This window comes from Pseudophryne corroboree, chromosome 2 (genome assembly GCF_028390025.1).
Source record: "Pseudophryne corroboree isolate aPseCor3 chromosome 2, aPseCor3.hap2, whole genome shotgun sequence".
NCBI classification, from domain to species: domain Eukaryota; kingdom Metazoa; phylum Chordata; class Amphibia; order Anura; family Myobatrachidae; genus Pseudophryne; species Pseudophryne corroboree.
Window position 1 is genome coordinate 1044049477 of NC_086445.1, and position 144179 is coordinate 1044193655.

Below are 144179 nucleotides of genomic sequence, written 5' to 3' on the forward strand. Positions count from 1 at the left end.
CAGGCTTACACTCTATTGGGAAATATGGATTTAATACATGCCCTCTATTGGAGACTGAGGTGGTCAGGAGGTGCTGTCAGAATGGTGGATAACTGAATTGCCCCCATAGATGGTAAGGGAACAGCGCCCCCAGTGGCCACCTTTCACCCCTATCACAGATTCCCTGGTGCAGTATCTCTGTAGCTGTAATGTAGGTTTTTTCTCTTTGGGGTCCGTAGGAGTCTCTGGTTATCCGGAGGTCACCGCAGCCAGTACCGGGGTCAGGTGGCCCGGTGGCCCTCTTACCTCAGTCTGGGCTACACGAGGACGCCCCAGTAACCCCGATGCCATCTGCTGATAGATAAGACGGGTGTGTTGTGTGTTACATTGTCCATGCAAACCAGACAAGTGTGACTGTGATCATCCGGCCGTGGGGGAGACGTATCAAATCTTCTAAAGAGTACAGCTGGAGGTGTGGCCATAACAACCAATCAGAGTCTAGCTATCATGTATCTCAGGCATGTCCAAACTGCGGTCCTCCAGCTGTTGTGAAACTACACATCCCAGCATGCTCTGACACAGTTTTGCTGTCAGAGAATGCAATAGCTGTGTCTGGGCATGCTGGGATGTATAGTTTCTCAACAGCTGGAGGGCCGCAGTTTGGACATGCCTGATGTATCTAGTACGTGCTATGAAATGACAGCTAGAATCTGATTGGTAGCTGTGGGCCCCGCTACCTCTTGCCCTCTCTGGAAGGTTTGGTACCTCTCCCCCTGCAGGTGACCGTGTTATTGCTGCGATGGGGAATGGAGCTAAGTCTTGGCTGCTTGGAGCTGTTCTGCATGTGGTCGGGATGAGTGACCCAAGTACACAGCCGCCTCCTCCTCATCATTGTGCAACAGGCCCGGCCCTCTGTGTATGATTAAATGCACATTGAGTAACTGGTTACATCTCAGCAAAGTGCTGGCGGCTCATACAGGAGAAACTGCAGCTCGTCCTGGACACTCGGCAGAGATGGCAGAACTGAAGGTGAGTGCTGGACTGAGCAGCACGGTAGAGGTGTATGGAGTATAACCCACACAGGCAGCCGCCCCGCTATAGTATTGGACATAGATCAGAAACTGTCATGTTAGTTATTTTGCACATCCTATATAATAAAACGCTAACGCTGCTCCTCACATTCATGGGGGGAATTAAAATGTTTTGCGCGCTGGCAGCCACTAGATGGCGCCCAATGGAGCAATTCAATTGCATAATAGTTACGATCGGATTCACTGTCAATGGGCCTGATTCAGACCTGATCGCAGCAGCAAATTTGTTAGCAGTTGGGCAAAACCATATGCAGTGCAGGTGGGGCAGATGTAACATGTGCAGAGAGAGTTAGATTTGGGTGGGGTGTGTTCAAACTGAAATCTAAATTGCAGGGTAGAAATAAAGCAGCCAGTATTTACCCTGCACAGAAACAACACAATCCACCCAAATCTAACTCTCTCTGCACATGTTACATCTGCCCCCCCTGCAGTGCACATGGTTTTGCCCATTAGCTAACAAATATGCTGCTACGCTCAGGTCTGAATTAGGCCCAATGCCTGTACTCCTTTCTCTTAGCTGACCCCGGTAGTCTTGGAATCCGCTTGTAAAGTGTTATATGAAATGGATCATGGTTACTGAATATAACAGCAATGTATAAAATAACGTATGGAAGCCAGTTCCATGGAAACTCCCATGTGCACATTTCTGTGCAGAATGTTCATTTAAAATGATGGTATTCTCACTAGTTATCTGAATACAGATGCAACTTGTGTTTGTACTGCTACCTGTATCATGTGAGTGTTACCCTTTAGCAGCATTATGGTTGGGAGCCATGTGTTACCCACAGTGGCTGACCTGATTACACTTCTGTGCAGTTCCGGCAACATACCCTCTCTGACCCATTCCACATTCCGGCCCATGTACGCTGCAGTGTAGATGTGACTAAGTTGCGTACGTTCGTCTCCAGAGTGGCGCAGTGATACGTGCAAGATACAGCCACAAATCTTCCGTTCATTTCTGCATCTGCCCCTGTGAGAACAAATGTTGATCACGGGGTAGCAATGCCAACGCAGCAGCGATCCTTTATAGGGATGGAACTGCGAGGCACCACAAGTGTAGCAGCCGCCCACAAATGAATGCGCACCGAAGCCCTAGCAACACGCTCCGCTGAATCTGGCCCATTGTCCTTACTAAACATTAACATGTTTTACTGTATTCCTAAATAATCATCATTGTTCATCAAACTTTAATGTTAGTTGACGCTGCATGAGAAAAAAAATAATATATATATATATATATATATATATATATATATAGACGTTAGAGAAATATGGCATTGTGCACTGAGCACCCACTGCACTACAAATATGATGCAATCCATGTTATTGGGCACAATCCTTGTCCTCCTCTTGTATTTGCTGCACAGTGTATAATACATCGGGTGTCCGTTATGAACGGTTATATACGGCAGTGATGCTAACCACATCTGTTGTGTGGAGTTTGTATGTTCTCCCCGAGTTTACATGGTTTCCTCCCGCATCAAAAACACGTACGGGTCGGATAATTGGCTTCCAACAAAAAACAAACCAAAAAAACCCAATAAAAATAAAAATGAACTGTGTACGCGTGCGCATGTGATAGTGAATATAGAGTGTAAGCTCACTGGGGCAGCGACTGATGCGAGTGACTGAAGTATTATCTGTACAGCGCTGTGGAATATATGTGCGCTATGTATATAATAGGGGTCTCCAGTGCTGCCAGTGATCGGGGCTGCACGTGTTGGGACCACCACTCCCATACATAACCTTTGCTGTTCCTGCCTCTGGATGCACTTTGGATGAGCCACTCGCAGAGGGCGGCGGGGAGGGGGCGTTCTGGGCTCAGCCAATCGCAGGGCAGCCACATGGACACTGTCAGCTGCAAACTTCAAACAGATTCCTGCTGCCTGTCGCTGATTAACCCCGTGAAGAACAAAACTCTACTACAGGAGGCGCACAAGAGGGAAAGCTGCTGCTGGTGTATGTTATTGGGATTACAGAGCATTAACCCCAAATTGTTGGACCTTTGCCCCCATCCTGCTGTGTCTAAGCTTATTGTCTATGTATTACAGGTGTAGCCATGCTCATCTTTGTTGCGATGTGACATGCTGCAACACGGCTTACCGCAACTATTCGCAGCCGGTGATCGCTCCATTAATTCCTGGTGGACACAGACCGGCGCAGCATGCCGCAACAACGCACGCCGCACCACAGCAAGATGAGCATGGCTATGTATTGGTTTTGCCACGTGTTGTGTTAGTTTGTGCCTGGCGCAGATCGGGTACTGTGCAGTTTGCATAGTGTACCGTACATGAAAGCGCTCCCACACACATGCGCACATGTTCTTTGCACACACAAGGCAGGTAGGTATCCCCCCATCACTGTGGACAGGTAGGTATCCCCCCATCACTGTGCAGAGGACAGGTAGGGAGCCCCCATCACTGTGCAGAGGACAGGTAGGGAGCCCCCCATCACTGTGCAGAGGACAGGTAGGGAGCCCCCCATCACTGTGCAGAGGACAGGTAGGGAGCCCCATCACTGTGCAGAGGACAGGTAGGGAGCCCCATCACTGTGCAGAGGACAGGTAGGGAGCCCCCCATCACTGTGCAGAGGACAGGTAGGGAGCCCCCATCACTGTGCAGAGGACAGGTAGGGAGCCCCCATCACTGTGCAGAGGACAGGTAGGGAGCCCCCATCACTGTGCAGAGGACAGGTAGGGAGCCCCCCATCACTGTGCAGAGGACAGGTAGGGAGCCCCCATCACTGTGCAGAGGACAGGTAGGGAGCCCCATCACTGTGCAGAGGACAGGTAGGGAGCCCCCCATCACCGTGCAGAGGACAGGTAGGGAGCCTCCATCACTGTGCAGAGGACAGGTAGGGAGCCCCCATCACTGTGCAGAGGACAGGTAGGGAGCCCCCATCACTGTGCAGAGGACAGGTAGGGAGCCCCCATCACTGTGCAGAGGACAGGTAGGGAGCCCCCATCACTGTGCAGAGGACAGGTAGGGAGCCCCCATCACTGTGCAGAGGACAGGTAGGGAGCCCCCCATCACCGTGCAGAGGACAGGTAGGGAGCTCCCATCACTGTGCAGAGGACAGGTAGGGAGCCCCCCATCACTGTGCAGAGGACAGGTAGGGAGCCCCCATCACTGTGCAGAGGACAGGTAGGTATCACCCCATCACTGTGCAGAGGACAGGTAGGGAGCCCCCCATCACCGTGCAGAGGACAGGTAGGGAGCCCCCCATCACTGTGCAGAGGACAGGTAGGGAGCCCCCATCACTGTGCAGAGGACAGGTAGGGAGCCCCCATCACTGTGCAGAGGACAGGTAGGGAGCCCCCATCACTGTGCAGAGGACAGGTAGGGAGCCCCCATCACTGTGCAGAGGACAGGTAGGGAGCCCCATCACTGTGCAGAGGACAGGTAGGTATCACCCCATCACTGTGCAGAGGACAGGTAGGGAGCCCCCCATCACCGTGCAGAGGACAGGTAGGGAGCCCCCCATCACCGTGCAGAGGACAGGTAGGGAGCCCCCCATCACTGTGCAGAAGACAGGTAGGGAGCCCCAATCACTGTGCAGAGGACAGGTAGGGAGCCCCAATCACTGTGCAGAGGACAGGTAGGTATCACCCCATCACTGTGCAGAGGACAGGTAGGGAGCCCCCCATCACTGTGCAGAGGACAGGTAGGGAGCCCCCATCACTGTGCAGAGGACAGGTAGGGAGCCCCATCACTGTGCAGAGGACAGGTAGGTATCACCCCATCACTGTGCAGAGGACAGGTAGGGAGCCCCCATCATTGTGCAGAGGACAGGTAGGGAGCCCCCATCACTGTGCAGAGGACAGGTAGGGAGCCCCCCATCACTGTGCAGAGGACAGGTAGGGAGCCCCCCATCACTGTGCAGAGGACAGGTAGGGAGCCCCCATCACTGTGCAGAGGACAGGTAGGGAGCCCCCCATCACTGTGCAGAGGACAGGTAGGGAGCCCCCCATCACTGTGCAGAGAACAGGTAGGGAGCCCCCCATCACTGTGCAGAGGACAGGTAGGGAGCCCCCATCATTGTGCAGAGGACAGGTAGGGAGCCCCCCATCACTGTGCAGAGGACAGGTAGGGAGCCCCATCACTGAGCAGAGGACAGGTAGGGAGCCCCCCATCATTGTGCAGAGGACAGGTAGGGAGCCCCCATCACTGTGCAGAGGACAGGTAGGGAGCCCCATCACTGTGCAGAGGACAGGTAGGGAGCCCCCCATCATTGTGCAGAGGACAGGTAGGGAGCCCCCCATCACTGTGCAGAGGACAGGTAGGGAGACCCCATCACTGTGCAGAGGACAGGTAGGGAGACCCCATCACTGTGCAGAGGACAGGTAGGGAGCCCCATCACTGTGCAGAGGACAGGTAGGGAGCCCCATCATTGTGCAGAGGACAGGTAGGTATCCCCCCATCACTGTGCAGAGGACAGGTAAGGAGCCCCCCATCACTGTGCAGAGGACAGGTAGGGGGCCCCCCATCACTGTGCAGAGGACAGTGAGGGAGCCCCCATCACTGTGCAGAGGACAGGTAGGTATCCCCCCATCACTGTGCAGAGGACAGGTAGGGAGCCCCCATCACTGTGCAGAGTACAGGTAGGGAGCCCCCATCACTGTGCAGAGGACAGGTAGGGAGCCCCCATCACTGTGCAGAGTACAGGTAGGGAGCCCCCATCACTGTGCAGAGAACAGGTAGGGAGCCCCCATCACTGTGCAGAGGACAGGTAGGGAGCCCCCCATCACTGTGCAGAGGACAGGTAGGGAGCCCCCATCATTGTGCAGAGGACAGGTAGGGAGCCCCTTATCACTGTGCAGAGGACAGGTAGGGAGCCTCCCATCACTGTGCAGAGTACAGGTAGGGAGCCCCTTATCACTGTGCAGAGGACAGGTAGGGAGCCCCATCACTGTGCAGAGGAGAGGTAGGGAGCCCCCCATCACTGTGCAGAGGACAGGCAGGGAGCCCCCATCACTGTGAAGAGGACAGGTAGGGAGCCCCCCATCACTGTGCAGAGGACAGGTAGGGAGCCCCCATCACTGTGCAGAGGACAGGTAGGGAGCCCCCATCACTGTGCAGAAGACAGGTAGGGAGCCCCCATCACTGTGCAGAGGACAGGTAGGGAGCCCCCATCACTGTGCAGAGGACAGGTAGGGAGCCCCATCACTGTGCAGAGGAGAGGCAGGGAGCCCCCATCACTGTGAAGAGGACAGGTAGGGAGCCCCCCATCACTGTGCAGAGGACAGGTAGGGAGCCCCCCATCACTGTACAGAGGACAGGTAGGGAGCCCCCATCACTGTGCAGAGGACAGGTAGGGAGCCCTCCATCACTGTGCAGAGGACAGGTAGGGAGCCCTCCATCACTGTGCAGAGGACAGGTAGGGAGCCCCCCATCACTGTGCAGAGGACAGGTAGGGAGCCCCCATCACTGTGCAGAGGACAGGTAGGGAGCCCCCCATCACTGTGCAGAGGACAGGTAGGGAGCCCCCCATCACTGTGCAGAGGACAGGCAGGGAGCCCCCCCCATCACTGTGCAGAGGACAGGCAGGGAGCCCCCATCACTGTGAAGAGGACAGGTAGGGAGCCCCCCATCACTGTGCAGAGGACAGGTAGGGAGCCCCCCATCACTGTGCAGATGACAGGTAGGGAGCACCCATCACTGTGCAGAGGACAGGTAGGGAGCCCTCCATCACTGTGCAGAGGACAGGTAGGGAGCCCCCATCACTGTGCAGAGGACAGGTAGGGAGCCCCCATCACTGTGCAGAGGACAGGTAGGGAGCCCCCCTCACTGTGCAGAGGACAGGTAGGGAGCCCCCCATCACTGTGCAGAGGACAGGTAGGGAGCTCCCATCACTGTGCAGAGGACAGGTAGGGAGCCCCCATCACTGTGCAGAGGACAGGTAGGGAGCCCCCATCACTGTGCAGAGGACAGGTAGAGAGCCCCCATCACTGTGCAGAGGACAGGTAGGGAGCTCCCATCACTGTGCAGAGGACAGGTAGGGAGCCCCATCACTGTGCAGAGGACAGGTAGGGAGCCCCCATCATTGTGCAGAGGACAGGTAGGGAGCCCCCCATCACTGTGCAGAGGACAGGTAGGGAGCCCCCATCACTGTGCAGAGAACAGGTAGGGAGCCCCCTATCACTGTGCAGAGGACAGGTAGGGAGCCCCCCATCACTGTGCAGAGGACAGGTAGGGAGCCCCAATCACTGTGCAGAGGACAGGTAGGTATCACCCCATTACCATGCAGAGGACAGGTAGGGAGCCCCCAATCACTGTGCAGAGGACAGGTAGGGAGCCCCCCATCACTGTGCAGAGGACAGGTAGGGAGCCCCCCATCACTGTGCAGAGGACAGGTAGGGAGCCCCCGATCACTGTGCAGAGGACAGGTAGGGAGCCCCCCATCACTGTGCAGAGGACAGGTAGGGAGCCCCCCATCACTGTGCAGAGGACAGGTAGGTATCACCCCATCACTGTGCAGAGGACAGGTAGGGAGCTCCCCATCACTGTGCAGAGGACAGATAGGGAGCTCCTCATCACTGTGCAGAGGACAGGTAGGGAGCCCCCATCACTGTGCAGAGGACAGGTAGGGAGCCCCCCATCACTGTGCAGAGGACAGGTAGGGAGCCCCCATCACTGTGCAGAGGACAGGTAGGGAGCCCCCCATCACTGTGCAGAGGACAGGTAGGGAGCCCCCATCACTGTGCAGAGGACAGATAGGGAGCTCCTCATCACTGTGCAGAGGACAGGTTGGGAGCTCCCCATCACTGTGCAGAGGACAGGTAGGGAGCCCCCCATCACTGTGCAGAGGACAGGTAGGGAGCCCCCCATCACTGTGCAGAGGACAGGTAGAGAGCCCCCCATCACTGTGCAGAGGACAGGTAGAGAGCCCCCCATCACTGTGCAGAGGACAGGTAGGGAGCCCCCCATCACTGTGCAGAGGACAGGTAGGGAGCCCCCCATCACTGTGCAGAGGACAGGTAGGGAGCCCCCCATCACTGTGCAGAGGACAGGTAGGGAGCCCCCCATCACTGTGCAGAGGACAGGTAGGGAGCCCCCATCACTGTGCAGAGGACAGGTAGGGAGCTCCCCATCACTGTGCAGAGGACAGGTAGGTATCCCCCCATCACTGTGCAGAGGACAGGTAGGGAGCCCCCCATCACTGTACAGAGGACAGGTAGGGAGCCCCCATCACTGTGCAGAGGACAGGTAGGGAGCCCCCCATCACTGTGCAGAGGACAGGTAGGGAGCCCCCATCACTGTGCAGAGGACAGGTAGGTATCCCCATATCACTGTACAGAGGACAGGTAAGGAGCCCCCCCATCACTGTGCAGAGGACAGGTAGGGAGCCCCCATCACTGTGCAGAGGACAGGTAGGGAGCCCCCCATCACTGTGCAGAGGACAGGTAGGTATCCGCCCATCACTGTGCAGAGGACAGGTAGGGAGCCCCCCATCACTGTGCAGAGGACAGGTAGGGAGCCCCCCATCACTGTGCAGAGGACAGGTAGGGAGCCCCCCATCACTGTGCAGAGGACAGGTAGGGAGCCCCCCCATCACTGTGCAGAGGACAGGTAGGGGGCCCTCCATCACTGTGCAGAGGACAGGTAGGGAGCCCCCCATCACTGTGCAGAGGACAGGTAGGGAGCCCCCCATCACTGTGCAGAGGACTGGTAGGGTGCACCTCTTCCCTTTTGGCTGGCTCCTCTTTGATCCTCCAGGCATGAGTCCCTTACAGGTGCACTGCTGGGGATATCCGGATGGATTTTCTATCCTTTCCCCTCTTTGGAGTGAGTTGGGCAGCCCCTTATTGATAATTATCTATAGTAGTGCCTCACTCAGGGTCATTATAGGGTGACAGAGCCCAGCGCAAGATGAGGAGAGACGCCTCCCCCCCCCCCAAAAAAAAAAAAATGGGGTGTGCCAACTAGAGATGTGCACCGGAAATTTTTCGGGTTTTGTGTTTTGGTTTTGGGTTCGGTTCCGTGGCCGTGTTTTGGGTTCGAACGCGTTTTGGCAAAACCTCACCGAAATTTTTTTGTCGGATTCGGGTGTGTTTTGGATTCGGGTGTTTTTTTTCAAAAATCCCTAAAAAACAGCTTAAATCATAGAATTTGGGGGTAATTTTGATCCCAAAGTATTATTAACCTCAATAACCATAATTTTCACTCATTTTCAGTCTATTCTGAACACCTCACACCTCACAATATTATTTTTAGTCCTAAAATTTGCACCGAGGTCGCTGGATGACTAAGCTCAGTGACCCAAGTGGCCGACACAAACACCTGGCCCATCTAGGAGTGTCACTGCAGTGTCACGCAGGATTGCCCTTCCAAAAAACACTCCCCAAACAGCACATGACGCAAAGAAAAATGAAAGAAAAAAGAGGTGCAAGATGGAATTGTCCTTGGGCCCTCCCACCCACCCTTATGTTGTATAAACAGGACATGCACACTTTAACCAACCCATCATTTCAGTGACAGGGTCTGCCACACGACTGTGACTGAAATGACGGGTTGGTTTGGACCCCCACCAAAAAAGAAGCAATTAATCTCTCCTTGCACAAACTGGCTCTACAGAGGCAAGATGTCCACCTCATCATCATCCTCCGATTCATCACCGTGTACATCCCCCTCCTCACAGATTATCAATTCGTCCCCACTGGAATCCACCATCACAGCTCCCTGTGTACTTTGTGGAGGCAATTGCTGCTGGTGAATGTCTCCACGGAGGAATTGATTATAATTCATTTTAATGAACATCATCTTCTCCACATTTTCTGGAAGTAACCTCGTACGCCGATTGCTGACAAGGTGAGCGGCGGCACTAAACACTCTTTCGGAGTACACACTTGTGGGAGGGCAACTTAGGTAGAATAAAGCCAGTTTGTGCAAGGGCCTCCAAATTGCCTCTTTTTCCTGCCAGTATACGTACGGACTGTCTGACGTGCCTACTTGGATGCGGGCACTCATATAATCCTCCACCATTCTTTCAATGGTGAGAGAATCATATGCAGTGACAGTAGACGACATGTCCGTAATCGTTGGCAGGTCCTTCAGTCCGGACCAGATGTCAGCATCAGCAGTCGCTCCAGACTGCCCTGCATCACCGCCAGCGGGTGGGCTCGGAATTCTGAGCCTTTTCCTCGCACCCCCAGTTGCGGGAGAATGTGAAGGAGGAGATGTTGACAGGTCGCGTTCCGCTTGACTTGACAATTTTCTCACCAGCAGTTCTTTGTACCCCTGCAGACTTGTGTCTGCCGGAAAGAGAGATCCAAGGTAGGTTTTAAATCTAGGATCGAGCACGGTGGCCAAAATGTAGTGCTCTGATTTCAACAGATTGACCACCCGTGAATCCTTGTTAAGCGAATTAAGGGCTCCATCCACAAGTCCCACATGCCTAGCGGAATCGCTCAGTGTTAGCTCCTCCTTCAATGTCTCCAGCTTCTTCTGCAAAAGCCTGATGAGGGGAATGACCTGACTCAGGCTGGCAGTGTCTGAACTGACTTCACGTGTGGCAAGTTCAAAAGGTTGCAGAACCTTGCACAACGTTGAAATCATTCTCCACTGCGCTTGAGACAGGTGCATTCCACCTCCTATATCGTGCTCAGTTGTATAGGCTTGAATGGCCTTTTGCTGCTCCTCCAACCTCTGAAGCATATAGAGGGTTGAATTCCACCTCGTTACCACTTCTTGCTTCAGATGATGGCAGGGCAGGTTCAGGCGTTTTTGGTGTTGCTCCAGTCTTCTGTACGTGGTGCCTGTACGCCGAAAGTGTCCCGCAATTCTTCTGGCCACCGACAGCATCTCTTGCATGCCCCTGTCGTTTTTTAAATAATTCTGCACCACCAAATTCAAGGTATGTGCAAAACATGGGACGTGCTGGAATTTGCCCAGATTTAATGCACACACAATATTGCTGGCGTTGTCCGATGCCACAAATCCACAGGAGAGTCCAATTGGGGTAAGCCATTCTGCGATAATCTTCCTCAGTTGCCGTAAGAGGTTTTCAGCTGTGTGCGTATTCTGGAAAGCGGTGATACAAAGCGTAGCCTGCCTAGGAAAGAGTTGGCGTTTGCGAGATGCTGCTACTGGTGCCGCCGCTGCTGTTCTTGCGGCGGGAGTCAATACATCTACCCAGTGGGCTGTCACAGTCATATAGTCCTGAGTCTGCCCTGCTCCACTTGTCCACATGTCCGTGGTTAAGTGGACATTGTGTACAACTGCATTTTTTAGGACACTGGTGAGACTTTTTCTGAGGTCTGTGTACATTTTCGGTATCGCCTGCCTAGAGAAATGGAACCTAGATGGTATTTGGTACCGGGGACACAGTACCTCAAACAAGTCTATAGTTGGCTCTGCAGTAATGATGGATACCGGAACCACGTTTCTCACCGCCCAGGATGCCAAGGCCTCAGTTATCCGCTTTGCAGCAGGATGTGTCGAAGTCAGAAAAATGTCTCTATGCACGTTGCCATATTTGCACCGCACACTGGTCCGCGCTGCGCGTGCGTGCGCTCTCCCGTGGAGGCGCATACCCGCAATAGCGTGCACTCACAGGCGCGGTATGCGTATTTACGGTAGAGTTTACGTAGTCGTAGCGTGCGACTCATTCGTTACATATTTTCACAATTAATGTAGTTTATAGATTATGGTCCCTTTGATAGATTCTGAAAGTTTGGTTAATATAGAATGTCCCTGAACGGAGGAATCCCTCTTTGTATTGTGCGAAGGGTCTAACAGGAGTCAGACAGTGGTGTTTGGTACCTATCGGAAGAGTATTTAAATAGCAATATTCCGGTGTTGGTTTGGAGCAGATTAATTGCTCGTGTGAATAGTTATGGACATAAGAAGTTATGTCCATTTATTCATTATTATTTGTCCTTACTTAGTCATGCATCTGAACAGTTGGAGACAGGCATCAGTAGGTCTCAAATGTCTCTTTGACCTCAGAGATCCCCCAAACAATAGTTTGCATGTTAAGAGGGCCTCATCTCTACACATGCATAAGGTAAACACAGGAATAGTAATTGAAGATCAATTGTACTCCAAATCAGTATCTTTCCCGCAGACGGAGTACAATAGTCTTTAATTACACTGAGCTTTTGAGACTCAATGAGGAGGGTCAACACCTGTGTTTACAAATGGGGCTGGATTTGTATACAGGAGAATGAGGGCTGAGATGTCATTGTCTCAACTGAAAGTGGACATCATGAATATAGAACAGAACCCAGACAGGATTCTGTTTTGTATTCGCCAAACAATACCCCCTCCAGAAGACAGGAATGTGTTAGTTATCACCCATTGTTTTGCATAACCAGGGCCACTGATATGAATCAACTTGTGACCTTTGTTATAATGCGAAGCCGAGTTCCTGCGTCCAATGGACAGTGAGACTGTAGGGACCAATAGATTGCATTGTGTGAGTAGCATAAATAGGCAGGCCGACCACATCCAGCTCACTCTCTCATCAACGGTTATCTGCTGATAGCCGGGAGCTGGATATCGAGGCGCAGGCGATCATACCCTTTGTGCGTAAGTTTCTCTCCGTTATCATTGTCTTTCTGTGAGCCAATATCTCTCTCTCTCTCTCTCTCTCTCTCTCTCTCTCTCTCTCTCTCTCTCTCTCTCTCTCTCTCTCTCTCTCTCTCTCTCTGTTCTGTTCTCTCATATCTCCCCTAGACTAGGCTAGTATTGTATTGTATTAGATAGTATTGTATTGTATTGCATTTAGGTCAGTGTAGTATTGTCTTTTTGTATTTATTGTTTAGTTCTGTGGTTAGGAAGTCTCTGTTATATTGTAGTGTATCAATTGTACTGTTATCCCCTTTTACAAGTATATTAGATATAATACAGTTAATAGGCCTTGGAACCTAAACCAGCATCTGTGTATTTCCTATAGTGTTAAGTGTTCACTTGAGCGTCGGTGACGCTCAAGCAGCTTTGTAGTTAGTCAGGTTACACAAGGTTGCACTTACACCCTGTACTCACATTAAGGTATTCAGTGTATTTCATTGGTATAAGGTTTTATCATAAAGGTATAGTGTTGTGAGCGTCTGCATCGCTGGTGACCTCCTCGTGGTCTCGAGCGTAAGCTACGCCATAGCGAATCATTACCCTAGACATAACCAATAACGTGTCCTGTGATCACTGGGCCGTGAGCGAACGTGACGCTTGAGCGTCTCGCCTACGGCTGAGCGATCGCTACGCAGATAGCGTACCATTACGGTACTTCTTAAGTAAACAGCGTACAGTGTTCTTAGCTTCATAAAGGGTTGTTATAAGGCAAAGGAATTTAGCATTGTCAATTGCGGGCTCGTCCTATACTTCTCACATCTGCACTAGGTAGATCAGCAGACATTATCCCTCCAGCAAAGGGTGGGAGGTTGTCTCACAGTGCTGACGGGATAAGCGTCTGCTTCGCTTAGATAAAGAGTGCTGAAGGAACCCGGTAACCGGAAGTAAGAACAAAACGCTTGTGTCTTTTAAAACTTTTATTTTTCTTTTGTCTTGCGTACGCATACATACCTGCATTTCTTTTCACTTGTGTATTTCATTTTTCGTATATCACTATTCCTGTTTGCCAATTTTATAGTTGATAGAAAGTGCTAAAAAGAGATTTGCTGTTATTTCATAGTAGAGGTAATAGTTAAAGTATAGAACAAACACACGGTTTGTCTGAGATACAAGGCAGTCAGTGTGGATTGCGGTAGATGATCAGGGATCATTTACATTGATAAAAATATATTGTGTTACGGTGGATCCTTTGCATTGTGTACACGTGTCGCTAACAAAGACTAACGTACGCAATCCAAAAGGCAGACGCACGCAGCGTTCATTACGCAACGTAGCGTCCGGTTACGCCCACGTAGCTCAAGTTGTGATAAAGTGAAGTAACGCCAAGGCGATAATTAACGCACAGCGGTAGATAACGCGAAGCGGTAAATAACACAAATCTATTTTTGGAAAATCTGAAATTTAGTTTAACAGATCCTGCTCCTAATTGGTAACACTGTTGGGCTAAAGACAAATTTCTGCGCAGAAATAGATATAGAAACAAAAGTGTACATGTGTTGAGTGAGTGTGTTTTGTATACAAAAGTTTATATAACTTTAAGGTGGAACCAAAAGGAAAGCCGGGTACTCGTCAAGGGACATACGTGTAAGTGACATATACGGTGGCCAGGGAGGCATCCCTGGTTAAATAATATTTGAGCATTAGAGTATAGCGGACCATAAGGTAACAAGACCAGGAGGTCATAAGGTAACAAGACCAGGAGGTCATAAGGTAACAAGACCAGGAGGTCGTAAGGTAAAAGGTCCGCTATAAAAGTCCAGTGGCACAACGCCTGGGGTGTTGGTGCAGAACCCATATAGGCCATACAAGCTCTGGCTGAAGGAATCGCAGCCGGAAACATAGATTCCATTGATCTTTCAGTACATGACAAGTAGTGCTCGTATACTGAACGATTGGACCGCACGTTATTGTGTGCAGTAGTTAGTAATCTGACCTAATACCATTAGAGTAAAGTGGTCACAAACGCTATCTGTACATTCTGACGTGATTTGTGTAATTTTTTATTTTTGGAAGGGAAGTTCGCTGGTCACTCAGGAACTATCTAACAACCCCAACTTTACTGGAAAGAGTAAGTGTCCTGCGGGTAACCCTCATATGTTCCAGTAAACTAAAGGTTCACAGGGGCCCTAGGTTGGGTCCAGCAGCTCTGGCTACAGTGATTGCAGCACAGGCCAACGTGGGCGAGAAGTAAGTGGGGTACTTGATAAACCACCACCGCCGGCCTGCCCAAGGACATCTTGGTTTGTTTGTAAGGGTTCGCTGAAAGCCTTGATATTCAAGGAGGAATAGGCAACGCCTGCAGATTATGGGGGCCATTTGTTCAGGTAGGGGGCGATCAACCTCGGTTCGGGTTGATTCAGAGAACCGATCCATCGGGTCGGCACGATATGTGATGTGTAAGAAATATGGAAATCACGCTGAAGTTTTATGTGATGAATGGGAGAGAATGACTGTACAAGACAGGGACAAATTCCCAAGAATAGGTAGCTTTAGTCCAGTAGTGTTACAAAATTTAAGGAGGAGGATAAGTCTCATTGAACCAACGAAGAGACAAAATAAACATTATGAATATTTACAGTTATGGCAACAGGAAAGTGAATTACAAAAAGAGTCTATTGACTTTTCTGACTCTTATCTTGAGAGGAGAGATATGGCAGCAGGAGAGGAGTTGATTGCGGAGAGAAAAGCACAAAGGTGGAACAATAAAAACGCTCTTAGCAACTGTAATATAGATTATAAGGATAAGTGTAATAAATGTAACCATGATTATTGTAATACTGTTGAATGTACAACTATTAACCTGTGCAAGCTGCACCCCATGTCAAACCTCCCTCAGGAATACAAACAAGAAAGTGAGCCCAGAACGATGTCAGCACCTCTTCCAGAAGCCATCCTACAAGACATCCAGGTGGACACGACCAAATTGGTAAAGGCAATAATCAAACCCCCTAACGGAGGGTCAGGTGAGGTCGTGTCCACAGGTACGTACAATGTTTTATATCACGCACAAACAAATGTACCCCATATTATAAGACCAAAACAAGGTGATGTAATTGAGTTTAGTCCTGTCAGGGTGATCACAGTCCCCAATGGGAAGACTGACGATCAGGGAACCATTCCCGTCAAGGACAGTGCAATGCGCCATCCCTGGTCCCGGACAGAATTGAGATCAATCATGTCTGATTACCCAGATCCTAGGAAAGATCTAACTGTATGATCAAAGATTCACAGAAGGTATATCAACTCCCTAGACAACGACATAATCATGGTATCCAAGGAATCAGGTAGGTACAGGGAAAGCGGTTGATGATGATGAACATCCGAGCGTTTGAGGAGGCATCAAATCAACCAAAACCCCAGGCCATTGGCACATGGAGGAACTTAAGGATTTGTGATCTGTGCAAAAGAGAAGGGCATTATGCCAGTAACTGCAACAGCCCACATAAAATCAGACCCCCTAGACATGAAAATGAGCAAAAGTTATGACACACCAAATTACAAGCAGGGATCATATAGGAAGAATTTTGGGCCACACCCATAATATATAGTTAGGAAAGGTGATTATTAGGAATGGAGGCAAGCCTGAGGTAACGGTTAATAAATTGGGAGGTCATTCACTGAAGACACAGGAATGACCAGGTTAAACGTTGTAAATGTATTTGTGAAAAATGTTTTTTCTTTCTCTCTCTATCCCCATCTCTGACGATTATTGGTAAGAATTCAAACATTGCATATTCGCTTGGTCCTTGCAGAAGTCTACCAAACCCCAGCATGACCTATCCACCACAATGTATTCTGGCCAGATACAGACAGTGGAATAATGCAAGTGCTGGTGGGGAGGGACTGCTCAAGGAAACCATTAGACACGTAGATACGACAGCCTAATAGTCTGACAATGTTTTCTTAATGTTGACAACGTTTAAAAATGCTTTGTTTCTCTTCTCTTATTGGTGGTTATTGTCGGGTTATGTAATGTATATATGCACATGAATTGTTCTCTATCTCTTTTGTTTTTTATTTTCTCTCTCTCCTCACTCATGTTTCCATGATTTAAAGATGGTATGTCACCCCTAAGTGTTAACCAATGGTAATGCCAGATTTTTGCTCCACACAGAAAGATCGCTAGTTAGGAAGAAAGATTACATCACCAGAAGGTTCATTCGGAAGACTGAAGAGACAGCACCTTTTGAGAGGACAGCAGAACAAAAAGAACAACAAAACGAGAGAACTTATTATCGTAACGAGTTCTCTCCCCCTCAAACTGATTTTCTTATACCCCCTTTACAAATTTCTTCTTTTCTCCTCCTGTAAGATGGACTTGCCCCAAGAGACTGTGACATGGATTTTCCCGTTAACCATGATGTTGACCAGAGCAGTCTGTTTCGGTGAGAGTACCAGTGAGGTCGAGAAAGGATCCAGAAAGGTCCTGATGACTGAGACGGAGGTGTAAAATTCCAATAGCAACCCAATCACCAAGCAAAGGCGAGTACCGGGCACGATCTAACAACCATGTTATCTGTAAACATTTTCTTTGAAGGATTGTTAGTTCAAAAAAAAGAAAAACTGTATCTGTAGGCTCTGTGACAATGGTTGAAGATGGATGCATAAAGAAATGCCAATCCAGTCTTAATATCCATATGGACCAGCATCCATTGAGTGACCATCACTCCTTAGTGGGTAACGTGTTAAATAAAACAGATTGTTGGGTATGCTCTCAAGTACCTCAGGGTCATAGTAAATCAGGGCTAGTACCATATCCTTTAACGGTAGGGGAGGTACTTGAGCTAAAGGGTGGGAGACCGGTGGACCGGAGGTTTAACATCTCCAGCCCTCCTAGTTTGAAGCTCCACCAATACCATGTGGATAGGTCCCTCTTATGTTTCAACATCTCCAATCCCAGAAAACCGGGAAATTGGGAAGTGTCATGGAGCAACCTTACCATGACCTTTTCACACAGAGCAGATAGAATGCCTACAGATACAGAGCTCGTACGCCACATAGCCAGTAGAGGAAAATCTTTCCGGTATCGATATACCTTAGGGAATAGGATTACTAGAGTTGGAGAGGTATCACCAGGATACTGTGCACATATCGTACAAACCGATACGTGCATTAAGCAGTTGGAAGAATTAGGGTCAGGAGATTTCACCTGGAAGGTTTGTAACATGGTCATGTCCTTCTCCGTCCCTTATGTTCTCCCCGATGATGCATATTTCATATGCGGGAGAAAGGCGTACAAGTGGCTAGCCCCAAACTCTGAAGGATTGTGTTATATTGGAAAAGTATTGCCTGAAGTGATGACTGTTACACATGACAAAATGAAGGACATACACCGTGGTGCCCAAGCTCCTTATACTCACACTCACTACGAGCACCGGGTTAAAAGACAACTGTCAGAAAGGTTAGAGCATCCGGCCTCTGATCTTATCCGTGAATCCACCGGGATTCAGGTTCTGGTAGCGTTAGATTTCACTCGTACCGCTCGAGGTGTGATGAATTATAGATACATTTCCGCACTCGCCAATTTGTTAGATAATATCACTGAAATGTATGATGACACGTTTAGATACACTGGAAGAGAACCTCAAGCTTACAAAACAGAACTAGTTCAGCATAGGATGGTTCTTAATTATCTTACAGCAGTAACAGGCGGATATTGTGTTACATTGGCAACACAGTACGGCATAAAGTGTTGCACGTATATCACAAATAGCACCGAGGATCCGGTAGAGGTCATAGACCAAAAGATGGACGATATTCTCCAATTGAAGTGGGAATTTCGTCGAAAACACAATCTCACCCTTGCTGCTGTAGGTAATGAGCTGACTGGTTGGGTGTCATGGTTGAACCCGCGAAATTGGTTCTCCGGTTTAGGAGAGTGGGCTCAAGGAGTCATAATGGATGTTGGAAAGTTTCTACTATGTATCTTAGGTGTCGTTATATCGATTGGATTGATATTTAGATGCGGGCAGGCTTTAATGAGGTGCAAACAAAGTACAAAAGTGATGAGCTTGAGGAGTGAGGAAACTGTAATTAACCTGGATTTGATTTATGACCCAATGATAGAAACCAGAATGTGATGAAAATGCGATTATACGGTCCGTTTCTTTCACCTGTTTTTCTGCTTTTTCTCCAAGACACAAAGACCCCCTTGGACGAGGAAGCTGACGAGACGAGATGTATACAGACAACAGACAAGCACCAAAGAAGAAGATTTGACAACTTTAAATATGGACACTTGATGAACTTTGCCATGGATCCCCAGTTTCCCTAGTATCTTTACACTCACGCTAGCCCAACATTTTTGTAAATCTGATGGCTCAGACAAAGCTATTTGCTCATGCCTAAGGAGCAATACAGCGCAAAGAAGACGACTCTCAACAGATACCGAAAACAACTTCGACGACAGATGTACATTTCCCTGACATAGAATATCATTGCATTTTTCGTAAGTGTTCTTTATCTTCATCTCTACAACCCTCAGGTAATGACACACATAGTCGATAGGGAATACAGGCTCAGATATCAGCAACCACATACTTCCCCCATTCATGTATCATCAACTAAAATGTGCTCCCCATTTTGTTCAAAATCCGAAAAGAGCTCGGTAAAGTTTGACAGCCCATCCACAGACCTGTACCACAGGATAAGAAGGAATTCAAATGTATACTTCGCAATACCTCGAAGCTTGATGTACAACACGTACGGCACGATGATACATGACCCCCCCCAAACATGGATTCATACACACATGCTTCTGCTTTCTCACTAGGTCATACCCTCTTCACACCTTCTCCTCTCTCCTCCCTTACCCAACCATGGAAATGTATTAACCCCTGACTTACATTTTTCTCCTTAAATGTTTTGTGGCAGTTATTATTGACTGCCAAAGGGTGGACTGTCGAAGTCAGAAAAATGTCTCTATGCACGTTGCCATATTTGCACCGCACACTGGTCCGCGCTGCGCGTGCGTGCGCTCTCCCGTGGAGGCGCATACCCGCAATAGCGTGCACTCACAGGCGCAGTATGCGTATTTACGGTAGAGTTTACGTAGTCGTAGCGTGCGACTCATTCGTTACATATTTTCACAATTAATGTAGTTTATAGATTATGGTCCCTTTGATAGATTCTGAAAGTTTGGTTAATATAGAATGTCCCTGAACGGAGGAATCCCTCTTTGTATTGTGCGAAGGGTCTAACAGGAGTCAGACAGTGGTGTTTGGTACCTATCGGAAGAGTATTTAAATAGCAATATTCCGGTGTTGGTTTGGAGCAGATTAATTGCTCGTGTGAATAGTTATGGACATAAGAAGTTATGTCCATTTATTCATTATTATTTGTCCTTACTTAGTCATGCATCTGAACAGTTGGAGACAGGCATCAGTAGGTCTCAAATGTCTCTTTGACCTCAGAGATCCCCCAAACAATAGTTTGCATGTTAAGAGGGCCTCATCTCTACACATGCATAAGGTAAACACAGGAATAGTAATTGAAGATCAATTGTACTCCAAATCAGTATCTTTCCCGCAGACGGAGTACAATAGTCTTTAATTACACTGAGCTTTTGAGACTCAATGAGGAGGGTCAACACCTGTGTTTACAAATGGGGCTGGATTTGTATACAGGAGAATGAGGGCTGAGATGTCATTGTCTCAACTGAAAGTGGACATCATGAATATAGAACAGAACCCAGACAGGATTCTGTTTTGTATTCGCCAAACAATACCCCCTCCAGAAGACAGGAATGTGTTAGTTATCACCCATTGTTTTGCATAACCAGGGCCACTGATATGAATCAACTTGTGACCTTTGTTATAATGCGAAGCCGAGTTCCTGCGTCCAATGGACAGTGAGACTGTAGGGACCAATAGATTGCATTGTGTGAGTAGCATAAATAGGCAGGCCGACCACATCCAGCTCACTCTCTCATCAACGCTTATCTGCTGATAGCCGGGAGCTGGATATCGAGGCGCAGGCGATCATACCCTTTGTGCGTAAGTTTCTCTCCGTTATCATTGTCTTTCTGTGAGCCAATATCTCTCTCTCTCTCTCTCTCTCTCTCTCTCTCTCTCTCTCTCTCTCTCTCTCTCTCTCTCTCTCTGTTCTGTTCTCTCATATCTCCCCTAGACTAGGCTAGTATTGTATTGTATTAGATAGTATTGTATTGTATTGCATTTAGGTCAGTGTAGTATTGTCTTTTTGTATTTATTGTTTAGTTCTGTGGTTAGGAAGTCTCTGTTATATTGTAGTGTATCAATTGTACTGTTATCCCCTTTTACAAGTATATTAGATATAATACAGTTAATAGGCCTTGGAACCTAAACCAGCATCTGTGTATTTCCTATAGTGTTAAGTGTTCACTTGAGCGTCGGTGACGCTCAAGCAGCTTTGTAGTTAGTCAGGTTACACAAGGTTGCACTTACACCCTGTACTCACATTAAGGTATTCAGTGTATTTCATTGGTATAAGGTTTTATCATAAAGGTATAGTGTTGTGAGCGTCTGCATCGCTGGTGACCTCCTCGTGGTCTCGAGCGTAAGCTACGCCATAGCGAATCATTACCCTAGACATAACCAATAACGTGTCCTGTGATCACTGGGCCGTGAGCGAACGTGACGCTTGAGCGTCTCGCCTACGGCTGAGCGATCGCTACGCAGATAGCGTACCATTACGGTACTTCTTAAGTAAACAGCGTACAGTGTTCTTAGCTTCATAAAGGGTTGTTATAAGGCAAAGGAATTTAGCATTGTCAGATGACTGCTGTGATATTTCATCTTCCTCGCAAAGGACTGTTGGACAGTCAATTGCTTGGTGGAAGTAGTAAAAGTCGTCTTACGACTTCCCCTCTGGGATGACCATCGACTCCCAGCAGCAACAACAGTAGCGCCAGCAGCAGTAGGCGTTACACGCAAGGATGCATCGGAGGAATCCCAGGCAGGAGAGGACTCGTCAGAATTGCCAGTGACATGGCCTGCAGGACTATTGGCATTCCTGGGGAAGGAGGAAATTGACACTGAGGGAGTTGGTGGGGTGGTTTGCGTGAGCTTGGTTACAAGAGGAAGGGATTTACTGGTCAGTGGACTGCTTCCGCTGTCGCCCAAAGTTTTTGAACTTGTCACTGACTTATGATGAATGCGCTGCAGGTGACGTATAAGGGAGGATGTTCCGAGGTGGTTAACGTCCTTACCCCTACTTATTACAGCTTGACAAAGGCAACACACGGCTTGACACCTGTTGTCCGCATTTCTGTTGAAATACTTCCACACCGAAGAGCTGATTTTTTTTGTATTTTCACCAGGCATGTCAATGGCCATATTCCTCCCACGGACAACAGGTGTCTCCCCGGGTGCCTGACTTAAACAAACCACCTCACCATCAGAATCCTCCTTGTCAATTTCCTCCCCAGCGCCAGCAACACCCATATCCTCCTCATCCTGGTGTACTTCAACACTGACATCTTCAATCTGACTATCAGGAACTGGACTGCGGGTGCTCCTTCCAGCACTTGCAGGGGGCGTGCAAATGGTGGAAGGCGCATGCTCTTCACGTCCAGTGTTGGGAAGGTCAGGCATCGCAACCGACACAATTGGACTCTCCTTGTGGATTTGTGATTTCGAAGAACGCACAGTTCTTTGCGGTGCTTTTGCCAGCTTAAGTCTTTTCATTTTTCTAGCGAGAGGCTGAGTGCTTCCATCCTCATGTGAAGCTGAACCACTAGCCATGAACATAGGCCAGGGCCTCAGCCGTTCCTTGCCACTCCGTGTGGTAAATGGCATATTGGCAAGTTTACGCTTCTCCTCCGACGATTTTATTTTAGATTTTTGAGTCCTTTTTTTACTGATATTTTGTGTTTTGGATTTTACATGCTCTGTACTATGACATTGGGCATCGGCCTTGGCAGACGACGTTGATGGAATTTCATCGTCTCGGCCATGACTAGTGGCAGCAGCTTCAGCACGAGGTGGAAGTGGATCTTGATCTTTCCCTATTTTTGGAACCTCAACATTTTTGTTCTCCATATTTTAATAGGCACAACTAAAAGGCACCTCAGGTAAACAATGGAGATGGATGGATACTAGTATACTTATGGATGACGAGTGACTGACGACACAGAGGTAGCTACAGCCGTGGACTACCGTACTGCGTCTGCTAGTATAGAGATGATAATGATATAAAAAATATATATATATATCACTACTGCAGGTATATATAATATAATGACGGACCTGCTGGACACTGTCAGCAGACTCCTAAACTACTAGTATGAAGAAGATAGAAAAAAAAAAAACCCACCACAGGTAGGTATACAATTATGGACGAGCACTGACGACACAGAGGTAGCTACAGCCGTGGACTACCGTACTGCGTCTGCTAGTATAGAGATGATAATGATATAAAAAATATATATATATCACTACTGCAGGTATATATAATATAATGACGGACCTGCTGGACACTGTCAGCAGACTCCTAAACTACTAGTATGAAGAAGATAGAAAAAAAAAAACCACCACAGGTAGGTATACAATTATGGACGAGCACTGACGACACAGAGGTAGCTACAGCCGTGGACTACCGTACTGCGTCTGCTAGTATAGAGATGATAATGATATAAAAAAAATATATATATCACTACTGCAGGTATATATAATATAATGACGGACCTGCTGGACACTGTCAGCAGACTCCTAAACTACTAGTATGAAGAAGATAGAAAAATAAACCCCACCACAGGTAGGTATACAATTATGGACGAGCACTGACGACACAGAGGTAGCCACAGCCGTGGACTACCGTACTGCGTCTGCTAATATAGAGATGATAAAGATGATAGAGATGAACAAAAAAAAATATAACACTACTGCAGGTAAATATTTATATAATATAATGAATGACGGACCTGCTGGACACTGTCAGCAGAATGCGTTTATAGAATAAAAAAAAAAAACACCACAGGAGTGTTTAACTTTTTCAGGCAGACAATATACTGGTGGTCACTGGTCAGTCACACTGGCAGCAAAAGTGTGCACTGTACTCCTGCTATAACTGCACCCCAGTCTCCCCCACAATTCAGCTGTGTGAGCAGTGAGCACTCAGCACAGTCAGATATACATAGATGATATTATCATGCAGCACACTGAGGCTGAGCACAGATATGGTATGTGACTGTGTATCGTTTTTTTTCAGGCAGAGAACGGATTATATTAAATAATAAATAAAACTGGTGGTCACTAGTATAACTATCAGCAAAACTCTGCACTCTGAGTACTCCTAATGCTCCCCAAAATTACTAAGTTAGTAGTAAATCAACTCAAGTGTCTCTATCTATTCTAACGGAGAGGACGCCAGCCACGTCCTCTCCCTATCAATCTCAATGCACGTGTGAAAATGGCGGCGACGCGCGGCTCCTTATATAGAATCCGAGTGTCGCGATAGAATACGAGCCTCGCGAGAATCCGACAGCGGGATGATGACGTTCGGGCGCGCTCGGGTTAACCGAGCAAGGCGGGAAGATCCGAGTCTGCCTCGGACCCGTGTAAAAAGGCTGAAGTTCGGGGGGGTTCGGATTCCGAGGAACCGAACCCGCTCATCTCTAGTGCCAACATGACTACCACCTCCCCCTTGTGTCGTCTCTCAGCACACCATCACCTCCCCCTTGTGTCGTCTCTCAGCACACCATCACCTCCCCCTTGTGTCGTCTCTCAGCACACCATCACCTACCCCTTGTGTCGTCTCTCAGCACACCATCACCTCCCCCTTGTGTCGTCTCTCAGCACACCATCACCTCCCCCTTGTGTCGTCTCTCAGCACACCATCACCTCCCCCTTGTGTCGTCTCTCAGCACACCATCTCCTCCCCCTTGTGTCGTCTCTCAGCACACCATCACCTCCGCATGTGTCATCTCTCAGCACACCATCACCTACCCCTGCATCGTCTCTCAGCACACCACCTCCCCCTGCATCATCTCTCAGCACACCATCACCTCCCCCTGCGTCATCTCTCAGCACACCATCACCTACCCCTGCATCGTCTCTCAGCACACCATCACTTCCCCTCTGTGTCATCTCTCTGCACACCATCACCTCCCCCTTGTGTCATCTCTCAGCACACCATCACCTACCCCTGCATCGTCTCTCAGCACACCATCACTTCCCCTCTGCATCATCTCTTGGCACACCATCACCTCCCCCTTGTGTCGTCTCTCAGCACACCATCACCTCCCCCTTGTGTCATCTCTCAGCACACCATCACCTACCCCTTGTGTCGTCTCTCAGCACACCATCACCTCCCCCTTGTGTCATCTCTCAGCACACTATCACCTCCCCCTGAATCATCTCTCAGCACACCTTCATTCAATTTTTGCACATTACGGTAGTAGAGTCCCCTTTTTACACAGTACACACAGTGCCAGATATACATTTCCCCACAGTGCCAGATACACATTGTCCCACAGTGCCAGATACACATTGTCCCACAGTGCCAGATATACATTTCCCCACAGTGCCAGATACACATTGCCCCACAGTGCCAGATACACATTGTCCCACAGTGCCAGATATACATTTCCCCACAGTGCCAGATATACATTTCCCCACAGTGCCAGATACGCATTTCCTCACAGTGCCAGATACACAGTGCCCCACAGTGCGATATATACAGTGCCCACAGTGCCAGATACACAGTGCCCCACAGTGCCAGATACACATTGCACCACAGTGCCAGATACACATTGCACCACAGTGCCAGATACACATTGCCCCACAGTGCCAGATACACAGTGCCCCACAGTGCCAGATATACATTGTCCCACAGTGCCAGATACACATTGCCCCACAGTGCCAGATACACAGTGCCCCACATTGCCAGATATACATTGTCCCACAGTGCCAGATACACATTGCCCCACAGTGCCAGATATACATTGCCCCACAGTGCCAGATACACATTATTATTATTATTATTATTATTATTATTATTATCATCCTTTATTTATATGGTGCCACAAGGGTTCCGCAGCGCCCAATTACAGAGTACATATGCACATAATCAAACAGGAAAACAGTGACTTACAGTTGAAGACAATATAGGACAAGTACAGGGTAACTAAGCATAACTACACCAGTAAAAGACATAGAGATAAGTTCCAGGTGGCCAAAAAACTGCGTGACTTGGGCAGTTGAGGATTATTAAAGTAAGAAAAGGATAAGCACATGAGGGAAGAGGGCCCTGCTCGTGAGAGCTTACATTCTAAGGGGTGCCAGATAAACATTGCCTCACTGTGCCAGATACACATTGCCTCACTGTGCCAGATACACATTGCCCCACAGTGCCAGATACACAGTTCCCCACAGTGCCAGATACACAGTGCCACACAGTGCCAGATACACAGTGCCCCACAGTGCCAGATACAGTGCCCCCCAGTGCCAGATACACAGTGCCCCACAGTGTCAGATACACAGTGCCCCACAGTGCCAGATACACATTGCCACACAGTGCCAGATACACAGTGCCAGATAAACATTGCCTCACTGTGCCAGATACACATTGCCTCACTGTGCCAGATACACATTGCCCCCCATCACTGTGCAGAGGACAGGTAGGGAGCCCCCCATCACTGTGCAGAGGACAGGTAGGGGGCCCTCCATCACTGTGCAGAGGACAGGTAGGGAGCCCCCCATCACTGTGCAGAGGACAGGTAGGGAGCCCCCATCACTGTGCAGAGGACAGGTAGGGGGCACCTCTTCCCTTTTGGCTGGCTCCTCTTTGATCCTCCAGGCATGAGTCCCTTACAGGTGCACTGCTGGGGATATCCGGATGGATTTTCTATCCTTTCCCCTCTTTGGAGTATGAGTTGGGCAGCCTCTTATTGATAATTATCTATAGTAGTGCCTCACTCAGGGTCATTATAGGGTGACAGAGCCCAGCGCAAGATGAGGAGAGACGCCTCCCCCCCCCCCCAAAAAAAAAATGGGGTGTGCCAACATGACTATCACCTCCCCCTTGTGTCGTCTCTCAGCATACCATCACCTCCCCCTTGTGTCGTCTCTCAGCACACCATCACCTCCCCCTTGTGTCGTCTCTCAGCACACCATCACCTCCCCCTTGTGTCGTCTCTCAGCACACCATCACCTACCCCTTTAGTCGTCTCTCAGCACACCATCACCTCCCCCTTGTGTCGTCTCTCAGCACACCATCACCTCCCCCTTGTGTCGTCTCTCAGCACACCATCACCTCCCCCTTGTGTCGTCTCTCAGCACACCATCTCCTCCCCCTTGTGTCGTCTCTCAGCACACCATCACCTCCGCATGTGTCATCTCTCAGCACACCATCACCTACCCCTGCGTCATCTCTCAGCACACCATCACCTACCCCTGCATCGTCTCTCAGCACACCATCACTTCCCCTCTGTGTCGTCTCTCTGCACACTATCACCTCCCCCTGAATCATCTCTCAGCACACCTTCATTCAATTTTTGCACATTACGGTAGTAGAGTCCCCTTTTTACACAGTACACACAGTGCCAGATATACATTTCCCCACAGTGCCAGATACACATTGTCCCACAGTGCCAGATATACATTTCCCCGCAGTGCCAGATACACATTGCCCCACAGTGCCAGATACACATTGCCCCACAGTGCCAGATACACATTGTCCCACAGTGCCAGATATACATTTCCCCACAGTGCCAGATATACATTTCCCCACAGTGCCAGATATGCATTTCCTCACAGTGCCAGATACACAGAGCCCCACAGTGCCATATATACAGTGCCCACAATGCCAGATACACAGTGCCCCACAGTGCCAGATACACATTGCCCCACAGTGCCAGATACACATTGCCCCACAGTGCCATATACACATTGCCCCACAGTGCCAGATACACAGTGCCCCACAGTGCCAGATATACATTGTCCCACAGTGCCAGATACACATTGCCCCACAGTGCCAGATACACAGTGCCCCACATTGCCAGATATACATTGTCCCACAGTGCCAGATACACATTGCCCCACAGTGCCAGATATACATTGCCCCACAGTGCCAGATACACATTATTATTATTATTATTATTATTATTATTATTATTATTATCCTTTATTTATATGGCGCCACAAGGGTTCCGCAGCGCCCAATTACAGAGTACATATGTACATAATCAAAACAGGAAAACAGTGACTTACAGTTGAAGACAATATAGGACAAGTACAGGGTAACTAAGCATAACTACACCAGTAAATGACATAGAGATAAGTTCCAGGTGGCCAAAAAACTGCGTGACTTGGGCAGTTGAGGATTATTAAAGTAAGAAAAGGATAAGCACATGAGGGAAGAGGGCCCTGCTCGTGAGAGCTTACATTCTAAGGGGTGCCAGATAAACATTGCCTCACTGTGCCAGATACACATTGCCTCACTGTGCCAGATACACATTGCCCCACAGTGCCAGATACACAGTGCCCCACAGTGCCAGATACACATTGCCTCACTGTGCCAGATACACATTGTCCCACAGTGCCAGATATACATTTCCCCACAGTGCCAGATATACATTTCCCCACAGTGCCAGATATGCATTTCCTCACAGTGCCAGATACACAGAGCCCCACAGTGCCATATATACAGTGCCCACAATGCCAGATACACAGTGCCCCACAGTGCCAGATACACATTGCCCCACAGTGCCATATACACATTGCCCCACAGTGCCATATACACATTGCCCCACAGTGCCAGATACACAGTGCCCCACAGTGCCAGATATACATTGTCCCACAGTGCCAGATACACATTGCCCCACAGTGCCAGATACACAGTGCCCCACATTGCCAGATATACATTGTCCCACAGTGCCAGATACACATTGCCCCACAGTGCCAGATATACATTGCCCCACAGTGCCAGATACACATTATTATTATTATTATTATTATTATTATTATTATTATTATTATTATCCTTTATTTATATGGCGCCACAAGGGTTCCGCAGCGCCCAATTACAGAGTACATATGTACATAATCAAAACAGGAAAACAGTGACTTACAGTTGAAGACAATATAGGACAAGTACAGGGTAACTAAGCATAACTACACCAGTAAATGACATAGAGATAAGTTCCAGGTGGCCAAAAAACTGCGTGACTTGGGCAGTTGAGGATTATTAAAGTAAGAAAAGGATAAGCACATGAGGGAAGAGGGCCCTGCTCGTGAGAGCTTACATTCTAAGGGGTGCCAGATAAACATTGCCTCACTGTGCCAGATACACATTGCCTCACTGTGCCAGATACACATTGCCCCACAGTGCCAGATACACAGTGCCCCACAGTGCCAGATACACATTGCCTCACTGTGCCAGATACACATTGCCTCACTGTGCCAGATACACATTGCCCCACAGTGCCAGTTACACATTGCCTCACTGTGCCAGATACACATTACCCCACAGTGCCAGATACACATTGCCCCACAGTGCCAGATACACATTGCCCCCACAGTGCCAGATACACATTGCCCCACAGTGCCAGATACACATTGTCCCACAGTGCCAGATACACAGTGCCCCACAGTGCCAGATACACATTGCCCCCACAGTGCCAGATACACATTGCCCCACAGTGCCAGATACACATTGCCTCACGGTGCCAGATACACATTGCCTCACGGTGCCAGATACACATTGCCCCACAGTGCCAGATACACATTGCCCCACAGTGCCAGATACACATTGCCCCTACATTGCCAGATACACAGTGCCCCACAGTGTCAGATACACATTGCCCCCAGAGTGCCAGATACACATTGCCCCCACAGTGCCAGATACACATTGCCCCCACAGTGCCAGATACACATTGTCCCACAGTGCCAGATACACATTGTCCCACAGTGCCAGATACACAGTGCCCCACAGTGCCAGATACACAGTGCCCCACAGTGCCAGATACACATTGCCCCCACAGTACCAGATACACATTGCCCCACAGTGCCAGATACACATTACCCCACAGTGCCAGATACACATTGCCCCACAGTGCCAGATACACATTTCCCCACAGTGCCAGATACACATTGTCCCACAGTGCCAGATACACATTGTCCCACAGTGCCAGATACACATTGTCCCACAGTGCCAGATACACAGTGCCCCACAGTGCCAGATACACATTGCCCCCACAGTGCCAGATACACAGTGCCCCACAGTGCCAGATATACATTGTCCCACAGTGCCAGATACACATTGCCCCACAGTGCCAGATACACATTACCCCACAGTGCCAGATACACAAATGCCCCCAGAGTGCCAGATACACATTGTCCCACAGTGCCAGATACACATTGCCCCACAGTGCCAGATACACATTACCCCACAGTGCCAGATACACAAATGCCCCCAGAGTGCCAGATACACATTGTCCCACAGTGCCAGATACACATTTCCCCACAATGCCAGATACACATTGTCCCACAGTGCCAGATACACAGTGCCCCACAGTGCCATATACACATTGTCCCCACAGTGCCAGATACACATTGCCCCCACAGTGCCAGATACACATTGCCCCACAGTGCCAGATACACATTGCCCCACAGTGCCAGATACACATTATTATTATTATTATTATTATCCTTTATTTATATGGCGCCACAAGGGTTCCGCGGCGCCCGATTACAGAGTACATATGCACATAATCAAAACAGGAAAACAGTGACTTACAGTTGAAGACAATATAGGACAAGTACAGGGTAACTAAGCATAACTACAGCAGTAAATGACAGAGATAAGTTCCAGGTGGCCAAAAAACTGTGTGATTTGGGCAGTTGAGGATTATTAAAGTAAGAAAAGGATAAGCACATGAGGGTAGAGGGCCCTGCTCGTGAGAGCTTACATTCTAAGGGGTGCCAGATAAACATTGCCTCACTGTGCCAGATACACATTGCCTCACTGTGCCAGATACACATTGCCCCACAGTGCCAGATACACAGTGCCCCACAGTGCCAGATACACAGTGCCCCACAGTGCCAGATAAACATTGCCTCACTGTGCCAGATACACATTGCCCCACAGTGCCAGATACACAGTGCCCCACAGTGAAAGATACACATTGCCACACAGTGCCAGATACACAGTGCCCCACAGTGAAAGATACACATTGCCACACAGTGCCAGATACACAGTGCCCCACAGTGCCAGATACACATTGCCCCACAGTGCCAGATACACAGTGCCCCACAGTGAAAGATACACATTGCCACACAGTACCAGATGGGTGTGGTTCATCAAATCGACAGTATCTAGGTCGACAATGTTTAGGTCGACCACTATAGGTCGACAGTCACTATGTCGACATGGATGGAAGGTCGACCGGGTTTCTAGGTCGACATGTGCTAGGTCGACAGGTCTAAAGGTCGACATGAGGATTTATTTTATTTTTTTTAGTGTCGTTTTCTTCGTAGAGTGACCGGATCCCAAATTAGTGCACCGCGTCCCCTCGCATGGTGCCTTCGCTCCACTACCGCTTCGCTCAGCACAGATTACCGTTCCAATCGTAGTCCACGTGGATCGTTAAGTATGAAAAAATCCAAAAACGAATAAAAAAAAAAAAAACACTCATGTCGACCTTTAGGCCTGTCGACCTAGCACATGTCGACCTAGAAACCCTGTCGACCTTCCATCCATGTAGACCTAGTGACTGTCGACCTATAGTGGTCGACCTAAACATTGTCAACATAGATACTGTCGATCTTCAGACCGGATCCCGTACCAGATACACAGTGCCCCACAGTGCCAGATACACAGTGCCCCACAGTACCAGATACACAGTGCCAGATACACAGTGCCCCACAGTGCCAGATACACAGTGCCAGATAAACATTGCCTCACTGTGCCAGATACACATTGCCCCACAGTGCCAGATACACAGTGCCCACAGTGCCAGATACACATTGCCCCCACAGTGCCAGATACACATTGCCCCACAGTGCCAGATACACATTACCCCACAGTGCCAGATACACAAATGCCCCCAGAGTGCCAGATACACATTGTCCCACAGTGCCAGATACACATTGCCCCACAGTGCCAGATACACATTACCCCACAGTGCCAGATACACAAATGCCCCCAGAGTGCCAGATACACATTGTCCCACAGTGCCAGATACACATTTCCCCACAATGCCAGATACACATTGTCCCACAGTGCCAGATACACAGTTCCCCACAGTGCCAGATACACATTGTCCCCACAGTGCCAGATACACATTGCCCCCACAGTGCCAGATACACATTGTCCCACAGTGCCAGATACACAGTGCCCCCACAGTGCCAGATACACATTGTCCCACAGTGCCAGATACACAGTGCCCCCACAGTGCCAGATACACATTGCCCCCACAGTGCCAGATACACAGTGCCCCCACAGTGCCAGATGCACATTGCTCTACCCCCCTTCCTCCCACTTCCCCTCTCCGCTCACCGTTGGTGCTGCCCGCAGCTGTCTTCTATGTGAGGGGAGGAGAGCGCAGCGCCTCTCCTGCCCCTCAATGCACCATGAAGTCCAGTCTCTCCGGCGGCTGACCGCGGGTATCTTGGCGCCGGTTTGTTAGCCAATCAGAGCTCGCGGACAGGCAGCCAATCAGGAGCCGGTCCGCAAGCTCTGATTGGCTAAAAAAAACAAACCTAGGAGACCTCCCCGCCGCCGCCGGAGACCAGAGTAGACAGTAAGCACGTTGAAGGGCAGGAGAGGCGCTGCGCTCTCCTACCCTCAGGTTGTGGGACGGCCCGGGGAGCAGCGCAGCAGTAGTGGGGGCGAGTGGGCATGATGCCCTGGCCGCAAGCAGCTCCCCCCTCTGTTGGGCCTGCCAAGGCGCCAGGGGCCCTGCTTGACCCCCCTTAGTTACGCCTCTGGTGACAGGCTTTTCATTGCCCTATACAGGAAAGGGTAAAGCAGTAACCAGAGGTGAGTGTAAAGCAAGGATAGAATATCATTGTGGCCACTGCAGTTAGATAAATGGACCACGATGCATTAACTGAGCACAAAGTCTGGACAGGGACGGGTGATTGTGGTGTAGTGACGCAGATACACCCGTCACCTGCGCTGCCACTGGACTATGGGTTTTATTCACAGTTGTTAGCAAACCAAAAAAGCACACTAATGGGCAAAACCATGTGCAGTGCAGGTGGGGCAGATGTAACATGTGCAGAGAGAGTTAGAATTTGGGTGGGTTATATTGTTTCTCTAACGTCCTAGAGGATGCTGGGGACTCCGTAAGAACCATGGGGATAGACGGGCTCCGCAGGAGACATGGGCACTTTAAGAAAGACTTTAGGTCTGGGTGTGCACTGGCTCCTCCCTCTATGCCCCTCCTCCAGACCTCAGTTTACTACGGGTCTGGGACTCAGGGTCGACAGCAAAAAGGTCGACACACCTTAGGTCGACGTCAATTGGTCGACACACCTTAGGTCGACATGGACAAAATGTAGACAGGAACAAGGTCGACATGGAAAAGGTCGACATGAGTTTTTTATGTTTTTTTGGTGTCGTTTTCTTCGTAGAGTGACCGGGAACCCCAATTAGTGCACCGCGTCCCCTCGCATGGTGCCTTCGCTCCGCTACCGCTTCGCTCGGCACAGATTACCGTTCCAATCGTAGTCCACGTGGATCGTTAAGTATGAAAAGGTTCCAAAAAAGAAAAAAAATCCTGAAAAACTCATGTCGACCTTTTTCCATGTCGACCTTGTTCCTGTCGACCTTTTTGTCCATGTCGACCTTTTGGCCATGTCGATCTAAGGTGTGTCGACCAATTGGCGTCGACCTAAGGTGTGTCGACCTTTTTGCTGTCGACCTGGAGTCCGGATACCGTTTACTACTGTGCCCAGAGGAGACTGGGGGGGTCATTCCGAGTTGTTCGCTCGGTAAATTTCTTCGCATCGCAGCGATTTTCCGCTTAGTGCGCATGCGCAATGTCCGCACTGCGACTGCGCCAAGTAAATTTGCTATGCAGTTAGGAATTTTACTCACGGTTTTTTCCTCGTTCTGGTGATCGTAATGTGATTGACAGGAAGTGGGTGTTTCTGGGTGGAAACTGGCCGTTTTATGGGAGTGTGTGAAAAAACGCTACCGTTTCTGGGAAAAACGCGGGAGTGGCTGGAGAAACGGAGGAGTGTCTGGGCGAACGCTGGGTGTGTTTGTGACGTCAAACCAGGAACGACAAGCACTGAACTGATCGCAGATGCCGAGTAAGTCTCGAGTTACTCAGAAACTGCACAGAGATGTCTTATCGCAATATTGCGGATCTTTCGTTCGCAATTTTGATAAGCTAAGATTCACTCCCAGTAGGCGGCGGCTTAGCGTGTGCAAAGCTGCTAAAAGCAGCTTGCGAGCGAACAACTCGGAATGACCCCCTGGGTGCATTACAGGGAGCTCTCCTGAGTTTCCTGTCAGAAAGTATTTTGTTAGGTATTTTATTTTCAGGGAGCTCTGCTGGCAACAGACTCCCTGCATCGAGGGACTGAGGGAAGAGAAACAGACCTACTTCTGTGAGTTTCAAGGCTCTGCTTCTTAGGCTACTGGACACTATTAGCTCCAGAGGGATCGGTACGCAAGTCTCACCCTCGCCGTCCGTCCCAGAGCGGCGCCGCCGTCCTCCTCACAGAGCCGGAAGATAGAAGCCGGGTGAGTATGAGAAGAAAAGAAGACTTCAAAGGCGGCAGAAGACTTCATGATCTTCACTGACGTAACGCACAGCGGTGAAGCTGTGCGCCATTGCTCCCATACACCTCACACACGGCAGTCACTGTAAGGGCGCAGGGCGCAGGGGGGCGCCCTGGGCAGCATATAAACCTCTTTCTGGCAAAAATAGACATATATACAGTTGGGCACTGTATATATAATGAGCCCTCGCCAGTTTCAGTATATTTGAGCGGGACAGAAGCCCGCCGCCAAGGGGGCGAGGCTTCTCCCTCAGCACTAACCAGCGCCATTTTCTCCATAGCACAGCGCTGAGAGGAAGCTCCCCGGACTCTCCCCTGCTTAACCAACGGTGAAAGAGGGTTTTGAAGGGGGGGGGGGAGGGGGGGCACATAATTTGGCGCATTTATACATGTACAAACAGCGCTACTGGGTAAACATATATTTATATAGTGTTTTTTCCTGGGGTATTAGCGCTGGGTGTGTGCTGGCATACTCTCTCTCTCTGTCTCTCCAAAGGGCCTTGTGGGGGAACTGTCTTCAGATAAGAGGATTCCCTGAGTGTGTGGTGTGTCGGTACGCGTGTGTCGACATGTCTGAGGTAGAAGGCTTTCAGGGGGAGGAGGAGGAGAGAATAAGTGTGGTGTCTCCGTCGACAACGCCGACACCTGACTGGATGGATATGTGGAAGGTTTTAAGTGCTAATGTAAATTTATTGCACAAAAGATTAGACAAAGCTGAAGCTAGGGAACAGCCAGGGAGTCAACCCATGCCTGTCCCTATGTCGCAGAGACCTTCGGGGTCTCAAAAGCGCCCACTATCCCAAATTGTAGACACAAATACCGACACGGATTCTGACTCCAGTGTCGACTACGATGATGCAAAATTACAGCCAAAAGTGGCTAAATGTATTCGATATATGATCATTGCAATCAAAGATGTTTTGCACATCACTGAGGAAACCTCTGTCCCTGACACGAGGGTACACATGTATAAGGGAAAGAAGCCTGAGGTCACCTTTCCACCCTCCCATGAGTTGAACGAATTATGTGAAAAAGCGTGGGAAACTCCAGACAAAAAACTGCAGATTCCCAAAAGGATTCTTATGGCGTATCCTTTCCCGCCAACGGACAGGATACGGTGGGAATCCTCCCCTAAGGTGGATAAGGCATTAACACGCTTATCCAAAAAGGTAGCCCTGCCATCCCAAGATACGGCTACCCTCAGGGACCCTGCTGACCGCAAGCAGGAGGTTACCTTGAAGTCCATTTACACACATTCTGGTACCTTACTCAGACCGGCGATTGCGTCGGCCTGGGTTTGTAGCGCGGTAGCAGCATGGACAGATACCTTATCAGCGGATATTGAGACCCTAGATAAGGATACCATTTTATTGACCCTGGGGCATATAAAAGATGCGGTCTTATATATGGGAGATGCTCAAAGAGACATTAGTCTACTGGGTTCTAATCAACGCGATGTCCATTTCTGCTAGACGAGTCCTATGGACCCGGCAATGGACAGGCGATGCCGACTCAAAGAGGCATATGGAGGTTTTACCTTACAAGGGTGAGGAATTGTTTGGGGAAGGTCTCTCGGACCTGGTCTCCACAGCTACAGCTGGTAAATCTAATTTTCTACCTTATATTCCCTCACAGCCTAAGAAAGCGCCACATTATCAAATGCAGTCCTTTCGATCACAAAGAAACAAGAAAGTACGAGGTGCGTCCTTTCTTGCCAGAGGTAAGGGCAGAGGGAAAAAGCTGCACAACACAGCTAGTTCCCAGGAACAGAAGTCCTCCCCGGCCTCTACAAAATCCACCGCATGACGCTGGGGCTCCGCTACAGGAGTCCGCCCCAGTGGGGGCACGTCTTCGAGTTTTCAGCCACATCTGGGTTCACTCACAGATGGATCCCTGGGCAATAGAAATTGTTTCCCAGGGTTACAAGCTGGAATTCGAAGAGGTGCCTCCTCGCCGGTTTTTCAAATCGGCCCTACTTGCTTCTCCCCCGGAAAGGGAGATAGTGTTAAATGCAATACACAAATTGTATCTTCATCAGGTGGTGGTCAAGGTTCCCCTGCTTCAACAAGGAGGGGGTTATTATTTGACCATGTTGTAGTCCCGAAACCGGACGGTTCGGTCAGACCCATATTGAATTTAAAATCCCTGAACCTATACCTAAAGAGGTTCAAGTTCAAGATGGAATCGCTCAGAGCGGTCATCGCCAGCCTGGAAGTGGGGGATTTTATGGTATCTCTGGACATAAAGGATGCATACCTTCATGTCCCCATTTATCCACCTCATCAGGCGTACCTGAGATTTGCGGTACAGGATTGTCATTACCAATTTCAGACGTTGCCGTTTGGGCTTTCCACGGCTCCGAGGATTTTCACCAAGGTAATGGCGGAAATGATGGTGCTCCTGCGCAAGCAAGGTGTCACAATTATCCCGTACTTGGACGATCTCCTCATAAAAGCGAGATCAAGAGAGCAGTTACTGAACAGTGTGTCACTTTCACTGAAGGTGTTACAGCAACACGGCTGGATTCTCAATATCCCGAAGTCGCAGTTGGTTCCTACAACTCGTCTGAACTTCTTAGGCATGATTCTGGATACGGACCAGAAAAGGGTTTATCTTCCGATAGAAAAAGCTCAGGAACTCATGACTCTCGTCAGGAACTTATTGAAGCCAAAACAGGTGTCAGTGCACCACTGCACTCGAGTCCTGGGAAAGATGGTGGCGTCATACGAAGCCATTCCCTTCGGCAGGTTCCATGCGAGGACTTTCCAATGGGACCTATTGGACAAGTGGTCCGGGTCACATCTACAAATGCATCGGTTGATCACCCTGTCCCCCAGAGCCAGGGTATCTCTCCTGTGGTGGCTGCAGAGTGCTCACCTTCTAGAGGGTCGCAGGTTCGGCATTCAGGACTGGATCCTGGTGACCACGGATGCGAGCCTCCGAGGTTGGGGAGCAGTCACGCAGGGAAGAAACTTCCAAGGTCTTTGGTCAAGTCAAGAGACTTGTCTTCACATCAACATCCTGGAACTGAGGGCCATATACAACGCCCTACGTCAAGCGGAGACCTTACTGTGCGACCGACCAGTTCTGATCCAGTCAGACAACATTACTGCAGTGGCTCATGTAAACCGCCAGGGCGGCACAAGGAGCAGAGTGGCAATGGCAGAAGCCGCCAGGATTCTTCGCTGGGCGGAAAATCATGTAAGCGCACTGTCAGCAGTGTTCATTCCAGGAGTGGACAACTGGGAAAGCAAATTTCCTCAGCAGACACGACCTGCATCCCGGAGAGGGGGGACTTCATCAGGAAGTCTTCGCACAGATTGCAAGTCAGTGGGGACTGCCCCAGATAGACATGATGGCATCCCACCTCAACAAAAAGCTGCAGAGGTATTGCGCCAGATCAAAAGACCCTCATGCGGTAGCTGTAGATGCCCTAGTGACACCGTGGGTGTTCCAGTCGGTCTATGTGTTTCCTCCTCATCCTCTCATCCCAAAGGTGTTGAGAATAATAAGGAAAAGAGGAGTACAGACAATTCCCATTGTTCCAGATTGGCCACGAAGGACCTGGTATCCGGATCTACTGGAAATGCTCACAGAAGATCCATGGCCTCTTCCTCTACGGCAGGACCTGTTGCAACAGGGGCCCTGTCTGTTCCAAGACTTACCGCGGCTGCGTTTGACGGCATGGCGGTTGAACGCCGGATCCTAGCGGAAAAGGGCATTCCAGATGAGGTCATTCCTACTCTGATAAAGGCTAGGAAGGACGTGACAGCTAAACATTATCACCGTATATGGCGAAAATATGTATCTTGGGGGCAGATGTATTAAGCCTGGTGAAGTGATAAAGTGGAAGGTGATAACGCACTAGCCAATCAGCTCCTAACTTCCATGTTACAGGCTGGGTTTGAAAAATGACAGTTAGGAGCTCACTGGCTGGTGCGTTATCACCTTCCACTTTATCACTTCACCTGGCTTAATACATCTGCCCCTTGGTGTGAGGCCAGGAATGCTCCTACGGAAGAATTCCATCTGGGCCGTTTCCTTCACTTCCTACACACTGGAGTGAATTTGGGCCTAAAATTAGGCTCCATTAAGGTTCAGATTTCGACCTTATCCATTTTCTTTCAAAAGGATTTGGCTTCTCTCCCAGAAGTACAGACTTTTGTAAAGGGAGTGCTGCATATTCAGCCTCCTTTTGTACCTCCGGTGGCACCTTGGGACCTTAACGTGGTGTTGAGTTTCCTTAAATCACACTGGTTTGTTTGAACCACTTAAAACGGTGGAGTTGAAATATCTCACTTGGAAAGTGGTCATGTTATTAGCCTTGGCTTCGGCTAGGCGAATATCGGAATTGGCGGCTTTGTCTCATAAAAGCCCCTATCTAGTTTTCCATATGGATAGAGCGGAATTGCGGACCCGCCATCAATTCTTGCCTAAGGTGGTGTCATCTTTTCATATGAACCAACCTATTGTGGTGCCTGTGGCTACGCGCGACTTGGAGGATTCCGAGTCCCTTGATGTAGTCAGGGCTTTGAAAATTTATGTGGCCAGAACGGCTAGAGTCAGGAAAACAGAAGCACTGTTTGTCCTATATGCGGCCAACAAGATTGGCGCCCCTGCTCAAAGCAGACTATTGCTCGCTGGATCTGTAACACGATTCAGCAGGCTCATTCCATGGCTGGATTGCCGTTACCAAAATCGGTCAAGGCCCATTCCACAAGGAAGGTGGGCTCTTTTTGGGCGACTGCCCGAGGGGTCTCGGCACTACAGCTGTGCCGAGCTGCTACTTGGTCGGGTTCAAACACCTTTGCAAAGTTCCTACAAGTTTGATACCCTGGCTGAGGAGGACCTCCTGTTTGCTCAATCGGTGCTGCAGAGTCATCCGCACTCTCCCGCCCGTTTGGGAGCTTTGGTATAATCCCCATGGTTCTTACGGAGTCCCCAGCATCCTCTAGGACGTTAGAGAAAATAAGATTTTAAACCTACCGGTAAATCTTTTTTTTGTAGTCCGTAGAGGATGCTGGGCGCCCGTCCCAAGTGCGGACTACTTCTGCAAGACTTGTATATAGTTTTGCTTACATAAGGGTTATGTTATAGTTTTCATCGGTCTTGGACTGATGCTATGTTGTTTTCATACTGTTAACTGGTTAGTATATCACAAGTTATACGGTGTGGATGGTGTGGGCTGGTATGAATCTTACCCTTGGATTAACAAAATCCTTTCCTCGTACTGTCCGTCTCCTCTGGGCACAGTTTCTCTAACTGAGGTCTGGAGGAGGGACATAGAGGGAGGAGCTAGTGCACACCCATACCTAAAGTCTTTCTTAAAGTGCCCATGTCTCCTGCGGAGCCCGTCTATCCCCATGGTCCTTACGGAGTCCCCAGCATCCTCTACGGACTACGAGAAAAAGATTTACCGGTAGGTTTAAAATCTTATTTTCTGTGCAGGGTAAATACTGGCTGCTTTATTTTTACACTGCAATTTAGATTTCAGTTTGAACACCCCCCACCCAGATCTAACTCTCTCTGCACATGTTACAGCTGCCCCATCTGCAGTGCAGCATGGTTTTGCCCATCAGTGTACTTTTTTGGTTTGCTAACAAACCTGAATAAGGCCCAATGGCTAAAGCCAGATTCATCCAGACCCAGATCCGGCGGCCGCACTGTACCAGCCGCCTAGGGTTAATTCTCCAGTCTCTCCCTTGTGTAAACACAGACTGGATTAGCTGCCATATTAATTACCGAGCAGTCAGCGACCTGCAGGAGAGCGGTCACCGGGGGACCTGCTGCCATTTATAAATAAATGATTGTTTCCCGCTGTCTCCCAGCCGCCGTTCTGTAGGGATCCAGGATTACCAGGCTACAGATCAATGGTGTACGGCCTGGAAATGTCACTTGTAGCAGATACCGGGGTGTAAGAGGGGGCGAGAGGGGTCTGATAAATATTTCACAGCTCTCAGCGTGAGCGGGATAAGGCACCAACATCAAATGTCACCAGAGACCGATACAAAGGATTCGCAGCCCGGATTAAAGGCGGATTATAGCGCAGGGCGCTGGGAATGGCGATATGCACCATCTGCAGAGCCTCCAGTTATCCCGTGCAATGCTTTATAATAATATATATTCATGCACTGAGCCTACAGGACGGGAGCATGAGGCGAGAACTTCCAATGCACCGAAGGACAGACGCATGGCTGCATAGGATGAGGGCGTATGTCCGGCCTGTGAGATGTTAGGCGCTGATTGGCTGGTACTCTGAAAGGGGCACAACAGGAGGCGTGGTTCCAACATAGGTGGGGCGGTTTGGTAGCTTGCAGATGCAATCACATCATTGCAGGCCAAACTATACACTACCCACATTACCGAGAAGGGGGGGGGGGGGTCTATGACGTGATCAGCGCAAATCTCATCATCACTCCACCCACTATTCCTCCATATGTGGCGGCTGCAGGAGTGGGTGGGCGGCCAAGGGGGATGGTGCAGGTGGTTGCGGGGGAAGGCGCTGGGTGTAAGCCACCTACTTTTCTGGGCGGCCGGCAGTGTCACCCGATTTTTGGGAGCCTCCCGCAGTGGCGCACTCAATTTTATTGTTAATCGCTGCTCGAGTATTTAGCTCCGCTCAGTCGTGGCATTAGGCTCCGCCCACTCACTGCATTTTCCCGCGATTTGCGGGTCCTTGTGTAGAGCTACGGTACACCTCTCTCAGCCAGCGGCAGGTGAACCAGGGATCATGGTCACAAGTCTTGTGAGGCTTCCTAATCTGAACGTGAGCACACAGACTGACCCCTTCCGCAGCTGACCTCAGTCAGGAACTGTGCAATCAATCAATCAATCAATCAATCAATCAATCATTGCTTCATGTTCATGAGGACATTAAACACAGTATTAGCAACATCATTGTATGTGTGCACTAATTTATAGGGGATATATATATATATATATATATATATATATATATATATATATATATATAATAGCCAAATAATTTAAAATAGCACCAGGAAAAACGAATGGGAACATAACTAATTGAATAGATTATTTTGATATAAAGGGTAAATAATAATATAAACGTTATGTATATATAAAATTACTGTGGGCTACTTGATTGAGATACAAATATATTAATAGCACCTAAAGTCTAAGCTCATAACATACAGTGAGTGAGGTTTAGAAAGGGTTTGGGTATGTATTACCGGCGGACAGGATGCCGGCTGTGACTGGATTACCGGCGACGAGATGCCGGCATCGGGGCGAGTGCTAAGAGTCCCCTTGCGGGATTACTGCACTCGCCACGCTGTGGACATCCACGAGTGGAATAGCCCCGTTGCGTTGGCTGGTGGCAAATTAAACGTATCCCATAGAAAGTCCTAAAATCTCATCATGTGATTTGACTTGTGAGGAAATCGTGGGGAAGTTTGTCTGATGGAAACCCCCATTTACAAATCCTGCGTTTCCCCTGTCCCGGGCAATCCGGGAGAGTAGGCTGCTCCCAGTGAGACAGGACAAGTGGTGTTCTCACTCTGTGGGGGTCATTCCGAGTTGTTCGCTCGCTAGCAGCTTTTAGCAGCCGTGCAAACGCTATGCCGCCGCCCTCTGGGAGTGTATCTTAGCTTAGCAGAAGTGCGAACGAAAGGATCGCAGAGCGGCTACAAAATATTTTTGTGCAGTTTCAGAGTAGCTCCAGATCTACTCAGCGCTTGTGATCACTTCAGACCATTCAGTTCTGGATTTGATGTCACAAACCCGCCCTGCGTTCACCCAGCCACGCCTGCGTTTTTCCTGGCACACCTGCGTTTTTCCTGGCACGCCTGCGTTTTTCTGAACACTCCCTGAAAACGGTCAGTTGACACCCAGAAACGCCCTCTTCCTGTCAATCACTCTGCGGACACCAGTGTGACTGAAAAGCATCGCTAGACCCTGTGTAAAACTACATCGTTTGTTGTGCCCGTACGTCGCGCGTGCGCATTACGCCGCATACACAGAACTGCCATTTTTTTTGCCTGATTGCTGCGCTGCGAACAAATGCAGCTAGGAATGATCCCCCAATGTTTGGGCCTTTGTGTTACTATGGGGCAGCTGCACATTGCTGGTGACCATTTGAGGTAAACTGGGAGTATATTGCGGTCTATGACGACACCTCTCACGATACGTACAGCACTGCGTATGTGCGGGAATACAGTATTTTCTGTGCACTTTTCGTGGAACCTCTCACCCCAGTATTCTCTCTAGTAACCACTTCCACATCTCGCCCCCATTTATTTACATACCCCCTGACTCTGCAAGAGGTGACCCACACGACGTAAGTGCAATATATATGTTTAGCAGTACAGGGATGGTGTCACTCCTGAGGTCAGAGGCTGACCTGGGGAAGCCTCAGGCCTAGGGGCAGATGTGTAATTGAACCGGGATGGCTGGAGAGGGTTCCTAGACATGTAAGATACCCTTGGAGCATGCGCCCGAAGCCGTGACCAGAATAACAAAGGACTGTGTAAAAGGTAAGTCTTTTATTGAGCACGCAGGTAAAGCAATCACAGCGGAAGATGGAAGTAGACTCATATCAGCAATCGGATAACCCCAATGGAAGCACAGAGACAGGTATCACAAAGTCAGCAATAGTCCTCAATGCACAGAAGTCAGATAAATGCTGGTGGTAATATTACGCATCAATATGGCGGCAGTCATGGAAGATGCGTTGCTGGTAATAGGAGTCCATAGATGCAGACAACTAACAACTGATACGTAGGTAATGAGCCGATACTGACCAGAGAGAGAGATGATACTGGTGGAGCAGGGTTTATAGTGAATTACCGATGATGCTGAACCGATGGTGAGACACAGATGATGAGGAATCGATGAGGGAACATCGATAGTGAAAAAAAATCGATGACGGAACACTTATGCGAACAGGAATCGATGATGACACATCAATGGTAGCAGGAATCGATGATGGCACACCGATGATAACAGGAATCGATGATGGTACACCAATGGTGACAGGAGTCGATGATGGAACACCGAAAGTAACCAGAATCGACGATGGGTCATCGATGGTATCCGGAACGATGCTGGAAAATCGATGCAGTCAGGCAGCACTAGGGTTGCCACCTCATCCCTTGAATTCTGGACACATATTAATCACACAGGTTCTGTGGCTGGCTGACTTCAAGACTCCATTTCACCTGTTTTTTATCAGCCACAGAACCTGTGTGATTAATATGTGTCCAGAATTAAAGGAATAAAGTGGCAACCCTAGTCGGCACCGCTGGATGGAAATTGGTGCAGGTCTCTTTGAGTGGATGGAATCCCAGGAGCTGGTAACCTGGAACTGCAGGGCAGAGAGAACACCCACAGACAGCAGAGACAACCAACACTGGGTTAGACAACCGTAGCACTGACAACCAGGAAGTGCTTTCACAGGAACTTATACCCACTGGGAATTGGTGATTGGCTGAGCAAGCAGCTAGGAAGCAGACTGCAGAGGATTGGCTGTAGAGACTCATGTGATCTGACCAAACATGGCTGCTCCCGTGTTTGGATACTGGAGGGAAAGTCTGTTTGGAAGCGCTGAGCGACTGTGGGGACGCTGTACTGCGCACCGCACGTAAACAGCGCAGGTGATAGCCGTACCTGGAACGCAGGGACAGTCTGGAGAGACATCTGAGAGGCAATACGTGTGTCCTGTCACCTGGATCGTGACAGGGGACACCAGCTGTTAAGGATCCTAGCAGAGGGCACCTGTGTATATATTATCATGCAGCGGCCTCTTGGTGTATAATATATATCGTAATATATAAGATGCATACCCTCCAGCTGCACCTCTTTGCAGGTACAGTACCTTGTTTTTATGGTTGGTAACGATTTTTGACTCTCTAAATTTTCATTGAAAGTATAGGATAGGCCACGCCCCTTTCCTAATTTGTACCGATTTTTAAGTGTAAAATGTTGGAGGGTATGAAGATGTATATCAGTGTATACTTCTGTTACATACTGATTGCCATGGAAACTCATAGAAACATAGAAAGTGAAGGATAATATTTTTGGGAGCCAATTGACCTATCAGTATATATTTGGATTGTGGCAGGAAATCGGAGTACCCGGAGGAAACCCAAGTACGGGGAGAATATACAAACTCCACACAGCGCCATGGTGGGAATCGAACCCAAAACCTCAGTGCTGTGAGGCAGTAATGCTAACCACTACACCATCCGTGCTGCCATTAAATAGTAGCTATAGAAACAGAGAATGTGACAGCAGATACGAATCTCCCTGACTCCCTGAAGAGCCTGGAAATCTCCCTGATTGCACCTGACCCACATTATATAATGGCTACATGCATTTTTAAATAAAGTTTCTGGTGGCCACTTACACATAGTTGCCGACTTCTGGGCTGCTCTCTCCGGGAGAGAGCAGCCCGTCGGCTCAGCAGGGGGGGCGGGCAGTGAGGTGACGTGACAGGGGGGCGTGACAGAGGCGGAACGGAGGCGGGCCAGAGGCGGAACGGGTGTGGCTTCTTGACAGCGTCATTTAAGCCACGCCCCCGCTGTGTAATGCCGCGATTACCGGCATTATACAGCAGGGGGCGTGGTTACGATTACGCGATTCAACAAGAATCGCGTCATCGCCTGCCCGGACCGCCCACTTTACTCGTTAAGTGGGCGGCGGGCAGGGGGTGACCCGCGTATATCGGGAGACTTGCCTGCTCTTCCGGGGGGCCGGGAGGGTCACCCGTTTTTCGGGAGCCTCCCGGCCATTCCGGGAGGGTAGGCAAGTATGCACTTACTGTATATAGAACCGCATGTAAAACACAATACACGGGCAAGCCCTGAGTAGTTTGTGTCTTGTAATCACCAAGTAGATCTTACTGACTGCTTTGGGGCTCATTCCGGATGTAAGCCATGTTTCTGACACGCCTGTCACATGTAGCAGTGCACGTCCGCACTTATAGGTGTCACATCTCCCTGACATGTAGGAAAGCAGGCCAGCATGCACTACACCCCCCGCCCGCCCGCCCGGGAGAACGTCATACTGCAGCTGCCTACTTTCCCAGAAGTTGCGGGAGACTCCTGATTTTCTGGATAGTCTCCCGCACCCCCTGAAGAGTAGACGGATCTCCTTTCTAGTGAAGTGCGCAGGATGGGGAGGTAATACCGGGATTTGCGAGTGTGTATGGAGGGGACGGGACTAAATGGCTTCTCCTGGAGAGAAGAACTGTGTATGTTCCGTTCCCCCCTCATCGGAGTGTTGTTCTCTCCCCTCCCGGATGCTGCAGTCTCTGCAATGAGTCCCAGATGCAGCGAGAACCTGACACACTGTGACTCAGCAGCTTTTCCTGGCAGCATCAGGCCCCGAATCCTGCCGGGACCTCAGTGCATACACCCCCTATGATCCCCAACCAGACTGAGGGTACCAGACGTCTTATCTGGAATGTACCTTGTGGGGGCTCATTATCCAGCTCTCGGCTATCGGCCTATGGTGGTCATTCCAAGTTGATCGCTAGCAGAAAATGTCCGCTGCGCAGCGATGATGCAAAAAAAGGCACTTCTGCGCATGCGTATGCGGCACAATGCGCACACGTGACGTACTTTCACAACAACCGATGTAGTTTCACACAAGGTCTAGCGAAGCTTTTCAGTCGCACTGCTGGCCGCAGAGTGATTGATAGGAAGAGGGCGTTTCTGGGTGTCCACTGACCATTTTCAGGGAGTGTTCGCAAAAACGCAGGTGTGCCAGGTAAAAAACGCAGGCGTGGCTGGGCGAACGCAGGGCGTGTTCGTGACGTCAAAACAGGAACTGAATAGTCTGAAGTGATCGCAAGCGCTGAGTAGGTCTGAAGCTACTCTGAAACTGCACAAAATTATTTTGTAGCCGCTCTGCAATCCTTTCGTTCGCACTTCTGCTAAGCTAAAATACACTCCCAGTGGGAGGCGGCTTAGCGTTTGCATGGCTGATAAAAACAGCTAGCAAGCAAACAACTCGGAATGACCCCCTATGGTCCAGCCCCCTCCATTTATTTTATATTAGTCACAGGACATGTAATGCGGCACCTGCAGATTATACTCATGTATGGTCATGGCCAAAGGTCTGACGTTACTGGAATCAGGTTCTTTATTTTATATATCAGTTGTTTCCCCTTCGTTTTCCTATCCCGTTATTGTTTTTACAATTTTATTATAAGGAAAATGATTTCCGATATGAAGTATCTCATTCCTATTCTCACTACTATTGTGACGTGGCTGAAACGTTCTTCTTTGTAAATGGGATGACAAAAGCACCCCTTTAATCCATGAGATACAGCTGGGGCAGATGTATTAAGCCTGGAGAAGTGATAAAGCAGTGATAAGTGGAAAGTGATAACGCACCAGCCAATCAGCTCCAATATGTAAATTTACAGTTCACAGTGATTGGCTGGTGCGTTATCACCTTGGACTTATCACTGTTTTATCACTTCTCCAGGCTTAATACATTACCCCACGGTGACCTTATTTACTTTTACTGTAGAGATACTTATTCTGATTTAGAAAAAGGTGTAAAACGTTACTATATGAAATGAGGGCTGTATAATAACGCGCTCTCTGCCGCTGAACAGTTACGGCTGCTTAGGACCTTTGGATCCACGACGCGTTTTCCATCCCTTCATTTTGTGACCACCTTAAATTCAATTTTGCTAAAAGACTCCTTCTTGTTTAGTAGCTGCTACTTGATTACATGTCCGCCCTTGTCTTATGTCATGATGCGTATCAGGATATGTAATATATTATAAGAATTTCCATATTTGTTCCCACCCCCCCACTTCTCTCTATGATATTTCATATTATGATTCTTTGTATGTACTACAGTATTATTGCTATGGAATTGCAATTATCGGAAATGTCTTCATAAAAATGTTATCACAGGAAAGCGATAAGTTGTTACTATTATGACATATCTATATATTATTATCGCTATATAACGACAATCTGACCTCACACAGAGCTAAGGATGGGGGTCATTCCGAGTTGTTCGCTCGCAAGCGGATTTTAGCAGATTTGTCATGCTAAGCCGCCGCCTACTGGGAGTGAATCTTAGCATCTTAAAATTGTGAACGATGTATTCGCAATATTGCGATTACACACCTCGTAGCAGTTTCTGAGTAGCTCCAGACTTACTCGGCATCTGTGATCATTTCACTGCTTGTCGTTCCTGGTTTGACGTCACAAACACACCCAGCGTTCGCCCAGACACTCCCCCGTTTCTCCGGCCACTCCTGCGTTTTTTCCGGAAACGGTAGCGTTTTTTCCCACACGCCCATAAAACGGCCTGTTTCCGCCCAGTAACACCCATTTCCTGTCAATCACATTACGATCGCCAGAACGATGAAAATGCCGTGAGTAAAATTCCTAAGTGCATAGCAAATTTACTTGGCGCAGTCGCAGTGCGGACATTGCGCATGCACATTACGCGGGAAATCGCTGCGATGCGAAGATTTTTACCGAGCAAACAACTCGGAATGACCCCCGATATTCGCCAAAGAACAATGGGGGTCATTCCGACCCGATTGCTCGCTGCAGTTTGTCGCAGCGCAGCGACCGGGTCGGAACTGCGCATGCGTCGGCGCCGCAGTGCGCCGGCGCATGGCAGTTGCCGTTGCCTAGCGATCGCCTCTGAGGCAGAGGCGGTCGCTGGGCGGGAGGGGGATTTAGGGGGCGCGGTCCGGCCAACGCGGGCATGGCTGGACCGTTGGGGGGGGCGGGCCGCGGCGGCAGCAACAAACACCTCCCGGCCAGCTGCAGGAGCTACGCTGGCCGGAAGTTACACCAGAAATACAAAGCATCGCCGCTGTGCGATGCTTTTGTATTTGTGCGGGGGGGGGGGGGGGGGTTGGAGTGACTTGCGGGGCGGACCAGCCCTGTGCAGGGCGTCCCCCCGCATGTCAGGGAAGATGATCGTAGCTGTGCTAAATTTAGCACAGCTACGGTCAACTCGGAATGACCCCCAATGATAAGGAAATAATAGAGAATTGTCTTCTGATTTTCCAGCGAGTTGCTATATATTATAAAATGTGAATTGTGGCAGAATCGCCAGAGACCCACAATGTCAAAAAAATTTTTGTTGCATATCCCCATTTTTACAATATATAATGTCCAAGTCGAAACAGGCCGCAATTTTCCACGACGCTGGTAATGCGATGGAGAAATAGTGTCTATTAATGGAAGGTATATATACAGATAACATTGAAATAACTATAGTAATTGTTAATCAGGCGCACAGGACAAATAATAGCAGCTTGGTCACCTGTGAGTTAATTAGATATATAGATAGTATTGAGCAGCTCCCATAAGAGTAATCTGCATTACTCAATACACATAAAGCAATCACAAAAGATAGAAACAAATATTACGATAGAGCGCTCTCTTGTGATATTTGTTTATATCTTTTTTGATTGGATTAATGGAAGGTGCCCGTGGCCACAAGGTATCTCTGTTGGAGAACCACAAGTGCCAGCATTGCTTGGGGATCCAGTGCCTGCTAAAATAAAAAACTCCCATCTCATAGAAAAAATATACTATTTAATTAAAAAACACCCCGACACCTCCCTCGTTTTCTTATTTATTACTCTCCTATATTCCTAAGATCCAATCAGAAGCCACGATCCCGGGGCGTGGCAAAGCCGACGCAAAACTAGCTCCCATCGGGTTATGCCCGGTCATTGTTTAGGGAGACACTGCTTTGATTGGTTACAATACCCTGCTTCTAACCAATCAGAGTGAAGACTCTATCACTGTAGGGAACATGACATAGGCCACGTGCTGCATCCCTGACTCTCTGTCTCCCCATTGCAGTACATGTCCGGGTTCGGCAATGAGTTTTCCTCGGAGGATCCTCGCTGTCCGGGTGCCTTACCTGAAGGCCAGGTATGTCCCATCACACCGTCACAGTGTTCTGTATTATGTTTCCCTGCACCATCCCCCGGCCGGTGACGCAGTGTGTTCCCCATTATACAGAATAGCCCCCAGGTGTGTCCGTATGGTCTGTACGCCGAGCAGCTCTCCGGTTCCGCCTTCACCTGTCCCAGGAGCTCCAATAAGAGAAGGTATCACAGCTATAAGCCTCTTATCCTATTCCTATGCTACTAATCAGCAGCCGGTACTCCCACTGATCAGTGTAACCACCATCTATTCTCTTACTAATGAGTCCGCCATTCTCTGATTGGGCCAATAACACCCGGTACTGATCCGGCACCACAAGCCCAGTCCCCACAGAGAAGCCACCTCTCGTTTTCTGATCCTCTCACGTTTATGTCCCCAGCTGGCTGTATCGTATCTTACCGTCTGTCCGCCATAAACCGTTTGAGGCGTACGGGCATAGCCGTCTATCGCACAACTGGGACGAAGTGGAACCAGAACCCAATCAGGTGAGATCTTATAGGGGAGGAGTAGATGCAGCGTTGTCAGCGGGCGGCAGAATAATTGCTGCTGGGCCATGTTCTGGATCTTAGGGGTTTATGTACTAAGGCCTGGATGGAAATACAGTGGACGGAGAAAAAGTACCAGCCAATCAGCTCCTGTTATTATTCAAACCCAGCCTGTAACATGACAGCTGGGAGCTGATTGGCTGGTACGTCTGTCTGTCTATGGGGATGTAGTCATGTGACCGGCGGTCGTCTATGGGGATATCTAACGGGCCGAACTTGGTGTGAGGCCAATATCTATAAGTAGGACCCCATAACTGAGCGATTGTCCATTCTGATGCCAGGGGTAAATGTTATTTGTAACCAGTGTCTGTTCCTTCCCCAGCTGAGGTGGAAGCCATTTGTGATAGAGGAGAAGAAGCGAGACTTTGTGGATGTAAGTGGTTTGTGCTGTCGCTGTCCCATAACATATTATATATGTGTAATCACTTGTATATGGTTCTGTACAATGTATGGAACAAAAGTATTGCAGCGCATATAGATTGGGCAAAGATATTTTTATTACTTCATTCCAATAAAAATAACAATAAAATTTAATAAGTAACATTCAAACATCCATAACCACCGGGCGGTAATTTTAACACCTCAATGTTTTATCTTAAAAAACATAAAATATGCTCTCTTTTCTGTCTGGACACTGTTATACACTATTCAGGAAAAACACTCCCATCTAAAATAAACAGACAAAAAATAAGTAAAAGCTCATTCAACAATTACCCTCTACAGTGTATGCCTTAGCTGCCACACTATATTAAACAGTCCATTTAGCAATGTAGCAGTCCATTCAATAGTTGGAAACACTGTATCACTGTAAATATTTGTGTAGCAACGTAACACGCTGCACGCTGATTTATCCAGCAAACGAGAGTCACTGATAGCTGCAGTTTTATATTTCAGTGGCAACAGAGTGATAGATAGTCCGTTCAGCAATTAGGATCCGTTAAAGCTGAAGGAATGAATTCTTTAAAACGTCTGGCCAGACAGAATATATATGCTCACCGCTACCTTCTAGCATTAAGATCACAGTGAACTCCTCCCGGCTGCTGGTGCTTTCAACCTTTAAAGGCAGTCATCTCTGGAGGATAACATCCGTATAGATCTGGAACTGCTGCTGGCGGTAGGCAGTGCAATTGACAGCGGTATGGAGCAGAATACATGAGTCCTTTAACGCGTTTCCCCGCCTCCCTCCAGGTTCAGTGGCTTCAGAAATACTGATGAAGCCGCTGAACCCGGAGGGAGGCGGGGAAACGCATTAAAGGACTCACGTATTCTGCTCCATACCGCTGTCAATTGCACTGCCTACCGCCAACAGCATTTCCAGATCTATACGGATGTTATCCTCCAGAGATGACTGCCTTTAAAGGTTGAAAGCACCAGCAGCCGGGAGGAGTTCACTGTGATCTTAATGCTGGAAGGTAGCGGTGAGCATATATATTCTGTCTGGCCAGACGTTTTAAAGAATTAATTCCTTCTGCTTTAACGGATCCTAATTGCTGAACGGACTATCTATTACTCTGTTGCCACTGAAATATAAAACTGCAGCTATCAGTGACTCTCGTTTGCTGGATAAATCAGTGTGCAGCGTGACACGTTGCTACACAAATTTTACAATGATACAGTGTTTCCAACTATTGAATGGACTGCTACATTGCTAAATGGACTGTTTAATATAGTGTGGCAGCTAAGGCATACACTGTAGAGGGTAATTGTTGAATGAGCTTTTACTTATTTTTTGTCTGTTTATTTTAGATGGGAGTGTTTTTCCTGAATAGTGTATAACGGTGTCCAGACAGAAAAGAGAGCATATTTTATGTTTTTTAAGATAAAACATTGAGGTGTTAAAATTACCGCCCGGTGGTTATGGATGTTTGAATGTTACTTATTAAATTTTATTGTTATTTTTATTGGAATGAAGTAATAAAAATATCTTTGCCCAATCTATATGCGCTGCAATACTTTTGTTCCATATTTGATTTTTTCTTCTGATAAGGTTGAGTAGCCTTATTTTGCTGGCAGCACATAGATTGGTGTGTATCGAGCGCTTGGCTATATAGAATTGTTTTTGTCTTTTTAACCTGTACAATGTATATTTGCTCTTTGTTATCTTTTATTGGACGGTGTATAGAGTGTAAACCTGTGAGTACAGCCCGATTCCCCAATGCTAATAATGGTAATAACATCATAAAAAAACTAACAAATAATTGCCGATTTTCGGTCGCGATGGGATTGCACTTCAGTTTAATAAGTGAGTAAAATTAGTTGTTTTTTTTAGATAGTTTAGAGAAGGTTGGAAGTGACGCAACTGTAATATTACTGTGTCAGCTCTTGTATAATAAGCCCCTATGTCTCTCTAGGGGCTGCACACTCTCTGCGGAGCCGGTGACGTCAAATCACGCAATGGAATCGCCATCCACATTTACACCTGTAATATCTCTATGACTGACAGGTAATATGGTGACATCACTGCCGCTGGGGTCAGAGGTCATCACATCCATGCATTTCTGTAATATATTGCTGTATCTGCACTCTTATCTGTAATCTGCCCCTGTGTCTGCTCTCTATTCTCTAATCTGCCCCGTGTCTGCTCTCTATTCTCTAATCTGCCCCGTGTCTGCTCTCTATTCTCTAATCTGCCCTGTGTCTGCTCTCTATTCTCTAATCTGCCCCGTCTCTGCTCTCTATTCTCTAATCTGCCCATGTCTGCTCTCTATTCTCTAATCTGCCCATGTCTGCTCTCTATTCTCTAACCTGTCCGTGTCTGCTCTCTATTCTCTAATCTGCCCATGTCTGCTCTCTATTCTCTAATCTGCCCCGTGTCTGCTCTCTATTCTCTAATCTGCCCCGTGTCTGCTCTCTATTCTCTAACCTGTCCGTGTCTGCTCTCTATTCTCTAATCTGCCCATGTCTGCTCTCTATTCTCTAATCTGCCCATGTCTGCTCTCTATTCTCTAATCTGCCCATGTCTGCTCTCTATTCTCTAATCTGCCCCGTGTCTGCTCTCTATTCTCTAATCTGCCCCGTGTCTGCTCTCTATTCTCTAATCTGCCCTGTGTCTGCTCTCTATTCTCTAACCTGTCCGTGTCTGCTCTCTATTCTCTAATCTGCCCATGTCTGCTCTCTATTCTCTAATCTGCCCATGTCTGCTCTCTATTCTCTAATCTGCCCCGTGTCTGCTCTCTATTCTCTAATCTGCCCTGTGTCTGCAATCCGCTCTCTCATCTGTCCTGTGTCTGCTGTCTATTCTCTAATCTGCCCGTGTCTGCTCTCTATTCTCTAATCTGACCTGTTTGCTCTCTATTCTCTAATCTGCCTGTGTCTGCACTCCATTCTCTAATCTGCCCGTGTCTGCTCTCTATTCTCTAATCTGCCCATGTCTGCTCTCTATTCTCTAATCTGTCATGTCTGCACTCTTCTCTCTAATCTGCCCTGTGTCTGCACTCCGCTCTCTTATCTGTCCTGTGTCTGCTGTCTATTCTCTAATCTGCCCGTGTCTGCTCTCTATTCTCTAATCTGCCGTGTCTGCACTCTTCTCTCTAATCTGCCCGTGTCTGTAGTCTTCTCTCTAATTTGCCCATATCTGCACTCTGCTCTCTAATCTGCCTGTGTCTGCTTTCTATTCTCTAATCTGCCCTTATGTCTGCTCTCTATTCTATAATCTGCCCTGTGTCTGCTCTCTATTCTCTAATATGCCCCATGTCTGCTCTCTATTCTCTAATATGCCCATGTCTGCTCTCTATTCTCTAATATGCCCATGTCTGATCTATATTCTCTAATCTGCCCCTGTATCTGCTCTCTATTCTCTAATCTGCCCGTGTCTGCTCTCTATTATCTAATTTGTCTGTGTCTGCTCTCTAATCTGCCCCTGTATCTGCTCTCTATTCTCTAATCTGCCCGTGTCTTTCTATTCTCTAATCTGCCCCTGTATCTGCTCTCTATTCTCTAATCTGCCCGTGTCTTTCTATTCTATAATCTGCCCCTGTATCTGCTCTCTATTCTCTAATCTGCCCGTGTCTTTCTATTCTATAATCTGCCCCTGTATCTGCTCTCTATTCTCTAATCTGCCCGTGTCTTTCTATTCTATAATCTGCCCCTGTATCTGCTCTCTATTCTCTAATCTGCCCGTGTCTGCTTTCTATTCTCTAATTTGCTTGTGTCTGCAATCTGCTCTCTAATATGCCCGTGTCTGCACCGTCCTCTAATCTGCCCGTGTCTGCACCGTTCTCTAATCTGACCCCGTGTCTGCACTCTGCTCCCTAATCTGCCCGTGTCTGTACTCTGCTCTCTAATCTGCCCGTGTCTGCACTCTGCTCTCTAATCTGCCCGTGTCTGTACTCTGCTCTCTAATCTGCCCGTGTCTGCAATCTGCTCTCTAATCTGCATTCTACTATCTAATCTGCCCCCGTGTCTGCACACTGCTCTCTAATCTGCCAGTGTCTGCACACTGCTCTCTAATCTGCCCGTGTCTGCACTCTGCTCTCTAATCTGCCCCCATGTCTGCACACTGCTCTCTAATCTACCCGTGTCTGCACTCTGCTCTCTAATCTGCCCCCGTGTCTGCACACTGCTCTCTAATCTGCCCATGTCTGCACTCTGCTCTCTAATCTGCCCCCGTGTCTGCAATCTGCTCTCTAATCTGCATTCTACTATCTAATCTGCCCCCGTGTCTGCACTCTGCTCTCTAATCTGCATTCTTGTATCTAATCTGCCCCCTGTGTCTGCACTGCCCTCTCTCATCTGCCCCTGCATGTGACTCTCCTCTCTAATCCCCCCTGTGCCCTGTCAGACAGACACGCTTAACCCTTCAATACCCGGAATCTGGAGTTACTCACGTTATTCCTCTCCCCGCCCTCTAGATGCTTATACAACGCTGACGGTGACTTTCTGATTGGTGAGTGGCTGTGTACAGACAGAGGCACACTAATAAGAGATAATAGCGCTATGGGATGTAATGTACAGCGGGGGTTATCCAGAGATATACGCAGCCAGATCTGCGGTCATCTCTGCACATGCTGGGACCGCCCAGCTCAGGGCAAGGCCGCCCAGAATATGTAAGGCCACCCTGTGCTGCCAGGCAGTCAGCGGACACTTTTTTTCCGGAGCAACTATGTGTGATGTCACGCAGTCGCCCCGAAAATGTTCCCGGCCTGCCCCCTGTTTGCCCCCCCCCCCCCTATCGAGGATGCGACTGCAATGTGTGGGTCTGCACAGCTGCAATGCAGGACCCACTCACAGCTATTGGCGCAGAGACTGCGCCATTTTCCTGCGCTTCTGATCCGCATCAATCAGTAATGGTGATGACCCGGTAGCGCTGCCCAGGAAGGGCCACAGAATCAGTCATGTCAGCTACCACTTATTGAAGGAAGCTTGCGGGACAGGTAATATACATTGTCATCCTATAGACCGTATCCATCGAGGTGTTACATCTGCCTCTCTCCCGCAGTGCCTCAGCAGGGAAAGCTCCTCATCCTCACTGAGTTTGGGAAGATATCGCTGGAACCCAATGAGATCTGTGTAATCCAGGTGATACCATGATACTGATATAATATATAAGGTTTTTGTCTGTCTCATCCCTCTAAACTCTTTCCTGGATCTCGGTTTGCTAGCAAGGGATGCGGTTCAGCGTGGAGGTCTTCGGAGAGTCCAGAGGGTACGTCCTGGAGGTGTTTGGAGTCCACTTTGAGCTTCCAGACCTGGGGCCTATCGGTGAGCACCCACACATTTCACCACACAGACCAAGCTAGGCACATTCCATGGGGTGAAATAACACCTGGCCGGGTAAATGTGGGGCAGTTAGGTGTTAGCATACTCACCCTATGTTCTAGAGCAGAAACATTTTACCCATCATTGATATAAATGTACTCTATCATAGGGGCCAATGGCCTGGCCAACCCCAGAGATTTCCTCACCCCTGTGGCGTGGTATGAGGACAGGATGGTGGCCGGTGGCTACACAGTTATCAGCAAGTACCAGGGCAAGATGTTCTCAGCGTGGCAGGTAAGTCACTAGCTCTCATGTACTGAATCTTGGCTTCGGCATCAGCGATGAGCGAGAATGGAATTTATCATTTCAGGTATAACGACAATGGAAGGGTTACGGATCAATAGGTTGACCCTAAAAGGTCGACAGGCACAATGTCAACATAGAAAAAATTTCGACATTGCCAAAAGGTTGACACGGTAAAGGTTGACACAAGACAGAGTCAAAATTAGTTTTTTTAATGTCGATTTCTCCATAAAATGACTGGGAACCCCAATTAGTGCACCGCGTCCCCTTGCGCATCTCGCTGCGCTCGGCGGAGGTTACTATACCCAATTGTAGTCCACGTAGATGGTAGAGTATGAAAAAGTTGAAAATAAAAAAACTCATGTTGACCTTTTCTGTGTCGACTATTGCCATGTTGACCAATAGTGGTTGACCTATTGACTGTGTCAACCTATCATTCGGATACCCAATGGAAGTGGAGGAAAATGACTATTCAAAGACCGCACTAAGCACTGAGAAGTTCTGCTGTGCCTTAAGTTATACAGCAAATCAGCATTACATGAGAACTAAACAACTGTATCTATCTATTATACTTTATCTTATTCTGTAGTGTATCTGCAATATCCATCCAGGATAGGGGTAACCTGCATACAGGAAATGTCTCTCTATATGTCAGTTCATGAGGAATAATGTGACTGCTAATATCAAGCACTGCAATGGGATAAAATATTGTCCCAAATTCACGGACATCTTTAGATATATTTAAATTGTTTCGATACGAAGTCTCTTCACTTGTAGACTAATCTCATGCATTCCTTCTCCTTCCGTCGCAATTTCATCTCCTATAAAGGCTGCAGTTTGTGATGTAGCATTACTAATAATATTAATAATCACTAGATAGCTTCATGTTACATACAGTAATATTTTATGTCTCTCTGCAGGATTTTTCCCCCTTTAACGTGGTTGCCTGGCACGGTAATTATGCCCCCTACAAGTACAACCTAGAAAACTTCATGGTCATTAATTGCGTGGCTTTCGATCATGCGGTAAGTCTGGCGCCATATCCTGAAATATTATTTTTGCTTTTTGGACTATTCAGCATAGACCATTCTCGTCTCATATCGCTCCCCTTCACATGCTTCATTTATCTTGTGTTTGAAGGACCCCTCCATCTTCACAGTACTAACGGCGAAGTCGTTGCGGCCTGGGGTGGCCATTGCAGATTTTGTCATCTTCCCTCCGCGTTGGGGAGTGGCCGATCACACATTCCGCCCACCTTATTACCACAGTAAGTAACCGGACTGTAAGGTCAGGAACTGTATTGGATATAAATTTGATCATAGAGGGAGATGAATAAGACCTGGTGCTCACAGGCATTATAGTGGCGAAACGCGTATAGCACCTGGAAAGGGGGTTACTTCCCATTTGTAAATCAAACAGGGCAAACTGAACCCACCTACACAGAAACAAAGTAAAGGCCAAAATCCTTCATTGTATCGATTCTATTGTCTGAGACAGCTAAGAACTGTGAGTCAGCAATGCTAACCACTGAGCCACCACACTACCCATGATTACCCTATGGAAATAAATATGTTTTGCCTAGAGATTGTTATATTTAGGTGATCATTGTCATTGATGGCTGTTAAAAAGCTACAGAGTTTACAGCCAACAGCAAAACAGCTCCAGCAAACAATGCACTTACACAATAGTCTTCCCTTGTAAACTAACTCTTGTACTCACACATGGCTGCTGCAGGAATCACCGGTGTGCGCACATTCCGCTGTGGACAGTCTCCCAGCTCTTACCATCATCTTGACGCAGTAAGACAAACCTTTTATTTTTGGGTATATTGTATTATTGCACATTGTTTAAACACTTAATAAGTCTATACAACAATCACAGCATAGTAACCTCGTTGTGATAAAGTAATAATACGAGCAGCTGCCTCCTCCTGTACATGGGGTCTTTAATAATACATGAAGGGGGTAATGATGTCATAACAGCACCTCTTCTCCCTCAGGGAACTGTATGAGTGAATTTATGGGGCTGATTAAGGGTCGGTATGAGGCTAAGGAAGAGGGCTTCCAGCCTGGTGGGGGGAGCCTGCACAGCGCAATGACCCCACACGGACCAGACGGCGACTGCTTTGAGAAGGCGAGCCAGGCCACGCTGGTGCCCGAGAGGGTGGCTGATGGGACTATGGTAAGTGCGACTGCCCGTAACATAATGTGTTGTAATATCCATACACAGCAAGTAACGCCCTGCAGGGATAACGCCATGCCCTCTACAGCCAATAGGAGGCCTCCCCAAAGGTAGCTGCCCTGGTTGGTTGTAACCACCCCTCACACTCACATACTGTACATTATATGGATATTAGAAGTCACCAAGACATTTTGTCACAGATTCAGGTATCCGTGGCTGCTTCTTATAAAGGGTAGAGAGTGTATTATTCATTGTTAGGGATTTTTTTTATTTTTTTTTACAGTGGTTAAAACATTAGAAAAAAATTGGAACAGGAAACAGTGTGATGAAACTGTGTAGAAGGAATGAGACAGGCGGGAGAGGAACAGAGGAGAAAATAAGTTACAAGATCACTAAGAAGGTGGAAAATCAGAAATAATTCATGTAGAAAAAATAAGAATTTACTCACCGGTAATTCTATTTCTCGTAGTCCGTAGTGGATACTGGGTACTCCGTAAGGACCATGGGGAATAGACGGGCTCCGCAGGAGACTGGGCACTCTAAAAGAAAGATTAGGTACTATCTGGTGTGCACTGGCTCCTCCCTCTATGCCCCTCCTCCAGACCTCAGTTAGGGAAACTGTGCCCGGAAGAGCTGACACTACAAGGAAAGGATTTGGAATCCCGGGTAAGACTCATACCAGCCACACCAATCACACCGTACAACTCGTGATACTATACCCAATTAACAGTATGAACAACAAATGAGCCTCACTGAACAGATGGCTCATAACAATAACCTTTTAGTTAAGCAATAACTATATACAAGTATTGCAGACAATCCGCACTTGGGACGGGCTCCCAGCATCCACTACGGACTACGAGAAATAGAATTACCGGTGAGTAAATTCTTATTTTCTCTGACGTCCTAGTGGATGCTGGGTACTCCGTAAGGACCATGGGGACTATACCAAAGCTCCCAAACGGGCGGGAGAGTGCGGATGACTCTGCAGCACCGAATGAGCAAACTCAAGGTCCTCCTCAGCCAGGGTATCAAACTTGTAGAATTTTGCAAACGTGTTTGATCCCGATCAGGTAGCAGCTCGGCAAAGTTGTAATGCCGAGACCCCTCGGGCAGCCGCCCAAGAAGAGCCCCCTTCCTCGTGGAATGGGCTTTGACTGATTTAGGGTGCGGCAGTCCAGCCGCAGAATGTGCAAGGTGAATCGTGCTACAGATCCAGCGAGCAATAGTCTGCTTAGAAGCAGGAGCACCCAGCTTGTCGGGTGCATGCAGGATAAACAGCGAGTCAGTATTTCTGACTCTAGCCGTCCTGGAAACATAGATTTTCAGGGCCCGGACTACATCCAGCAACTTGGAGGCCTCCAAGTCCCGAGTAGCCGCAGGCACCACAATAGGTTGGTTCAATGAAACGCTGATACCACCTTAGGGAGAAATTGGGGACGAATCCTCAATTCTGCCCTGTCCCTATGGAAAATCAGATAAGGGCTTTCACATGACAAAGCCGCCAATTCTGACACACGCCTAGCCGAAGCCATGGCCAAATACATATATGACCACTTTCCACGTGAGATACTTCAACTCCACGTTCTGAAGTGGCTCAAAACAGTGTGATTTTAGGAAATCCAATGCTACGTTGAGATCCCAAGGTGCCACTGGAGGCACAAAAAGGGGCGGAATATACAGCACTCCCTTAACAACGTCTGAGCTTCAGGCAGCGTCTCTCCTAGCCTTTAACAGCGTAGGAATCACTTCATCTGGAACGCCCTTTTCCGTTAGGATCCGGCGTTCAACCGCCAAGCCTTCAAACGCAGCCGCGGTAAGTCTTGGAACAGACAGGGCCCCTGCAGTAACAGGTCCTGTCTGAGAGACAGAGGCCATGGGTCCTCATTACTTGTAGTTCTGGGTACCAAGTTCATCTTGGCCAATCCGGAACTACTAGTATAGTTCTTACTCCTCTATTACTTACTATCCTCAGTACCTTGGGTATGAGAGGAAGAGGAGGGAACACATAAACCGACTGGTACACCCACGGTGTCACTAGTGCGTCCACAGCTATTGCCTGAGGGTCTCTTGACCTGGCGCAATACTTTTTTAGCTTTTTGTTGAGGCGGGACGCCATCGTGTCCACCTGTGGGCGTTCCCAACGGTTCACAATCTGCGTGAAGACTTCCGGATGAAGTCCCCACTCTCCCGGGTGGAGGTCGTGCCTGCTGAGGAAGTCTGCTTCCTAGTTTTCCACACCCGGAATGAACACTGCTGACAGTGTTAGCACGTGATACTCCGCCCATCGGAGAATCCTTGTGGCTTCTGCCAACGCCATCCTGCTTCCTGTGCCGCCCTGTCGGTTTACATGGGCGACAGCCGTGATGTTGTCTGACTGAATCAGCACCGGCTGGTTTAGGAAGCAGGCGTTCTGCTTGCCTTACGGCATTGTAAATGGCCCTTAGGTCCAGAATATTTATGTGTAGGGAAGTCTCCTGACTCGACCATTGTCCTTGGAAGTTTCTTCCCTGAGTGACTGCTCCCCAACCTCGGAGGCTTGCATCCGTGGTCACCAGGACCAAGTCCTGAATGCCGAATCTGCGGCCCTCGAGAAGATGAGCACTCTGCCGCCACCACAGCAGGGACACCCTGGCCCTCGGGGACAGGGTGATCAGCCGATGCATCTGAAGATGCGATCCTCACTTGTCTAACAGGTCCCACTGAAAATCCCTTGCATGGAACCTGCCGAAGGGAATTGCTTCGAAAGAAGCTACCATCTTTTCCAGGATTCGCGTGCAATGATGCACCGACACCTGTTTTGGTTGCAGGAGGTCTCTGACCAGAGATGACAACTCCTTGGCCTTCTCCTCCGGGAGAAACACCTTCTACTGTTCTGTGTCCAGAAACATGCCCAATATCAGCAGACGCGTCGTATGAACCAGCTGCGACTTTGGGATTTTCAGAATCCAGCCGTGCTGTTGTAGCACTTCCTGAGATAGTGCTACTCCGATCAACGACTGCTCCTTGGACCTCGCCTTTAAAAGGAGATCGTCCAAGTACGGGATAATTATAACTCCCTTCTTTCGAAGGAGTATCATCATTTCGGCCATTACTTTGGTAAATACCCTCGGTGCCGTGGACAGACCGAACGGCAACGTCTGGAATTGGTAATGGCAGTTCTGTACCACAACCTTGAGGTACTCCTGGTGAGGTGGGTAAATGGGGACATATAGGTAAGCATTCTTGATGTCCAGTGATACCATGTAATCCCCCTCTTCCAGGCTTGCAATAACCGCCCTGAGCGATTCCATTTTGAACTTGAACTTCCTTATATAAGTGTTCAAGGATTTCAATTTTAGAATGGGTCTCACCGAACCATCTGGTTTCGGTACCACAAACATTGTGGAATAGTAACCCCGTCCCTGTTGAAGGAGGGGAACTTTGATTATCACCTGCTGGAGGTACAGCTTGTGAATTGCCGCCAGTACTACCTCCCTGTCCTGGGGAGTAGCAGGCAAGGCTGATTTGAGGTAACGGCGAGGGGGAGACGCCTCGAATTCCAGCTTGTATCCCTGAGATACCACTTGTAGAACCCAGAGATCCACCTGTGAGCGAACCCACTGGTCGCTGAAGTTCCGGAGACGTGCCCCCACCGCACCTGGCTCCGTCTGTGGAGCCCCAGCGTCATGCGGTGGACTTAGTAGAAGCAGGGGAGGATTTTTGTTCCTGGGAACTGGCTGTCTGGTGCAGCTTTTTCCCTCTCCCCCCTGCCTCTGGGCAGAAAGGAAGCACCTTTGATCCGCTTGCTTTTCTGAGGCCGAAAGGACTGTACCTGATAGTACGGTGCTTTCTTAGGTTGTGAGGGAGCCTGAGGTAAAAATGTCGATTTCCCAGCTGTTGCTGTGGATACGAGGTCCGAGAGACCATCCCCAAACAAATCCTCACCCTTATAAGGCAAAACCTCCATGTGCCTTTTAGAATCAGCATCACCTGTCCACTGCCGGGTCCATAATACCCTCCTGGCAGAAATGGACATTGCATTAATTCTAGATGCCAGCCGGCAAATATCCCTCTGTGCATCCCTCATATATAAGACGACGTCTTTAATATGCTCTATGGTTAGCAAAATAGTATCCCTGTCGAGGGTATCAATATTATCTGACAGGGTATCAGACCACGCTGCAGCAGCACTACACATCCATGCTGAAGCAATTGCAGGTCTCAGTATAGTACTTGAGTGTGTATATACAGACTTCAGGATAGCCTCCGGCTTTCTATCAGCAGGCTTCTTCAAGGCGGCCGTATCCTGAGACGGCAGTGCCACCTTTTTTGACAAGCGTGTGAGCGCCTTATCCACCCTAGGAGATATCTCCCAACGTGACCTATCCTCTGGCGGGAAAGAGTACGCCATCAGTAACTTTTTAGAAATTACCAGTTTCTTATCGGGGGAACCCCACGCTTCTTCACACACTTCATTCAACTCATCTGATGAGGGAAAAAACACTGGCTGCTTTTTCTCCCCAAACATAATACCCTTTTTAGTGGTACCTGGGTTAATGTCAGAAATGTGTAACATATTTTTCATTGCCGTAATCATGTAACGGATGTTCCTAGTGGATTGTGTATATGTCTCATCCTCGTCGACACTGGAGTCAGACTCCGTGTCGACATCTGTATCTGCTATCTGAGGTAGCGGGCGTTTGTGAGCCCCTGATGGTCTTTGAGACGCTTGGGCAGGCATGGACTGAGAAGCCGGCTGTCCCACGGCTGTTACGTCATCCATCCTTTATGTAAGGAGTTGTCCACTCTGGTGTCGACCCCGTAGGGGGTGACATCACATTTATCGGCACCTGCTCCGCCTCCACATAAGCCTCCTCATCAAACATGTCGACACAGCCGTACCGACACACCGCACACACACAGGGAATGCTCTGACTGAGGACAGGACCCCACAAAGTCCTTTGGGGAGACAGAGAGAGAGTATGCCAGCACACACCACAGCGCTATATAATTAGGGATTTACACTATTACAGAAAGTGATTTTTCCCTATAGCTGCTTAACATGTATAGTTTGCGCCTAAATTTAGTGCCCCCCCTCTCTTTTTAACCCTTTGAGTCTGGAAACTGCAGGGGAGAGCCTGGGGAGCTGTCTTCCAGCGGAACTGTGAAGAGAAAATGGCGCCAGTGTGCTGAGGGAGATAGCCCCGCCCCCTTCTCGGCGGGCTTATCCCGCTCTTTTATTAATATTATGGCAGGGGATTTTTACACATATATAGTTTATTAGACTATATTATGTGTTTTTTTTTGCCATGTTAAGGTACTCTAATTGCAGCCCAGGGCGCCCCCCCCCCCCCCCCCAGTGCACTGCACCCATCAGTGACCGGAGTATGTGGTGTGCATAGGGAGCAATGGCGCACAGCTGCAGTGCTGTGCGCTACCTTAATGAAGACCGGAGTCTTCAGCCGCCGATTTTCTCCTCGGAATCTTCCGTCTTCTGGCTCTGCAAGGGGGACGGCGGAGCGGCTCCGGGACCGGACGACCGAGGCTGGGCGTGTGTTCGATCCCTCTGGAACTAATGGTGTCCAGTAGCCTAGAAGCCCAAGCTAGCTGCAAGCAGGTAGGTTCGCTTCTCTCCCCTAAGTCCCTCGTAGCAGTGAGTCTGTTGCCAGCAGATCTCACTGAAAATAAAAAACCTAACAAATACTTTCTTTACTAGAAGCTCAGGAGAGCCCCTACTGTGCAACCAGCTCGAGCCGGGCACAGATTCTAACTGGGGTCTGGAGGAGGGGCATAGAGGGAGGAGCCAGTGCACACCAGATAGTACCTAATCTTTCTTTTAGAGTGCCCAGTCTCCTGCGGAGCTCGTCTATTCCCCATGGTCCTTACGGAGTACCCAGCATCCACTAGGACGTCAGAGAAATAACCAATCCCCCCCATCCCCCAAACAAAAACAAAAAAATAAATAAAACTGAAAAACAAAAACCATGCTCATCATACCCTAGAATGAAGAGAGAAGCAGTAAGGGATGTAACTGTACCCGCACCATTCACACTATGGAGGAAGCCTGGATAGATTAGCAGCATGAGATGTAACTATACCTGCCCCATTCATACAGTGGAGGAAGCCTGGATAGAATAGCAGCATGAGATGTAACTGTACCCGTCCCATGCACACAGTGGAGGAAGCCTGGATAGAGTAGCAGCATGAGATGTAACTGTACCTGTCCCATGATATAGTGGAGGAAGCCTGGATAGAATAGCAGCATGAGATGTAACTGTACCCGCCCCATGCACACAGTGAAGGAAGCCTGGATAGAAAAGCAGCATGAGATGTAACTGTACCCGTCCCATACACACATTGGAGGAAGCCTGGATATATTAGCAGCATGAGATGTAACTGTACCCGTCCCATGATATAGTGGAGGAAGCCTGGATAGAATAGCAGCATGAGATGTAACTGTACCCGCCCCATGCACACAGTGAAGGAAGCCTGGATAGAGTAGCAGCATAAGATGTAACTGTACCCATATAGTGGAGGAAGCCTGGATAGATTAGCAGCATGAGATGTAACTGTACCCGTCCCATACACACAGTGGAGGAAGCCTGGATAGATTAGCAGCATGAGATGTTACTGTACCCGTCCCATGACACAGTGGAGGAAGCATGGATAGATTAGCAGCATAAGATGTAACTGTACCCGTCCCATGCACACAGTGGAGGAACCCTGGATAGAGTAGCAGCATAAGATGTAACTGTACCCGCCCCATGCACACAGTGGAGGAAGCCTGGATAGATTAGCAGCATGAGATGTAACTGTACCCGTCCCATACACACATTGGAGGAAGTCTGGATAGATTAGCAGCATGAGATGTGACTGTACCCGTCCCATACACACTGTGGAGGAAGCCTGGATAGATTAGCAGCATGAGATGTAACTGTACCTGCCCCATTCACACTGTGGAGGAAGCCTGGATAGAGTAGCAGCATGAGATGTAACTGTACCCGTCCCATGCACACAGTGGAGGAAGCCTGGATAGATTAGCAGCATGAGATGTAACTGTACCCGTCCCATGCACACAGTGGAGGAAGCATGGATAGATTAGCAGCATGAGCTGTAACTGTACCCGTCCCATTCACACTGTGGAGGAAGCTTGGATAGAGTAGCAGCATAAGATGTAACTGTACCCATATAGTGGAGGAAGCCTGGATAGATTAGCAGCATGAGATGTAACTGTACCCGTCCCATACACACAGTGGAGGAAGCCTGGATAGATTAACAGCATGAGATGTAACTGTACCCGTCCCATGCACACAGTGGAGGAAGACTGGATAGATTAGCAGCATAAGATGTAACTGTACCCGTCCCATGCACACAGTGGAGGAAGCCTGGATAGAGTAGCAGCATGAGATGTAACTGTACCCGTCCCATGATACAGTGGAGGAAGCCTGGATAGAATAGCAGCATAAGATGTAACTGTACCCGCCCCATGCACACAGTGGAGGAAGCCTGGATAGAGTAGTAGTATGAGATGTAACTGTACCCGCCCCATGCACACAGTGGAGGAAGCCTGGATAGATTAACAGCATGAGATGTAACTGTACCCGTCCCATGCACACAGTGGAGGAAGCCTGGATAGAGTAGTAGTATGAGATGTAACTGTACCCGCCCCATGCACACAGTGGAGGAAGCCTGGATAGAATAGCAGCATGGGATGTAACTGTACCCGTCCCATACACACATTGGAGGAAGCCTGGATAGATTAGCAGCATGAGATGTAACGGTACCCGTCCCATGCACACTGTGGAGGAAGCCTGGATAGATTAGCAGCATGAGATGTAACTGTACCCGTCCCATTCACACAGTGAAGGAGGCCTGATAGAATAGCAGCATAAGATGTAGCTGTACTCGCCCCTTGCACACGGAGGAAGCTTGGATAGAATAGCAGCATGGGATGTAACTGTACCCGCCCCATTCACACAGTGGAGGAAGCCTGGATAGATTAGCAGCATAAGATGTAACTGTACCCATCCCATGACACAGTGGAGGAAGCCTGGATAGATTAGCAGCATGAGATGTAACTGTACCCGTCCCATGCACACAGTGGAGGAAGACTGGATAGATTTGCAGCATGAGATGTAACTGTACCCGTCCCATGCACACTGTGGAGAAAGCCTGGATAGATTAGCAGCATGAGATGTAACTGTACCCGTCCCATTCACACTGTGGAGGAAGCTTGGATAGAGTAGCAGCATAAGATGTAACTGTACCCATATAGTGGAGGAAGCCTGGATAGATTAGCAGCATGAGATGTAACTGTACCCGTCCCATACACACAGTGGAGGAAGCCTGGATAGATTAGCAGCATGAGATGTAACTGTACCCGTCCCATGACACAGTGGAGGAAGCATGGATAGATTAGCAGCATGAGATGTAACTGTACCCGTCCCATGACACAGTGGAGGAAGCCTGGATAGATTAGCAGCATAAGATGTAACTGTACCCGTCCCATGCACACAGTGGAGGAAGCCTGGATAGAGTAGCAGCATAAGATGTAACTGTACCCGCCCCATGCACACAGTGGAGGAAGCCTGGATAGAATAGCAGCATGAGATGTAACTGTACCCGTCCCATACACACATTGGAGGAAGCCTAGATAGATTAGCAGCATGAGATGTAACTGTTCCCATCCCCCCCAAAAGAACCCAAAAAACTGAAAAACAAAAACCATGCTCATCATACCCTAGAATGAATAGAGAAGCAGTAAGGGATGTAACTGTACCCGCCCCATTCACACAGTGGAGGAAGCCTGGATAGATTAGCAGCATAAGATGTAACTGTACCCATCCCATGACACAGTGGAGGAAGCCTGGATAGATTAGCAGCATGAGATGTAACTGTACCCATCCCATGACACAGTGGAGGAAGCCTGGATAGATTAGCAGCATGAGATGTAACTGTACCCGTCCCATGCACACAGTGGAGGAAGCCTGGATAGAGTAGCAGCATGAGATGTAACTGTACCCGTCCCATGCACACAGTGGAGGAAGCCTGGATAGAATCGCAGCATAAGATGGAACTATACCCATCCCATGCACACTGTGGAGGAAGCCTGGATAGAATAGCAGCATGAGATGTAACTGTACCCGTCCCATGCACACAGTGGAGGAAGCCTGGATAGATTTGCAGCATGAGATGTAACTGTACCCGCCCCATGCACACAGAGGAGGAAGCTTGAATAGATTAGCAGCATGAGATGTAACTGTACCCGTCCCATGCACACAGTGGAGGAAGCATGGATAGAGTAGCAGCATGAGATGTAACTGTACCCGTCCCATGACACAGTGGAGGAAGCCTGGATAGAATAGCAGCATGAGATGTAACTGTACCCATCCCATACACACAGTGGAGGAAGCTTGGATAGAGTAGCAGCATGAGATGTAACTGTACCCGTCCCATACACACAGTGGAGGAAGCCTGGATAGATTAGCAGCATGAGATGTAACTGTACCCATCCCATGACACAGTGGAGGAAGTCTGGATAGATTAGCAGCATGAGATGTAACTGTACCCGTCCCATGCACACAGTGGAGGAAGCCTGGATAGATTAGCAGCATGAGATGTAACTGTACCCGTCCCATGCACACAGTGGAGGAAGCCTGGATAGAATCGCAGCATAAGATGGAACTATACCCATCCCATGCACACTGTGGAGGAAGCCTGGATAGAATAGCAGCATGAGATGTAACTGTACCCGTCCCATGCACACAGTGGAGGAAGACTGGATAGATTTGCAGCATGAGATGTAACTGTACCCGCCCCATGCACACAGTGGAGGAAGCTTGGATAGATTAGCAGCATGAGATGTAACTGTACCCGTCCCATGACACAGTGGAGGAAGCCTGGATAGATTAGCAGCATGAGATGTAACGGTACCCGTCCCATGCACACTGTGGAGAAAGCCTGGATAGATTAGCAGCATGAGATGTAACTGTACCCGTCCCATTCACACTGTGGAGGAAGCTTGGATAGAGTAGCAGCATAAGATGTAACTGTACCCATATAGTGGAGGAAGCCTGGATAGATTAGCAGCATGAGATGTAACTGTACCCGTCCCATACACACAGTGGAGGAAGCCTGGATAGATTAGCAGCATGAGATGTAACTGTACCCGTCCCATGACACAGTGGAGGAAGCATGGATAGATTAGCAGCATGAGATGTAACTGTACCCGTCCCATGACACAGTGGAGGAAGCCTGGATAGATTAGCAGCATAAGATGTAACTGTACCCGTCCCATGCACACAGTGGAGGAAGCCTGGATAGAGTAGCAGCATAAGATGTAACTGTACCCGCCCCATGCACACAGTGGAGGAAGCCTGGATAGAATAGCAGCATGAGATGTAACTGTACCCGTCCCATACACACATTGGAGGAAGCCTGGATAGATTAGCAGCATGAGATGTGACTGTACCCGTCCCATACACACTGTGGAGGAAGCCTGGATAGAATCGCAGCATAAGATGGAACTATACCCATCCCATGCACACTGTGGAGGAAGCCTGGATAGATTAGCAGCATGAGATGTAACTGTACCCATCCCATGACACAGTGGAGGAAGTCTGGATAGATTAGCAGCATGAGATGTAACTGTACCCGTCCCATGCACACAGTGGAGGAAGCCTGGATAGATTAGCAGCATGAGATGTAACTGTACCCGTCCCATGCACACAGTGGAGGAAGCCTGGATAGAATCGCAGCATAAGATGGAACTATACCCATCCCATGCACACTGTGGAGGAAGCCTGGATAGAATAGCAGCATGAGATGTAACTGTACCCGTCCCATGCACACAGTGGAGGAAGACTGGATAGATTTGCAGCATGAGATGTAACTGTACCCGCCCCATGCACACAGTGGAGGAAGCTTGGATAGATTAGCAGCATGAGATGTAACTGTACCCGTCCCATGACACAGTGGAGGAAGCCTGGATAGATTAGCAGCATGAGATGTAACGGTACCCGTCCCATGCACACTGTGGAGAAAGCCTGGATAGATTAGCAGCATGAGATGTAACTGTACCCGTCCCATTCACACTGTGGAGGAAGCTTGGATAGAGTAGCAGCATAAGATGTAACTGTACCCATATAGTGGAGGAAGCCTGGATAGATTAGCAGCATGAGATGTAACTGTACCCGTCCCATACACACAGTGGAGGAAGCCTGGATAGATTAGCAGCATGAGATGTAACTGTACCCGTCCCATGACACAGTGGAGGAAGCATGGATAGATTAGCAGCATGAGATGTAACTGTACCCGTCCCATGACACAGTGGAGGAAGCCTGGATAGATTAGCAGCATAAGATGTAACTGTACCCGTCCCATGCACACAGTGGAGGAAGCCTGGATAGAGTAGCAGCATAAGATGTAACTGTACCCGCCCCATGCACACAGTGGAGGAAGCCTGGATAGAATAGCAGCATGAGATGTAACTGTACCCGTCCCATACACACATTGGAGGAAGCCTGGATAGATTAGCAGCATGAGATGTAACTGTTCCCATCCCCCCCAAAAGAACCCAAAAAACTGAAAAACAAAAACCATGCTCATCATACCCTAGAATGAATAGAGAAGCAGTAAGGGATGTAACTGTACCCGCCCCATTCACACAGTGGAGGAAGCCTGGATAGATTAGCAGCATGAGATGTAACTGTACCCATCCCATGACACAGTGGAGGAAGCCTGGATAGATTAGCAGCATGAGATGTAACTGTATCCATCCCATGACACAGTGGAAGAAGCCTGGATAGATTAGCAGCATGAGATGTAACTGTACCCGTCCCATGCACACAGTGGAGGAAGCCTGGATAGATTAGCAGCATGAGATGTAACTGTACCCCTCCCATGCACACAGTGGAGGAAGCCTGGATAGAATCGCAGCATAAGATGGAACTATACCCATCCCATGCACACTGTGGAGGAAGCCTGGATAGAATAGCAGCATGAGATGTAACTGTACCCGTCCCATGCACACAGTGGAGGAAGCCTGGATAGATTTGCAGCATGAGATGTAACTGTACCCGTCCCATGCACACAGTGGAGGAAGCCTGGATAGATTAGCAGCATGAGATGTAACTGTACCTGCCCCATTCACACTGTGGAGGAAGCCTGGATAGAGTAGTAACATAAGATGTAGCTGTACCAGTCCCATGCACACAGTGGAGGAAGCATGGATAGAGTAGCAGCATGAGATGTAACTGTACCCGTCCCATGACACAGTGGAGGAAGCCTGGATAGAATAGCAGCATGAGATGTAACTGTACCCATCCCATACACACAGTGGAGGCAGCTTGGATAGAGTAGCAGCATGAGATGTAACTGTACCCGTCCCATACACACAGTGGAGGAAGCCTGGATAGATTAGCAGCATGAGATGTAACTGTACCCATCCCATGACACAGTGGAGGAAGCCTGGATAGATTAGCAGCATGAGATGTAACTGTACCCGTCCCATGCACACAGTGGAGGAAGCCTGGATAGATTAGCAGCATGAGATGTAACTGTACCCGTCCCATGCACACAGTGGAGGAAGCCTGGATAGAATCGCAGCATAAGATGGAACTATACCCATCCCATGCACACTGTGGAGGAAGCCTGGATAGAATAGCAGCATGAGATGTAACTGTACCCGTCCCATGCACACAGTGGAGGAAGACTGGATAGATTTGCAGCATGAGATGTAACTGTACCCGCCCCATGCACACAGTGGAGGAAGCTTGGATAGATTAGCAGCATGAGCTGTAACTGTACCCGTCCCATTCACACTGTGGAGGAAGCTTGGATAGAGTAGCAGCATAAGATGTAACTGTACCCATATAGTGGAGGAAGCCTGGATAGATTAGCAGCATGAGATGTAACTGTACCCGTCCCATACACACAGTGGAGGAAGCCTGGATAGATTAGCAGCATGAGATGTAACTGTACCCGTCCCATGACACAGTGGAGGAAGCATGGATAGATTAGCAGCATGAGATGTAACTGTACCCGTCCCATGACACAGTGGAGGAAGCCTGGATAGATTAGCAGCATAAGATGTAACTGTACCCGTCCCATGCACACAGTGGAGGAAGCCTGGATAGAGTAGCAGCATAAGATGTAACTGTACCCGCCCCATGCACACAGTGGAGGAAGCCTGGATAGAATAGCAGCATGAGATGTAACTGTACCCGTCCCATACACACATTGGAGGAAGCCTGGATAGATTAGCAGCATGAGATGTAACTGTACCAGTCCCATACACACTGTGGAGGAAGCCTGGATAGATTAGCAGCATGAGATGTGACTGTACCCGTCCCATACACACTGTGGAGGAAGCCTGGATAGATTAGCAGCATGAGATGTAACTGTACCCGTCCCATGCAAACAGTGGAGGAAGCCTGGATAGATTAGCAGCATGAGATGTAACTGTACCAGTCCCATACACACTGTGGAGGAAGCCTGGATAGAGTAGCAGCATAAGATGTAACTGTACCCATCCCATGCACACAGTGGAGGAAGCCTGGATAGAGTAGCAGCATGAGATGTAACTGTACCCGTCCCATGACACAGTGGAGGAAGCCTGGATAGAATAGCAGCATGAGATGTAATTGTACCCATCCCATACACACATTGGAGGAAGACTGCATAGATTAGCAGCATGAGATGTAACTGTACCCGTCCCATGATACAGTGGAGGAAGCCTGGATAGAATAGCAGCATAAGATGTAAGTGTACCCGCCCCATGCACACAGTGAAGGAAGCCTGGATAGATTAACAGCATGAGATGTAACTGTACCCGTCCCATGCACACAGTGGAGGAAGCCTGGATAGAGTAGCAGTATGAGCTGTAACTGTACCCGCCCCATGCACACAGAGGAGGAAGCCTGGATAGAATAGCAGCATGGGATGTAACTGTACCCGTCCCATACACACATTGGAGGAAGCCTGGATAGATTAGCAGCATGAGATGTAACTGTACCCGTCCCATTCACACAGTGAAGGAGGCCTGATAGAATAGCAGCATAAGATGTAGCTGTACTCGCCCCTTGCACATGGAGAAAGCTTGGATAGATTAGCAGCATGAGATGTAACTGTACCCATCCCCCCCAAAAGAACCCAAAAAACTGAAAAACAAAAACCATGCTCATCATACCCTAGAATGAATAGAGAAGCAGTAAGGGATGTAACTGTACCCGCCCCATTCACACAGTGGAGGAAGCCTGGATAGATTAGCAGCATAAGATGTAACTGTACCCATCCCATGACACAGTGGAGGAAGCCTGGATAGATTAGCAGCATGAGATGTAACTGTACCTATCCCATGACACAGTGGAGGAAGCCTGGATAGAATAGCAGCATGAGATGTAACTGTACCCATCCCATGACACAGTGGAGGAAGCCTGGATAGATTAGCAGCATGAGATGTAACTGTACCCATCCCATGACACAGTGGAGGAAGCCTGGATAGATTAGCAGCATGAGATGTAACTGTACCCATCCCATGACACAGTGGAGGAAGCCTGGATAGATTAGCAGCATGAGATGTAACTGTACCCGTCCCATGCACACAGTGGAGGAAGCCTGGATAGATTAGCAGCATGAGATGTAACTGTACCCGTCCCATGCACACAGTGGAGGAAGCCTGGATAGAATCGCAGCATAAGATGGAACTATACCCATCCCATGCACACTGTGGAGGAAGCCTGGATAGAATAGCAGCATGAGATGTAACTGTACCCGTCCCATGCACACAGTGGAGGAAGCCTGGATAGATTTGCAGCATGAGATGTAACTGTACCCGCCCCTTGCACACAGAGGAGGAAGCTTGGATAGATTAGCAGCATGAGATGTAACTGTACCCGTCCCATGACATAGTGGAGGAAGCCTGGATAGAATAGCAGCATGAGATGTAACTGTACCCGTCCCATGCACACAGTGGAGGAAGCATGGATAGAGTACCAGCATGAGATGTAACTGTACCCGTCCCATGACACAGTGGAGGAAGCCTGGATAGAATAGCAGCATGAGATGTAACTGTACCCATCCCATGCACACAGTGGAGGAAGCCTGGATAGATTAGCAGCATGAGATGTAACTATACCCATCCCATACACACTGTGGAGGAAGCCTGGATAGAGTAGCAGCATAAGATGTAACTGTACCCATCCCATGACACAGTGGAGGAAGCCTGGATAGATTAGCAGCATGAGATGTAACTGTACCCGCCCCATTCACACAGTGGAGGAAGCCTGGATAGAGTAGCAGCATAAGATGTAACTGTACCCATCCCATGACACAGTGGAGGAAGCCTGGATAGATTAGCAGCATGAGATGTAACTGTACCCGTCCCATGACACAGTGGAGGAATCCTGGATAGATTAGCAGCATGAGATGTAACTGTACCCATCCCATGCACACAGTGGAGGAAGCCTGGATAGAATCGCAGCATAAGATGGAACGATACCCATCCCATGCACACTGTGGAGGAAGCCTGGATAGAATAGCAGCATGAGATATAACTGTACCCGTCCCATGCACACAGTGGAGGAAGCCTGGATAGATTTGCAGCATGAGATGTAACTGTACCCGCCCCATGCACACAGTGGAGGAAGCTTGGATAGATTAGCAGCATGAGATGTAACTGTACCCATCCCATGCACACAGTGGAGGAAGCATGGATAGAGTAGCAGCATGAGATGTAACTGTACCCGTCCCATGACACAGTGGAGGAAGCCTGGATAGAGTAGCAGCATGAGATGTAACTATACCCATCCCATGCACACTGTGGAGGAAGCCTGGATAGAGTAGCAGCATGAGATGTAACTATACCCATCCCATGCACACTGTGGAGGAAGCCTGGATAGAATAGCAGCATTAGATGTAACTGTACCCGTCCCATGCAAACAGTGGAGGAAGCCTGGATAGAATAGCAGCATTAGATGTAACTGTACCCGTCCCATGCAAACAGTGGAGGAAGCATGGATAGATTAGCAGCATGAGATGTAACTGTACCTGTCCCATGCACACAGTGGAGGAAGCATGGATAGAATAGCAGCATTAGATGTAACTGTACCCGTCCCATGACACAGTGGAGGAAGCATGGATAGATTAGCAGCATGAGATGTAACTGTACCCGTCCTATGCACACAGTGGAGAAAGCATGGATAGATTAGCAGCATGAGATGTAACTGTACCCGTCCCATGACACAGTGGAGGAAGCCTGGATAGATTAGCAGCATGAGATGTACCTGTACCCGTCCCATGACATAGTGGAGGAAGCCTGGATAGATTAGCAGCATGAGATGTAACTGTACCCGTCCCATGACATAGTGGAGGAAGCCTGGATAGAATAGCAGCATGAGATGTAACTGTACCCGTCCCATGCACACAGTGGAGGAAGCATGGATAGATTAGCAGCATGAGATGTAACTGTACCCGTCCCATGACACAGTGGAGGAAGCTTGGATAGATTAGCAGCATGAGATGTAACTGTACCCGTCCTATGCACACAGTGGAGGAAGCCTGGATAGATTAGCAGCATGAGATGTAACTGTATCCGCCCCACGCACACAGTGGAGGAAGCTTGGATAGATTAGCAGCATGAGATGTAACTGTACCCGTCCCACGCACACAGTGGAGGAAGCATGGATAGATTAGCAGCATGAGATGTAACTGTACCCGTCCCATGCACACAGTGGAGGAAGCCTGGATAGATTAGCAGCATGAGATGTACCTGTACCTGTCCCACGCACACAGTAGAGGAAGCCTGGATAGATTAGCAGCATGAGATGTAACTGTATCCGCCCCACGCACACAGTGGAGGAAGCTTGGATAGATTAGCAGCATGAGATGTAACTGTACCCATCCCATGACACAGTGGAGGTAGCATGGATAGATTAGCAGCATGAGATGTAACTGTACCCATCCCATGACACAGTGGAGGAAGCCTGGATAGAATAGCAGCATGAGATGTAACTGTACCCGTCCCATGCACACAGTGGAGGAAGCCTGGATAGATTAGCAGCATGAGATGTAACTGTACCCGTCCCATGACACAGTGGAGGTAGCATGGATAGAATAGCAGCATGAGATGTAACTGTACCCGTCCCATGACACAGTGGAGGAAGCCTGGATAGATTAGCAGCATGAGATGTACCTGTACCCGTCCCATGCACACAGTGGAGGAAGCCTGGATAGATTAGCAGCATGAGATGTACCTGTACCCGTCGCATGACACAGTGGAGGTAGCATGGATAGATTAGCAGCATGAGATGTACCTGTACCCGTCCCATGACACAGTGGAGGTAGCATGGCTAGATTAGCAGCATGAGATGTACCTGTACTCGTCCCATACACACAGTGGAGGAAGCCTGGATAGATTAGCAGCATGAGATGTACCTGTACCCGTCCCATGCACACAGTGGAGGAAGCCTGGATAGATTAGCAGCATGAGATGTACCTGTACCCGTCCCATGACACAGTGGAGGTAGCATGGATAGATTAGCAGCATGAGATGTAACTGTACCCGTCCCATGACACAGTGGAGGAAGCCTGGATAGATTAGCAGCATGAGATGTACCTGTACCCGTCCCACGCACACAGTGGAGGAAGCTTGGATAGATTAGCAGCATGAGATGTAACTGTACCCGTCCCATGCACACAGTGGAGGAAGCATGGACAGATTAGCAGCATGAGATGTAACTGTATCCGCCCCACGCACACAGTGGAGGAAGCCTGGATAGATTAGCAGCATGAGATGTAACTGTACCCGTCCCACGCACACAGTGGAGGAAGCCTGGATAGATTAGCAGCATGAGATGTAACTGTACCCGTCCCATGACACAGTGGAGGAAGCATGGATAGATTAGCAGCATGAGATGTAACTGTACCCGTCCCATGACACAGTGGAGGAAGCATGGATAGATTAGCAGCATGAGATGTAACTGTACCCGTCCTATGCACACAGTGGAGGAAGCCTGGATAGATTAGCAGCATGAGATGTAACTGTACCCGTCCCATGCACACAGTGGAGGAAGCCTGGATAGATTAGCAGCATGAGATGTAACTGTAACCGTCCCATGACACAGTGGAGGAAGCATGGATAGATTAGCAGCATGAGATGTAACTGTACCCGTCCCATGCACACAGTGGAGGAAGCATGGATAGATTAGCAGCATGAGATGTAACTGTACCCGTCCCATGACAGTGGAGGAAGCATGGATAGATTAGCAGCATGATATGTAACTGTACCCGTCCCATGACACAGTGGAGGAAGCATGGATAGATTAGCAGCATGAGATGTAACTGTACCCGTCCCATGCACACAGTGGAGGAAACCTGGATAGATTTGCAGCATGAGATGTAACTGTACCCGCCCCATGCACACAGTGGAGGAAGCTTGGATAGATTAGCAGCATGAGATGTAACTGTACCCATCCCATGCACACAGTGGAGGAAGCATGGATAGAGTAGCAGCATGAGATGTAACTGTACCCGTCCCATGACACAGTGGAGGAAGCCTGGATAGAGTAGCAGCATGAGATGTAACTATACCCATCCCATGCACACTGTGGAGGAAGCCTGGATAGAATAGCAGCATTAGATGTAACTGTACCCGTCCCATGCAAACAGTGGAGGAAGCCTGGATAGAATAGCAGCATTAGATGTAACTGTACCCGTCCCATGCAAACAGTGGAGGAAGCATGGATAGATTAGTAGCATGAGATGTAACTGTACCTGTCCCATGCACACAGTGGAGGAAGCATGGATAGAATAGCAGCATTAGATGTAACTGTACCCGTCCCATGCACACAGTGGAGGAAGCCTGGATAGAATCGCAGCATAAGATGGAACTATACCCATCCCATGCACACTGTGGAGGAAGCCTGGATAGAATAGCAGCATGAGATGTAACTGTACCCGTCCCATGCACACAGTGGAGGAAGCCTGGATAGATTTGCAGCATGAGATGTAACTGTACCCGCCCCATGCACACAGAGGAGGAAGCTTGGATAGATTAGCAGCATGAGATGTAACTGTACCCGTCCCATGACATAGTGGAGGAAGCCTGGATAGAATAGCAGCATGAGATGTAACTGTACCCGTCCCATGCACACAGTGGAGGAAGCATGGATAGAGTACCAGCATGAGATGTAACTGTACCCGTCCCATGACACAGTGGAGGAAGCCTGGATAGAATAGCAGCATGAGATGTAACTGTACCCATCCCATGCACACAGTGGAGGAAGCCTGGATAGATTAGCAGCATGAGATGTAACTATACCCATCCCATACACACTGTGGAGGAAGCCTGGATAGAGTAGCAGCATAAGATGTAACTGTACCCATCCCATGACACAGTGGAGGAAGCCTGGATAGATTAGCAGCATGAGATGTAACTGTACCCGCCCCATTCACACAGTGGAGGAAGCCTGGATAGAGTAGCAGCATAAGATGTAACTGTACCCATCCCATGACACAGTGGAGGAAGCCTGGATAGATTAGCAGCATGAGATGTAACTGTACCCGTCCCATGACACAGTGGAGGAATCCTGGATAGATTAGCAGCATGAGATGTAACTGTACCCGTCCCATGCACACAGTGGAGGAAGCCTGGATAGATTAGCAGCATGAGATGTAACTGTACCCGTCCCATGACACAGTGGAGGAAGCATGGATAGATTAGCAGCATGAGATGTAACTGTACCCGTCCTATGCACACAGTGGAGAAAGCATGGATAGATTAGCAGCATGAGATGTAACTGTACCCGTCCCATGACACAGTGGAGGAAGCCTGGATAGATTAGCAGCATGAGATGTACCTGTACCCGTCCCATGACATAGTGGAGGAAGCCTGGATAGATTAGCAGCATGAGATGTAACTGTACCCGTCCCATGACATAGTGGAGGAAGCCTGGATAGAATAGCAGCATGAGATGTAACTGTACCCGTCCCATGCACACAGTGGAGGAAGCATGGATAGATTAGCAGCATGAGATGTAACTGTACCCGTCCCATGACACAGTGGAGGAAGCTTGGATAGATTAGCAGCATGAGATGTAACTGTACCCGTCCTATGCACACAGTGGATGAAGCCTGGATAGATTAGCAGCATGAGATGTAACTGTATCCGCCCCACGCACACAGTGGAGGAAGCTTGGATAGATTAGCAGCATGAGATGTAACTGTACCCGTCCCACGCACACAGTGGAGGAAGCATGGATAGATTAGCAGCATGAGATGTAACTGTACCCGTCCCATGCACACAGTGGGGGAAGCCTGGATAGATTAGCAGCATGAGATGTACCTGTACCTGTCCCACGCACACAGTAGAGGAAGCCTGGATAGATTAGCAGCATGAGATGTAACTGTATCCGCCCCACGCACACAGTGGAGGAAGCTTGGATAGATTAGCAGCATGAGATGTAACTGTACCCGTCCCATGACACAGTGGAGGTAGCATGGATAGATTAGCAGCATGAGATGTAACTGTACCCATCCCATGACACAGTGGAGGAAGCCTGGATAGAATAGCAGCATGAGATGTAACTGTACCCGTCCCATGCACACAGTGGAGGAAGCCTGGATAGATTAGCAGCATGAGATGTAACTGTACCTGTCCCATGACACAGTGGAGGTAGCATGGATAGAATATCAGCATGAGATGTAACTGTACCCGTCCCATGACACAGTGGAGGAAGCCTGGATAGATTAGCAGCATGAGATGTACCTGTACCCGTCCCATGCACACAGTGGAGGAAGCCTGGATAGATTAGCAGCCTGAGATGTACCTGTACCCGTCCCATGACACAGTGGAGGTAGCATGGATAGATTAGCAGCATGAGATGTACCTGTACCCGTCCCATGACACAGTGGAGGTAGCATGGCTAGATTAGCAGCATGAGATGTACCTGTACTCGTCCCATACACACAGTGGAGGAAGCCTGGATAGATTAGCAGCATGAGATGTACCTGTACCCGTCCCATGCACACAGTGGAGGAAGCCTGGATAGATTAGCAGCATGAGATGTACCTGTACCCGTCCCATGACACAGTGGAGGTAGCATGGATAGATTAGCAGCATGAGATGTAACTGTACCCATCCCATGACACAGTGGAGGAAGCTTGGATAGATTAGCAGCATGAGATGTAACTGTACCCGTCCCATGACACAGTGGAGGTAGCATGGATAGATTAGCAGCATGAGATGTAACTGTACCCATCCCATGACACAGTGGAGGAAGCCTGGATAGAATAGCAGCATGAGATGTAACTGTACCCGTCCCATGCACACAGTGGAGGAAGCCTGGATAGATTAGCAGCATGAGATGTAACTGTACCCGTCCCATGACACAGTGGAGGTAGCATGGATAGAATAGCAGCATGAGATGTAACTGTACCCGTCCCATGACACAGTGGAGGAAGCCTGGATAGATTAGCAGCATGAGATGTACCTGTACCCGTCCCATGCACACAGTGGAGGAAGCCTGGATAGATTAGCAGCATGAGATGTACCTGTACCCGTCCCATGACACAGTGGAGGTAGCATGGATAGATTAGCAGCATGAGATGTACCTGTACCCGTCCCATGACACAGTGGAGGTAGCATGGCTAGATTAGCAGCATGAGATGTACCTGTACTCGTCCCATACACACAGTGGAGGAAGCCTGGATAGATTAGCAGCATGAGATGTACCTGTACCCGTCCCATGCACACAGTGGAGGAAGCCTGGATAGATTAGCAGCATGAGATGTACCTGTACCCGTCCCATGACACAGTGGAGGTAGCATGGATAGATTAGCAGCATGAGATGTAACTGTACCCGTCCCATGACACAGTGGAGGAAGCTTGGATAGATTAGCAGCATGAGATGTACCTGTACCCGTCCCATGACACAGTGGAGGTAGCATGGATAGATTAGCAGCATGAGATGTAACTGTATCCGCCCCACGCACACAGTGGAGGAAGTTTGGATAGATTAGCAGCATGAGATGTACCTGTACCCGTCCCATTCACACTGTGGAGGAAGCCTGGATAGATTAGCAGCATGAGATGTACCTGTACCCGTCCCACGCACACAGTGGAGGAAGCTTGGATAGATTAGCAGCATGAGATGTAACTGTACCCGTCCCATGCACACAGTGGAGGAAGCATGGATAGATTAGCAGCATGAGATGTAACTGTATCCGCCCCACGCACACAGTGGAGGAAGCCTGGATAGATTAGCAGCATGAGATGTAACTGTACCCGTCCCACGCACACAGTGGAGGAAGCCTGGATAGATTAGCAGCATGAGATGTAACTGTACCCGTCCCATGACACAGTGGAGGAAGCATGGATAGATTAGCAGCATGAGATGTAACTGTACCCGTCCCATGCACACAGTGGAGGAAGCCTGGATAGATTAGCAGCATGAGATGTAACTGTACCCGTCCCATGACATAGTGGAGGAAGCCTGGATAGATTAGCAGCATGAGATGTAACTGTACCCGTCCCATGCACACAGTGGAGGAAGCTTGGATAGATTAGCAGCATGAGATGTAACTGTACCCGTCCCATGCACACAGTGGAGGAAGCCTGGATAGATTAGCAGCATGAGATGTAACTGTACCCGTCCCATGACACAGTGGAGGAAGCATGGATAGATTAGCAGCATGAGATGTAACTGTACCCGTCCCATGCACACAGTGGAGGAAGCATGGATAGATTAGCAGCATGAGATGTAACTGTACCCGTCCCATGACACAGTGGAGGAAGCATGGATAGATTAGCAGCATGAGATGTAACTGTACCCATCCTATGCACACAGTGGAGAAAGCATGGATAGATTAGCAGCATGAGATGTACCTGTACCCGTCCCATGCACACAGTGGAGGAAGCCTGGATAGATTAGCAGCATGAGATGTAACTGTACCCGTCCCATGACATAGTGGAGGAAGCCTGGATAGAATAGCAGCATGAGATGTAACTGTACCCGTCCCATGCACACAGTGGAGGAAGCATGGATAGATTAGCAGCATGAGATGTAACTGTACCCGTCCCATGACACAGTGGAGGAAGCTTGGATAGATTAGCAGCATGAGATGTAACTGTACCCGTCCTATGCACACAGTGGAGGAAGCCTGGATAGATTAGCAGCATGAGATGTAACTGTATCCGCCCCACGCACACAGTGGAGGAAGCTTGGATAGATTTGCAGCATGAGATGTAACTGTACCCGTCCCACGCACACAGTGGAGGAAGCATGGATAGATTAGCAGCATGAGATGTAACTGTACCCGTCCCATGCACACAGTGGAGGAAGCCTGGATAGATTAGCAGCATGAGATGTAACTGTACCCGTCCCATGACACAGTGGAGGAAGCATGGATAGATTAGCAGCATGAGATGTAACTGTACCCGTCCCATGCACACAGTGGAGGAAGCATGGATAGATTAGCAGCATGAGATGTAACTGTACCCGTCCCATGACACAGTGGAGGAAGCATGGATAGATTAGCAGCATGAGATGTAACTGTACCCGTCCCATGACACAGTGGAGGAAGCATGGATAGATTAGCAGCATGAGATGTAACTGTACCCGTCCCATGCACACAGTGGAGGAAGCCTGGATAGATTAGCAGCATGAGATGTAACTGTACCCGTCCCATGACATAGTGGAGGAAGCCTGGATAGATTAGCAGCATGAGATGTAACTGTACCCGTCCCATGACATAGTGGAGGAAGCCTGGATAGAATAGCAGCATGAGATGTAACTGTACCCGTCCCATGCACACAGTGGAGGAAGCATGGATAGATTAGCAGCATGAAATGTAACTGTACCCGTCCCATGCACACAGTGGAGGAAGCCTGGATAGATTAGCAGCATGAGATGTAACTGTATCCGCCCCACGCACACAGTGGAGGAAGCTTGGATAGATTAGCAGCATGAGATGTAACTGTACCCGTCCCATGACACAGTGGAGGAAGCATGGATAGATTAGCAGCATGAGATGTAACTGTACCCGTCCCATGACACAGTGGAGGAAGCATGGATAGATTAGCAGCATGAGATGTAACTGTATCCGCCCCATGCACACAGTGGAGGAAGCTTGGATAGATTAACAGCATGAGATGTAACTGTACCCGTCCCATGACACAGTGGAGGAAGCATGGATAGATTAGCAGCATGAGATGTAACTGTACCCGTCCCATGACACAGTGGAGGAAGCATGGATAGATTAGCAGCATGAGATGTAACTGTACCCGTCCCATGCACACAGTGGAGGAAGCCTGGATAGATTAGCAGCATGAGATGTAACTGTACCCGTCCCATGACATAGTGGAGGAAGCCTGGATAGATTAGCAGCATGAGATGTAACTGTACCCGTCCCATGCACACAGTGGAGGAAGCTTGGATAGATTAGCAGCATGAGATGTAACTGTACCCGTCCCATGCACACAGTGGAGGAAGCCTGGATAGATTAGCAGCATGAGATGTAACTGTACCCGTCCCATGACACAGTGGAGGAAGCATGGATAGATTAGCAGCATGAGATGTAACTGTACCCGTCCCATGCACACAGTGGAGGAAGCATGGATAGATTAGCAGCATGAGATGTAACTGTACCCGTCCCATGACACAGTGGAGGAAGCATGGATAGATTAGCAGCATGAGATGTAACTGTACCCGTCCCATGACACAGTGGAGGAAGCATGGATAGATTAGCAGCATGAGATGTAACTGTACCCGTCCCATGCACACAGTGGAGGAAGCCTGGATAGATTAGCAGCATGAGATGTAACTGTACCCGTCCCATGACATAGTGGAGGAAGCCTGGATAGATTAGCAGCATGAGATGTAACTGTACCCGTCCCATGACATAGTGGAGGAAGCCTGGATAGAATAGCAGCATGAGATGTAACTGTACCCGTCCCATGCACACAGTGGAGGAAGCATGGATAGATTAGCAGCATGAGATGTAACTGTACCCGTCCCATGCACACAGTGGAGGAAGCCTGGATAGATTAGCAGCATGAGATGTAACTGTATCCGCCCCACGCACACAGTGGAGGAAGCTTGGATAGATTAGCAGCATGAGATGTAACTGTACCCGTCCCATGACACAGTGGAGGAAGCATGGATAGATTAGCAGCATGAGATGTAACTGTACCCGTCCCATGACACAGTGGAGGAAGCATGGATAGATTAGCAGCATGAGATGTAACTGTATCCGCCCCATGCACACAGTGGAGGAAGCTTGGATAGATTAGCAGCATGAGATGTAACTGTACCCGTCCCATGACACAGTGGAGGAAGCATGGATAGATTAGCAGCATGAGATGTAACTGTACCCGTCCCATGACACAGTGGAGGAAGCATGGATAGATTAGCAGCATGAGATGTAACTGTACCCGTCCCATGCACACAGTGGAGGAAGCCTGGATAGATTAGCAGCATGAGATGTAACTGTACCCGTCCCATGACATAGTGGAGGAAGCCTGGATAGATTAGCAGCATGAGATGTAACTGTACCCGTCCCATGCACACAGTGGAGGAAGCATGGATAGATTAGCAGCATGAGATGTAACTGTATCCGCCCCACGCACACAGTGGAGGAAGCTTGGATAGATTAGCAGCATGAGATGTAACTGTACCCGTCCCATGCACACAGTGGAGGAAGCCTGGATAGAATCGCAGCATAAGATGGAACTATACCCATCCCATGCACACTGTGGAGGAAGCCTGGATAGAATAGCAGCATGAGATGTAACTGTACCCGTCCCATGCACACAGTGGAGGAAGCCTGGATAGAATAGCAGCATGAGATGTAACTGTACCCGTCCCATGCACACAGTGGAGGAAGCATGGATAGATTAGCAGCATGAGATGTAACTGTACCCGTCCCATGACACAGTGGAGGAAGCTTGGATAGATTAGCAGCATGAGATGTAACTGTACCCGTCCTATGCACACAGTGGAGGAAGCCTGGATAGATTAGCAGCATGAGATGTAACTGTATCCGCCCCACGCACACAGTGGAGGAAGCTTGGATAGATTTGCAGCATGAGATGTAACTGTACCCGTCCCACGCACACAGTGGAGGAAGCATGGATAGATTAGCAGCATGAGATGTAACTGTACCCGTCCCATGCACACAGTGGAGGAAGCCTGGATAGATTAGCAGCATGAGATGTAACTGTACCCGTCCCATGACACAGTGGAGGAAGCATGGATAGATTAGCAGCATGAGATGTAACTGTACCCGTCCCATGCACACAGTGGAGGAAGCATGGATAGATTAGCAGCATGAGATGTAACTGTACCCGTCCCATGACACAGTGGAGGAAGCATGGATAGATTAGCAGCATGAGATGTAACTGTACCCGTCCCATGACACAGTGGAGGAAGCATGGATAGATTAGCAGCATGAGATGTAACTGTACCCGTCCCATGCACACAGTGGAGGAAGCCTGGATAGATTAGCAGCATGAGATGTAACTGTACCCGTCCCATGACATAGTGGAGGAAGCCTGGATAGATTAGCAGCATGAGATGTAACTGTACCCGTCCCATGACATAGTGGAGGAAGCCTGGATAGAATAGCAGCATGAGATGTAACTGTACCCGTCCCATGCACACAGTGGAGGAAGCATGGATAGATTAGCAGCATGAAATGTAACTGTACCCGTCCCATGCACACAGTGGAGGAAGCCTGGATAGATTAGCAGCATGAGATGTAACTGTATCCGCCCCACGCACACAGTGGAGGAAGCTTGGATAGATTAGCAGCATGAGATGTAACTGTACCCGTCCCATGACACAGTGGAGGAAGCATGGATAGATTAGCAGCATGAGATGTAACTGTACCCGTCCCATGACACAGTGGAGGAAGCATGGATAGATTAGCAGCATGAGATGTAACTGTATCCGCCCCATGCACACAGTGGAGGAAGCTTGGATAGATTAACAGCATGAGATGTAACTGTACCCGTCCCATGACACAGTGGAGGAAGCATGGATAGATTAGCAGCATGAGATGTAACTGTACCCGTCCCATGACACAGTGGAGGAAGCATGGATAGATTAGCAGCATGAGATGTAACTGTACCCGTCCCATGCACACAGTGGAGGAAGCCTGGATAGATTAGCAGCATGAGATGTAACTGTACCCGTCCCATGACATAGTGGAGGAAGCCTGGATAGATTAGCAGCATGAGATGTAACTGTACCCGTCCCATGCACACAGTGGAGGAAGCTTGGATAGATTAGCAGCATGAGATGTAACTGTACCCGTCCCATGCACACAGTGGAGGAAGCCTGGATAGATTAGCAGCATGAGATGTAACTGTACCCGTCCCATGACACAGTGGAGGAAGCATGGATAGATTAGCAGCATGAGATGTAACTGTACCCGTCCCATGCACACAGTGGAGGAAGCATGGATAGATTAGCAGCATGAGATGTAACTGTACCCGTCCCATGACACAGTGGAGGAAGCATGGATAGATTAGCAGCATGAGATGTAACTGTACCCGTCCCATGACACAGTGGAGGAAGCATGGATAGATTAGCAGCATGAGATGTAACTGTACCCGTCCCATGCACACAGTGGAGGAAGCCTGGATAGATTAGCAGCATGAGATGTAACTGTACCCGTCCCATGACATAGTGGAGGAAGCCTGGATAGATTAGCAGCATGAGATGTAACTGTACCCGTCCCATGACATAGTGGAGGAAGCCTGGATAGAATAGCAGCATGAGATGTAACTGTACCCGTCCCATGCACACAGTGGAGGAAGCATGGATAGATTAGCAGCATGAGATGTAACTGTACCCGTCCCATGCACACAGTGGAGGAAGCCTGGATAGATTAGCAGCATGAGATGTAACTGTATCCGCCCCACGCACACAGTGGAGGAAGCTTGGATAGATTAGCAGCATGAGATGTAACTGTACCCGTCCCATGACACAGTGGAGGAAGCATGGATAGATTAGCAGCATGAGATGTAACTGTACCCGTCCCATGACACAGTGGAGGAAGCATGGATAGATTAGCAGCATGAGATGTAACTGTATCCGCCCCATGCACACAGTGGAGGAAGCTTGGATAGATTAGCAGCATGAGATGTAACTGTACCCGTCCCATGACACAGTGGAGGAAGCATGGATAGATTAGCAGCATGAGATGTAACTGTACCCGTCCCATGACACAGTGGAGGAAGCATGGATAGATTAGCAGCATGAGATGTAACTGTACCCGTCCCATGCACACAGTGGAGGAAGCCTGGATAGATTAGCAGCATGAGATGTAACTGTACCCGTCCCATGACATAGTGGAGGAAGCCTGGATAGATTAGCAGCATGAGATGTAACTGTACCCGTCCCATGCACACAGTGGAGGAAGCATGGATAGATTAGCAGCATGAGATGTAACTGTATCCGCCCCACGCACACAGTGGAGGAAGCTTGGATAGATTAGCAGCATGAGATGTAACTGTACCCGTCCCATGCACACAGTGGAGGAAGCCTGGATAGAATCGCAGCATAAGATGGAACTATACCCATCCCATGCACACTGTGGAGGAAGCCTGGATAGAATAGCAGCATGAGATGTAACTGTACCCGTCCCATGCACACAGTGGAGGAAGCCTGGATAGAATAGCAGCATGAGATGTAACTGTACCCGTCCCATGCACACAGTGGAGGAAGCCTGGATAGATTAGCAGCATGAGATGTAACTGTACCCGTCCTATGCACACAGTGAGAGTAATGGCTGCCCCCCCAAAGTGACTCTATACATTTCGTGCTATATTATCCCGCAATCGGCTCACACACATTTGTCATCTTTCCTCCAGGCTTTCATGTTCGAGTCTTCCCTGAGTATGGCGGTGACCCGGTGGGGGCTGGAGACCTGTAACCGCCTGGATAAAGATTACTACCGCTGCTGGGAGACTCTGCGCAGCCACTTCACCCCCACCCAGCGGAGCAAGAAATGAAGGAGTTAACGCGCGCCGGGGGTCACACATCGGCAGCCAGTTATTAGAGCTATACTGGTGCAATCTTATGTACCAGCCCCCTCTGTTATTACCCTGTCTTATTACTGTTTTGTTCCCAATTGTGAAGCACAGCGGAGAATGCTGGCGCTATTTAAATACACGTTAATAATTAGATGATACAGTGTGTCCGTCGTTGTCACTTGTGTGCGGTGCGTCAGGCTAGGTTGTGATGTCAGCACATAAGGATTTGCAGCTCTGCTATAAGGGGAGGCGCTGCCATACACCTCCAGCACGCCAGCCTGGACCATCAGGACAAATATCACATCAATATTTGGTCCGCTTAGATTCACAGTGCTCAAAAATCAATCACGTCCCCCTTTGTACAGCGGGGGGGGGGGGGGGGGGGGGGTACAATGGCGGAAGCCGCTCACCCTGACCACAAGCCTGTCACTTTCCTGCCTCGTGTCAGAATGCTTCTATTAGTGCGTAACCAGGTCAGGTCCGGACTACACATAATAAAGGTCATATTAATGTCTCAGCGTGTATATATGAGCGCGCTGCGGGACAGCGTCCTGAGACACACGCAGAGATCACGTGTAATCAGCTCATCTGTGTCCTACTCCCCTGTCCTTATATAAAGGATAATTAGACCAGAAGAGTGAGGGGACGTGGGGACTCTCCTTACCACATGTGGCTCCTACGTTACACAGTCATCTGCAGACATAAATGGGGTTACTTCAAGTAGGAGTAATGTTAAATAGTGCGTTCCCGCTGGACTTGTGTACAGGGCGCACCAATGGGGTAAATACGGTAAGCGAATTTGTGCTTTTTAGTACGCCTCACTGTGAGGCTGGGAATGAAAATATGTAACGTATGAGGGGAAACGTAGGGCGCCATTTTCAGTGTTCAAAACCTTCTGCAACTGACCCTAAAAGTGCCACACCTAACATGACACAAAACATGTGGCAGCTCCAGGGATACAGGCCTTCAGGATTAATACGGCCATTACTGTATCTTATAAACCAGCGTTACTATAGCAGAAGCAGGTCTGACAATAGTGTTAATGCATCTGATAGCCCCATAAATAGGATTTTAATCCTTTTCTCATAGTCCATATAGGATGATGGGGTCCACATTAGTACCATGGGGTATAGACGGGTCCACTGGGAGCCAAGGACACTTTAAGAGTTTAATAGTGTGGGGCTGGCCCCTCCCTCTATGCCCCTCCTACCAGACTCATTCTAGAAACTGACCGAGGAGACGGACATACTTCAAGAGAAGAAAATACACAGATAGTGACGAGATTCACACCAGCTCACACATACAAGGCAAACCAAGCTAACCAGCTAGAAACATTTCAGCAACGGCTGAACAACAGTACTCAACCAAGTAACAAGGCAGTACTGAACCAAGTAACAACTGCAGGAAAACGAAGCGCTGGGCGAGCGCCCAGCATCTTCTACAGACTACGAGGTAATTGATATCCTATTTTCTCTTAAGTCCTAGAGGATGCTGGGGTCCACATTAGTACCATGGGGATGTACCAAAGCTCCGAGCACGAGAGGGAGAGCACTGAGGCTCCTGCAAAACAGATTGACCAAACTTTAGTTCCTCAGAGGCCAAAGTATCGAACTTGTAGAACTTAGCAAACATGTTCGACCCTGACCAAGTTGCTGTTCGGCAAAGTTGTAAAGCCGAGACACCCTGGGCAGCCTCCCAGGAAGAACCCACCTTACGAGTAGAGTGGGCCTTAACAGATTTTGGACACGGCAAGCCTGCTGTAGAATACGCATGCTGGATAGTGAACCTGATCCAGCGAGAAATCGTCTGCTTAGAAGCAGGACACCCAATCTTGTTGGGATCATAAAGGACAAACAGAGTCCAACTTTCTGTAACGTGAAGTCCTCCCCACATAAATCTTCAAAGCCCTCACAACATCCAAGGACTTTGAGGTAATTGAGGAGTCAGTAGCCACTGGCACCACAATAGGTTGGTTGATATGAAAATCCGATACAACCTTTGGAAGAAATTGCTGACGTGTCCTGAACTCAGCTCTATCTTCATGGAAAATTAAGTAGGGATCTTGCAGGACAATGCCCCCAATTCAGACACACGCCTAGCAGAAGCTAATGCCAACAGTGTGACTGCCTTCCAAGTGAGAAACTTGACCTCAACCTCCTGTAAAGGCTCGAACCAATCCGATTGCAGGAACTGCAACACCACGTTAAGATCCCAAGGTGCCGTAGGAGGCACAAAGGGAGGCTGGATGTGCAGCACCCCTTTCAAGAAAGTCTGAACCTCAGGGAGGGAAGCCAACTGTTTCTGGAAAAAAATGGACAAGGCCGAAATCTGGACTTTTATGGAGCCCAAACGTAGGCCCACATCCACACCTGCCTGCAGGAAGAGGAGATACCGCCCAAGATGAAACTCCAACATAGGAAACTTCTTGGATTCACACCAAGACACATACTTTTTCCAAATGCGATGGTAATGTTTAGACGTTACTCCCTTCCTAGCCTGTATCAGGGTAGGAATAACCTTTTTGGGAATGCCTTTCCGAGCTAAGATCTGGCGTTCAACCTCCATGCCGTCAAACGTAGCTGTGGTAAGTCTTGATAAGCGAACGGCCCCTATTGTAGAAGGTCCTCTCAAAGATGAAGAGGCCTCGGATCTTCCAGCAGTAACTCCAGAAGATCCGCGTACCAAGCCCTTCTTGGCCAGTCCGGAGCAATGAGGATCGCCTGAACTCTCATTCTTTTGATTATTTTGAGAATCCTTGGGATGAGTGCAAGTGGAGGGAACACATACGCTGACTTGAACACCCACGGAGTTACCAAGGCGTCCACCGCCACTGCCTGTGGGTCCCTCGACCTGGAACAATACCTCCGAAGCTTCTTGTTGAGGCATGAGGCCATCTTGTCTATGTAAGGTACGCCCCAAAGACTCGTCACCTCTGCGAACACCTCTGGGTGGAGGCCCCACTCTCCTGGATGTAGATCGTGTCTGCTGAGGAAATCCGCTTCCCAGTTGTCCACTCCGCCCAGAGGATGATTCTTGTTACCTCTGACATTGCAGCTCTGCTCTTCGTTCCGCCTTGTTGGTTTATGTAGGCCACTGTCGTTACATTGTCCGACTGAACTTGAATGGCTTGATCTTAAAGAAGATATGCCGCCTGTAGAAGACCGTTGTACACGGCTCTTGGTTCCAGAATGTTTATTAGAAGGATGGATTCCAGACTTGGCCACCTTCCTTGGAAGTTTTTCTCCTTGAGTGACTGCTTCCCAACCTCTGAGACTTGCATCCGTGGTTAGAAGGATCCAATTCTGAAACACGAACCTGCGGCCCTCCAGTAGGTGAGAAGTCTGCAGCACAAGATGAGCTAGATTCTGGCTTTCGGCGACAGATGTATCTTCTGGTGCATGTGACGATGAGTTCCTGACCATTTGTCCAGGAGATCCAGCTGGAAAAACAGTGCATGAAATCTTCCATACTGTAGAGCCTCGTAGGAGGCAACCATCTTCCCCAGTAGGCGAATGCACTGATGAACCGATACTCGGGCTGGCTACAGGACATCCCGGACCATTGATTGGATCACCAATGCTTTTTCCTCCGGCAGAAACACCCTCTGCACTTCCGTGTCGAGAATCATCCCCAGGAAGGACAGTCTACTCGTCGGCTCCAAATGAGACTTTGGAAGATTCAGGATCCAACCATGAGCCCGGAGCAGTCGAGTCGTGAGATCAATGGACTGCAACAACTTCTCCCTGGACGATGCTGTTATCAGCAGATCGTCCAGATATGGAATTATGTTCACACCATGCTTGCGGAGCAGAAGCATCATCTCTGTCATTACCTTTGTGAACACCCTCGGTGCCGTGGATAGGCCGAATGGCAGCGCCTGGAACGGATAGTGACAGTCCAACAGCGCAAACCTGAGATAAGCCTGGTGTGGCGGCCAAATAGGAATGTGAAGGTATGCATCCTTGATATCCAAGGATACCAGGAATTCCCCCTCCTCCAGACCTGAGATCACCGCTCTCAGAGATTCCATCTTGAACTTGAATTCCCTCAAATATGGATTTAACGATTTGAGGTTCAATATTGGTCTGACTGAACAGTCTGGCTTCAGCACCACATAAAGGTTTGGGTAGTAACCCTTGTTTCCAGGTGAGATGTAACTGGAATAATGACGTCTGCCTTTTCCAATTTTTGAATGGCGTCTTGTAAGACAGCCCTTTCTGTCAGCAAAGCTGGTAAGCCCGATTTGAAAAATCTGTGAGGTGGGAGCTCTTGAAACTCTAGTCTGTACCCCTGAGTTATGATATCTTGTACCCAGGGGTCCAGGCCTGAGGACGCCCAGACCTGACTGAAATTTCTTAGAGGTGCTCCCACCTGCCCGACCTCCAGGCTGGGAGGTCCACCGTCATGCTGAGGATTTTGAGGAAACAGAACCCGGTCTCTGTTCCTGGGAACCTGCCAGTGCAGGTTTTCTGGATTTTCCCCGAACACCTCTGAAGAAGGTGGAAGGGGACTTGGACTTCCTAACCTTTGCGGTCCGAAAGGACTGCATTGTAGACGCAGAGAAGGATTTCATTGGCGTCGGAGTGGCTGAGGGAAGAAAGGTTGACTTACCCGCGGTTGCAGTGGAGAGCCACGAATCCAAAGGTTCTCCACACTCTTCTTGGATTCCGCATCCGCAGACCACTGGCGCAGCCAGAGTCTCTTGCGTGCCGAGACAGCCATGGAAGACATCCGTGCAGTCAGATTACCAAGGTCCTTCATGGCCTCCACCATAAAACCCGCAGAATCCTGTATGTGACGTTAAAAACATTTCAATGTCACTTCTATCCATAGTATCTAAATCCTCTAGTAACGTGCCTGACCACTTTACTATGGCTTTAGAAATCCACGCACAAGCAATAGTGGGCCTAAGCGCCACGCCTGAAGCAGTGTATATGGATTTGAGCGTAGTCTCAATCTTGCGGTCTTCTGGTTCTTTCAAAGCGGTAGACCCAGGGACAGGTAAAACCACCTTTTTAGACAATCTAGAAACAGAAGCATCTACTCTAGGAGGGTTTTCCCACGTTTTCCTATCCTCTTCAGGGAAAGGAAAAGCAACCAGAACTCTCTTTGGGATCTGGAATTTTTTCTCTGGGTTTTCCCAGGATTTTTCAAATAATGCATTTAATTCCCTAGACACAGGAAAGGTAAAGGGGACTTTCTTCTTGTCTGTAAAGAAAGCCTCCTCGACCTGTTCAGGTACCTTGTCAGTGTGTAAAATGTGTAAAACATCTTGAATGGCCTCAATCATTAGCTACACCCCTTTAGCAAGGGATGCCTCCCCCCCTTTTGGTCATATTTGATGAATACGACAGAACCTCCACAGATTGTTTTAAAACCTTTTCAGTCTCATAATGAGCTACCCTAGATGAAAATAGGATTTTAATTACCTACCGGTAAATCCTTTTCTCGTAGTCCGTAGAGGATGCTGGGGTCCATATTAGTACCATGGGGTATAGACGGGTCCACCAGGAGACATTGGCACTTTAAGAGTTTAATAGTGTGGGCTGGCTCCTCCCTCTATGCCCCTCCTACCAGACTCAGTCTAGAAACTGTGCCCGAGGAGACGACATACTTCGAGAGAAGGAAATACACAGATAGTGGCGAGATTCATACCAGCTCACACAACAAGGCAAATCCGGCCAACATGCCGGAAAACTCGAAAAAAAGGTGATATCAATAACTCTGTGCGCAACAATACTGCTGCTGGCTTACAAATGCTCTTACGAGGTTTCCTTCACCCCTCACCACAGTGATACAATAAAAGTTTTCGAGCAAAATGACTTAGCCTGCGCTGTGAGAATGTAGTCCTTATGTAGTCTCCTCACACCTCCATCTCCATAACACTCAGTTTCACCATAGGGAAAATTAAACAAAGGTAATAATAGTGAAGTCTGTTTTTAATATAGTGTGAGAAAATAAACAAATCTTTAAAAATTTTCACAATAATAGTCAATTAAAACACAAATCTACTCCTGGCGATAAGTGAGTGCAGAGAAATTACCGGAAATAAATGGAACCGTGGCCAAACAGTTCCAAACAGTGCATGGATAATTTGATGGAAACTGGCATCAGTCCAATCAGAACACCACCCTGGTTCCCGGCTTTAGACTTTGCATTCCTTGTACACCTGGAGGCTCCCGACGCGTTTCCACCCCTGCCTGGGGTCTTTTTCAAGGTATCCTGGTGAATAACTGACCTCCAAACATGCATGTGTATTTAAATGTTCTCAGCCCAATCACAAGCCAAGGAGCACAGGTGGACCCTATACATCAATCTCCTAAAAGTCTTTTGGTTCCCTGCTGTGCTCCTCCCTATTGGCTGTGTCCATATACACGTTCCTGTTACTATGGTAACCCGGTCCGGGCTCAACCAACGTCGCGTCACTTCCGGTGACGTGTTTCCTATTTATCGTGAAATACCATGTCCTCCCGGTGTGTGTCCTATACACTTATCCCCTTCTCCTCGCGTCCGTGCGACTTCCGGGTATCCCAGGTGACCTGGTAAACTCCCTTGGTTCTCCGTCGCGTCACTTCCTGTGACGCGCCCCTCGGTTGCCGTGGTAACCCGGCGTGTTGACAATACCATCTCTTTTTAGGTAGATGAGCAGTGTCCGGGTTGCTTAACCATCTTTATCCTTATAATATTTAAAGTGAGTGGAGCATCTATAGCAGGCTGTGTCCATAACCCTGTTTTTTACTCGCTAAATATGTAAAAATATACAAAAAAACAGTAGTTACAACAGAGGAAACACGGAGCTTTAAAACTAATTTAAAAATTCATAAAGTGCATAACCAGTAAGGTGCAAAAGACGTATTATATATTACACTAATCAGAAGAGTAAAGTGCATATTTTCAAGAAAGGCTAAAAAATCTTTTTTTTAATTAAAATAAATCATAAGAACCACTTGATTTCGAAATCAATATTTAAACCCCCTGGTACCAGTGTGCCCAAAACTCAGCAACAGCTGAAACAGTACTGAAACGGTAAAGAACGCAGAACTTACCTAGGAACCAGGCAGTACTGAACTAAATAACCACTGCAGGAAAACGAAGCGCTGGGCGGGTGCCCAGCATCCTCTACGGACTACGAGAAAAGGATTTACCGGTAAGTAATTAAAATCCTATTTTCTCTTATGTCCTAGAGGATGCTGGGGTCCATATTAGTACCATGGGGAACGGGAGGCTCCTGCAAACCTGCTTGACCAAACTTGAGGTCATCAAAGTATCGAACTTGTAAAACTTAGCAAACGTGTTCGACCCTGACCAAGTAGCTGCACGGCAAAGCTCTATAGCCGAGACACCCCGGCCAGCCGCCTTGGAAGAGCCCACCTTACGAGTAGAGTGGGCCTTAACAGATTTTGGACATGGCAATCCTGCCGTAGAATATGCATGCTGGATGGTGAACCTGATCCAGCGTGAAATCGACTGCTTAGAAGCAGGACACCCAATTTTCTTGGGATCATAGAGGACAAACAGAGAGTCAGATTTTCTATGATGAGCCGTCCTCTTCACATAAATCTTCAAAGCCCTCACAACATCCAAGGCCTTTGAAGCAATTGAAGAGTCAGTAGCCACTGGCACCACAATAGGTTGGTTGATATGAAAAGCTGACACAACCTTAGGAAGGAACTGCGGACGAGTCCTGAGTTCCGCCCTATCTTCATGGAAGACCAGATAGGGACTTTTAAAGGACAAAGCCCCAATTCCGACACACGTTGAGCAGAAGCTAAGCCAATAAAGTGACCGCCTTCCACGTGAGAAATTTGATTTCAGCCTCATGTAGAGGCTCAAACCAATCCGATTGCAGGAACTGTAATACCACATCAAGATCCCAGGGTGCCGCTGGTGCCACAAAGGGAGGCTGGATGTGCAGAACCCCTTTAAAAAAGGTCTGAACCTCAGGGAGGACAGCCAATTGTTTTTTGGAAGAAAATGGATAAAGCTGAGATCTGGACCTTGATGGAGCCCAATCTCAGGCCCATATCCACACCTGCTTGCAGGAAAAGGAGAAAACATCCAAGTTGAAACTCCACCGCAGGAAATTTCTTGGATTCACACCAAGACACATACTTTTTCCAAATTCGATGGTAATGTTTAGACAATACCCCCCTTCCTAGCCTGTATCAGGGTAGGAATAACCTCGCTTGGAATACCCTTCCGAGTTAATATCTGGTGCTCAACCGCCATGCCGTCAAACATAGCCGTGGTAAGTCTTGATAAGCGAACGGCCCCGCAGTAGAAGAGGTAGGGGCCTTGGATCTTCCAGCAGTAGATCCAGCAGATCCGCGTACCAAGCCCTTCTTGGCCAATCCGGAGCAATGAGGATTGCCAGAACCTTTGTTCTTTTTATAAGTTGTAGAACATTTGGAATTAGAGGAAATGGAGGGAACACATACACTGACGTGAACACCCACTGTGTTACTAGCGTGTCCACCGCCACTGCCTGTTGGTCTCTCAACCTGGAACAGTACCTCCGCAACTCCTTGTTGAGACGGGAGGCCATCATGTCTATGTGAGGAACCCCCCACCAACCAGTTACCTCCTCGAACACCTCCGGGTGGAGGCCCCACTCTCCTGGATGGAAATTGTGTCTGCTGAGGAAGTTCCCAATTGTCTACTACCGGAATGAAGATTGCTGACATTGCCACTGCATGCCTTTCTGCCCAGAGGAGGATTCTTGTCACCTCTGACATTGCAGCCCTGCTCTTCGTTCCGCCTTGTCGGTTTATGTAGGCCACTGTGGTCACGTTGTCCGACTGCACCTGAACAGCCCGATCCTGGAGAAGGTGTGCTGCTTGAAGAAGGTCGTTGTATACGGCTCTTAGCTCCAGGATTTTTATCGGGAGAAGGGATTCTTGACTTGACCACCTTCCTTGGAAGGTTTCCCCCTGAGCGACTGCTCCCCAACCTCTTAGACTTGCATCCGTGGTTAGAAGGATCCAGTCCTGAACTCCGATCCTTCGGCCCTCCAGAAGGTGTGGTAGTTGCAGCCACCAGAGGAGCGAAATTCGGTGACAGACGTATCCTCTGGTGCATATGTAGGTGAGATCCCGACCACTGGTCCAAGAGATCCAGCTGAAAGGAAGCACTGATGAACCGATACCCGGGCAGGCTTCAAGACATCCTGGACCATTGTTTGAATCACCAACGCTTTCTCTACCGATAGAAATACCCTCTGCACCTTCGTGTCGAGCATCATCCCCAGGAAAGACAGCCTCCTTGTCGGCTCCAGATGAGACTTTGGAAGGTTCAGGATCCAACCGTGCACCTTGAGCAGATGCGTCGTGAGAGCAATGGGTCTTAACAACTTCTCTCTGGACGATGCCTTGATCAGCAGATCGTCCAGATACGGAATTATGTTCACCCCCTGCTTGCGGAGAACCATCATCTCTGCCATCACCTTGGTGAAGACCCTGTGTGCCGTTGAGAGACCGAACGGCAGTGCCTGAAACTGATAGTGATCATCTAACAGTGCAAACCTGAGATAGGCCTGATGCGGCGACCAAATGGGAATGTGGAGGTAAGCATCCCTGATGTCCAGGGACACCAGGAACTCCCCCTCCGTCAGTCCTGAGATAACTGCTCTCAGAGACTCCATCTGGAATTTGAAGTCCCAAAGATAAGGGTTCAAAGATTTCAAGTTCAGAATTGGCCTTACCAAACCATCCGGTTTCAGTACCACAAAAAGGTTCGATTAGTAACCTTTGTTCAACTGAAGAGGCGGAACTGGAACAATGATCTCGGACACTACCAATTTTCGGATAGCGTCCAGAAGCAGGGGCAAACGCAGGATTTATACGGGGGGTTTCCGTGTGCGTTTTGCTATGTTGTTGCTGCATATAACAGCATTTAATAGCAGCACTGCGATGTGTATACATCATGGTATGCCGTGCTCAGTCGAAGTTAATGGATAGTGGGAACACGCGTCCCACGTTATGAATGACGTGATGTGGCAACAACATAGCAGGGCACATCTATATACAGTATTTACACAAACGGGATCCCAGGGGTCGATATACCGATGCTGGGATCCCGATGGAGGACACCTTCATGGCGTCAATGTACTGACGCGAAACGGGATGCCGGTGTCAAAATACAGACAGACTGCATCCCAAACATCCGTACAGCGGAACACACTGGGGAGTTGTGGGGGGGGGAGGGGATAGGTTCGGGCAGCATAAGGGGGGTCAGATTTACGGTACACTTCTGGGAAGGTTAGGGAACGGGGAGGGAGGGTTAGGCACATACAGGGGGAGGTTAGGGTTAGGCAGCGGGAAAGGGAGGGTTAGGGTTAGGCACCACTCGGGATGGTTAGGGTAGGGAAAACATGAGGGTTAGGGGGCTAAATGTGGGGCTGTCGGGATTATAATACACGGGATGCAGCTGTCGGTATACTGACTGCCGGCATCCCATCCAGCAGTATCTCATACTGATCCCAGATAGAGATAGATATATATATATAATGGAAACCAGTCGATAGATAGATAGATAGATAGATAGATAGATAGATAGATAGATAGATAGACAGACAGACAGACAGATAGATAGATAGACAGACAGACAGATAGATGTAGAATCCAGATAGAAAGATAAATGTAGAAGCACTAGAGAAAGAAAGAGACACTGTAGATAGATAGAGGAAAACCGAGTGAGAGAGACTGTAGATCGAACACACACAAAGCCAAACTTCCTCTTCCTCTGTAGGATCCCAGCTCCTGTGTGTGTGATCTCTGGAGTCCCCTGTGTCAGGTCAGGGTTGGTTCTATATCGGAGTGGGAGAAGGGACCTTCTGACGTACCTAGGGGAGGAGACCCGTCACCAGGGGGAGGAGCTACGGCCGAACAAGGTACCTGAAAAGTACCATTGCGGGCTCGCTTCGCTCGCCACGCTTCGGGCACGGTGGCTCGCTCCGCTTCGCTCGCCACCTAATTACTAAAGGTAATAGTTGGTGGCGTGGATACTAGAGCTACTGTACCGCTGGCGTAGCTCCTCCCCTTGTGTCGTGGCTCCTCCCCCTGACGGAAAAGGTCCCTTAGGCCACTTGGATCTAGCCTCAACCGTCAGGTCAGGTCTCTCCCCCACGTTTCCTGCTCCTGCCTCTGAGCTGCATGCCTCAAGTCAGCTCAGTGCTCAGGGATGGCTTCTAGTTGCAGTGTGGACAGCACAAATGAAGATGGGGCCTCTAGAGGCTCCTGGCAGTTCTGCACTCGGCAGTGGCACTGATGCTGTAGCTCCTCTCTGTCAGCGTCCGGCTGGCTCATAACAGCCGTCCTCAGGTCAGAGATGCAGACAGAGTGTCTGACAGCCAGCACTGATCAGGGGGGGTTTCTGAGTACTCAGAAAGTTTAAACCCCCCCTGCGTGCGCTACTGAGAAGAATCGCTCTGTCTGCCGGCAAAGCTGGCAAGCCTGATTTGAAGAAACGGTGAGGTGGGAGAGTTTGAAGCTCCAGCCTGTACCCCCTGGACACTATATCTTATATCCAAGGCTCCAGGCCAGACGACACCCAGACGTGGCTGAAATGACGGAGTCTTGCTCCCACCTGACCTACCTCCAGGCTGTGCGTTCCACTATCATGCTGAGGACTTTGAGGCACCAGAAGCAAGCTTCTGGTCCAGGGAACCTGTTGGAGCAGGCTTTTTCGGCTTTGGCACGACCACCTCTAAAGAAGGTGTGAGAAGGCTTGTTCTTTCTAGGCCTCGAAGGCCGAAAGGACTGTGACGTGGTGGGAGTAAAAGGCTTCTTTGTAGCCAGTGCAGTTGAGGGGAGAAAAGGAGACTTACCCACGGTAGCCGTGGCAATCCACGCATCCAGTGCCTCCCCAAATAGAGCCTGACCTGTATAGGGTAGGCTCTCCACACTTTTCCTGGATTCCGCATCCGCAGATCATTGGCGCAGCCAGAGACCACTGCGAGCCGAGACGGACATGGAGGAGATCCCCGCAGCCATGGAACCCAGATCCTTCATGGATTCTACCAGGAACCCTGCAGAATCCTATATGTTACGTAAAAACAAATCAACATCCCCTTTATCCATCGTAGTCAAGTCCTCCTGCAGAGTGATTGACCACTTGGCTATAGCTTTAAAAATCCATGCACAGGCAATAGTAGGCTGCAGTATATCCCCTGAAGCCGTGTATATGGATTTGAGCGTAGCATCCACCTTGCGATCCGCCAGGTACTTCAACGCGGTAGATCCCGGGACTGGTAAGACCACCTGTTTTGACAGCCTGGAGACAGAGGCGTCAACTATAGGCGGGGTCTCCCATTTTTTTTTTTTTTTTTCAAAAATGTTTTTATTTTCACTTTTTCCTTTTAAACATCTTCAATACAATGTCAACAGAGCATTGAGTGGAATAATACTTAAGAGAACAATACAATAGAAAATTATTGTAACACAAACTGTTGTGTCCAGAATATAAAGTTTGTACATTATCAAAACATTATATAATCGATTAGGAAAGAAGAGTGAAAGAGAATTTAATCTTCCAAGGATAAAGAGTGGAGAGAAAGAAGAAAGAAAAAGAAAAGGTATAGAAGAGTAAGAAACGAAGAATGAACAGATATATGGTGTAAAAAGAGGAGGGTAGGGAAGGGATCGCCTGTAGCCCAGTGAGAAGAAAAAAGGGGGGGGGGGGGAGGAAATGGAGAGTGATGTTAACTCAATCGGATGGGGGGTTCGGATAGACATACTGCAGTTTCATACCATAGAGTTGTACGAAAGCAATTATGAATCTGAGTTTTTGTTGAAATGCTCAAAGTATCAATAAAAGATTCCCATACCTCAAAAAATTTCTCTATGCGTTGTTCTTTATGTAATGAAGTCTCCATCCAATCCATTTTGAACACGTGAAAGAGTTTATCTTTAAACATTTGTAAGGAAGGAGGAGATGGATGTATCCATTGTTGTAAAATACACTTTTTTGCCACAGCTGATAGAATCAACATTAGCTTCCGACAACCTGGAGATATTCTAGAGGTGGTCGTCAATATGCCAAAAACGGCCCATTCAGGAGACAATGGTAGAAAATTAACCAAATCTGTAGTGGCGAATTGTTTTATTTGAAGCCAGAATTTTTTAATGTAAGTACAATCCCATAGGCAGTGAAAAAGGGTAGCCTCAGGTCGAGTACATTTTGGACATGCCGAAGTGGAAGACATCCCCACCAACTGACACCGAGAAGGTGATAGGTATCCCCTATAAAAAATTTTGAAGAACATTTCCTGGTACATAATGGTTGGAAGGGTACGGTTAGAATATAAAAGCGCTTTTAGAATGATTGCTTCACTAAGATCAGGAAAGTGTCTCTGCCATCTAGTAATGCCTGTATCGTAATGGCCTTCATAATACGGTGTCCGCAATATTTTGTAGAACCTTGAAATAGTTCCTCTAGTGTTAGCTATAGATCGAAAGGCGATATCCAACTGGTTCTTCCAGTCCATGGGAGAAAAATAAGAGGTCACCTTAGAAACGTAATGCTGTGCTTGCAAAAAGGCTAAGTTGTGAATTTTTAAAAAGGAGAATTTAGATTGAGCCTGAGAAAAAGTGAGAGTACGTTGTATGGTTGTATCAGTAAGCTGATAAATTGTGGTAAGCCCTTGTTGGGCCCACAAAGTAAAGGGAGCAGAGGCCAAACCGTGTTGAAAGTTCACATTGCCAAGCCAAGGAAGAAACAATGAGTATGAGGTGCTAAGTCTCCATTTATTGCGGATCGTATGCCAAACTGACCATGCTGACATTAAGAGAGGGTTGTCTAATACTCCTGTTGGGATGTCAGATTTATGGAGGTGTAAAAAACAAACCAAGTCTATATTGGTAAGAAAGGATTTTTCTACTAAATAATTGGAATATAATTCAGAATGTGAAATCCAATCCTTAATATGCCTGCATACAGCAGCATAATTATAGATTTCCATATTTGGAAAATTAATGCCTCCTTCTAATTTAGTTCTTTGTAACAATCGGAGACTAAGGCGAGGTTTTGTTTTTTTCCAAATAAATTGTCGAAAAGCTGCATCAATTCGTTTAAGATCCATCTTGGTAAACACAAGTGGTAGAACCTGAATAGGATACAGCAGTTTCGGGAAGGTAATCATTTTTATAAGGTTGGCTCTTCCCAGAAAGGATAACCGTAAGTGCTGCCATCCGTCCAATTCTTTAAGGACTGTATCAATAGTACTTTTAATATTAATGGTATATAAATCATAAATATTTCTAGGAAGGCGAATCCCTAAGTAAGAGATGAAAGTGTCTGCCCATTTCAGATCGCCAACTGGTAATGTATTTCTACGAAAAGAAGTGCTTAGGGCCATGATGGTAGATTTAGAGTGATTTATAGTGAAACCTGATATCTTACCAAATTCTTCTAGTTTAGAGAGAAGGGGCATTAAACATTCGTGTGGATTAGAAATGAAAAGGAGAAGGTCATCAGCAAAGGCGGCTATCTTGATTTCTGTATTGTCATAGGACATACCTCGGAAAAGGGGCCAGGATTGGAGAACTCTTAACAAAGGATCTAACGCAAGATTGAAAAGTAAGGGGGATAAGGGGCATCCCTGTCGAGTTCCCCTGAACATTTGAATAGGATCACCTAAAACACCACTGATTAATAATTTTGTCTTGGGGGAGCTATATAGATATTTGAGTAAATTAATAAAGGAGGAATCAAACCCTCATTGTTGTAATATAGCATACAAATGTGGCCATAAAACTTTATCAAAAGCCTTTTCGGCATCTAAACTCAACAATATATTAGTGGAGTGATCTTGAATTGTTGAAGAATATAAAGCCGCTATTGCCAAGCGAACATTGCGAACCATGTTCCTGCCATGAGTAAATCCAGCTTGGTGGGATGTCAGGAGAGAAGGAAGAATTATTTGCAAGCGAGAAGCCAGAATCTTAGAAAGAATTTTGTAATCCTGATTTAGGAGAGTAATGGGTCTATATGAGGCTACTAAGTCAGGATTTTTATTAGGTTTCAATAATAATATAGTGTAGGAATCATTAAATGTAGGATATTTAAGTTTTCCCTCCTGAATCTGTTTAAAGACATGGGTCAGGAAAGGAATAATATCGTCTTTTAGTATCTTATAATAGTTCCCATTAAATCCGTCAGGACCTGGTGACTTGTTAAGATGTAGGTTATCAATGGCAAACCTAACATCTTCCTCTGTTATGTCACCAGAAAGGAATTCTTTCTGCTGAGCTGTTAGATATGGTAAATTGGCTTCCTTAAGAAAGGAGTCTGATAACAGGGGATCGACTGAAGAATCCTCATAAAGAGAAGTAAAGTATGAATGAAATATATTGTTAATGTCAGCAGGTTTGGCAGCCATTACATTAGAATTTGGATCTAGGATTTTCATAATGAATTGTTTCCTCCGTTGTCGACTTGCCATGTAAGCTAAGATTTTCCCCGATTTACCTCCCCAGCGGTAATAAGTATTTTTAGAGTAATCTATTTTGATTTGAGCCTCTTTTAAAAGGAAAGATTCCAAAATTTGTTTATGATGTAGATAATTAGATTTATTATCTGTTGTTGAAAATCGCAAATAGTAGCGGTAAGCTTCCTTCAGTCTATTTTTTAAAGAAAGTAATGTCTCCCTGTGGGTTCGGTTACGTTTGGCTATGTATGAGATCACATGCCCTCTCATCACCGCCTTTGAGGCCTCCCAAAATAAAACAGGATCATTCCAATGTTCTAAATTATCGTCTACATAATCCCTCCACTTAGTTTTCAAATATAATTGAAAATCGTCGTTCTGGGAGAGAAAGGAGGGGAAGCGCCAAAGGCGTGAGGAATGCCAGGGAGTATGTCTAGTTAAGTCGAATAGTATAGGGGCATGATCCGATATAATGATAGGATCTATTATAGTATTACTGATTCGCTGGAATAGAGTATCCGCTACCAGTATATAGTCTATTCTGGTAAATACATCGTGTACCTTAGAATGGAACGTGAAATCCTTGAAAGAAGGATTATGCAGTCTCCATTGATCAACCACATCATGGTTGGAACAGAGAAAATCAACCCCGTTTGCATGATTTGAAAGAGTGGGGGAGGTATGGGCGGAGTGATCCAATAGGGGGTTATGTAAGCAATTAAAATCACCCCCAATTATCAGATTAGGGGTATCATATTTCATGAGGAGATTTGATATTTTTTTATAAAAGGTTAAACTAGACGTGTTAGGAGCGTATATATTTAAAATAGTAAATTTCTCACCATGAATTGAAAGATGTATCAACAAAAACCGCCCTTCCCTGTCAGCTACTACATTATCTATAGTATATTGAAGATGTTTACTAAATAAAATCGCCACACCACGTTTCTTTTTATCAAAAGAGGCCGAGACACATTCCTGAATCCATGTTGCTTTAAGGGTTGCATGGGGACTACGCAGCCAATGCGTCTCCTGTAATAAAGTGATATCAGGGGTTAATCGTTTGAGATGGGATAATACCCGTTGTCGTTTGCATACGGAATTCAATCCCGCTACATTCCATGATAAAAACCGAATAGACGTCGATGATAGTTGGGGGGCTAAATTAGAAAAGTCAGCATGGGCTGTCATCCAATTCCACACTTACCAAAAGAAAATGTAAATTGTGTATCTTTGATTAGGGTGCCCGTCACATCCCAGCGAGTGAGACCGGCATTCTGAATGTAGGTTGAGGATGGTAACTGCAAAGAGAAAATAGAGAGGGGCCACAGGCGATTCAGGAGAAGAGGAGAAGGAAGAAGAGAAGAGAGAAAGAGTAAAAAGCACCAAAAATAACACTTGGATAAACTGTAATACATCATAAAAATAGCGAGCATGCAAGTATTGTAATGATTCCAACAGCTTATTAACAATAAATCAACCCCTTCTTCACAAAGGGGGTAAGAAAATATTATTTTGTCGGGAGACCAGAGTAAAGCGTAAATAGTCAAGATGGTAAACCATCAATTCATCCATTTGGAGGTGGATTTTTAGAAGCACCGTGCAACGGAATCTTTAGGTGATCTCTAGCTTGGTCAGGAGTATCAAAATTAAGGGTCCTTCCATCAGTGAAGACCCTCAATTTAGCTGGGTATAGAAGGGCGAATTTAACATTCTCAGTGAACAGATGTTTGCATATTGGGGTAAATTCTTTTCTCCTCTGAGCTACAGAGGCAGAGAAGTCCTGAAATATCAGCACTTTAAAGTTTCGCACTTCAAGAGTGCGCTTTCTCCTGTATGCCATGAGTATGTTCTCTTTATCTCTAAAATTAAGAAATTTGGCAATAACAGGACGAGGGCGTACTTGGGATGAGGGGGAACCTCTATCAGGACCGATACGATGCGCCCGTTCAATAATCACTGTTCCCGAAGTGCTAGGAACATTAAGAATTTGAATTATGTCAACACTTAGTAAATCAAAAAGATCTGAACCCGATATTGATTCTGGGATGCCTATAAATCTGAGATTGCTCCGCCTATCTCTATTTTCAAGTTCATCAATCTTTGAGGTCAGAAAAGCTATTTGTTGATAGTGAGAATCATCAGAATTTTGCAGAGATACAATAGCATCCTCTGCCGTACTAACACGTTGTTCCACCTCTACTAAGCGTTTGGTATGTGATTCTAAGTGGGACAGGACCGTATTTAAACTTGTTTGGATTGCATCCAACTTTTTTTCCAGAGTTGGGTTTAAAGGTACGGAGCCCTCTACAGAGAGAGAAGGTATAATGGCTGAGGAGGAAAGATCTTGAGAAGCTGAGGGAGGTGAGCGGTTGGGTTGGGGTGTGTTTACCTTTTCCCTAGCAGAAGGGGTTTTGGATTGAGATTTCCCGTTCCTGACCATAGTATCAGTTGGATATTTGTCTACAAATTTGTCCATACTACGAGACAATAACCAGGTTAGCTAGAGATTCTGTACCACCTATGGATGTAGATCTTTAAGGTTGCTACATAACTATAAGTATATATCAAAGAACAGAGTTGAATTCAATCGCTGAATCTGTAAAGATTAGTCTGTACTTATTGGATTGTGCACAAATTATCAAAATCAGTACTTTTAGGTCATTTGTAGCAACACAGTTAATCAGCAGCAGTCTTGTAAGGCTTGAAACCGATAAATTAATAAAATAAAATAAAAAATAAAAAAAGGGGGGGGAGGGGAGGGAAGGGGGGGATAATGGTGGGGGGGGGGGGGAAATAAACCTCTAAAACAGTATCCAATGAGACCCACACCAATATACAACTGGAAGTAAATGTAGTATTCAAAGGGTTATAATCTTAAAATCAGCGTAATTTGCGTCAAACTACCAGTGATGTGGACCTATTATTTATCCGTAAACCACGTCACATTTGCTGAGTATTGAGCGGCATACAATGGTGACGTCCGTTCTCCGTGGACAGTGCTATTTGTCGTAATAGGATAACAACATGCAACACCGTTGGTATTTCCTGTAAGGTCATTAATCATAGGCTATTATAAAGTAATAGGGCATGTGTATATATGACTGGAGATTACTGTAATAGCTGCTTTACAAATTAACAATAGCCAGTACAATAGTAAATACTAATCAGTATAGTATGTAATGCGTTACTAGATATAGGATTTTTAGTCAGAGACGTTTGTCACCACTTTAACCTCTATTGTGGTAAGTTATTTGGGAACAACCTTCCCACATTCACTGTTAATAGTAGGTTTTTCTAATATATGCCCAGCTAGATGAATAATACTGGCCTTTATAACTGGACACCACCAGATGGCAGTGTTTGTATTCTATAGTCAGGTTGAGTGACGTAATCTCAATTAACAAAACAGTGAGCTGCAGTGGAACCTGAAAATATTTGCAGTAATACAAATGTCTTTTACAGCAGATTTACAGTCTTGCTAAATACCAAGTTCCTTGAGTAAAATTAGGTTGTCTTCTGGCTTGAGGTATAGAGTGGAGATGGGAATATAGAGCAAAAGTATAGGAGGGTAGAAGAAAAGAGTATTAGAAATAGATAGAAAGTGAGAGGGGGAGATAGATAATTAATACCAGATTAACCAATACGTGGTTGGTGAAGGCTGTATTACTTCGTCCGTCACCAGTTCTGGTATCCGGGGTTCTGATGGATGAGTGATGTGCAGAGAAATTTATGGAGAGGCTCTGCAATGAAGGCGGGATCCGTCTTCACAAGGCTGAAGCTTTAACCTCCAATGCAGGAGTTCCTTGTGTATGGGTCTGGATTCACCGCATCCAGGGTTCAATGGCTGGCACAGACCGCAGGCGCTCCATGCACCTACAAGTCACCTCCTGGGTCCTCAGCGGCAGAAATATATCCAGGATCCGGATCTCAGCAGGGGAAGGCAGCAAGTCGGTCGATCCCGGCTGATGCAACTGACCTCCCAGGCTATCGCGGCAGTTCAGCGGGCAGCCCCGGCAGTAGTCAACCCACCACACCAGCAGGGTAAGTTTAGCAAAGAAGCCGGGTAAAGTTGTGTCCCCAGGGGGTATGCCCGTTCTCGTTGGAGCGCTGCTGTATAGTCTTTATATGGAGGAGTGTGAGGAGTTTATAGAAGGCGCCTTTGGTAGAGGTAAGAGCTCCTCTGTCCCCTCTCTCCGCCCGAGAGCGCCAAGTCGCACAGCCACCGGGCTCCGGGAGCAGCCGTCTCAGGCAGCGCCTGCCCGACCGCACATATCAATAGGGTCCCGTCACCACCTACCCCACTTCGGCCCAGTGAACGGGAGGCCGGCCACAGGGATCCACCGCTCCACGTGCGATCAAGGGGTCTCGGAGGCAGCGCCGGATCAGAGTGAGTAATGGCCGCTTTCCTCGCCACGAGGCATATAGGGGCCCAGGCTGTTCGGGCCAGATAGCTTGATGTGCACGTCTAGTCCTCCCACAGCACTTAGGATAAATTATTTTTGTTAATTAGCCGTTTTAAGGGAGGATGGTGGAGGATTTTGTGCAGGGGTTACGGAGATCAGATTAAAACGCGGCCATCTCGATGCTCCGCCCACCGGAAGTCCCCATTTTTTTCTATCGTCTTCTGGGAAGGGAAAAGCAACCAGGACCCTTTTAGGGATCTGGAATTTTTTAACTGGGTTTTCCCAGGCTTTTTCAAATATAGCATTTAATTCCTTAGATGCCGGGAAGGTGAGAGGGGCTTTCTTACTGCCCGTGAAAAAGGCCTCCTCAACCTGCTCAGGAGGTGTGTCAGAAATATGTAACACATCCCGCATGGCCTCAATCATCAACTGCACCCCTTTAGCAAGTGATGCCGTCCACCTCGACACCTCCCCATCACCGTCTGCTGTGTCAGAATCGGTATCGGTGTCATCCTGCATAATCTTGGCAAGAGCATGTTTGTGAGAATGTACCGCAGGGGGCCCCGAGGGAGCAGTATCGGACCATACTGCCGTAGAGGACTGCAATACCTGAGTGGCATGCTCAGTCCTTGCAACCCTTTCAGAAATCTGAGAAATAGCCCCCCTAAGAGAGGCTAACCACTCCGGTTCTCCAGCTGGGATCTGCGCTACAACAGTGCAATCCTGATTACATGGGGTGCGATCTTCCTGAGAAGAGAAATCCTCTGCAGCATATGAGACAGAGTCTCTAGACATGTTTGCTTGTACACCCCACATACACACAGGGTACAGGGTAGACAGAGTTTCCCCCCCAAGAATGGCAGAGAGACACAGTGATTGGAGCCAACCCACACACAGCGCTATACAGGTATAGGGAGACCCTAACCAGCGCTGTGTCCCTTAATAGGTGACACAGTCTTACACAGTCTCCCCTTCCTTCTACAACCCCCTGGTACCGTACAGATAGCTGGAGGTGCTGTGGAGGGACTGCTCTTCTCACTGGCAGCGTGTCTGCAGGCAGGAAAATGGCGCTGAACGCTGCTGGGTCCTCTGAGAAGCTCCGCCGTCTTAATGGCGCTGTCTTCCCGCTCTTCTTAGATTATACTGGCCTGAGGATTTGTTTGCTGGCTGAGATCCGCAGACCCCGACAGGCTTTCTGGTCAGTGTAGGGTTAGGGCGCCCCTCACAGCACCGCAGCTAAGTACCACTGAGCACCTGGGGTGCAGTTAGTACTGCGCTCCTACCCTGATGCCACCATCTTCACACCAACCCCCCGTTTGCTAGGGGGGTCGGTGACTCACACGCCACAAACTTCAGCTCTACAAGGTGGTGGCGGCATGCTGCTGGGGTGAGCGTTCCCCTGTGGCGGGGAGTGATCTATCCCCTCAGGAGCTCAGTGTCCAGTCAGTGGAGACAGTGGCTCAGACCCTGCAGGGCGGACACTGCTCCCCCCTCAGTCCCTCGATGCAGGGAGGCTGTTGCCAGCAGCCTCCCTGCAAAATAAAGAACTCTAAAATAAACTTTTACTAAGAAAGCTCAGGAGAGCTCCCCTAGCTGTGACCGGCTCCTCCGGGCACATTTTCTAAACTGAGTCTGGTAGGAGGGGCATAGAGGGAGGAGACAGCCCACACTGTTAAACTCTTAAAGTGCCAATGGCTCCTGGTGGACCCATCTATACCCCATGGTACTAATATGGACCCTAGCATCCTCTAGGACGTAAGAGAAATCTGGGATATCATCCCCTTAATAGAAGCCACCCACTTGGGTTTGGATTCAGAGGGCTGAGACAGTTGTATTGCAGTCCTGAGTATACGGAATAGACTCTTCTGGAGAAGATACATACTATGCAGCACAAGATACAGAGGCCCTCATTCCGAGTTTTTCGCTCGCTAGCTGCTTTTAGCAGCATTGCACACGCTAGGCCGCCGCCCTCTGGGAGTGTATCTTCGTTTAGCAGAATAGTGAACGAAAGATTAGCAGAATTGCGATTAGAAGATTCTTAGCAGTTTCTGAGTAGCTCCAGACCTACTCCTAGATTGCGATCACCTCAGTCCGTTTAGTTCCTGGTTTGACGTCACAAACACGCCCTGCGTTCGGCCAGCCACTCCCCCGTTTCTCCAGACACTCCCGCGTTTTTCCTTGACACGCCTGCGTTTTTTAGCACACTCCCGGAAAACGCTCAGTTACCTCCCAGAAACGCCCCTTTCCTGTCAATCATTTACCAATCAGCAGTGCGACTGAAAAGCGTCGTACGAACACCAGCAAAACTGCTACGTTTTTAGTTAAATAACTTAGCGCATGCGCGCTGCGTACCATGCGCATGTGCATTTAGCAGCAAATCGCAGCATAGCAAAAATCGGCAACGAGCGAACAACTCGGAATGAGGGCCAGAGTCCCTAGACATGGTAATGTGAGATATATAACACACACGCAGGAAAATGTCAGATACAGTCTCCCCCAAGTATCTTCAGAGAGACACAGAGTTATGGAGTCAGCACACACAGCGCCCCAGTAGACAGTTATAAAATAATTGCCTGGTGCTGACTGTGCAACCTTAATAGACTACATAGTAATGTACACTCTCCCCCCCTTCTATAACCCCCTGGTACCGCACAGGATAGCTGGAGTTATGTGGGGGGGTCAGCGCTCCCTGTCAGCGTCTTTGTATGTGATCTGCAGGGAGAAAATGGCACTGGTGAGCTGCTGGATCCGCTCTGAGAAGCTCCGCCCCCTAAAATGGCGCGTCTTGCCGCACTTTTAAAGATTATACTGTCCTGAGGTAATCCATGCTAGCAGCAGTTCAGTGTCCCTGATAGTTTCTGTGACCAGTGTAAGGGTGTCTGCGCTGGCCCAGGGCACCCCTCACAGGGCGCTGCACTCCCACCCTGATGCCGCCATTCTCACCGGATCCCCGCTTGTCGGGTCACCGGTGTCCAACTCACCACCATCTTATGGCTCTGTAAGGGGGTGGCGGCAGTGCTGCGGGAGAGAGCGGTTGCCTCGAGGGCTTGCGATCGACACCCTCAGGAGCTCAGTGTCCTGTCAGCGGAGATAGTGGCCATTTAAATTCATCGTTTGCCAATGAGAATGAGACGCTTTTTGTATCCTCAACCCTTTCGGTATAATTTGGTGGGAGAGGTATTTTTCTAACGTTACCATCTCTCACCAAATTCTACTTTCCTTCAGTAGGGTATGTTCTAATTTTTCATGAAGCTATCCAAGTCCTCATCCACTAGGACTATGGAGTTTCCATCCTCCCTAAGGGCCTAATTCTGAGTCGATCGCAGCAGCAATTTTGTTAGCAGTTGGGCAAAACCATGTGCACTGCAGTTGGGGCAGATGTAACATGTGCAGAGAGAGTTAGATTTGGGTGGGGTGGATTCAAACTGAAATCTAAATTGCAGTGTAAAAATAAAGCAGCCAGTATTTACCCTGTACAGAAACAAAATAACCCACCCAAATCTAACTCTCTCTGCACGTTACATCTGCCCCACCTGCAGTGCACATGGTTTTGCCCAATTGCTAACAAAAATCCTGCTGCGATTAACTCAGAACTACCCCCTAAATACAGTCAAACGTTGATTTCTTGTTCTCTCTGCATTTAAGCATTCTTTTGAAAGAAGCAGCACCCAGATGATCTCAAATGAGGAATGAAACAAATATGTACCAAAGTAAAGATGTGATCACAGCAGATGCGCTTATATACAGTGTGCAGCCAAACAGTTATACCCAAATCATAATGAATTAAATATGGAGTTTTCTTTTGAAAACAGCACTAATGTAGAAGAACATCAATTGCATACTAAATGCTTCACTAAACCCACAGATTCAGGGGCTTTTCTCAGAGCTGAAAGCTGTCACCATCCCAACTGGTTAGGGTCGTTTCCAGGTGGGCAATTAAGAAGAGTGAAACGGAATTGTTCAAAAAATGACAATTATACTGAACAAGCAGATCTTATGAAAAATAAATTTCTCTTTCATCCACTAGGGGACACTAGAACATCATATACAGTAGGAGTGCGAAGCTTGCAACCGGAGGTGTGACACAATCTAAAATTAAACATTGTCTGCACAGCCGGCTCCTCCCCCTTCACGGCCCTCATCCCTCAGTTTGGAAAATTGTGCTAGGAGGAAAGAAGCACAGACTGGAGCTCCTGCCCCGTAAATATTTTTTTTTTTTTTTTTAAGATTAGCCCAATCCCGCCTAAATAAAAGGCTCCGTGTCAGAATGGTATGGGTATGCTGCGGCTGGCAGTCGCAGCACCCACAGTTCTTGCTGAGCCGCACGGATAGTGCGCGGCTGGATCCCTTCACCGCGCTGCATCCTTCCACCGGCAGTGACGTGGAGGGTCTGGGAAGACGCGGCGGGGAACCCGGTGCGAGGGGCAGTGCGTGGTTGGTAGCGGAGAGCCTGAGCGCTGACAGGAATGCTCAGTGGCTCAAGTGTAGAGGACCTGCAGATAGGGACCCGGGTGTGTGTCTCCAGTGCTCCAATGATATTTAAGGAGTCTGGGGCCAGGGCGGGAGGCGCAGTAAGGCGCTGGGGATTACATATAATGATCTGTATGTAATATTTCAGTGGTGGCCATCTTTTAAAAAAGCTAAGAGGCGCCAAGATGCTAAACAGGGGAAGCTATACGCCCCCCCCCCCCCCCCCCATAGTGGAGTCATATTTCTTGACCAGTTAGAACAGGGGGAGGGGTCATTGTTTAGAAATACGCTCCCTCTAATGGTTGCTTGTAGATAGGGGTCTGCTACAGAGGATTTCCACGTCATTTTAAATCAAGCATGTTTCTGCTTTATATATTTACAAAGGACTTCTAACACAAAGATCCTGTGAAAATACAGGGAACGGCTGGATATCGACCCCCGACCTCAGATCTGAATCGCAGTTGAGCGTGCGAGGGTTGCAATGAGGCTATTGTTTAACATCATTGATTTTGGTTTTCTCTTTTTCTTGCTCTCTCTCAGTGAATCCAGCCAGGTGAATCCACTGGACGTTTGTTCCCGTCATCTGCTACGGTATTCCGTTGCCTCTTATAAAGATGACGTGCAAGGTATTTTGTGGGGGAGGGGGGTATTTTCAACATCAAAAAATGCACAAACCAAGAACACTAATAGGCCCTACACACTGGCCGACATCAGTCAAAGATATGAACGATCTCGTTCATAAATGAACGTGATACCGTTCATATCTTTCAGTGTGGAGGCTCCAGCGATGAACGATGCGCGGCCCCACGCTCGTTCATCGCTGGTCCCCCGTCAGCTGTGCATGCAGGCCAATATGGACGATCTCGTCTATATTGGCCTGCACTTCAATGCAGCTGGGTGACGGGGGGAGTGAAGAAACTTCACTCCCCCCGTCACTGCCCCCCCACCGCCGGTTGGCCCGTCAGCCGTATCCGCCGTCGGGCAGCTCGGCGGCGGATCGGCCAATGTGTAGGGCCCATAAGACTTACTACCAGCAGGGTAACTCCAGTTACCTTTGGCATCCATCTAATTATATATATATATATATATATATATATATATATATAAATAAACATAATACCTCCAACGGACACGGATGACGGGTCCGGCGGAAAAGGGAGCATCAGATATTGTCACCCAGTTCTACTCTATCTGTACAACAGTTGGCGGTCTTGTGGGTGATAGTTGAATGAGTATTTATATTAATTATTTTTTACAGAAATAAAAGAAGATTTCCAGCTGTTTGAAAATACTGTTCAAAGCTCCAAATATTTCTACAGTCTTTCTTCGCCTGTTCTAATAGGTGAAAGTTCGGCTGAGCGGTTTGTATATGTTTATTTAAGGTAAATAGGAACCGCAATGATTACTTTGGTTGCTTAAATAAATTAGCACGAAGGTTAACAGCCTGGGGTGTGCGACCGTTCACTATGGGCGCACAACTAGGGGGCAGTGACCCGTCAAGGTTAGGAAAACAAGACCGGACATGTATTTCAACGTTTGAGTAGGGGCTGCGAGCCCATCCAAAGCAAGGAGGAATTCATAGTTAAAATGACTCCATCACTCGGGTATAACAAAATGGCAGAAACCTATAACACCCCTTTCTACCCTAGAGTAGGAGTGGGAAAAGGGGCTGGCTCTCGTAACGAAGGGCGTACCGTTACTAGCGTAAATAACTAGAGGCAGTAAATGCTTCCACAAATACAGGTTTTGCCTAGCACAGCATATCCGAGAGTTAACGAACCGAATTTTGGATTCCACAGAAGGGGAAAAGATCCTATAACGAGGGTGAGCTCACCCCTGCCTAGTCTGTTCACTGGACTTTCTTAAATGATTGCAGTCCCACTGAAAAAGAAGGGTCGTATGTAGGTTGGAATTGACATGGAAATCCAACTTCTGTTTGCATGGTCTTCTCACATGGACCTAGGTGGGTTGTGTTTCGGTACAGAGGCTATAGTTACCGGGTTGGAAGGCGAGTTCCCTGGGAGGGGAAGGTTTCCTTGGTCAAATAAATTCAGACAAGTGGAGAAGAATCAGATCTTCTGCCTACCAAGTATCATAGAACTATACCAACAGGCCGCGGAAGTTACTCTGGTCCATGATTGTTTGATTGATAGTTTGATTCTCAGTCTCATGCTGGAGGAGTCTCGGATAACAGCGACTGTCCCAACAGCCAAAAATCAGGTCTCTACACCTACTCACCTTGGACCTCCTATGGGGGGTAAGCATTGGAACGGTTTATGGAGACTGGGTCTGAGACTTGAAAAGAGAATTTTGTATCAACAGGGTTTGTCTCCCTAGATCATGGGTTCTCAAACTCGGTCCTCAGGACCCCACACAGTGCATGTTTTGCAGGTAACCCAGCAGGTGCACAGGTGTATTAATTACTCACAGACACATTTTAAAAGGTCCACAGGTGGAGCTAATTATTTCATGTGGCCGGAGAGGCCTCAGCCACGTGGAAAATGGCCGCTGCGGCACTGAAGGGGTTAACCCCTAGTGCCCGACGCCATGTTGCCGACAATAGGCGCTTGGCGTCACTGTTAAACGTACTTAAGGCGCTGGGCGCGGACTGTTTAAAAGTTTGTTTAATGATGTGTTTTAACATGTCATAGGTAGTGCTCTGTGCACAATTGTAGGATTGCATGTTTAACTGTATTTATTTTATATTCAAGATGTGGTCATCTGTATATTTAAAGAGGAAAATGCACTTACTCTTATAGATGTCTGAATAATCATCTCTTATCCTCTGGAAATAGGAAGTGGCATGCTAATGGCCCTGTCCTAGCAGAGAGGTGTGAAGGACAATACCTTTTGATGTGTAAGTTCCTTAGAGAGAGATGCTAATCACTGGGTCTATGGGCTTGGAACTTGTTTCATGTACCTGATTTGGTTGATGTGCGAGCCCTGAATGGCCGATGCAGGAAGGAAGACTGTTTGTTTGTATTGTAGCCTTCCTGTTGTAATCTCAAACACTGGGTTTGCCTGGAGATGTGAATGAGACAGAAACATTTGTATTTTGAAGCTATGTGATAAATTTATCAATAGTGAATGTTAATCTGATACCAAACGTCTGTGTCACAGGAAGGAGGATATTGTTTTATTGCACTTATATCCTTGTAAAATGTGATTTATTGGTATTTTGTAAAATAACCTGATTGGTTGGAGAAGACAGGGAGGGCTTACCCCCCTGTGATACTGTGTGGAAAATTTACATAAAAAGGAGACCTGCGTGCCTCCAGATTTGTAGTTGTACCATCTTATTCTGCTGGAACATCTTGCTGTATGATGTTGCCCCTAGCAATAGGGAGGAGCCTTTTTAAAGGTTATTATTGAGCAAATAAACATCATTGCCTCAAGAAGATTGCTTCATCTTGTGACCTACAGGGTTATGCCAAACATAGCCCCGTCCTCCGGCTGTCCAGGGAAGCACCTAACGTCTCCAAGTTCCGCCTTCCGCCAGCTACCAGTAGAGGCCTAGCAAGTGGCTAGTGGGGATTCGTCAACACCACACAGGTGTGGTAAGGCAGTGCGTCGGCACATACAGAGCAGAACCGTGGTTCCAAACGTCACGGCAGGTTAGGAGTTTGGTGGTGGCAGCATAAACCCGCCCACAACGTAGTGGGTGGAGTCAGTAACAGGCGGTTACTGACGGTAAGCGGGAATCCCCTATGTGGTCAGGCCTCGTGTGACTTGACCTTCCATTCTGTGCGCAGCCGACGGGACGTGAAAGCGGCGAGTGCTTTCGTACGGGACCGTCCTGTCACAGAAATTGGTGGCATAGTGGTGGGATTATCCCAGGCGGCTTTTCATCACCCGATTGGAGAAGCCGAGTTACTCAGGAGAGGAGTAACTGCAGCGCAGGAGAACGCACAAGATGGCGGAATTCAGCGGAATGTCCAAGGATGATCTGGAGATCGTGTGCCAGGAGAAGGGTGTGGATATCCCTTCCAACGCGTCCAGAAGCGTCATGAAGGCGGCGCTCAGGAGCGTGGAGGAGTCCCATCGGGCAGAGGTGGAAAGCACTGACGGCGTCAGCATCGCAGAGGACGGCCCAACAGTGGACCTTCGTAAGGAACCGGTAAGAACCACAAGCCCCGCCCTCTCTCACAGCAGCAATGTTTCCCAGCAATCCCTAGCAGGGCCAGGATCCCAACGTCCCAGGGGGGGCAGTACGGATAGCCTAGCAGATCGGCTAGCGGAATTGGGGGAAAGGGCAACGGAGCAAGAGCGCTTGATCATCATCCAGATGTGGCGTGATGAGCGGGCACCACAGGCCGTGGTACCCCGGGAGCCGTTGTCAGCTGTTGTACACAGATCAGGACGAGTTCAGTTTGCCAAGTTTGCAGACAGTGATGGGGACATTGATGGACATTTACAAGTTTTTGAAAGGACTTGTAAACTTCACGATTTACCCAAGTCGGAGTGGGTGAGACAACTTGTGCCCACTCTGCATGGAGAGGCATTGGAGGCCTATCGAGGAGTGGCCACGGAAGACTGTGGGAACTACGACGAAGTTGCGAAGGCCCTCCTCCAGCGATTCTTCATCACTCCAGAGTCTTACAGGAAGAAGTTCAGAGACTTGCCCAAGAATCCTAGCAGCACCCATGAGCAGTTCGCCACCCAGCTGCGGCAGTACGTGGTGAAGTGGGTGAAGGATTCGGAAGCCACTACATGGGACGCACTGATTGACCTGATCTGCAGGGAGCAGTTCTACCGCAGGTGCGCCCCAGAAGTGAAGGAGTGGGTGCTAGATCGGGAGCCACCCAGCTTGAAGATGGCTGCCCAGTTAGCAGACAAGTATGTGGCAATTCGGCCGCAGGGGCAGAAGCGCCCAGCCAGCTCCAAAAGACTGCACCACCAAGGGGACCTACCTCTTCAGCTCATCACCCCCAAAGACAAGCATCTTCCAACCCGGGTGCTCTTGGCCAGCAACCGCACCGCAGCGTCCCTGCAACTGACCAGAGATCATCGGTGCCACGACTGGAGAAGAAGTGCTACGGCTGTGGGAAAATCGGACATCTGAGGATGAACTGTCCTGCATCCCAAGCACCCCAGACTCGTGCCCCAAATCCGAGTGCTGGAGCCCGGCTCGCTTGTTTGACGAGAGGAGATGAGCCTACAGAGACTGTTCCCCCTCCAGTCAGTCCGATGGAGTGTGGCGAGAGACAGGTGCACTCTGCGGAGAGAGTCACCTGCATGGCCAAACAGCCCTTACACAATATGTGGAGGCACCTGCAGCCGGTCCACGTGGGACCTCTGCAGGGAGGAGGCCTAAGAGACTCTGGCGCCTCAATCACTGTGGTGAGCCCCCACCTTATAGATCCTGCTGCAGTATTGCAGGGTCGCACTGCCAAGGTCACCCTGGCAGATGGAATGGAGAAAGCGGTTCCCATAGCAAGAGTCTACCTGGACTGGGGAGCTGGACCAGAGTTGCGAGATGTTGACGTCATGGATGGTCTCCCAACTGATGTGGTCCTAGGAAATGACCTAGGTGGTGGGATCGTCACCACGTTTGCTGGCGCCATTTCCAGGAGTCAAGTTCCACAACCACCGTTGACATCAGCTACTCCAGCACAGCCCAGCCCAGAGGAAAAGACTACAGCTGCTAGACAACTGCCAGCACAGCCAACCACAGCATCAACCAGCCCAGAGGAAAAGATTACAGCGGCTAGATCGGCACATCGACCCCGCATGCCTTTTGCCTCTGGTATGCCTATGTCCCCTAGCAACGCAGAGGATGTCGGTTCCAGCTCGTTTGATCCTGTGGGGGTGCCCAATGATGCTCCTGATCCCAGTGGTTTGCCAACTCCGGCGGTGAGTATGAGAAACCACACTGACTTTTCCATGACTGACCCCTACCAGACGGACCCTAGTAGTCCCCACCTAGATCCCCCTGTAGAGTGTCCCAATTTAGGAGAGACTGAGGGCCACAGGCAGGAGTTTAGGGAGGCTCAACTCTCTGACCCATCCCCGAAAGGCATGAGGCGCCACTCTGGCAGCGGCCTTGACAGGGTTGGGGCGGGGAGTTTGACCTGGCGGGAAGGGTTAAGGTACAGGGTAGCCAGGAAAGTGGGAGGGGATAGACCGGATAGGGAATGTGTCCAACTGGTCCCCCCAGGGAACGTTCCTGCGCAACCGGTGTCGGTTGCCAGCGAAACCCCTTTGGACAGTAACCCGGAGACAGACCGTACCCTGAAGTGCCTGACTCAGAGCTTACCCTGGTCTGGAATGTCAGATGACGCCCAGACCAACCGTAAGGCTGGTGCCATGCGTTGGCAGCTGGGGCACTCCAGCGGTTGTGTTGTCTCTGGGCCTCTGCCCATAGGAGAACCCTTGCAGCAAGTTGCTGTGGACATAGCAGGTCCCCTGCCTGTGCGCAGTAGATCGGGGAAGACACGCAGCCTCCCTGTAGTGGATGCCACACAGGATCCAGAGGCTGGTGGTCTGGCTGCCATCACTGTGGCACAGGTAGCGGACGAGTAGGAAGGAGTAGGCCTAGGTGACAGGGTAGGTTTCCAGAGTCATAGGTCGACGGAGGAGGATTGGAGGGCAGGTCTGACAGTTAGGGCAGACAGTTGCCAGATAGGTATGACGGAGGTGCAGTGCCTGGGGCACCATGTGGGAGGAGACAGGGGTAGGCCCAAACCAGAGGGGGTGGAGGCAACCAGAGGCTGTCCCCGACCCACATCACCCAGACCGGTACTGACCATAGAACCTGTAATGCCCTACGGACATGTTGTCATTGACTTTAGTCCTGTAGTGAACCCCTTGACAGAGATGGCTAGGAAGGGCATTCCCAAGTCAGTGGACTTTGCACCCGCTTGCGAGTTGGCATTCCAGTCATTGAAGGAGGCTCGGGTACCCGCTCCAGTGCTGATGGCGCACATTCTTGACCAGGACTGTGTGTTACGAACTACTGCGCCACTGCACGGACTGGGAGTAGTACTGAGCCAGGAGGAGCCATATGGGCAGGAGCACCCTGTGGCCTGTTTGAGCAGAAAACTGCTATGGTGGGAGGTGGGGTATGCCACAATTGGGACGCCTTGGGTGGCACTTGTTTGTAACCGGCCCCCCACCGTGGTGACTTACCACCCACCAGTTCGGTGGCTGCAATCTACCTTGGGGAAATTGGACAGACTTTTGTGGTGGAGCCTTGAACTTGGACTTCAGGTGGACTATTTGAACATTGTGCACCCACGAAGAGGGGCCCACTACACTATGGATGAACTGTCTAGGCCGGAGCCTACACCCCCTAGGTAGCGTCCCCCTTCAACACAAGGGACTGCGGGGCCAGGACCCAAATCGTTGGGACATGGGTCCCTGGTTGACCCGCTTGAATGGGGGGGGGGGGGAGGAGTGTGGCCGGAGAGGCCTCAGCCACGTGGAATATGGCCGCCGCGGCACTGAAGGGGTTAACCCCTAGTGCCCGACGCCATGTTGCGGACAATAGGCACTTGGCGTCACTGTTAAACGTACTTACGGCGCTGGGCGCGGACTGTTTAAAAGTTTGTTTAATGATGTGTTTTAACATGTCATATGTAGTGCTCTGTGCACAATTGTAGGATTGCATGTTTAACTGTATTTATTTTATATTCAAGATGTGGTCATCTGTATATTTAAAGAGGAAAATGCACTTACTCTTATAGATGTCTGAATAATCATCTCTTATCCTCTGGAAATAGGACGTGGCATGCTAATGGCCCTGTCCTAGCAGAGAGGTGTGAAGGACAATGGGGGTCATTCCGAGTTGTTCGCTCGCAAGCTGCTTTTAGCAGCATTGCACACGCTAAGCCGCCGCCTACTGGGAGTGAATCTTAGCTTCTTAAAATTGAGAACGAAAGATTCGCATTATTGCGAAAATACATCTCTGTGCAGTTTCTGAGTAGCTCGAGACTTACTCGGCATCTGCGATCAGTTCAGTGCTTGTCGTTCCTGGTTTGACGTCACAAACACACCCAGCGTTCGCCCAGACACTCCTCCGTTTCTCCAGCCACTCCCGCGTTTTTCCCAGAAACTATAGCGTTTTTACCCACACACCCATAAAACGGCCTGTTTCCGCCCAGAAACACCCACTTCCTGTCAATCACATTACGATCACCAGAACGAAGAAAAAAACGTGAGTAAAATTCCTAACTGCATAGCAAATTTACTTGGCGCAGTCGCAGTGCGGACATTGCGCATGCGCACTAAGCGGAAAATCGCTGCAATGCGAAAAAATTTACAGAGCGAACAACTCGGAATGACCACCAATACCTTTTGATGTGTAAGTTCCTTAGAGAGAGATGCTAATCACTGGGTCTATGGGCTTGGAACTTGTTTCATGTACCTGATTTGGTTGATGTGCGAGCCCTGAATGGCCGATGCAGGAAGGAAGACTGTTTGTTTGTATTGTAGCCTTCCTGTTGTAATCTCAAACACTGGGTTTGCCTGGAGATGTGACTGAGACAGAAAGATTTGTATTTTGAAGCTATGTGATAATTTATCAATAGTGAATGTTAATCTGATACCAAACGTCTGTCACAGGAAGGAGGATATTCTTTTATTGCACTTATATCCTTGTAAAATGTGATTTATTGGTATTTTGTAAAATAACCTGATTGGTTGGAGAAGACAGGGAGGGCTTACCCCCCTGTGATACTGTGTGGAAAATTGACATAAAAAGGAGACCTGCGTGCCTCCAGAGTTGTAGTTGTACCATCTTATTCTGCTGGAACATCTTGCTGTATGCTGTTGCCCCTAGCAATAGGGAAGGGTTCTCTTTAGAACTATATTTGAGCAAATAAACATCATTGCCTCAAGAAGATTGCTTCATCTTGTGACCAACAGGGTTATGCCAAACATAGCCCCGTCCTCCGGCTGTCCAGGGAAGCACCTAACGTCTCCAAGTTCCGCCTTCCGCCAGCTACCAGTAGAGGCCTAGCAAGTGGCTAGTGGGGATTCGTCAACACCACACAGGTGTGGTAAGGCAGTGCGTCGGCACATACAGAGCAGAACCGTGGTTCCAAACGCCACGGCAGGTTAGGAGTTTGGTGGTGGCAGCATAAACCCGCCCACAACGCAGTGGGTGGAGTCAGTAACAGGCGGTTACTGACGGTAAGCGGGAATCCCCTATGTGGTCAGGCCTCGTGTGACCTAACCCTCCATTCTGTGCACAGGAGACGGGACGCGAAAGCGGCGAGTGCTTTCGTACGGAACCGTCCTGTCACATTTCACTTGCGATTCTGTGAGGAGACCTGCAAAACATGCACTGGGTGGGGTCCTGAGGACCGAGTTTGAGAACCTGTGCCCTAGATTAAAAATAGATCTTGACAACACACAAGCGGTCATTCCATTCGCACACAAAAGGCATTACTGACGGCAAATTCAGTCATTGTTACACACATCCCTACTCTCAGGAAGGAACAGACTAATACTCAATTTGAATTTTTTTTAAAACCAGTTTCTAACGGCCTACGGATTCAAGATGGAATCAATATAATCGGTCATTGCAGGCCTAGACCCGGGGGAGTTCAGGGTGTCTATGGACATAAAGGATGGGTACCTTTTATCCTGATTTGGACTCCTCACCAAGCATACTTACCATTCATACTGGTGAAAGATCATTACCAGTTGGGGCCTCACCATTCCATACATCACCAGTCCTGAGAATTTTTTACAAAGATCAGGGTGATAACGGGTGCAAGTTTAAGACTGTTAGGGGTCACGATCATACCTTATCTAGACGATCTGCTGATCTAGGCCCCCTCTCAAACAGTTGATAAAGGATACTCAAACGACTCATCAATTTCTCACTCAGCATAGGTGGATTGTGAATTTCAAGAAATCCGACATAATGCTAACTCAAAGGATTCGAATCCTAAGCCTCATCTTGAACACAGTAGCAAGATCCAGGACATACAGAGGCTGGTGGCTCAGGTACAGAAGGTTTCCCTACACCTCTGTGTACAACTTCTCCGGAAAATGGTGCCATCTTTGGAGGCTCTACAGTGCACTCCCGACCATTCCAGATGACTCTCATTGCTCAAGGAGCAGAGTCGCACTGGTTTCTATATCGCACTAATAGTGGTGGTCGTTATAGATGAATTTCGCAGCGGGTAACGGATTTGGTAATTGGGATTGGAAGATCCTCACAACGGATGCCAGTCTCAGAGGTTGGGGTGCTATGTTTTGGTGGAGGCGAGGGGAATCCTCCTTTTTAAGTATAACTGTTTGGCGGCACACTGTATATAAGCGCATCCGCTGTGATCACATCTTTACTTTGGTACACCGTGGAGCCTATAACAAACATATTTTAGCAAATCCGACCTGTGCTCCCTTGCCCTGGTGGATTCAGTGGTGTCCCTGTGCAGTACAGTGTCCACGCCAGCAGAGCGGTCTGTCTCCTGGGACCGCAACCAGATCGCGACTTACCAGCTGGTCCCACCTGGGGGACCCTCTTATCTCCTCCCTGATGTGCAGCTACGCAATCCATGAGAGCGGCGGCGGTGTGTGACTGAACTCCGGTGCGCCTCCGCCGCAAGTACCTGGGAACCAGGCCGCGGGAGTATGCAGCGCTGCTGGGGGAGGTGATGGAGCCGCAGCACAGAATGTCAGACTGATATAAAAGTGCTGCGGCCCTTGAAGTCTTCAAAATAAGCTCTTTGCCACCTGTTCATGACCTCTGCAGGCACCAACTTACAAACTGGGCTCCAGTGCCTGGAGGCGGGGTTATAGAGGAGGCGGTGCAATGCATCCTGGGAACAGTCAAAGATTTAGCCTGTTGGTGCCTCGGCTCAAGATCCAGCTCTACACTCCAATGTTTTTTCCTGTGGAATACCAGTGTACCTCACTGCAGAAATACATATTAACTCTGTCTCCCTATACACATACCTGTGCTCTAGCTGTAGAGAAACTATTGCCTGCCCCCCACTGGTGAATACAATGTTTCTGAAGACACCCAATCCCGCCCCCCCCCCCCCCCCCCCCCCATTTCTTGCACTTGGTCCTTTACTAATGATGTCACAGGGCAAAGGTCGGTCAGTAAGTCACACGTTACAGTATTTACTACACACACCGCTGGAAATATATTACAGGTTTATTTTAATAATATGGACAATGACCATAGTGAGGAATAATTTGAAAGAATAGTTAATGCAGTCCTGAGAGGTAGGGTATCAGCTGGACAGGGCAAACGGGCGCTCATATTTACCCTCTTTGATCAGCTTCTCACGATTCTCCTGCAAGGAGAGGGAAAGATTAAGGTTAGGTCATCACAGGCAGCAGACTCGCTCGGCAGGGGAACTTACACTCTATTGGAAGGTTCAAAGCAAGCTGCAATAAAAGGTGGGTCACAGTGTCATAGAACCAGCTGAACACAAACTTAAATGCTGCACAGTAAGATTAGGGCTGAGGGGGAAACCCATTGCTAAACTGCAGTTCATCCTGTCCACACAGGGGGCACCACTGCCTTCAGGAGCCACCATTTTCATGGACCACTACAGCTGTGTCACCTATAGAAGGCCATACAGGCTGCAATTCTGGTGACCGGTGTACAGCGCAGGAGCTGCAAAACAATTCCTACACACTGCCAAAATCCAGTGTTCTGTACTCAACTGGAGGTGGACTGAAGAAAGTGGTGGACAGCACTTCCAACCCCCTCCAATCATGGGGTCACCTTCTCACCCTGGAGCACATTCCCGTTAGGGTCATCTTGATTTTCTTCTATGTGCTAGCCCCCTCCACACGAGCGGTCAAATTTTCCTTACAGCAGTAAGTTGCCATTATTTACAGTGTCTAGTGATTTCCATGGCAACCACAGTTACATGACATTATGCAGAGAAAATAAGATTTTACTTACCGATAAATCTATTTCTCGGAGTCCGTAGTGGATGCTGGGGTTCCTGAAAGGACCATGGGGAATAGCGGCTCCGCAGGAGACAGGGCACAAAAAGTAAAGCTTTTTCCGATCAGGTGGTGTGCACTGGCTCCTCCCCCTATGACCCTCCTCCAGACTCCAGTTAGGTACTGTGCCCGGACGAGCGTACACAATAAGGGAGGATTTTGAATCCCGGGTAAGACTCATACCAGCCACACCAATCACACCGTACAACTTGTGATCTAAACCCAGTTAACAGTATGATAACAGTGGAGCCTCTGAAAGATGGCTTCCAACAACAATAACCCGAATAAGTTAACAATAACTATGTACAATTTATGCAGATAATCCGCACTTGGGATGGGCGCCCAGCATCCACTACGGACTCCGAGAAATAGATTTATCGGTAAGTAAAATCTTATTTTCTCTATCGTCCTAGTGGATGCTGGGGTTCCTGAAAGGACCATGGGGATTATACCAAAGCTCCCAAACGGGCGGGAGAGTGCGGATGACTCTGCAGCACCGAATGAGAGAACTCCAGGTCCTCCTTAGCCAGAGTATCAAATTTGTAAAATTTTACAAACGTGTTCTCCCCTGACCACGTAGCTGCTCGGCAAAGTTGTAATGCCGAGACCCCTCGGGCAGCCGCCCAAGATGAGCCCACTTTCCTTGTGGAGTGGGCCTTTACAGATTTAGGCTGTGGCAGGCCTGCCACAGAATGTGCCAGTTGGATTGTGCTACAGATCCAACGAGCAATCGTCTGCTTAGACGCAGGAGCACCCATCTTGTTGGGTGCATACAATATAAACAACGAGTCAGATTTTCTGACTCCAGCTGTTCTTGCAATATATATTTTTAATGCTCTGACAACGTCCAGTAACTTGGAGTCCTCCAAGTCACTTGTAGCCGCAGGCACTACAATAGGCTGGTTCAGATGAAATGCTGACACCACCTTAGGGAGAAAATGCGGACGAGTCCGCAGTTCTGCCCTGTCCGAATGGAAAATCAGATATGGGCTTTTGTAAGATAAAGCTGCCAATTCTGACACTCTCCTGGCAGAAGCCAGGGCTAGAAGCATGGTCACTTTCCAAGTGAGATATTTCAAATCCACCTTATTTAGTGGTTCAAACCAATGAGATTTTAGAAAATCCAAAACTACATTGAGATCCCACGGTGCCACTGGAGGCACCACAGGAGGCTGTATATGCAGCACTCCCTTCACAAAGGTCTGGACTTCAGGGACTGAAGCCAATTCTTTTTGAAAGAAAATCGACAGGGCCGAAATTTGAACCTTAATAGATCCCAATTTGAGACCCATAGACAATCCTGATTGCAGGAAATGTAGGAATCGACCCAGTTGAAATTCCTCCGTCGGAGCACTCCGATCTTCGCACCACGCAACATATTTTCGCCAAATTCGGTGATAATGTTGCACGGTTACTTCTTTCCTTGCTTTAATCAAAGTAGGAATGACTTCTTCCGGCATGCCTTTTTCCATTAGGATCCGGCGTTCAACCGCCATGCCGTCAAACGCAGCCGCGGTAAGTCTTGAAACAGACAGGGACCCTGCTGAAGCAAGTCCCTCCTTAGAGGTAGAGGCCACGGATCTTCCGTGATCATCTCTTGAAGTTCCGGGTACCAAGTCCTTCTTGGCCAATCCGGAACCACTAGTATCGTTCTTACGCCTCTTTGCCGTATAATTCTCAATACTTTTGGTATGAGAGGCAGAGGAGGAAACACATACACCGACTGGTACACCCAAGGCGTTACCAGCGCGTCCACAGCTATTGCCTGCGGATCTCTTGACCTGGCGCAATACCTGTCCAGTTTTTTGTTGAGGCGAGACGCCATCATGTCCACCATTGGTCTTTCCCAACGGGTTACCAGCATGTGGAAGACTTCTGGATGAAGTCCCCACTCTCCCGGGTGAAGATCGTGTCTGCTGAGGAAGTCTGCTTCCCAGTTGTCCACTCCCGGGATGAACACTGCTGATAGCGCTATCACATGATTCTCTGCCCAGCGAAGAATCCTTGCAGCTTCTGCCATTGCACTCCTGCTTCTTGTGCCGCCCTGTCTGTTCACATGGGCGACTGCCGTGATGTTGTCCGACTGGATCAACACCGGTTTTCCCTGAAGCAGAGGTTCTGCCTGGCTTAGAGCATTGTATATTGCTCTTAGTTCCAGAATGTTTATGTGAAGAGACGTTTCCAGGCTCGTCCATACTCCCTGGAAGTTTCTTCCTTGTGTGACTGCTCCCCAGCCTCTCAGGCTGGCGTCCGTGGTCACCAGGATCCAATCCTGTATGCCGAATCTGCGGCCCTCCAATAGATGAGGACTCTGCAACCACCACAGAAGAGACACCCTTGTCCTTGGAGACAGGGTTATCCGTAGGTGCATCTGAAGATGCGACCCTGACCATTTGTCCAACAGATCCCTTTGGAAAATTCTTGCGTGGAATCTGCCGAATGGAATTGCTTCGTAAGAAGCCACCATTTTTCCCAGGACTCTTGTGCATTGATGTACAGACACCTTTCCTGGTTTTAGGAGGTTCCTGACAAGCTCGGATAACTCCTTGGCTTTTTCCTCGGGAGAAAAACCTTTTTCTGAACCGTGTCCAGAATCATCCCTAGGAACAGCAGACGAGTTGTCGGCATTAACTGGGATTTTGGAATATTCAGAATCCACCCGTGCTGTTTTAGCACTTCTTGAGACAGTGCTAATCCCATCTCTAGCTGTTCTCTGGACCTCGCCCTTATTAGGAGATCGTCCAAGTATGGGATAATTAATACGCCTTTTCTTCGAAGAAGAATCATCATCTCGGCCATTACCTTTGTAAAGATCCGAGGTGCCGTGGACAATCCGAACGGCAGCGTCTGAAACTGATAGTGACAGTTTTGTACAACGAACCTGAGGTACCCCTGGTGTGAGGGGTAAATTGGAACGTGGAGATACGCATCCTTGATGTCCAAGGATACCATAAAGTCCCCCTCTTCCAGGTTCGCTATCACTGTTCTGAGTGACTCCATTTTGAACTTGAACTTCTTTATGTACAGGTTCAAGGACTTCAGATTTAGAATAGGCCTTACCGAGCCATCCGGCTTCGGTACCACAAAAAGAGTGGAATAATACCCCTTCCCTTGTTGTAGAAGAGGTACCTTGACTATCACCTGCTGAGAGTACAGCTTGTGAATGGCTTCCAAAACCGTCTCCCTTTCGGAGGGGGACGTTGGTAAAGCAGACTTCAGGAAACGGCGAGGTGGATCCGTCTCTAATTCCAACCTGTACCCTTGAGATATTATCTGCAGGATCCAGGGATCTACCTGCGAGTGAGCCCACTGCGCGCTGTAATTTTTGAGACGACCGCCCACCATCCCCGATTCCGCTTGAGGAGCCCCAGCGTCATGCTGAGGCTTTTGTAGAAGCCGGGGAGGGCTTCTGTTCCTGGGAAGGAGCTGCGTGTTGCTGTCTCTTCCCTCGACCTTTGCCTCGTGGCAGATATGAATAGCCCTTTGCTCTCTTATTTTTAAAGGAACGAAAGGGCTGCGGTTGAAAAGTCGGTGCCTTTTTCTGTGGGGGAGTGACTTGAGGTAGAAAGGTGGATTTCCCGGCAGTAGCCGTGGCCACCAAATCTGATAGACCGACTCCAAATAACTCCTCCCCTTTATACGGCAAAACTTCCATATGCCGTTTTGAATCCGCATCACCTGACCACTGTCGCGTCCATAAAGCTCTTCTGGCCGAAATGGACATAGCACTTACCCGTGATGCCAGTGTGCAGATATCCCTCTGTGCATCACGCATATAAAGAAATGCATCCTTTATTTGTTCTAACGACAGTAAAATATTGTCCCTGTCCAGGGTATCAATATTTTCAATCAGGGACTCTGACCAAACTACCCCAGCACTGCCCATCCAGGCAGTCGCTACAGCTGGTCGTAGTATAACACCTGCATGCGTGTATATACTTTTTTGGATATTTTCCATCCTCCTATCTGATGGATCTTTAAGTGCGGCCGTCTCAGGAGAGGGTAACGCCACTTGTTTAGATAAGCGTGTTAGCGCCTTGTCCACCCTAGGAGGTGTTTCCCAGTGCTCCCTAACCTCTGGCGGGAAAGGGTATAATGCCAATAATTTCTTTGAAATTATCAGTTTTTTATCAGGGGCAACCCACGCTTCATTACACACGTCATTTAATTCTTCTGATTCAGGAAAAACTATAGGTAGTTTTTTCATACCCCACATAATACCCTGTTTAGTGGTACCTGTAGTATCAGCTAAATGTAACGCCTCCTTCATTGCCAAAATCATATAACGTGTGGCCCTACTGGAAAATACGGTTGATTCGTCACCGTCACCACTGGAGTCATCGCCTGTGTCTGGGTCTGTGTCGACCGACTGAGGCAAAGGGCGTTTCACAGCCCCTGACGGTGTTTGAGTCGCCTGGACAGGCACTAATTGATTGTCCGGCCGCCTCATGTCGTCAAACGACTGCTTTAGCGTGTTGACACTATCCCGTAGTTCCATAAATAAAGGCATCCATTCCGGTGTCGACTCCCTAGGGGGTGACATCCTCATATTTGGCAATTGCTCCGCCTCCACACCAATATCGTCCTCATACATGTCGACACACACGTACCGACACACAGCAGACACACAGGGAATGCTCCTAACGAAGACAGGACCCACTAGCCCTTTGGGGAGACAGAGGGAGAGTTTGCCAGCACACACCAAAAGCGCTATATATATATCAGGGATAGCCTTATAATAAGTGCTCCCTTATAGCTGCTTTGTTATATCAAATTATCGCCATAAATGTGCCCCCCCCTCTCTGTTTTACCCTGTTTCTGTAGTGCAGTGCAGGGGAGAGACTTGGGAGCCGTCCTGACCAGCGGAACTGTGAGAGGAAATGGCGCCGTGTGCTGAGGAGATAGGCCCCGCCCCTTTTCTGGCGGGCTCGTCTCCCCGCTATTTAGAGAAATTAGGCAGGGGTTAAATATCTCCATATAGCCTCTAGGGCTATATGTGAGGTATTTTTAGCCTTTATAGGTATCATTTTGCCTCCCAGGGCGCCCCCCTCCAGCGCCCTGCACCCTCAGTGACTGCCGTGTGAAGTGTGCTGAGAGGAAAATGGCGCACAGCTTGCAGTGCTGTGCGCTACCTTTTAAAGACTGCAGGAGTCTTCAGCCGCCGATTCTGGACCTCTTCTGTCTTCAGCATCTGCAAGGGGGCCGGCGGCGTGGCTCCGGTGACCATCCAGGCTGTACCCGTGATCGTCCCTCTGGAGCTTGATGTCCAGTAGCCAAGAAGCCAATCCATCCTGCACGCAGGTGAGTTGACTCCTTCTCCCCTCAGTCCCTCGCTGCAGTGATCCTGTTGCCAGCAGGAATCACTGTAAAATAAAAAACCTAGCTAAACTTTTTCTAAGCAGCTCTTTAGGAGAGCCACCTAGATTGCACCCTTCTCGGCCGGGCACAAAAAATCTAACTGGAGTCTGGAGGAGGGTCATAGGGGGAGGAGCCAGTGCACACCACCTGATCGGAAAAAGCTTTACTTTTTGTGCCCTGTCTCCTGCGGAGCCGCTATTCCCCATGGTCCTTTCAGGAACCCCAGCATCCACTAGGACGATAGAGAAATAAACACACGTAATGCGCAGAGAGACTTTGGAAGGGTTACAGCATAATCCCCCCCCCCCCCCCTTCCCCTCGACCTTCTCTCCACTTTGCCATCTCTTGAGCTTCCTAAGAATAATAAAACTTTTCGTAGAAGCAGTCACTGTAATCTGCACACAGAACACTGAGTTGTGGTCAGCATCATATAAAAAAAGTTACAATCCCCCCCCCCCCCCCCCCCTCTCTTCATAAGATATATTTTTAGGAAGTGCCATTTTAAATTATTGATGGTTATTAAGGTAACGTGTGAACCTTTGGAGGCTGGATGGCTACGGATATACATACCACCACCACTAGCTGTCTGAGGGCCCCCGCTACTGCGGGAGAGGGACACAGAGGGTGAAAGCAGCAGCGCAGCGAGGACTGTACAGTAATAGTAATGTATGAGCCTGTTAGCGCTTGGTGGCCGGTAAGTGTAACAGGCAGGCTCTGCGGCAGTTGGAACAAATGTGTTGAACAAATGCGCTGCCTAAAACAATGCCGCCTGCTTGAAAAATACAGGAATCCTCATCAAATTCCAAAAAAAGCAAAATAAAACATAAATTTAACAAGTGAACTGAACTGATGCTTTAAGTTACGTTTCTTGACACTGTTTCAGTAAAGGTCTAGTGCATTGCAGCCTCTGCCAACCCATTAAGAAAACTCTAAACTTAAAGCATCAGTTCAGCCTTGAAGACATCAGAAGGGGCTGGCCTGAGCTTCCTGTCCACTACCTGTTTGGAATATCTATTGTTCTAATAAAAGTTCAGCCTTGAAGACATCAGAAGGGGGCTGGCCTGAGCTTCCTGTCCACTACCTGTTTGGAATATCTATTGTTCTAATAAAAAAAGAATACTACCTCCTGATTGATCTACATGGTGTATTGGAATTTTAGAACACTGATTGTGACACTTCTGGAATACCCTCCTGACTATATGGTGGTTTTGAGGATCTAAGAACTTAGTCTGTGATATCCTTGGAATCATCCTTCACCTTGAGGATATTTTTCATGTAGGTTCTTTGCGCCCACTTGTTAAATTTAGGCTCTGCGGCAGTGGCAGCTCCAGAGGTGGGACTGCAGCACAGGCCAAAACTCAAATAGGGGAGTCACACCCAATGCCAGGGAGTCCCAGCCAGCGATGTTGGGCAGCGTTTGGGGGAGGGGAGTTGGTGCGGTGCTCCTTTTTGAATTTTGGACTGTGCTGCTGCCCCGCCTCTGGAACCGAGACTTCTCAGTGTAATGATGTTATGTGCGAAAGACATGCGGCGTACACAGAGGCGGATCCGCTACTGAATTACACCCGACGTAACCAGGCTCCGCCGACATGCACTGGATGATGGGGAGAGGATCCCAGTCTCCCATCACACTGGGTTTCTTACCCGGTCTCTGGTGATTATGGTGTAGAAGAAGAAGAATGGGACCGTCGCCCAGAACAGGCCCTTCAAGGGACACCTTGGGCGTTGCTCTGAAGTTGGGGTAAATGTTATGACTCCGGGCGTACATCCAACGGGTCACAGCTGGATCTTCCTAAAGCAGACAGAGAGAGAGCCGTCACTGCAGCGGCGGAGCTGGTGTCACATCTGCACCACGGTCTACCGGGCTCTTACTCTACACGCTGACTGCAATACGTATGAGGTACTCCCTAACGCTGGGGTCACCCAAACACCCTGCAATTCCTCCAGGTCCTGTGCCATAGGTCACCCTACACCTGGCCTACTCACTCCACTGTCTGCCCAGTAAGGGCACCGGTGCCACCTCCTCACCCCTGTGTTACACCACCACCCCTCAAGGTTCAACCTGCCTCCTGGTGCCCCTACTTACCCAAAGGTGCACCTACCCCCCCCCCCCACCCCGAATTTCCCCCCAGTGCCCCCTCCTCATCGCTCTGCCTGCCTCCTGGGCCCACCTCTCCTCACCCCCCCTCGGTTTTGCTCCCGCCTTCACACCCTCCCTCACTGTGGCCCCCTCTTCTCCCCGCAGTGCGGCCCCCTCCTCTCCCCCTCCCTCACTGTGGCCCCCTCCTCTCCCCCTCCCTCACTGTGGCCCCCTCCTCTCCCCCTCCCTCACTGTGGCCCCCTCTTCTCCCCACAGTGCGACCCCCTCCTCTCCCCCTCCTCACTGTGGCCCCCTCCTCTCCCCCTCCCTCACTGTGGCCCCCTCTTCTCCCCGCAGTGCGACCCCCTCCTCTCCCCCTCCCTCACTGTGGCCCCCTCCTCTCCCCCTCCCCTCCCTGTGGCCCCCTCCTCTCCCCACTCCCTCACTGTGGCCCCCTCCCCTCCCTCACTGTGGCCCCCTCCTCTCCCCCTCCCCTCCCTCACTGTGGCCCCCACTCCCTCACTGTGGCCCCCACTCCCTCACAGTGGCCCCCACTCCCTCACAGTGGCCCCCACTCCCTCACAGTGGCCCCCTCCTCTCCCCACTCCCTCACAGTGGCCCCCTCCTCTCCCCTCACTGTGGCCCCCTCCTCTCCCCCTCCCTCACTGTGGCCCCCTCCTCTCCCCTCACTGTGGCCCCCTCCTCCTCACCAGCTGGCTGGGCCTGTAGGGGTCGTTGAGTTTGAGCTGGTAGTCCCACTTGGTGCGGGCCCTGAGGGCCTGTCTCTGCTCCTGCAGCCGCCGCTGCTCCGGGGTCTGCTCATAGTACCGGGCCGGGTCCAGCCCCTCCGGCCGGCTGGCTAGCGGGCTCTCCTTGTACTCCACCATGACACAAGGACACCGGAAGCTCCAACAAGCGCAACTTTATCAGCAGCTCAGACACAGACAGAGCGCAGTGCCGGCGGCCACCGCTAGAGGGAGCGTCAGCGTCACCTGCAGTCTCCGCAGCGGCCGCTGGAGGGCACACGGAGCTCACGGAACGCTGCTGGGAGACGCCGGTGACGTCGCTGCTCAGCTGCTACAATGTAACACAAGGGGAGAGCAGAGCCTATCATCATACCTCCCAACCTCATACCTCCCGACTCATCATACCTCCCAACCTCATACCTCCCGACTCATCATGCCTCCCAACATCATACTTCCAACTCATCATACCTCCCAGCATCATACCTCCCAACCTCATACCTCCCGACTCACCATACCTCCCAACCTCATACCTCCCGACTCATCATGCCTCCCAACATCATATTTCCAACTCATAACTTACAACCTCATACCACCTAACCTCATACCTCCCAACATCACACCTCCCAACCTCATACCTCCCGACTCATCATGCCTCCCAACATCATATTTGCCAACTCATCATAACTTACAACCTCATACCACCTAACCTCATACCTCCCAACATCACACCTCCCGACCTCATACCTCTCGACTCATCATGCCTCCCAACCTCATACCTCCCAACTCATCATGCCTCCCAACATCATACCTCCCAACTCATCATGCCTCCCATCCTGACTCATCATGCCTCCCAACATCATACCTCCCAACTTCATACCACCCAACCTCATACCTCCCAACATCACACCTCCCAACCTCATACCTCCCAACTCATCATGCCTCCCAACATCATACCTCCAACTCATCATACCTCCCAACATCACACCTCCCAGCTCATCATACCTTCCAACCTCATACCTCCCTGGATCATGTCTCCCAACCTCATACCTCCCAACTCATCATGCCTCCCAACATCATACCTCCAACTCATCATACCTCCCAGCATCATGCCTCCCAACCTCATACCTCCAACTCATCATACTTTCCAGCATCATACCTCCCAACTCATCATGCCTTCCAACATCATACCTCAAACTCATCATCCCTCCCAGCATCATACCTCCCAACCTTATACCTCCCAACTCATCATGCCTCACAACTCATACTCCAACTCATAATACTCCCAACATCATACCTTCAAACTCATACCTCCCAACCTCATACCTTCAACTCATCATGCCTCCCAACCTCACACCTCCAACCTCATACCTCCCAACGTCATACCTCCCAACATTATACCTCCCAACATCATGCCTCTCTACTCATCATACCTCCCAACCTCACAACCTCCAACATCATACCTCCTAACGTCACACCTCCCAGCATCGGGATACGGTCATTAGGTCGACCACACTTAGGTTGACAGTCATTAGGTTGACCACTATTGGTCGACATAGTCATTAGGTTGACATCGTTCTAGGTCGACATGGAAAAAGGTCGACATGAGTTTTTCACTTCTTTTTTTCCATTTTTTAAACTTTTTCATACTTACGATCCACATGGACTACAATTGGGAATGGTGACCTGCTGATATAATGCCCCCTGTATAGTGCCAGTTACACATAATGCCTATAGTAATACTCCTTACACGTAATGCCCCCTGTATAGTGGCAGTTACACATAATGCCCATAGTAGTGCTACTTACACGTAATGCCCCCTGTATAGTGCCAGTTACACATAATGTCCATAGTAGTGCTCCTTACACATAATGCCCCATGTATAGTGCCAGTTACACATAATGCCCCTAGTAGTGCTACTTACACATAATTCCCCCTGTATAGTGCCAGTTACACATAATGTCCATAGTAGTGTTCCTTACACGTAATGCCCCTGTATAGTGCCAGTTACACATAATGCCCATAGTAGTGCTCCTTACACATAATGTCCCCTGTATAGTGCAAGTTACACATAATGCCCATAGTAGTGTTCCTTACACGTAATGCCCCCTGTATAGTGCCAGTTACACATAATGCCCATAGTAGTGCTCCTTACACATAATGTCCCCTGTATAGTGCAAGTTACACATAATGCCCATAGTAGTGTTCCTTACACATAATGTCCCCTGTATAGTGCCAGTTACACATAATGCCCATAGTAATGCTCCTTACACGTAATCCCCTCTGTATAGTGCCAGTTACACATAATGCCCATAGTAGTGCTCCTTACACGTAATGCCCCTGTATAGTGCCAGTTACACATAATGCCCATAGTAGTGCTCCTTACACATAATGCCTCCTGTATAGTGCCAGTTACACATAATGCCCCCTGTATAGTGCAAGTTACACATAATGCCCATAGTAGTGCTCCTTACACGTAATGCCCCTGTATAGTGCCAGTTACACATAATGCCCATAGTAGTGCTCCTTACACATAATGCCTCCTGTATAGTGCCAGTTACACATAATGCCCCCTGTGTAGTGCAAGTTACACATAATGCCCATAGTAGTGCTCCTTACACATAATGCCCATTGTATAGTGCCAGTTACACATAATGCCCATAGTAGTGCTCCTTACACGTAATTCCCCCTGTATAGTGCCAGTTACACATAATGCCCCAGTATTATTATGACAATTTATTTATAGGGCGCCACAAGTGTTTTGCAGCGCCGTACATACAGCACACATTAGAACAATACAGGGCCCAGCTCTCAGTACACAATACAGCTGAGGCGTTAGGAAGCGCAGGCGCAATCAGCGCACTACTGGGGGTAGACAGTAACGAGCAGGAGGAGATGCAGGTACAGACAGTCACTGAGTGGGAGAGAGCTGTAATTGAGGTGCAACAGAAGAGGGCTATGAGAACAGGAGGGAGCAGGGCCCTGCTCTAAGGAGCTTACAATCTAGGGGGGAGGGAGGGAGACAGGTGACATGAGTTACAAGCAAGCGGAAGGTGGCCTGGTGTCAGGAAGTAAGCGAGGCAGAGATGGCCAAGGCGTGAGGATGGGAGAGCGCCCTCTAGACTGGGTTATGCGGAAGGGTACGCTTTGATGAACAGGTGGATTTTCAGGGCCTGTTTATATCAGATACACGTAATGCCCCCAGTATAGTGCCAGTTACACATAATGCCCCCAGTATAGTATCAGATATATGTATGTAATGCCCCCGGTATAGTGCCAGTTACACATAATGCCCCCAGTATAGTATCAGATATATGTAATGCCCCCGGTATAGTGCCAGTTACACATAATGCCCCCAGTATAGTATCAGATATATGTAATGCCCCCGGTATAGTGCCAGTTACACATAATGCCCCCAGTATAGTGCCAGTTACACATAATGCCCCCAGTATAGTATCAGATATATGTAATGCCCCCGGTATAGTGCCAGTTACACATAATGCCCCCAGTATAGTATCAGATATATGTAATGCCCCCGGTATAGTGCCAGTTACACATAATGGCTCAGTATAGTATCAGATATCCGTAATGGCCCCAGTAAAGTGGCAGTTACTCGTAATTCCTCCTGTAGTGCCAGTTAAAAAGAATGCCCTAGTATAGTACCAGTTACATGTAATGCCCCCTGTAGTGCCAGTTACACGTAATGCCCCCTATAGTGCCAATTACAAGTAATGCCTCCTGTAGGGCCAGTAAAGGTGTATACACATGGTGCGAGGGGGTGTCTCGGCCAATACGGACTATATTGTGCCCGGAGGCATGTAGTCAGTATTGGCCCTGCCTGTACCCACTATATTTTCCTGCTATGCCGATCACGTAGGACCACGCATTGGCATCACAAGCTTATACACATGGTGCGATATGCACTATGTTTCCGTGCGACATGGACTATATAGTTCATATGTATCGCATGGAATATCGCACTGTGTGTATGCACAATAACACATAATGCCATTTACACATAATGCAGCAAGTATAGTATCAGATACATGTAATGACCCAGTATAGTGCCAGTTATACGTAATGCCAGTATAGTGCCAGTTACAAGCAATGCCCCCTGTGGTGCCAGTTACACATAATACCCCCTGTTGTTACAGTTACAAGCAATGCCCCCTGTAGTGCCAGTTACACGTAATGCCCCCTGTAGTGCCAGTTACACGTAATGCCCCCTGTAGTGCCAGTTACACGTAATCGCCTAGTGTGTACCCACCCTTAGTCTGGCTTCTGGTTAACCCTTCAAAGTCTAGCACCTGGCATTTGTCATATTACTATACACTTACAGCGGTGACTTTCTAATTCATAGAGATTGCTCTATGACTTTTATAGAATGCATTTGGTCTATCTATCTATCTATCTATCTATCTATCTATCTATCTATCTATCTATCTAGGACTATCTACACTAGGTTAGTGGACCCAGCATATACTGGGTCACCCCAGTCTCAACCCCCGTGCTTGGCTCCACCCCTTTCTGGAAAACCCCTCCTGCAAATCCTGCGTTTGCCCCTGCTACCGTCCCACGTTCCCTTCTCCATAGCCGCCTCCCATCCCGCTCCTCCTTCCCCATAGCCACCTCCCATCCCGCGTCTCCTTCCCCATGTCTCCTTCCCCGTAGCCGCCTCCCATCCTGCTCCTCCTTCCCCGTAGCCACCTCCCATCCCATGTCTCCTTCCCCGTAGCCACCTCTCATCCCGCTCCTCCTTCCCCGTAGCCGCCTCCCATCCTACTCCTCCTTCCCAGTAGCCACCTCCAATCCCGCGTCTCCTTCCCCGTAGCCACCTCTCATCCCGCTCCTCCTTCCCAGTAGCCACCTCCCATCCCGCTCCTCCTTCCCAGTAGCCACCTCCAATCCCGCGTCTTCTTCCCGTAGTCACCTCTCATCCCGCTCCTCCTTCCCAGTAGCCACCTCTCATCCCGCTCCTCCTTCCCCGTAGCCGCCTACCATCCCGCTCCTCCTTCCCCGTAGTCACCTCCCATCCCGCTCCTCCCTCCCAGTAGCCACCTCCAATCCCGTGTCTTCTTCCCCGTAGCCACCTCTCATCCCGCTCCTCCTTCCCCGTAGCCGCCTCCCATCCCGCGTCTCCTTCCCCGTAGCCACCTCTCATCCCGCTCCTCTTTCCCAGTAGCCACCTCCCATCCCGCTCCTCCTTCCCAGTAGCCACCTCTCATCTCCTTCCCCGTAGCCGCCTCCCATCCCGCTCCTCCTTCCCTGTAGCCACCTCCCATCCCGCATCTCCTTCCCCGTAACCGCCTCCCATCCCACTCCTCCTTCCCCGTAGCCACCTCCCATCCTGCGTCTCCTTCCCCGTAGCCACCTCTCATCCCTCTCCTCCTTTCCCGTAGCCACCTCCCATCCCGCGTCTTCTTCCTAGTAGCCGCCTCCCATCCCGCTCCTCCTTCCCCATAGACACCTCCCATACCACGTCTCATTCCCCATAGACACCTCCCATCCCATGTCTCCTTCCCCGTAGTCACCTCTCATCCCGCTCCTCCCTCCCAGTAGCCACCTCCAATCCCGCGTCTTCTTCCCCGTAGCCACCTCTCATCCCGCTCCTCCTTCCCCGTAGCCGCCCTCCCATCCCACGTCTCCTTCCCCGTAGCCACCTCTCATCCCGCTCCTCCTTCCCAGTAGCCACCTCTCATCTCATTCCCCGTAGCCGCCTCCCATCCTGCTCCTCCTTCCCAGTAGCCACCTCCCATCCTGCGTCTCCTTCCCCGTAGCCACCTCTCATCCCGCTCCTCTTTCCCAGTAGCCACCTCCCATCCCGCTCCTCCTTCCCAGTAGCCACCTCCCGTCCCACGTCTCCTTCCCCGTAGCCACCTCTCATCCCGCTCCTCCTTCCCAGTAGCCACCTCTCATCTCCTTCCCCGTAGCCACCTCCCATCCCGCTCCTCCTTCCCTGTAGCCACCTCCCATCCCGCATCTCCTTCCCCGTAACCGCCTCCCATCCCGCTCCTCCTTCCCCGTAGACAACTCCCATCCCGCTCCTCCCTCCCTCCCAGTAGCCACCTCCCATCACACTCCTCCTTCCCTGTAGCCACCTCCCATCCCATGTCTCCTTCCCGTAGCCACCTCCCATCACACTCCTCCTTCCCTGTAGCCACCTCCCATCCCACGTCTCCTTCCCCGTAGCCACCTCCCATCACACTCCTCCTTCCCTGTAGCCACCTCCCATCCCATGTCTCCTTCCCCGTAGCCACCTCCCATCCCACGTCTCCTTCCCGTAGCAGCCTCCCTTCCCGCTCCTCCTTCTCCTCAACCGCCTCCCGTCCCGTGTCTCCTTCCCAGTAGCCACCTCCTGTCTCACGTCTCCTTCCCTGTAGCCTTGTCCTGTCCTTCTCCTCCTTCCCTGTAACCACCTCCTGACCTGCGCCTCCTTTCCTGAAGCTGCCTCTGCAGAGAGAGTTAGATTTGGGTGGGGTGTGTTCAAACTGAAATCTAAATTGCAGTGTAACAATAAAGCAGCCAGTATTTATCCTGCACAGAAACAATATAACCCACCCAAATCTATCTCTCTCTGCACATGTTACACCTGCCCCTCCTGCAGTGCACATGGTTTTGTCCATTAGAGAGAGATTTTGCTTCTGCGATCAGGTCTGAATTAGGCCCCCTAGGCGGGATGTACTAAGCGGAAAATGCGGTAAACTCCCTGTTTACCGCATTTTCCTGATGTACTAACCCCCGGCCGGCAGGACAGCGCCGCGGCGGGGTACGCCAGCTCTAGCTGGCGTACGTCCATAGAAGCCTATGGGCTTCTCTCCGCGGCGCTGTGTGAGGGATCCGATCGAATCCCTCCCAGCATGCCCTGCGGCTGCCCCCGTCACCCCGCGCATGCGCAGATTGACTTCTGGGGCTGAATCCCGGAAGTCAGGCTGCCGCGGCGCATCGCGGAGGACAGCTCTTATCGGAAGAGCTGTCCTCCGCAATGCTGATCGCATATGTTAGTACATATGCGATCAGCATCGTGGCGCAGGGCGGCGATGGGCGGCGATGTACATTAGTACATCCCGCCCCCTGTCTCTAAAGAATAAGGAATCTCTTGCAGGTATCTGAAGGGGATGCATTCAGCATCTCGGCGGTTGGGGTGCGCGGTCATGTGATGAGGAGTTCTTATGTATCCCATCTGAAGATCAGCTCCCTCCTGAGACCTTGCTTTAGGAAGCGCACCTTATGGAGCCCGACAGGGTTGTCCCTGGGCCTTCACCTCGAACGTGCCAGTCCCGATGCAGCAAAACTGGGGCTTTGGCGCATATGGATCAGCATTGCCCCCCCCCCCCCCCCCACCCAACCCCACCCCAGCTCAGAGCTCTCCTTCAATAAATGCAGAGTGGGGGACAGGGGAGGGGACGGGGGTCACGTAAAGTTCTGACTGAATTTCAGCTTATTTGAGAGCTTGGTCAGTGAGCACAGAAAACCAGAACCCGGTGACTGGCGGATTCCCCATGTGACGCCCCCCAATCACGGGGGGAAGTACAGGGGCTCCGGGTATTGGCAATATTGTGTCGCTCAGTCAGAGGTGATTGGTTATTTGGATGACCGCAATTGAGACTTAGGTTTGGCTGACCCAACGCAGCCACTGCCCAGCACCAGTATATATCGGTATACATCAGTATATAGGAGAATAACACTCAGCATATGTCCTGACAGGAGGTTATCTCGCCCTCTCTCCACCCTGTGACGTAAATGCGGCAGCGTTGTCTAGAGCTCACAGTCCAGCGTCACCTTGGGGGTTGGGTGGGGAGCGAAGCTTCTGCTACAGAGACACATATCCCAGCCAATAATTTTTTTAACATTGATATTAAGAACTCAGGCAGACGCGCTTTTCCCAACCATAAATCTCTGTAAAATCTGCTCCACCTGCAGTGCAACACCGTTTTCGCAACCATAAATCTGCTCCACCTGCAATGCAACATCGTTTTGCCAACCATAAATCTGCTCCACCTGCAGTGCAACACCGTTTTCCCAACCAAATATCTGCTCCACCTGCAGTGCAACACCATTTTCCCAACCATAAATCTGCTCCACCTGCAGTGCAACACCGTTTTCCCAACCAATATCTGCTCCACCTGCAGTGCAACACCATTTTCCCAACCATAAATCTGCTCCACCTGCAGTACAACAGTTTTTACCAAGGTGCAAATTGCTTTTCATTCTTTTATATTATTTTTTTGCTCCTTTTCTTGATTCCTGTCTCCGTATGTTGTAAAGCTACACGCGTTGGTTTTAAGCAGAAGAATTGATTTCACATATATTTGGGGGGGGGGGGGGGGGGGGCTGAATATTTGTAGACGGGAGGAAGTGGAATGAAATAGGGGCTGAAGATTTCTCTAATGTTTGTACAGATACAGGAAATCATACATCGTATAGCAGAGCCGGGCTGTATATGTATAGGGGATAGAGCGCTGTGCCGGTCATGAAGGGGTTACGTGGTATCTGAGTGCGGCAGCTGGTCGGTAATTGCAGACAATATGGCAGCCGCCGAACACACTAAGCACTTGGCTGGAATTCCATTCACCTCCGGACTCGCTATAAAACGTTTTACTTTCATGTGTGCGCCAGTCTGTGACTGTGACATAAGAGGTTCTGCTGGGTCACTGAGCCGCCGGATTACCTGGGTCCTGCCCGTCTCCAGGCCCTGCGCCCATGTGGGTCATGTCTGTTCCCAGGCCCTGTGCCCATGTGGGTCCTGCCCGTCCCCAGGCCCTGTGCCCATGTGGATCCTGCCCCTCCCCAGGCCCTGTGCCCATGTGGGTCCTGCCCGTCTCCAGGCCCTGCGCCCATGTGGGTCATGTCTGTTCCCAGGCCCTGTGCCCATGTGGGTCCTGCCCCTCCCCAGGCCCTGTGCCGATGTGGGTCCTGTCCCTCCCCAGGCCCTGTGTCCATGTGGATCCTGCCCGTCCCCAGGCCCTGTGCCTATGTGGGTCCTGTCCCTCCCCAGGCCCTGTGCCCATGTGGGTCCTGCCCGTCCCCAGGCCCTGTGCCCATGTGGATCCTGCTCGTCCCCAGGCCCTGTGCCTATGTGGGTTCTGTCTGTCCTCAGGCCCTGTGCCTATGTGGGTCCTGTCCGTCCCCAGGCCCTGTGCCTATGTGGGTACTGCCCGTCCCCAGGCCCTGTGCCCATGTGGATCCTGCCCCTCCCCAGGCCCTGTGCCCATGTGGGTCCTGTCTGTTCCCAGGCCCTGTGCCCATGTGGGTCCTGTCCCTCCCCAGGCCCTGTGCCCATGTGGGTCCTGTCCCTCCCCAGGCCCTGTGTCCATGTGGATCCTGCCCGTCCCCAGGCCCTGTGCCTATGTGGGTCCTGTCCCTCCCCAGGCCCTGTGCCCATGTGGGTCCTGCCCGTCCCCAGGCCCTGTGCCCATGTGGATCCTGCTCGTCCCCAGGCCCTGTGCCTATGTGGATCCTGCCCCTCCCCAGGCCCTGTGCCCATGTGGGTCCTGTCTGTTCCCAGGCCCTGTGCCCATGTGGGTCCTGTCCCTCCCCAGGCCCTGTGCCTATGTGGGTCCTGTCCCTCCCCAGGCCCTGTGTCCATGTGGGTTCTGTCTGTCCTCAGGCCCTGTGCCTATGTGGATCCTGCCCGTCCCCAGGCCCTGTGCCTATGTGGGTCCTGTCCGTCCCCAGGCCCTGTGCCCATGTCAGTACTAGCTCAGGCTTCCTGCCCGCTGGAGGAACATGAAGTCACTTTTCTGACTTGATTTCGTTTGCTTTGTGGAGTCAGCCTGGAAACTGCAGATTGCGTTCTGGACTGCGGCCAACAATGACACCGCCTGCCTTCCTCTCCCCGCTCCAGACACTGAGGAGGGGCCGCTCTGTGGGATTAACCCTTCCAAGATTGGCAGGAAATACCTGGCACATTAATGGTGTCAGCCGGCCAATATAATAGCCAGATCCTATATCCATACGTGTAATTCTGCTTATCCGTGTGCAGCGTTCACAGATGTCTGTATGTGTACATGTACATTGCACGTGTGTGGTGTGTGGTTGTGTATATATACACATCATGTGGGTGAATATACAGTATGTGTGTGATATATGGGTGATGTATAGTGTGTGTACATGCAGTGGGGCCTGAGGGGTAGAGCGGGTGCTAATTAATTAATAATCATCAATGGTTTTTGGCTGATGTAGAAAGAATACTTTTGCCTTCGATGGGTGAGAACCAGATGCTTTCCCTCCATCAATGGCATAACCAAATATTATTATTATTATTATTATTATTATTATTATTATTATTATTATTTTTTAACTAGGTGCTGGGACACGGGTGGTATGTGGCCATCTTTTGGTGGGGGTGTGGCCATCTTTTGGTGGGGGTGTGGCCATCTTTTGGTGGGAGTTTGACCAGCTGGCTGTGGGGGTGGGACCAGTTGCTGGTGAGGGTGTGGCCAACTTCTGTTGGGTGTGGCAAGCTGCCTGTGGGGGTGTGGCCAGATGGCTGTGGGGATCAGTCGCTGGTGAGGGAGTGGCCAGTTGCCTGTGAGGGTGTGGTCAGCTGTCTGTGGGGGGGTGGCTACCATCAGTGGGGCAGAAAGAAAGCAGAATAACTGCCCCGGTCACCTCACCCTGACACAGTACAAGTGGAGTGTGTATATAGGGGTGGGGGGTTACATAGTCTATACCTGGGCTTGTTGGAGATGCCCGGCAGGGGACCAGGTCCACAAATCCCCCCACCCTCTGTAACAGGCAGTGCTGCACAAACTGGGCAACGACTGAGAGCATATGGCTGCTGCAGTCAGGGGGGACTGCCCGCCACTATCAGGACTGGCAGACTGTCCCGCTCCCCCCTACCTGTTCCTATTGCTTCCACTACAGCTGCTTGTCCTGATCCTGTGACATTGGGGCCCTGTCTGGAAGCCGGGATAAGTGATGTCCCGACATAAAGTGACATTCACCTGTACTAAATAACCCTCCCCCCACAGACTCACATTCAATCAATAACCCCCGAACCACCCCCGCATTTATTCAATAGTCCCACCAAATGAACATGAATTAATAGACCCTACCATTACCCACCCTATTAAATTAAATAGCCCCCATTATCCCATAAACTGTCCCGCATCGCCCCAACAATAATAATATGATCACACCGCTCTCGCCGTTATAGTACCAGCCTGCTTACCCCCAGTCACAGGCCAGATGTAGAGTTTGACGCGGCTGCCTTCGCTCTTGCGTCTGTGGCGGAGTCTCAGCTGCGCTTACATGCAAATGCTGATATCCGCCCTTCCCCTGGCGTACAAGCCTGCGTCCAACTGTGCTAGGAATGAGACGCCCACTTTCTGCATCGCTGCGCTACAGCCGGTGATTCTATAGACACCACCATCAATGCTATGGCTACGGTTGCATGCGCAATTGGTAAACATCGCCAGCTACGTGCGTGCGGATTCAGAATCAAACACCAATTGTAGAGCCCTCCTCCCACGCCTTTTTCACTGCCACCCCCCCTAACCACCCCAACAAAATCTCCCCATCCCCCTGCGCAGGGTCTTCCCACCAAACGTTCCTTTCCAACCTTGGTTCTTTCCACTGACAGAAGCAACAAGTTGTGTGAATTAGGGAAGGACATCGATGGTTTAACACAATCGATGTTTTCAGAACTCGGCTGTTTAGCATAATGCCCGGTCAATGAGCGTTACTGCACGTGCGCAAATGTGTTCTGTTGGGATAGACCAGGATGTGGTGGGGTTCTGTAGAAAGGCCAGAATGAGGCGGACATATATATTGGTAGATGCTCAATTAGTTTAGTGATATCATTCAGGTGCTCGAAAGGGAGGGGTATTTCTAAGCAAGAAAAAAAGCAATTGTTTCCCCAGCACCCTGAATGATAACAGTAACCAGATATAAATTCCATATAATAATAGAATTCAGAGATCTTCGTTACACATATTTGCGCAAATGTGTGAATAAGCCCCAAAGCCGCATCAAGGCGTCTCTGTATATTTGGGGTCCCTAGCGCTATATCTAGGTGCAGGGTGTGGCACCCCAAAACACCAGCATAAGCCAGAAAGCCCAGGGTAGCATACCAGTGAAAAAACTATAGTGTTAATAAATTAGTATTTAGGAAGCCGAAGCTATAGAGAAAGTGATACAAAAATGAAATGCAATTAAAATAGAGAAATAGTGTTAAAAAATTAATAAGTGAAAAGTGTTAATAGAATGTAAGGGTATGCCACACTAAGGCCATCCAGCTCAGTCAGTCCAGAGGCACCACACCTCACACCTCCATTACCCAATCTGGGTCTAAGATTAACCAGCAAGGAGCCACATGATAATGGCTCCTTACTACAATATGTCTAAGCTAAGAGCTACCTACCTTGGAGCAACCCCATAATTCTCCATGTGGCATGTCAGGGCCTGCACCTACATATTGTAGTAAGGAGCCATTATCATGTGGCTCCTTGCTGGTTAATCTTAGACCCAGATTGGGTAATGGAGGTGTGAGGTGTGGTGCCTCTGGACTGACTGAGCTGGATGGCCTTAGTGTGGCATACCCTTACATTCTATTAACACTTTTCACTTATTAATTTTTTAACACTATTTCTCTATTTTAATTGCATTTCATTTTTGTATCACTTTCTCTATAGCTTCGGCTTCCTAAATACTAATTTATTAACACTATAGTTTTTTCACTGGTATGCTACCCTGGGCTTTCTGGCTTATGCTGGTGTTTTGGGGTGCCACACCCTGCACCTAGATATAGCGCTAGGGACCCCAAATATACAGAGA

At 48.9% G+C, this 144179-nt stretch overlaps 2 protein-coding genes across 2 annotated transcripts; one reads left to right on the forward strand and one right to left on the reverse strand.

Annotated features, from left to right (window-relative positions):
• Positions 1–770: 770 nt before the first annotated feature.
• Positions 771–87160, forward strand: HGD (homogentisate 1,2-dioxygenase). Its single transcript, XM_063956854.1, has 14 exons — positions 771–1008; positions 49173–49244; positions 49335–49423; positions 49639–49744; positions 50127–50177; positions 52156–52247; positions 54655–54689; positions 55242–55321; positions 55405–55504; positions 55671–55795; positions 56725–56829; positions 56945–57071; positions 57804–57985; positions 86841–87160. The coding sequence occupies exons 1-14, from the start codon at positions 898–900 to the stop codon at positions 86979–86981; spliced, it is 1416 nt and encodes a 471-aa protein (XP_063812924.1). The 5' UTR covers positions 771–897; the 3' UTR covers positions 86982–87160.
• A 35237-nt stretch (positions 87161–122397) lies between these two features.
• NDUFB4 (NADH:ubiquinone oxidoreductase subunit B4) lies at positions 122398–131591 on the reverse strand. Its single transcript, XM_063956855.1, is given in 4 exon segments — positions 122398–122557; positions 130224–130289; positions 130291–130371; positions 131370–131591. Coding segments are annotated over 4 exon segments (387 nt in total). The 5' UTR covers positions 131547–131591; the 3' UTR covers positions 122398–122494.
• Between the last annotated feature and the right edge of the window lie 12588 nt (positions 131592–144179).

What these genes read in the sequence shown, in the direction of transcription:
- HGD (XM_063956854.1), top strand. Translation starts at nt 898, where the DNA reads ATGATTAAATGCACATTGAGTAACTGGTTACATCTCAGCAAAGTGCTG. An exon ending in TGGAACCAGAACCCAATCAG is followed by an intron (nt 49,745 to 50,126) that starts GTGAGATCTTAT and finishes TTCCTTCCCCAG; the next exon opens with CTGAGGTGGAAGCCATTTGT. An exon ending in AGAAGCGAGACTTTGTGGAT is followed by an intron (nt 50,178 to 52,155) that starts GTAAGTGGTTTG and finishes ATGTCTCTCTAG; the next exon opens with GGGCTGCACACTCTCTGCGG.